This window comes from Muntiacus reevesi, chromosome 2, assembly GCF_963930625.1.
Source record: "Muntiacus reevesi chromosome 2, mMunRee1.1, whole genome shotgun sequence".
Lineage (NCBI taxonomy): Eukaryota > Metazoa > Chordata > Mammalia > Artiodactyla > Cervidae > Muntiacus > Muntiacus reevesi.
The window spans coordinates 216,578,632-216,722,394 of record NC_089250.1 but is presented as its reverse complement, the minus strand read 5'-3'; the positions used below and the strand labels follow the sequence as shown (position 1 = coordinate 216,722,394).

Below are 143,763 nucleotides of genomic sequence, written 5' to 3'. Positions count from 1 at the left end.
TATCAACAACCTCAGATGTGCAAATGACTCCTCTCTAATGGCAGAAAGTGAAGAGAAACTGAAGAGTTTCTCGATGAGAATAAATGAGGAGAGTGAAAGCTGACTTAAAACTCAACATTAAAAAATTAAGATCATGGCATCCAGTCCCATCACTTCATGGCAAGTAGAAGGGGGGAAAGTGGAAACAGTGACAGATTTTATTTTCTTGGCCGCCAAAATCACTGTGGATGGTGACTGCAGCCATGAAATTTTAAAAGATGCTTGCCCCTTGGAAGAAAAGCTATGACAAACCTAGACAGTGTATTAAAAAGCTGAAACATAAAAAAAATTAAAAAAAATAAAAATCTGAAACATCACTTTGCCAACAAAGGTCCATGTAGTCAAAGCTATGGTTTTTCCAGTGGTCACACATAGATGTGAGAGTTGGACCATGAAGAAGTCTGAGTGCCAAAGAACTGTTGCTTTCTAACTGTGGTGCTGGAGAAGACTCTTGAGAGTCCCTTGGACTGCAAGGAGATCAAATCACTCAATCTGAAAGGAAATCAACCCTGAATATTCATTGGAAGGACTGATGCTGAAGCTGAAGCTTCAATACTTTGACCACCTGATGCAAAGAGCTGACTCACTCAGGAAAAGACCCTGAAGCTGGGAAAGAATGAAAGCAAAAGGAGAAGGGGGTAGCAGAGAATGAGATGCTTAGATAGCATCACTGACTCAATGCACATGAATTTGAGCAAACTCCATAGTGAAGAGAGATAGTGAAGGACAGAGAAGCCTGGAATGCTACACTCCATGGGAATGCTACACTCCATGGGATTGCAAAGAGTCAGACATGACTTAGCCACTGAACAACAGTGCCACTGTATTACAGAATATTTCCATCATTGCAGAAAGTTCTACTGGACAGAATTAGTTTATTGATTTCTAACATAAGAAAATAATCTTCCAACTCAAATCATATTGTTTGCCAAGCAGGTTTCCATTGCACTTGATCTGTTTATCTTTATTAATAAGTTAACTTTTTTACTCCAGTGGAGAACTCAAATGCTATTCATCTTATGATTATTAAAATAGTAATTGATTAATAAACATGCTCCCTATGCTAAGTCTTCTCCACCCAATATCACCACCATTTGAAGACATCATATTAAAACTACACTTTTATGTCTATCAACAGATGAATGAATAAAGAAGTGGTATTCCATTACACAATGGAATACTACACAGCCATTAAAAATAATGAAATTTTGCCATTTGCAGCAACATAAATAGATTGTGAGAGCATAATGCTAAGAAAAAGAAGTCAGACAGAGAAAGACAAACACTGTATGGTATCACATGTGGAATTAACAAAGTAATGAATGTAACAAAAAAGAAGCCGACTCACAGATACAGAGGACACACTAGTAGTTTCCAGTGGGGAGAAGGAAGGGAGGACTGATATGCAGGGCAAGGGGTTACAAGGTAGAAACCATAAGTTACAAAATAAGTTACAGGAATATATGGTACAACATGGAGAATATAGCCAATATTTTATAATAACTATAAATGGAATATAACTCTTAAAAATTGTGAATCATGCTACTGTACACCTGTAACTTATAATATTATACATTATACTTCATTTTTAAAGCAATGCTTAAATTTTTAACATTAAATTTGAAATACCATTAAAAATTTAAAATTGGATACAATAAAAATTAAATCAACTACTTATTTTCTTTATGAAACTCCCTGTGGAAGACGCACTGAAAATATATCCCTTCCTTCTTGGAAACTTGCAAATGGCTTGCTAATGAAAAATATGAAAATTATGAATCTTGTACAGTATGCTTCTAGATTTTGTTTTCCACAGAGAGAGAGACTGGAAGAAATGGATTTGCATATACTTCTTCAATTAAAGAAACTTTCAGATTGTTTTTTGAAACTCAAACTTATATAACATCAAATACAGTGATAATTTACTTGCTACTGGACAGAGAATTATCAGGCAATGATAACTGGACTCAGAGCTCCTTCTTGGAAATTTTATTAAAATTGTTAATATTAGATAAGAGAAAATTCAACATGATAAATTCAAATATTCCACCAGACAAGTAGAGCTATATAATAGTGCATGTCATGACTTTTTTTGTGAAGAGGTTTTATCTCTAACTTTATCCACAGGAATATCTTTCTGTCAAGGACTTAAGACGATTCCCTGGAGGCTCAGTTGGTAAAGAATCTGCCCAAAATTCGGGAGACCTGGGTTCAGTTCCTGGGTTGGGAAGATCCCCTGGAGAAGGAAATAGCTACCCACTCCAGTATTCTGGCCTGAAGAATTCCAGGGACAGAGGAGCCTGGCAGACTATACAGTCCATGGGGTGGCAAAGAGTCGGACACAACTGAGCAGCTTTCACTTTCACCTTATTTCCTTGGCAGATAAAGGCAGTTTTTCTGTCCTGTGTTTGATCTAATATTTGCCTAGATATTGATCTTCTATATTTCCAAGTTCCTCAATTAAGTTTGGGGAATGTATCTATTCCTTGGGGATATTGCAAAACCTTTTCCCTAGACTGGAAGACTATCCAGGCTTCCCAAATCTTCTAACCCACAATTAGATTAAAACTTTAAATACATTATCAGTATAACTAACTCTGGGTTTCCCAGGTGGAGCTAGTGGTAAAGAACTCACCTGTCAATGCAGGGGATATGAGATGCAGGTTCGATCCCTGGGTCAGGAAGATCCCCTGGAAGAGGACACGGCAACCCACTCCAGTATACTTGCCTGGAGAATCCCAGGACAGAGGAGCCTGGTGGGCTACAATCCACAGGGTCGCTAAGAGTCGGACACGACTGAAGCGACTTAGCATGTACACATGCATAACTATCTCTAAGAGGAAAAGAACCTCACTCCTTTATGTTGGACACTTCTGAGTTAATTGTGGCTCAGCTGAACACAAAGGTCTTGGAAAGAGACATGCTTCCTGTCTGGGGATTTACTTTTTTAGGACTGCATTATTCTAATTCTCAGTAAAACTTGGTTTACTAATAATTGAAGAAGTCTGTCTACAATCTTGGGACCTTTGCTTTCCCAACATTCTCATCATACACTTTCTCATCTTCAGCTCCAAGCAGATAGACGCAGAGATCAAACATCAAACTCCTTGATCAAAATGGGTGTCATCCTCCCACTAGACGACTCTCCCCTTCTCTCTACCAAAGCGTTGGTATGATTTTCCTGTCAAATATGTCAAGGAAGTCTTTAAAGGTGTCTGTCAGTTGCCAACATGAGGTCTGCCAGACAAGCGTGCTGCCTTCAGGAAGGAACCAGAAACTTTCAGAGTTGCAACATAAAAGGCGGTATGACTCCAGGAATCCAGGGAAGAAACAGTCCTATTGGAATTTCAAATCTGGATTTTCATAATATGTGAACATATAGGAAAACGGTTCATACATAAGCCTTGATAGGAGAAGATATTCCTTTATTTCCAAAACAAGACTAATGGCTCATTAAACTCAGTGTTCTGTATAGGGTAAAGAAAATTCCCCATGAGTTTAAATGTTATTCCTTGCAGATTTTCAGGGAAATGAAGACTTCCTAGCAGGATAACCTATTGATATCCTTTTTGATAAGGATATCAAAAAAAGATAAGGATATCAAAAAAAGAGAGATTCTTATAACTTTGACTTCAGTCTTCTCTCAACTAGATAGAAGGAAAGCCTATGTTTAAGATGACTCACTGAATTTGGGAAGGGAGTTTCTGAAGGGGTCTAGACTCTAGAGACTTCTCAACAGCTACAGGTCCATATGATCATTTCTTCACCTGGAGGACCAGTAAAGAACTACCTCAAGTAGTTGGTCTATACAAGCCTCATTTCAGCTCAGCGGCTGATTCATCAGATACATTTCCTGCTCTGCACAAGGACTTTCCATCTGACAGAATGAAGTTTGGCTTAGAAACCAGAGTTCAGACTGCTGTGTTTTCTAACTTCACAATATGCTCTCTTAGTTCAGTTCAGTTCAGCCACTCAGTTGTGTCTGACGCTTTGCCACCCCATGGACTGCAGCACACCAGGCCTCCTTGTCCATCACCAACTCCCGGAGTTTATCCAAACTCAAGTTCATTGAGTCGGTGATGCCATCCAACCATCTCACCCTCTGTCATCCCCTTCTCCTCATGCCTTCAATCTTTCCCAGCATCAGGGTCTTTTCCAATGACTCAGCTCTTCACATTAGGTGGCCAAAGTATTGGAGCTTCAGCTTTAGCATCACTCCTTCCAATGAATATTCAAGACTGATTTTCTTTAGGATGGACTGGTTAGATCTCCTTGCAGTCCAAGGGACTCTCAAGAGTCTTATCCAACACCACAGTTCAAAAGCAGCAATTTTTCAGCACTCAGCTTTCGTTATAGTCCAACTCTCACATCCATATATGACCACTAGAAAAACCACAGCCTTGACTAGATGGACCTTTTTTGGCAAAGTAATGTCTCTACTTTTTAATATGCTGTCTAGTTGGGTCATAACTTTCCTTCCAAGGAGCAAGTGTCTTTTAATTTCATGGGTGCAGTCACCATTTGCAGTGATTTAGGAGCCCCAAAAAATAAAGTCTCTCACTGTTTCCATTATTTCCCCATCTATTTACCATGAAGTGATGGGACCAGATGCCATGATCTTAGTTTTCTGAATGTTGAGTTTTAAACCAACTTTTCACTCTCCACTTTCACTTTCATCAAGAGGTTCTTTAGTTCCTCTTCACTTTCTGCCATAAGGGTGGTATCATCTGCTTAACTGAGGTTATTGATATTTCTCCCAGCAATCTTGATTCCAGCTTGTGCTTCATCCAACCCAGAATTTCTCATGATGTACTCTGCATATAAGTTAAATAAGCAGGGTGACAATATACAGCTTTGATGTATTCCTTTTCCTATTTGGAACCAGTCTGTTGTTCCATGTCCAGCTCTAACTGTTGCTTCCTGACCTGCATGCAGGTATCTCAAGAGGCAGGTCAGATAGTCTGGTATTCCCATCTCCAAGAACTTTCTATTGTGCTGACCCCTATTTTGCTTTCCACAAACTACTTACATTCAAAAGGGCTTTCCTGGTGGCTCAGACAGTAAAGAATCCTCCCGCAATGCAGGAGACCCAGTTTCAATCCCTGGGTTGGGAAGATCCCCTGGAGAAGGGAATGACTACCCACTCTAGTATTCTTGCCTGGAGAATCCCATGGACAGAGAAGGCTGGTGGGCTTCAGTTCATGGGGCCACAAAAAATGGGACACAACTGAGTTAATGCTTAAAATTCTCCAAGCCAGGCTTCAGCAATGTGTGAATCAAGAACTTCCAGATGTTCAAGCTGGTTTTAGAAAAGGCAGAGGAACCAGAGATCAAATTGCCAACATCTGCTGGATCATCGAAAAAGCAAGACAGTTCCATAAAAACATCTATTTCTGCTTTATTGACTATGCCAAAGCCCTTGACTGTGTGGATCACAATAAACTGGAAAATTCTGAAAGAGATGGGAATACCAGAACACCTGACCTGCCTCTTGAGAAACCTGTACGCAGCTCAGGAAACAACAGCTAGAACTGGACATGGAACAACAAACTGGTTCCAAATAGGTAAAGGAGTACATCAAGGCTGTATATTGTCACCCTGCTTATTTAACTTATATGTAGAGTACATCATGAGAAACGCTGGGCTGGATGAAGCACAAGCTGGAATCAAGATTGCTGGGAGAAATATCAATAACCTCAGATATGCAGATGACACCACCCTTATGGCAGAAAGTGAGGAGGAACTAAAGAGCCTCTTGATGAAAGTGAAAGAGGAGAGTGAAAAAGTTGGCTTAAAGCTCAACATTCAAAAGACTAAGATCATGGCATCCGGTCCCATCACTTCATGGTAAACAGACGTAGAAACAGTGGAAACAGTGGCTAACTTTATTTTTCTGGGCTCCAAAATCACTGCAGATGGTGACTGCAGCCATGAAATTAAAAGACACTTACTTCTTGGAAGGAAAGTTATGACCAACCTAGACAAAATATTGAAAAGCAGAAACATTACTTTGTCTACAAAGGTCCATCTAGTCAAAGCTATGGTTTTCCAGTGGTCATGTATGGATGTGAGAGTTGGACTATAACGAAAGCTGAGTGCTGAAAAATTGCTGCTTTTGAACTGTGGTGTTGGAGAAGATTCTTGAGAGTCCCTTGGACTGCAAGGACATCCAGCCAGTCCATCCTAAATGAGATCAGTCCTGGGTGTTCATTGGAAGGAGTGATGTTGAAGCTGAAACTCCAATACTTTGGCCACCTGATGTCAAGAGCTGACTCATTGGAAAAGACCCTGATGCTGGGAAAGATTGAAGGCAGGAGGAGAAGGGGATGACAGAGGATGAGATGGTTGGATGTCATCACTGACTCAATGGACATGGGTTTGAGTGGACTCTGGGTGTTGGTGATGGACAGGGAGGCCCGGCATGCTGCAGTTCATGGGGTCACAAAAAGTCAGACATGACTGAGCAACTGAACTGAACTGAACTGAACTGAACTGAACTGAGCAACTACCACTTTTACTTACATCCAAATGAAGAAAGAGGAGGAGTAGAAAGAGCTACAGAAGATCAACTTTGAAACCACCATTCTGGATACCCTGTGGTTTATAAGAAGTAGTTCATAAAGTCTCTGAAATCAGAGGTCAGTGTGTTTTATTTCCATGGTACTCACTTCAATAGGCCTATTACTTAGCAATCATGACACATTATACATATCATAACAATCACTCCTGGAGACTACAAGGTTCTAGGGTAACCCAACACCTACAATATTCAGAAAGGATTCCCCAGGTTGGGATTTTTCATGAAATGTGCATGTTTATTTACATATATGCTGTTACTGTGTCCCTGAGTTCTATATTTTGGTTCCCCAGTAAGGAGGGAATATAAACATTTAACATACAAGAACACAATGAGAAATGAAGGTACAGTTAGTGTGCATGTAAGTAGCAAAATGCCACACAACTCTGTTTGAAGTCAGCACTTCTTTTTCAATAACTGAGCATCAGATTTTTTTTATCCTAGAAAAATGAAACTCTTCTTGGGTGCTTTTCAAGTCAGTCAATACCACACACACTGATTGAACAGCATCTATGTATGTGCCAAGCTACTGTTGCTGGTACGGGCGCTTATGGTAAATTATTCTATCTATGCAACATGTTATTTAGAGCAAAATTGGCACTATTTGCAAGGAACTTTGGGTTTAATTTGTATCTAAAAATTTTAAATACCCGTAATTGTATACAGCCAGGAACATTATCCATGGTTAATTTGCATATTGTTCCTATTGTCCCTAAGATGTGAGGACATTTAACAATTAGTACCTTGTGCCACATGGCCGTTGCACATCCGAGAGCAAAGATCACTCAAGGCTGAGGACTTGGCATTGAAGACTTCGGGGGTCATGATGAACCACCAAACAGTTTAACACCCTTTCATCTCATGCCCACTGAATTTCCCTTTGAAGCGTGCCTCCTGCCCAGATTTTGCAGACTCATCCAAGGACTGTCTGGCTCAATTATCTTGGTCCTAGCTGTCTGTAAGCAGAATCACACTTCAGAGGTTCAAAGGGCTCTGGGGCTATCCATCAGGCCAATTCCATTTCAAATATAAAAAAAAATCATGTGCACTCTGATCAAACTGACATTTTCTTTTTCCTTATGTGTCAGTAGCACAAAAGCTGAAGCTCCTTCCATTTTGAGATTCCGAACTTCGTTCTCCTTTTAATGTAACAGTCCTTCCACTAAATCCTTTCCCCGGCTCATTGGCTGGTTCTATTGAAAATAGTCTAACCTTGTATCCCTTTCTTGTTATGAATAAAACAGTTATTCAAACCCTAATGCTGAGAAATTTTTTCACAGTTCTCCAGCACTTTCACACTGCAACTCTGTTTCAATAGAATAAAAAAAATGAAGACCCTGGAGGGAAAAAAGTGGTGCTTCAAAGAAACAACTATGCATTGTCTATAGCATGTCTCCATATCATCTATTTATAATTCTATGGTAACTATTCCACATCTTTGTAAATTAGACAACTGATGCCAGTGAAAAATAATCCTTATGTATAGTTACACAAATCTGCCCAGTCCAAAGAGAGTTAATTGACCCCCCTCCTCCACTGTGGAGAAGCCAGGATTTGCTTTTGAACCTGTTAAGCATCTACGTAACCAGTAGCTACCTAGTCTACAACCCTAATCTACAACCAGTAACACTGAAGAAGCTGAAGTTGAATGGTTCTATGAAGACCCACAAGACCTTTTAGAACTAACACCCAAAAAAGATGTCCTTTTCATTATAGGGGACTGGAATGCAAAGGTAGGAAGTCAAGAAACACCTGGAGTAACAGGCAAATTTGGCCTTGGGGTACAGAATGAAGCAGGGCAAAGACTAATAGAGTTTGGCCAAGACAACACACTGGTCACAGCAAACACCCTCCTCCAACAACACAAGAGAAGACTCTACACATGGACATCACCAGATGGTCAACACCAAAATCAGATTGAGTATATTCTTTGCAACCAAAGATGGAGAAGCTCTATACAGTCAGCAAAAACAAAACTGGGAACTGACTGTGGCTCAAATCATGAACTTCTTACTGCCAAATTCAGATTTAAATTGAAGAAAGTGGGGGGAACCACTAGACCATTCAGGTGTGACCTAAATCAAATCCCTTATGATTATAGAGTGGAAGTGAGAAATAGATATAAGGGACTAGCTCTGCTAGACAGAGTGCCTAATGAACTATGGATGGAGGTTCACGACATTGTACAGGAGGCAGAGATCAAGACCATCCCCAAGAAAGAGGAATGCAAAAAAGCAAAATGACTGTCTGAGGAGGCGTTACAAATAGCTGTGAAAAGAAGAGAAGTGAAAAGCAAAGAAGAAAAGGAACGATATACCCATTTTAATGCAGAGTTCCAAAGAATATCGAGGAGATATAAGAAAGCCTTCCTCAGTGAGCAATGCAAAGAAATAGAGGAAAACAATAGAATGGGAAAGACTAGAGATCTCATCAAGAAAATTAAAGATACCAAGTGAACATTTCATGCAAAGATGGGCTCAATAAAGGACAGAAACGGTAGGGACCTAACAGAAGCAGGAGATATTAAGAAGAGGTGGCAAGAATATAGAGAAGAAGTGTACAAAAAAGATCTTCACGACCCAGATAATCACGATGGTGTGATCACTCACCTAGAGCCAGACATCCTGGAATATGAAGTCAACTAGGCCTTAGGAAGCATCACTATGACCAAAGCTAGTGGAGGTGATAAAATTCCAGGTGAGCTATTTCAGATCCTAAAAGATGATGCTGTGAAAGTGCTGCACTCAAAATGCCAGCAAATTTGGAAAACTCAGCAGTGGCCACAGGACTAGAAAAGGTCAGTTTTCATTCCAATCCCTAAGAAAGGCAATCCCAAAGAATGCTCAAACTACCGCACAATTGCACTCATCTCACACGCTAGTAAAGTAATGTTCAAAATTCTCCACACCAGGCTTCAGCAATACGTGAACTGTGAACTTCCAGATGTTCAAGTGGTTTTAGAAAAGGCAGAGGAACCAGAGATCAAATTGCCAACATCTACTGGATCATCAAAAAAGCAAGAGAGTCCCAGAAAAACATCTATTTCTGCTTTATTGACTATGCCAAAGCCTTTGTGTAGATCACAATAAACTGTGGAAAATTCTAAAGAGATGAGAATACCAAACCGCCTGACCTGCCTCTTGAGAAACCTGTATGCAGGTCAGGAAGCAACAGTTAGAACTGGACAGGGAACAACAGACTGGTTCCAAATAAGTAAAGGAGTACATCAAGGCTGTATATTGTCACCCTGCTTATTTAACTTACATGCAGAGTACATCATGAGAAACGCTGGGCTGGATGAAGCACAAGCTGGAATCAAGATTGCTGGGAGAAATATCAGTAACCTCAGATATGCAAATGACACCACCACCCTTATGGCAGAAAGTGAAGAGGAATTAAAGAGCCTCTTGATGAAAGTGAAAGAGGAGAGTGAAAAAGTTGGCTTAACCATCACCCTAATTCCAAAACCAGACAAAGATGCCACAAAAAAAAGAAAACTACATGCCAATATCACTGATGAACATAGATGCAAAAATCCTTAACAAAATTCTAGCAAACAAAATCCAACAACATATTTAAAAAATCATACATCATGATCAAGTGGGCTTTATCCCAGGAATGCAAGGATTCTTTAATATCTGCAAATCAATCAATGTAATACACCACATTAACAAATTGAAAGATAAAAACCATATGATTATCTCAATAGATGCAGAAAAAGCCTTTGACAAAATTCAACATCCATTTATGATCAAAATGCTCTAGAAAGCAGGAATAGAAGGAACATACCTCAACATAATAAAAGCTATATATGACAAACCCACAGCAAGCATCACCCTCAATGGTGAAAAATTGAAAGCATTTCCCCTGAAATCAGGAACAAGACAAGGGTGCCCACTCTCACCACTACTGTTCAACATAGTTTTGGAAGTTTTGGCCACAGCAATCAGAGCAGAAAAAGAAGTAAAAGGAATCCAGAAAGGAAAAGAAGAAGTGAAACTCTCTCTGTTTGCAGATGACATGATCCTCTACATAGAAAACCCTAAAGACTCTTCCAGAAAATTACTAGAGCTAATCAATGAATATAGTAAAGTTGCAGGATATAAAATTAACACACAGAAATCCCTTGCATTCCTATACACTAACAATGAGAAAACAGAAAGAGAAATCAAGGAAACAATACCATTCACCATTGCAACAAAAAGATTAAAATACTTAGGAGTATATCTACCTAAAGAAACAAAAGACCTATACATAGAAAACTATAAAACACTGATGAAAGAAATCAAAGAGGACACAAACAGATGGAGAAATATACCATGTTCATGGATTGGAAGAATCAATATTGTCAAAATGGCTATTCTACCCAAAGCAATCTATAGATTCAATGCAATCCCTATCAAGCTATCAACGGTATTTTTCACAGAACTAGAACAAATAATTTCACAATGCGTATGGAAATGCAAAAAACCTTGAATAGCCAAAGTAATCTTGAGAAAGAAGAATGGAACTGGAGAAATCAACCTGCCTGACTTCAGACTATACTACAAAGCCACAGTCATCAAGACAGTATGGTACTGGCACAAAGACAGAAATATAGATCAATGGAACAGAATAAATAGCCCAGAGATAAATCCATGAACCTATGGACATCTTATCTTTGACAAAGGAGGCAAGGATATACAATGGAAAAAAGACAACCTCTTTAACAAGTGGTGCTGGGAAAACTGGTCAACCACTTGTAAAAGAATGAAACTAGAACACTTTCTAACACCATACACAAAAATAAACTCAAAATGGATTAAAGATCTAAATGTAAGACCAGAAACTATAAAACTCCTAGAGGAGAACATAGGCAAAACACTCTCCGACATAAATCACAGCAAGATCCTCTATGATCCACCTCCCAGAATATTGGAAATAAAAGCAAAAATAAACAAATGGGACCTAATGAAACTTAAAAGCTTTTGCACAACAAAGGAAACTATAAGCAAGGTGAAAAGACAGCCCTCAGATTGGGAGAAAATAATAGCAAACGAAGCAACAGACAAAGGATTAATCTCAAAAATATACTAGCACTGGGAAGACCTAGAGGGATTGTGTAGAGAGGGAGGTGGGAGGGGGGACCGGGATGGGGAATACATGTAAATCCATGGCTGATTCATGTCAATGTATGACAAATACCACTACAATATTGTAAAGTAATTAGCCTCCAACTAATAAAAATAAATGGGAAAAAAAAAAGTTGGCTTAAAGCTCAACATTCATAAAACTAAGATCATGGAATCTAGTCCCATCACTTCATGGCAAATAGATGGGAAAACAGTGGCTGGCCTTATTTGGGGGGCTCCAAAATCACTGCAGATGGTGACTGCAGCCATGAAATTAAAAGACACTTACTCCTTGGAAGGAAAGTTATGACCAACCTAGACAGCATATTTAAAAGCAGAGACATTACTTTGTCTACAAAGGTCTATCTAGTCAAGGCTGTGGTTTTTCCAGTGGTCATGTATGAATGTGAGAGTTGGACTGTGAAGAGGACTGAGCGCCAAAGAATTGATGCTTTTGAACTGTGGTGTTGGAGAAGACTCTTGAGAGTCCCTTGGACTGCAAGGACATCCAGCCAGTCCATCCTAAAGAAAATCAGTCCTGGGTGTTCATTGGAAGGACTGATGCTGAAGCTGAAACTCCAATACTTTGGCCACCTGATTTGAAGAGCTGAGTCATTGGAAAAGACCCTGATCCTGGGAAAGATTGAAGGCAGGAGGAGAAGGGGATGACAGAGGATGAGATGGCTGAATGGCATCACTGACTCAATAGATATAAGTCTCAGTAAACTCCAGGAGTTGGTGATGGACTGGGAGGCCCAGCATGCTGTGATTCATGGGGTCAGAAAGAGTCGGACATGACTGAGCAACTGAACTGAACTGAAATGAACTGAGGCATCTACTTGATTTCCTCACTGATTCACGAGTTAAATGAAATCTTTAATCATTATTCATTTTATATCTGCATGGGAGTCACATTTTTATCTTTTTTTAAATTACCATTTAACAGCTGCAAATGAGGAAAAATAAGCATAACAAGGTATTCATCCAGAAGTTTATAAGAATGAGATGGTAAAAAGGACATGTCCAGCAAGAGGGGGTCAAGAGTCATATTCTCTCATGCTTTTCTTAGCATTAACATGCCATTATTTAGGGGGAATGAAAATAAAGAGTTATTTAATAATATTCTCTGAAAGTAATATCACGTTTATATTCATATTGGGAAATGATTACAGGGTGATAGTTAGTATCTGAAACCATTGTCAAAGCAAAAATTGCACCAGACTTAGTTAAGCAGGTAAGGAAGCCTGTATTCAAGGCTACTGACACAGGGAAGAAAGACAGTCTGAATGCAACTCCGCCAAAACGATGGGCAGGAGAGTTTAAAAGCTGGGTTGGTGGATATCATAGATCATCTGTGTTTACTAATCGGCCTTACCAAGGAAGAGGAAGGCTGAGAGAATTAAACACAGAGAGGAGAAGGCAGTGTAAAGTCAGAGAGCAGCGGGAGATATGAAGATCCTGGCTGTGAGGACTAGCGTCATTCAACCACTAACCAAGGACTATCCAGTGCCCACTAGAAGCTGGAACAGATGAGGAAATTACTCTCCCCTAGGGCCTCTAGCGTGAGGAGAGCCCTAGCAACATCTCGAGTTTGAACACCAGTGATAACTTACTTCTGACTTCTGGATAAATTTCTGTTGTTTTAAGCCACCAAGTTTGTGGTAGCTTGTTAGAGCAGCCACAGGAAAACCAAGACTGATTTTGTACCAAGGAGTGGGGCACGGCTGTAACAAATACCTAAAAATGTGGAAATGGCTTTGGAGTTAGTAATGGACAAAGGCTAGAAGAATTTTGAGGCATATGATAAATAAAACCTAGATTGCTTTAAACAAACTACTGCTAGAAATATAAACATTAAAGGGACTTCCCTGGTGGTCCAATGGCTAAGACTCAGCATACTCAATGCAGGGGCCCGGGTTTGATCCCTGATCAGGGAACTAGATCCCACATGCTGCTACTAAGACCTGGTGCAGCCAAATAAATTAACAGAAATGTTTCAAAAAGAAATATAAGCATTAAGGAAAATGCTGGTGAGAGCTCAGAAATAAGGGAGAAGCACAAAAGGGGAAGCTCATATCATCTAGGAGAAAATGTATATTGTCATAAACAGAATATTGGTAGAAATGTCAACATTAAAGGTGCTCAAAGGGCTCAGAAGGGAATGAGAGACATCCTAGTGGAAAAATGGAAAAAGGCAATCCTTGTTAACAGTGGCAGAGAGCTTCACTGCACTGTCACCTACAGTTGTGTGGGAAACAAAATCTTGCAAGGGATGAATTCAGGTATTTAGCTGAGAAGAATTCCAAGCAAAACCTTGAACATATAGCCTGGCTTCTCCTTGCTGCCTGTACTAAAATGCTAGAGAAAAGAGACATATTGAGGAAAGAAATATTAAGCCTAAAGGAACCAGGACTTGATGATTTGGGAAATTCCCAGACTATCCAGATTGCTAGAGATACTAAAATTAGGAGGTTCACCGCTATAAAAGTGTTCTCTGGAGAGCAATCCACTCCAGTATTCTTACCTGGGAAATCCCATGGCAGAAAAGCTTGGTGGGCTAGAGTCCACAGGGTCACAAAAGAGTCAGACATGAATGAGCAACTAAACAACAACAAGAAGGATAAAGTTCACATTTCCTGAGATACAGAAAAATACCAGGAGTCCAATTTTTAGCATAATAGATTACTATTTCCATTTAGAAAAGCAAGTAGAGATTCTGGGAAGGTAATTGAATTTAGGAGTCCAGAGATCAGCATTTCAGTCCAGATTACAGCTATAAATTTGGGGTCATCAATACAGAGATAAAATCTAAAGCCATGAGACTGGAGAGGTCATCAGGAAGTGTCTGTACATACAAAATAGAAGAGGTTCAAAAACTGACTCATGGGAGCCTGCAAAATTAAAAGTTCAAGAAGAGGAGGAGGGCACAGCAGAGGAGAGTGAGATGGAGTGTGGCAGGAAAAAACCAGGAGAATGTGGAGTCCTGCTACGTCAAGTGAAGAAAGTGTTTCAAAGAGGAAGGATGATCAAAAATGTCAAGTACTGCTGAGAAGGTAAGTAAGAAGAGGATGACAAGTGTCCAAGGCACTTACCAGTCCGGAAGTTATTGGCGATGTTGACTACAGACATTTTGCTGTGATATTGACATGATGATTTCAGTGGGATAAGAGAGAGAATTGAAAGACAGTACATATAGGAAATGAAATGAAATGGACTGGAAAGTCAATTAATTTCACTTTAAAATAAAAATCCACAAATTTGGCCAGAATAAGCTCATTACTGACTTTAAAAAGTTTTGCTGAGATGCACCAGATGGCTTGAGGTATGCAGGAAATGAGTAACCAACATGGATCATTCAATTAGAGAGTTTGCTAATTAAAGAAAGAGGTAGTAAGTGCATGGTAATTTCCAAGAGCTAAGGGGAAAGCAAATATGATTGTTTTCATCTGTTGAATCTCTTTAGTCTGCGAGGTAAAAATGGAGAGAAAAGAGACTGAATGGGGTTCTTGAAGAATTGAATGGGGTTCTGGAAGAATTGAAAGTGATGCGAACAACAACCCAAAAAAATCAAAGTGAAGGAAATGACTTTGATAAAGAAGTGATCTCGACTGTTCAATAAATGTTAGCTGAAAAAAAAAAAAGAAGTGATCTCTTCCTCAGAAATACTAGGGACAGATGAGAAGGTAACCGTACGCCGGGCTTTCTCAGTCTGAGCACTGCTGACATTCTGACCTGGATAACTCTTTGCTGGGATGGCCTCTCTGCTGTACTGGACACTGAGCAGCCCTGATCTCTGCCTACTAAATACCAGAACCACTTGCCCTCTGTCATGACAGCCTCACATGTCTCCAGACGTTGCTCATGTCCTCGGACATTGCCAATGTCTCCTCGGGGCAAAAGCACCTTGGTTGAAAACTACTGATGTAGAGATAAATTGAAGAACAGAGAACTGCACTGCGTGTGCTCTGAGTCCTATGAGAAATTGGAATGGTAACTGCATGTGCGCTATTAGAAAGGCCTGGGTGATTAAGAGGAGAACTTCTGGGAAGAATGATTAATAACAATAGATACCATGACAGCTTTGTTTTGTGTCGATGCTGGAACTGTCGTCTGCCAGAATGCCCTTCCCTGTGTAGTTCTAGACTCATGTGGGCCACAGGAGACATTTTACGTGAGATTTGAAGGTGGAAGGAAATAGCACCATGTTCATTTCACACTGGGAAGGCTGGAGCAGAGCGCCAGGCAGGACCGCTGTCTTGCACGCGCTGCCACTCACTGCTGGCTCACTTGCGGTAAATTTAGCGACCAGCAGACCACAGCTCCCCCAGCTCCTCGTGCTTCTGCACCAGACGCCTCTTTGAGAGCCATGCTGAAGGGCGCCAGCTGCCCCCGCAGGTCAGCCACCTTGTCCAAATGGGTCCCAGCTCACCAGGGAGGCCTGCAGCCCATCCCTGCACTTCCCAGTTTGTGCTTCCTCTCCCCTACCTCTCGTCCATCTCTCTTCCTAATCACCAATCCTGCTGATTTGGAGCTGCAGCATCCAACACAGAAGCAGGGACTGTATATACACTCTTAAGTGTGATCTCTCAATTCTCTCAGGTCAAATCCCGAATTCTATGCCATTCATTTACTACTGCCTATATGTCAAGTGTAACAACACTATAAATTACATTGCAGTGTCCTTATTTTATTGGTGAGGAAACTGGGAACCAGGAAGACTGACTCTATCGAGGTTCCACATTTAGTAAGTGGTACAAACATGGAGCTTGAACAACATCCACCTTCCTTTAAAAAACCCTCTCTCCTTCCATCTGGCCAGTCTAAGAAATAAAGGAGGGGTAGAGCATTTCTAAATGAATGACCTTGACAAATGACTCCACATTTGGTTCTAATAATGGTAGGAAATAAATAAAAGCCCTTTTTAAGATAGCACTTAATGTTTTAGAGGTAAGAGGCACAACAGTTAAAGATAAAACTTACCTGCTCTTCACAGATATGAAATAAGAAGAGTCTCAGTACTCCATTTTCTATTACTGCATAATGCCTCTGAGACACTAACGTTTGGGGGCAGCAAACGTCCTGAAAGTTTAGAAGGGGCTTTAACAAATCCACCAACACTCAGTCTACTCAGGACCAGGACACAGCGACCAGGGCACTCATGACTATTACTGTGCCTCAGCCAGCACCGAGGCTTCCCTGTTCCTGCCTCTCACCCCCAGGGCAGGGCTTCTAGGCCTTCCCCACGCCGGTTTACATCGACAGTAACAACGGCAGCCACTTTCTCCATACACATGGACTGTGGCAACAGACCAAGATAGAACAAACCTTGCTCTTTACTTGCTGGTATTGTTCAAAGCAACAGCAAAACCAGAAAGGTGCTGAAGAAAATGTACTAGGTTGTCTGGGTGAACAATCTTATGTGTCCATATCTCCGTGTCTACTACAGCATATAAAATCTTGACGTACAGGGATCAAATCTATGAACTACTTTCCAAAAAGGCAAGAATGATAGACTATCATCAATGGAAGGGAATTTTTCTTCAGGTCACTTGATCCATTCCAACTGAATTAATCCATTCTAAAACTAACCAAGTAGTCATTCATGCTCTTCTTTCACCCTTCAAATACCACACCACCATTAACCAATTCAAAACGGAGCCCTTGTTCTCTTCTGAGAGCTAAAAGCTAGAGGCACTCCTTGCTTTGAGCTAGACTATACCTGCCTGTGATTATGACCCAGTGGTGTTGGAAGAGTCATTTTGCATCATCCAGAGTATCTCCACCTATCATAGGCCATATTTATTGTTTAATGCATGTCCTATAGTTATAATAAAGGCAACAATAATAAGACTGATATGAAAGCAGCTACTTACTCCATCAGTAAAAAAATTTTACATCAGCTACTGAGAGTACAAATGATTATTGCTTTTGCCATAACTTTTTTCATTTTATACCATAGTAGCACTGTGGTGATACCAGCTAAAAAGGTAATAATTATCTTACTACATTATATTTATATATTGTATTTGTAGTCATTTTGAAAATCCTCTTTTCCTTGATTTCCACAGAAAAACTATTCACTTAAACAAAGTTTTATTTTTAAAGTTATAGTAAATGTAGGATATGTGGGAATTTATCTTATAAAAATAAGCTTCATACTGAAGCCCACTTTAAGATCACAGTTTTATTATCTGAGAAAAGGATAGAATTTTGAAATAGAATACCTTCATCAAAACTTGGGAACAGTTTCTATAGAAATTGCCAATTAACTCACATATTGTCTTCAGGTTTCTGAAAACATCAGTGCAAGATGGATTCTGATATATGTTATAGCCCCCTTTAAGAGTTAGAGAGATCAAGTCACAAATAATTCTTACTGTATTTTAGATTGCATGGTCATCTGCCAAAAATCAGAAGGAAGGGCTTGTGGTGACCATTCTTCTGCTTTGTACCTAGAGCATAATCTCTCCAGGAATGCCTTATATTTCACCTCATCAGAGTCTGTCTCCACTAAGAGAAAATAGATAGTGCAGATACTGACAATATAAACGACCTCAAGAAAAAAAATTACAGACAGGGCTGACATGTTGAAGCAAAGAGCTTATCAGGATTAAGAGCTGATTCATCAGGGAGCTCCTTGGTGGTCCAGTGGTTAGGACTCTGCACTTCTACCATAGAGGGTCCTGACCAGGACACTAAGATGCTACAAGCCATGCAGTGCAGCCAAAAACACCTAATTCATCAGCTTACTTTCTCAGTAACTGGATTAGTATCTGTCCTCTAAATAAATCTGATTCTAGGATGACTGTGTTCTGATTAGTTATAGGTAAAATATATTCAATAAGAAAATTAAGATGGGATTGTTTCTTTCAGATAAAAGAGTAGAAAAGTCCTAGAGGGAACAGGCTAGAAATGATAGGAAGCTAAGTTTGATAATTCAACTTTATATGGCAGTACTCTATGGGAAAAAATACAATTTAGTGGGATTCAATAAATAGTTTTCTTAAATTAAACTATTTGTTAGAAATAAGCTGTGCTCTGGGTTTTTAAATCAAAATGAATATGCTGTGGTAATTGGGGATATGAGAAAAAAATAAATTAACACTACTTGGAACATAGTTAATGTGTCTGAATTTATGCCAATACCTGTTTGTGAGAGGGAACAATATTCTAGTAGATGAAAGCTGCCAATTATGTTTTAATAGGTTCATGTACAATGATAGTAGAATTATAATACTGATTTTCTTCTGAATACTCCAATTTGCACTGTTTTCCTCCAATAATTTCTGCTTCAATGACTGTATATTGATCTTCACTATGTATTATTTGTTCTTAAATTAAATACTCTATTTCTAAAGTTGTGGGGGTGGGGAGAGCAGTACCCACATGAAAGAATAATCCAAATTCTGGTGAAGCCACATACTTTTCATCAGTGTGCTATTTCATTTTCAGAATAATTCCTGTGGCTTTTTTGCCTTGAATGTTCAGGAATTGGCTGTCCAATGCATTTGTATTAATTCACCTTGCTTTCCTTCATATTTGATCTTTGTTTCTTGCCTTTAGTCATTTCACGGCTAATTAAATCCCTCTACCTTCTAAGTGAGAAGAAAGACAAAATAACGTAAGCTATTGTAGTAGTGTCAAAGGAGGAAAAAAGGTAGACAGGGACTAAACTGTTTCTCCAGCGTCAGGACCAGTTGACCCCAGGTCTATCTGCTTCCTTCAGCACTGCCCCCGGGGATGAAAAACCCTCGACCTGCAGCCCAGCTCAGAGATGAAGGCATATGTGCTGAGCTGGCTATGCCTGTGGAGATGCACACGGACGCACCATGTCTTCGGGCTGCCGACAGCCCTGCCTCCCCAGTACAAGAAAGCCATGGACAGAGCACGCTCACTGGGCGCTCCCTTCATCCCCTCCCACTTCTTCTAAGGAATACAGCTCTGCCTTCTTTTCCTGATGGATAATCTGTACCTGGAGGGTCTAGAGTCTTCCGTGCCCTTGCTCCCACATGGACAGATTTCCAACAACGTGCTCAGCTGGCTCCCCATCACATTCTTGCCTGCTTCCTTCTCCCAGGGCCTAGAATTTACATGTGTAACATCGGACACTGTTTCAGAGAAGACACACCACTGGGAAATCTGCACCATCTATTTACAAGTATTTCCCACCTAGAACTCCCCACAAGCACCCTGCGGCTAGTGTACACGACTTAGTGACCAAACCACCACCACACCAAACCAGGTTCGTTTGCCCTACACAAGAGCAAGCCAACTGCTGAGACGCCAAGGTCTGCAGCAGAGAAGAGGTATACTCTCAAGGCAGCCAAGTGAGGAGAGGAGACAGGAGAACAAATCTCAAATCTGCCTCCCCCAAGGCAAGGGACTAAGGATATTTATGGGGCAAAGCTGTGCATCCTCCGTCACTTCAGCTGTGTCCAACTCTTTGCAACCTCATAGGACTGTGGCCCACCAGGCTCCACTGCCCATGGGATTTTCCTGGCCAGAATACTGGAGTGGATTGCCATGCTCTCCTCCAGGGGATCTTGCCGATCTAGGGATCGAACCTATGTCTCCTGCATGGCAGGCAGATTCTTTACCATCTGAGTCACCAGGAAAGTGCATAGGATAAAGTTGAGGTGTGGGGAATTGGGGAAAAGGGATTGGAGATAAGAAAAAGATGAGGTAATCATTATACTTGGCAGGTGCTTCTAAGCTATGTGTTTCTTCATGGACACATGTTCAGAAAATGGCAGTGTTACCACGTACTGAGGGTGGAGTTCTGGGCCCTCTGATGTCAGAAGGTCATCAGTTGGACACTCATGATTGCCCAGTTGGAGGGCCAGTGGTCCCAGCTAGTCTTAAACAACTAGAGCTCAAATTGAACACAGCTGACTCCAAGTCCCTGAAAAACAACTCAGGCAAACATCTTATTCTTTAGGTGATGTGAGGCTTGGAAGACATGAAAACTTTTTGTAGCAATGATTAAAGTGAGCTTGATCGATGAAGGCAGTTTACAGGTTTAACAGATCCAGTTGATGATTATCCTCAGTTTCACTAGAATACTGTTCTGTTCCCCCTTCCCTCAAGGACAATGTTCTGGAGATTTTGCCACTTTATTGAAGGCAACACAGCCTTGGGTTTGCCCACTAATTACCCCCTGCCCATTCCTGTGCTCTCCACACCCCTCAGCAGCCAACATTCAAAGTCCTGTAACAGCTTACATATTTTAGGTTGATTTAATGTCATCTTTTTGTTCCTGTTTTTCTATTCCAGATCATCAAGATGTGACAGCAATTATAGTAGTAGCTGAGAACTGATGTTAGGTTTCTCTACAGTAAGTTTCTTTTTAGCAAGGTTGGTAAAATATGCAATAAAACTAGGTACAAAATATTGATCCAGCCTCTCTTTGACAAATATGAAGACGGCCTGGAGAGATTCCAACTAACTGAAAGAATTAACCAAGCACAGACTTGTTTTAACTTGGTCCTGTGACAAGGAAATTGGGGATCCTTTTCCAAAAAAAATACATAAGGTCACCCTGTCTTATTCATTGCTGTGTTCCTTGTACCCATCAGAGTACATTGCCATAGTGGGTTTCTATAAACATTAGTTGAATAAAAAAACAAATGGATGAATACAGGATCTCATGCCTGAATTATCAAAAATAACTGAATAAACATCAGTTACGAGAAAATAATGAAAAAACAGTGAGGTGCTGCCTAAACAAGTAATATAAAAGTTAAAAGAGATAACAGGTACAGTGAAGAACACAGAAAAAATAAACTGATAACTTAGAACTAGTTCAGCCTTAAATCTGGGGGGAGGTTTGGCATTGGATAGAGACAAAGGCATTCCTGGCACAGGGAACAGAATGCATAAATATTCGCATGTGCATAAGAGCATGGACCAATGAGACGAAATGCTCTGTTGGGAGTGGGAAATGCGTGGGAAGCACAGGTAGGTAGGTGGACTGAAGGCAGAACCCAGAGATCATTCTAAAACTCAGTCTGAGGAGCACTTGAAAAAGCACCAGGTCTGGTCTGAGTAACATGTTTTTTGTATGTCTGGACATTAACTTTCTCTCTGTTTCACTAAGGTTACTTTTCCAAAAGACGCATATTTCTTTCTCATGCTCTAGGTTAAACATAAGACCCCACAATCGGCAGGGGCAGTAAAGCATTTAAGAGTTCATGGTAAACTGGGTAAAGAGAGCCACAGTGACATGGGCAGTGATATCAAATGTTATAAAATGATATCAATGTTATCAAATGCTGGTTCTCCAAATTATCACCAAAGCATCTGCTGATAAGACAAAGCACAGTTAATTCCTTGCCATGGTAAGCGAGGACCCTAGGTCAGCAGAGCCTTGATAATGTCCTAGGGAAGGACAAAGTCAGGATACTTATTGAAATTTTGAAGTCTGGTTTAAAGCAGATCTTACAGTGTGGAAGCTTGATTATGATTGGGCAGGAATCATGATGTAATACTTTTGGACTAGTAATAGTTGAGGACATAGCAATGCAAGACTTCTGAGGCGAAGATTCAAAGAGTCTGGTTTAAACTGTCCACAGATGCTTCCTATTAATGAGTTGATGGAACTCCTTGGAAGTCCTTGGTGTGAAAAGTCATATCATATCATCCAGGGAAAGAGCCTCATGAAATACTAAAGTTAGATCAAAGACGGTGGGATAATAAAGTCATGTTAATGTACTGGTGAGCTGCATAGATGGCTTCAGTTCTGAGTGAACATGCATGCAAAGGACACTGGAAGCAAATCCAAAGAAGAGTTCTGAGCTCTGCTCAGTAGATTCAAAAAAGTCTTCCAAGAAGGGGTGGCCTCTGCGCCATGAGCTAAAAAAATGAGCAGAGTTTGATCTGTGTACGAAAGGAAGAAACGATTCAAGGAAAGGGCATAATGTTGTGTAAGAAAAAGGGTGAAAGAATGTGTCTTTCACCATAGATTCTGCGAGCAGAACACATCACTGTTGTTCTAACATAGAAATTGATGCCCTTCTACTGTGTTTATTATAATTACTCAGAGTATTTTGTTGGGAAAGAAATTTTTGCATAAGTTAAGGATGATTATTTTAAATTATTGCTTAAACTAGTTTTATGTTTTACGATGAGCTTAAAAACAGTTTAGGGATGCAAACTTAAAATCATGTGGGATTTTTAAAAATATTCTTTTTTAATAAACAAATTGTTAAAACACATAGAAACTCATTCCCACCTAGAGAGAGTAAAAGAGAAAGGAAGCGTGGAGCCGCCAGCAGGGTTTGTAGTTTCCCTGAAGCAGTGTAACAGCATTTCAAACCCTCCAGGAAAAGGAAGAAAATATTCTGTGCTCCTGAAAGCCAGAGTGGAGGTCATTTAGCTCTCTCCTGCATGTCAGGGAACTTTTAGTAAACTAACTTAGAAATAAACCCAAAGGGATTATGACCACCGTGCATTATTTTAAAAGGGATGGTCATAAGGTTTAATCAGAAAATAAACTTCAAAATCAAAAGCATGCTTTGATGCAAGAACACTGGGAAACCAATCAGCATTTGATGCTCTTAGTAGCCTCTCCTAGAAAGCACCTTGTCCCTCTGACGCCTGTGTGTGATAAAGGTCAGGGCACCCCTCCACGGCCCGTCATGAGTTGGTCAGACCCAGGTCCCCCAGTCAGTGATGAGCACGGCTCTGATTCAGCAAGCTGCAAGCCTGCAAACCCTACACCTGAGAGCCCAGACTTTCAAAACAACCAACTAATTAAACCTGGAGCAGCAAGCTATCATCATCCGAGATTCATGGGCATCCAACAAGCAGAAGAACTAGCAACACGGCACTCAGCAACAGCTGTCACCTGCTATAATGTTCTTTAATTATCTTAAAATCTCTAAGAACTGACAAATGGGTGACAAAATGCAATTTTCTGTGTCAGGAAGCGAGAGAGAAGCCCATGTTGCTTTGATGAGGAAACACTGTAAACCATCTCTCTCGGCTCTTCTTACCGGGCAGAGGGCACCATTGTCAGTCAGTCCTGGTCTGTAAACACACTCATCATTATTGCTGTGGATGTTTAGTCACTCAGTCGTGGCCGACTCTTTTGCAACCCCATGGACTGTAGCTCAGCAGTCTCCTCAGTCCGTGGGATTTCTCAGGCAACAATGCTGGAGTGGGTTGCCATTTCCTCCTCCAGGGGATCTTTCTGACCCAGGAATCAAACCCGCATATGCTGCATTGGCAGGTGGATTCTTTACCACTGAGCCAATCAGGGAAGCCCATATAACACACTCATTACAGGACTTGTGGAGGGACATGTTTCCTTCTTTATAAAGACTGAAGAAGAGAAGCCAGGATGGGCACTGGGCTATGCCAAGCTGTCCCCCTTAGGCTCAACACATCTTTCAAATTCAGCCCCAGCTCCAGGGCTAGACCCACTGTGCAGCTCCTGTCCCATGGACATGCATTCCTGGGATGGACCACTAGCATGTCACACCCCTTTCCACAGATCCCTCCCCGTGCCTGTCCAAATTGTGACCTAATCCCTCTATGTTGCAGTGATGTCTATTATGAACTCCATAAGGATTTCCATTAGTCCCTAACCTCTGGTCATTACATTCTACTAAATGTGCATGATAGCATCCTTTATCCCCATGGGGCAAATTTGCTGTGCCAAAAATGTTCACAACAACACAAAATAAGTTGCAGAAAGAAGGTCACTCTGTAGTAAATAGCTCTTATCAACATCAGCGAGAAAGCCACATCATCTGTAGAGAGTAATAGGGTACTCATAAGCCAAGAGCATTGCATCACTCATGATTCTAGAACACAAAATTAGAGAAAAATATGGGCTAGCTCACATCGACAGAGAGTATAAGATAGCCCTCAGAGCTTGAGGAAAACATGCATTAACAGTGTGCTACAACAAACTTCTACATACAATATAGAAGTGTATACAGTCATCTCTTTTAGTATTTGATAGACAAATATTAATAACCAATATAAATATTAATAACCAATCAACATGCTGTTACCAGGCTGACAATCTAAAAGGATAATAATTCTCAAAACATACAGTATCTGTGACTTGTTCTTAAAATGTACATAAATATATTAATGCATGGAGCAATGACTGAAAGCTCTGGTTACACTTTAAGACTTTGATAATTTGTTTTTTTGGCTAAGCCCCACAGCTTGTGGGATCTTAGTCCCCTGACTAGGGATTAAACCTGGGCCCTCAACCTGGGCAGTGAGAGAGTAGAGTCCTAACCACTGAAAGTTCCTCAGTCATGTCTGACTCTTTGCCACTCTTTGCCATGTCTGACTCTTTGCCATAATACAGTATTCTCCAGGCCAGAACACTGGAGAGGGCTGCCTCTCCCTTCTCCAGGGGATCTTTCCAACCCAAGGATTGAACCCAGGTCTCCTGCATTGCAAGCGGATTCTTAACCAGCTGAGCCACAAGGGAAGGAAGCCCAAGTAGAATTATGCATTTTGCATTGGCCAGGAACTGCCAGTAATTCCCCAATTAAGATATAAATTAAAGAGGCTTCCCTGGAGGTCCAGTGGTTAAGATTCTGAGCTTCCACTGCAGGGGGCCAGGGTTTGGTCCCTGGTCTGAAAACTAGGATTACCACATGCCCAGTGGCATGGCCAAAAAAAATTTTTTAAATAATAATTTTTTAAAATGATAAAATTAGTGTCAATTCAGTGAACATTTCTGCTCACTAGTTATAGTGTAATCATTTAAATTTTCTATTTTAAATTATTTTAAGCAATTAGAATATTATTTTAAATTTCTATTACTAGTTAGTCTTTTTTATGCTCTTTGAGATACAAGTTCCCTGGGAACAAGGACAAGATCTGTTAAGTGATTTTGTTCATGATACTTTGATAATCTACATTTTGTATTTGGTCATTTTAATAATAAAGTTAACTGTTCTCTTCAAGACCATGTAGTCAAATGCATTAAATTTTTCCTCCTCTATTTTCAATTTTATTATCCACTCCATCAATGCTTCTCACTTTATCATTTCAGAGCCCACAGGTGAAGGTATCTGAGTGTACATTACAAGATTATACCTGTTAACTGACATGGTACATGCCACTAACCTAAAGAGATAAGAGGAGATCATTGCTTTCTCCAATCAACTTCCACTAAAAATGCAGGTAAGGGCATGAAGCTGATCCTGAAGAAGGTATAGCACCAGAATGCTGCCCAAGATATGACCAAAAAAAATCTATACTCTCAATTTACCTATTTTGCTTAAAGCAGAAAAAACTTCTGGTGAAAAACATAGCCATTTTATATATTTAATATAATTGGGGAATGTTAACACTAAGATCATGGCATCTGGTCCCATCGCTTCATGGCAAGTAGATGGGGAAACAGTGGAAACAGTGGCTGACTTTATTTTAGGGGGCTCCAAAATCACTGCAGATGGTGATTACAGCCATGAAATTAAAAGACACTTACTCCTTGGAAGGCAAGTTCTGACCAACCTAGACAGCATATTGAAAAGCAGAGACATTACTTTGCCAACAAATGTCCGTCTAGTCAAGGCTATGGTTTTTCCAGTGGTCATATATGGATGTCAGAGTTGGACTGTGAGGAAAGTTGAGTGCCGAAGAATTGCTGCTTTTGAACTGTGGTGTTGGAGAAGACTCTTGGGAGTCCCTTGGACTGCAAGGAGATCCAAGGAGATCTCCTAAAGGAGATCAGTCCTAGGTGTTCATTGGAAGGACTGATGCTGAAGCTGAAACTCCAGTACTTTGGCCACCTCATGTGAAGAGCTGAGTCATTGGAAAAGACCCTGATGCTGGGAAACATTGAGGGCAGGAGAAGGGGATGACAGAGGATGAGATGGTTGGATGGCATCACCGACTCAATGGACATGAGTTTGGGTGGACTCCGGGAGTTGGTGATGGACAGGGAGGCCTGGCATGCTGCAGTTCATGGGATCACAGAGAATTGAACTTGACTGAGCCACTGAACTGAACTGAACTGAACACTAGAAGGAACCACTGTTTCACCTCTGAAAAATGAAAGTGAAACTACAAGAAAAAGCAAAATTACGACCACCCTGATTCCCAAAGAAACAAACTGCAGCTTCCAAGCATGGACATTTAAATTGCACATCACAGATGCTTTGGTGCCTTTCAAAATAGAATAAATAAAGAGGAATGTGACAAGGATCATTCTCCTCTCTCCCCATCTCTGCAAGGGTGGCCTTCAGTGGAACTTGGCCAGGAACATGGACAGCCCAGGCAATCCTGATAATCAAACAAGACTGAAGAAAGATGATGTATTATATATATAAAAGATATTCTTTCACTGTGTCAAGTCAGTTTCAACAGACTGAATTTTGTTTTCCATTGTATTGCACATTTGCGAAATAATATCAAAAACTGAAAAGCACTTCACAATTTACCAAATATTTCCATAGACCTTCTTTAGCACTGACAGCATCTGGACAGAGATAATGGGCTGACCAACTTAGATCCATGCTCCTCGTTCATAATGCAAAGTTGGTGGAAAGAGGTGGCCCCAGCTGGGACCATGTGATGGAATGTGAGCCAAAGTGATGTCTGCCATTTCTGGGCTCAGATATTGAGTACTGAGTGTTCAATCCTCTATGCTCTCACCTTCCACTACACAGCCAACTAAAGGGAAAAGATCCAGCAGGAGACACTAAAGGCATCTTAAGAGATGGAGAGAGGTACATCGTAACAGGAGATTCACACAGATCTGGGATGTAAGCAGGAAATGATTGAGATTTGCAGAATTTTTTGTTTTTACTAGCTAGTGAAAACAACACACTGCCAAAAGCAATGACAATGCACATACCAGTCAGGGCCTAGTTCACATCAGGCAGTCAACAAAAATTGGATAGATAGATGGACAGATGGATGAAGGACAGGTAGATGGGCAAATGGCAGCCCTATTATATTCTAACCAATTAAATCTGGAAATCATAAAGTTTTGCCACAAATACAACACTCGGTAGTGATGTCAGTTTCTAACACATGTGACCTGAGCTGATGACTATTTTAAAGAAACATGACTTACCTGTAAAACCATAATATACTTTTCAGAGGAATATCAGAAAAACTGCACTAAATAGAGACTAAATCAGGTGATTGTCTCAAAATATCTCCAGGCCACCAACCATGATTTTCCCAAATAATTCAAAAGAAATGGGGATTAGGGTACTAATCTAACCTATAGGTACTAACCTATGTACTAATACATAGGTTTAAGAGCACTGGGCTTTGAGAATAGGAAGATGGTAATTCAGATGAAGGTTGCACCACGTACTAACTGTGTGACTCCAAGTGAATCCCCTACTCTCCCTACGCTTCACCTCTCACATCTATAAAAGGGTAATGAAACATGAAAATCAAAGTAGAAAGTTTAGCACGATGTCTGGCACATAGAAGACACTCAATACATGCTAGGCTATTATTCTTGAGAGTGACTCTACACACTGTTATTGCTAATTAAAATATATTCAAGTTATCCTGTCACAATGGCAGGTAATTTCACAGATATTAAACCATACAAATTAAAGGATTCCTCCAATTTTAAGCATAGTTAAAAGGCAGTCAATAACTAACTCATACTGCAGAACTGGAAGCTTTTCAAGGGTAGCTATCAGAGGCTGCTGTATGATCATTGCTGAGCTCTTCTTGCAAATTTAACTTGTCAGTCCAGCTGTTGCTAGCCTTTTCTGAATATCAAGGTCTGCATTCCTGACATTCTCGTTCTCAATCATTTCTTTCCAAACATGCTTCCCGGTGTTCCTATCACCATCTTTCAGACAAGCCATAATTTCTGCTTTCGAGCATTTTCTTGGACCTCCCCAGTTTTGTGAACCACCTTCCTCCTATTCTTTAATCTCCTGGGCAAATATCAGACTCAAGGTCACACTGATAAAGCCTCCTGCAAACTTTATATACTTGGCAAATGTCAAGGCTCTTAGCTCTCTCCATTTACTTATACCACAACAGATATCTCCTCTCTTCAGATTCCTAGAGCACATATAATCCACATAAAACAGAGTATTTACTCCTATACTCTTGTATATTGATATTTAATTATTTCACTTTTTTATTCCTCTTAAATAGGATTGCCAATTTCTTGGCGGCCTTAGTATCCTTATCTGTGAAATGAGGGCATTGTATTAAAGGTTTCCTGGTTTCTTCCTACTCTCAAATTTTTACCATCTCCTGAGGCATTTTGCCTATGAAGACCAAAGCACTGAGCGCAAAGGGGTACATTTTAGCTTAGTCACTATGTAAAGAGTTATGAGAAAATATGTGTGCATGCTGCTCAGTTGTATCTGACTCTGCGACCTCGTGGACTGTAGCCCACCGGGCTCCTCTGTCCATGGGGTTTCCCAGGCAAGAATACTGGAGTGGGTTGACACTTCCTTCTCCAGGGGATCTTCCCAACCCAGGGATCAAACCCGCATCTCCTGCTTGGCAAGCAGATTCTTTACCACTGGGCCACCTGGGAATCTCAAGAGAAAAGATAAGTGATAAGCCATCCTTAACAAAATTCGACCAAGGTCAGGTCTAAAATGAACCTTTTTTGTGTACATCAGCATATAGAACAACATTCACAAAGATTCTCTCTCGACAGATTTAGCTCTAAGGTTAAGAAAATTCATGGCATTTTTTTCCCCTTGTTTTTGTGGAATTGAAAGGCAACATAGGGCCAGGCAGCCTGGTAGAAACTTTCTTTTGCCTACAGGAGAGAGTGCTCTCTTTTCAAAGGCTTCCTCAAATTGTCGGGGATTTCTGCTGCCCTCACTTACAAAAACTGACTCAGGTATAATTCCAGTTTCTTCTTTCCTCATGCTCAAATTGATTCACCATGAAACAAGAATGATGTAGCTTTTAGGGTCCCTGATTTGAGAGAATTCTAGCAAATTGTCCATGTGGTCCAATGTTGCACAATTTGCAAATGTAAGATACTTTATTCATAATTAAATGACTGTGGTCTCTTTTCACTCTGGTTTTTCCCCCTTTTACTGCCCTTTGATGAAGTGGTAGTGTTATAACCATGGGCACATGTGAAGACAAGGTAAAAAGATGTAAGTTGAAAAAAAAAGATGTAAGTTTATGATACATAGTTGGGAACACAGTCAGCTCTTGTTTAGTCAGGTGTTTTCACATGATTCACCATCACTTCCATAAAGTAAAGCTGTAATAGCTTGTCCAGTAAGTGGCAAAGCTAGGATTCAAACCTAAGTGTGTCTGATTCTCATGCTACCATATCATCTTATTTACTCCTATCATATTCTTTGGGATCTGTTAACAAGTCTTGATTCCTTAATTTAAGTATGATGCTCTATGCTCAGCCACTTGCCAGCCCCTTGTACCTCCACCTCTCAATCTGGTGCCAACAGACTATTTCCTATCCCTAACACCCACCACTCTCCTACCTTATAAACAACTCTATCCACGGTGAACTCCTTCTCTTTCACAGATTGTACTTTGGTTCATCTTTCCTCAGGCTATAATAATTTTGACCAGTCACATTTACGTGAATTCTTACTAATTTTTTCCTAAATTGACATAAAGCATTGGCATCAATGAAGATAATATATAACTCATATTATACCACTACTACAAAGGCAGCAATGAAAAACTGGGTAAGGATTGTTGTCATGAAGAAGGAAAGGGCAATCCACTCCAGTATTCTTGCCTGGAGAATCCCATGGACAGAGGAACCTGATGGGTTACATTAGGCCATGGGGTCGCAAAGAGTCGGACACGACTGGGTGACTTCACTATCACTATCACTAAGGCAATTTACAGAATGTGAGAAAATATTTACAAATCATATATCTGATAATAGGCTAATATTCAAAAAATAAAAAAGGGAATCCTGCAACTCAATGGGGAGGTCCTTAGCAGACAATAAGAAATCTAATTAAAAAAAAAAAAAAGATTGCTGTCAAATTTAAGAGTCGTCCACTGAAAAAATCTAGAGACAAAGATCAACCCAGTAGTACTAAAGACCACTAGCACCCAGATTTTGCTCTCTAAATGTAGGTAAATATAATTTTTTACTTTAAAAATTAGAGCACCTTGGGAAAAATTACTAATTACAGGTTGGGGCAGGAACTATCCAAAACTAGAAGATCTTTTGTCATACCTACAAGCAAGAAAGATTCCTGACATTGCAGAGGTCCCTCCCCTGCTGCTTACCCAAGGTTTCACTGTGATTTCAGTTAACCCCATGGTCAACCGCAGTCCAAAAATATTAAATGGAAAATTACAGAAATAAACAATTCACAAGTTTTAAATTGTGTGATGTTCTGAGTAGCCTGATGCGATCTCTTACCATCCCGCTCTGTCCCACCTGGATCATGAATCACCTCCTTTGTCCAGAATATTATCCCCTACATTAGTCACTTAGTAGCCATCTGTGTTATCAGATCAACTGTTTCAGTACTGCAGTGCCTATGTTCAAGTAACCCTTATTTTACTCATTATTGTCCCCAAAGCACAATAGTCGTAGTGCTAGAAACTCAGATATGCCAAAGAGACACTGCCAAGGGCTTCTTTAAGTGAAAAAGTGTCTCAAGTTAATGAGGAAAGAAAAAAAATGCTATGCTGAGGTTGCTGAGACCTATGGTAAGAATGAATCTTATATCTGTGAAAGTGTGAAGAAGGAAAAAGAAATTTGTGCTACTTTTGCTATTGCACCTCACACTGCAAAAGTCATGGCCACAGTGTGTAATAAGTGCTTAGTTAAGACGGAAAAGGCATTAAGTTTGCACAGTAAGATAGTTTGAGAGAGACAGAAACCATTTTCACATAACTTTCATTACATTATATTGTTTTGACTGTTCTATTAACATTTTACTACTATTGTTATTAATCCCTTACTGTGCCTAATTTATCAGTTAAATTTTATCATAGGTATGTATGTATAGAAAAAAAACATAGTATATGGATATACAGCTCCATACTGCTCATGGTTTCAGGTAAACAATTGGGGCCTTAGAAAGTATTCCATGGATAAGGAGGGACTTCTATATTGAGGTTATATCACAACAACAGAGGAATCAGTTTGAAGAGGCTTCAACTGACCAAATTATTGATAAGAATAAAAACACACAAATATGTTAAAATTCATGAGTTTTAAATAATACTAAAACAAAAAGTGAAACCTTCATTAATCACTTTTTAAAAATGCTAAGGGGACTTCTCTGGTGGTCCACGGTTGAGAATACACCTGCCAACAAAGGGGACATGAGTTTGATCCCTAGTCCAGAAGGATTCCACATGCCAAGGGACATCCCCTGCACCCCAACCACTGAGCTTGCACGCCCCAGAGCCCAAGCTCTGCAACAAGAGAAGCCACACGATGAGAGGCCCACACACCGTGACTAGAAAGTAGCCCGACTGCCACAACCAGAGAAAGTGTGCATACAGCAAAGACCTAGTTCAGCCAAAAATAAAATTAATTAATTTAAAAAAAAATAAGATTTTAAAAAAACACTACAGAATCAACTCATTTTTCTGATAACTGGTCAATAAAGCAAATAAATTGAATATTCAAGCTACTTTTAAAAAATCGTCTATACTACAGGGTAATCAGATACTTTATTAGAAAATTTTTCTCTCTATGGAATTACTCCAAGAAATATAAGAGGAAATGATTGAATAGCAACATTTGCAAACTCTTAATGAAGACAGGCAGTGGTCATGAAAGACTTCAAGCAGTCCCAAAGAAAGACAACCAGACACCTTGTACCTTACGTCATAAGGTACCATTTTTGAAATACTCTTGCCAATAAAATCAAATCTAAATCAGATCAAGCCTCTGGATATAATTATCAATATTCTGGAAAGAGAGTACACAGAGGAACATAGTGTGTGACATTTTTAAAATGTGATTAGGAAAATCCAAACAATAATGACATTACATAAGTGTATGTTTTTACAGCACTTTTTTTACACTTTTATAATCAGCAAAAAATAAAAATGTTTTGGAACTATAAACAGGCAGTATAACAAATAAAGAAACTTGGCTTACTTGTGATATTATTATTACCTTAACAAAAGGATTCTGTCCTTGACAAGAGTATTCACCAAAAGACACCTTGGAGAATGAACTGAATTGGTATTTATACTTAGTCACAGCTCCTTGACTTATGGTCCTACATACAAACAAATTCAAGAACAAAGTTTTAAAGGCAACACAGTCAATGGAAAACCCAATTGTAGTAAGCAAAAAGTGTTTTTAAATTTATATCACTGAAAGTATTATATGTTGAAAGAAAAGTTATACATTTGCAAAACTTTCATTTAAATTTTATCATTTCTGTTGTTGTTTAGTAAGTAAGTTGTGTCCAACTCTTTGCAACTCTATGGACTGCAGCATGCCAGGCTCCTCTGTCCTTAACTACCTCTCAGAGTTTCCTCAGATTCATGTCCATTGAGTCAGTGATGCCATCTAACCATCTCATCCTCTGCCACCCCTTTCTCCTCTTGCCTTCAATCTTTCCCAACATCAGGGTCTCTTCCAATGAGATGACTCTTCACATCAGGTGGCCAAAGTACAGGAGTTTCAGTTTCAGCATCAGTCCTTCCAATGAAAATCCAGGGTTGATTTCCTTTAGGATTGACTGGTTTGATCTCCTTGCAGTCCAAGGGACTCTGAAGAGTCTTTTTCAGCACCACAATTTGAAAGTATCAACTCTTCAGCCTTCAGCCTTCTTTATGGTCTAACTCCCACATCCATACTTGACTATTGGAAAAGCCATAGCTTTGACTGTACAGACCTTTGTTGGCAAAGTGATGTCTCTGCTTTTAATAAGCTGTCTAGGCTTGTCATAGCTTTCCTTCCAAGGAGCAAGCATCTTTTAATTTCATGGCTGCAGTCACCATCCACAGTGATTCTGGAGCCAAAGAAAATAAAATCTGTCACTGCTTCCACTTTTTCCCCTTCTATTTGCCATGAAGTGATGATACTGGATGCCATAATCTTGGTTTTTTTTAATGTTGAGTTTCAAGCCAGCTTTTTCACTCAACTCTTTCACCTTCATCAAAAGTCTCTTTAGTTTCTCTTAACTCTCTGCCATTAGAGTGGTATCACCTGCATATCTGAGGGTGTTGATATCCACATGCTTAAAATCAGGTCCAAATGTATCTGTGCTAGTCCAGCTTCCTGCAGGTCTCTTCAGAGTGCAAGTCCCCGCTGTGCATTGTCAGGGATAACTCACCTTCAACTGCACAAGGAAGCGGCACCAAAGAGCCAGGCGACAGCTCTGAGTCCTAAGGCGGAGGCCAGAGGTTACAGGCAAGATGTGAGTGTCACGCAGCTGACTTACGTTAGGGCCTTTTGTTTTTTATTCTATTTATTCTATTTTATTATTTAACTCTGCTTTGCATAACCAAAAAAAGATACCTTTGTAAGTCTTTGGCACCCTCTTTTGGACAACATGATTATTTCAAAACTGAAATTCATTTCAGTAAAAAGGATTTCTGAGTATGTTAAAAGCAAATTGAAATCAGATACATATTTTTATGTACTTTTGTTTTTATAATGAATGGACTTTACTTTCAGAGTGGTTTTAGGTTTGTAGAAAAATCAAGTAGATAATACAAAGTTCCTATGTGATCCCTTTCCCACACAGTTTCCCTTATTATTAACAGTTTGCATTAGTGTGGTATATTTAAGTTAAAAAACAATATTAGCACACGATTACTAACTAAAACCCATAGTTTACAATAAAGTTGTACATTTCTATTGGTTTTTATAAATTTCATATATCTACCGTCATAGTGTCATACAGTTTTCAGTTCAGTTCAGTTCAGTCACTCAGTCATGTCCAGCTCTTTGCGACCCCATGAATCGCAGCATGCCAGGCCTCCCTGTCCATCACCAGTGCCCGGAGTTTACTCAAACTCATGCCCATTGAGTCGGTGATGCCATCCAACCATCTCATCCTCTGTCATCCCCTTCTCCTCCTGCCCCCAATCCCTCCCAGCATCAGGGTCTTTTCCAATGAGTCAGTTCTTCGCATGAGGTGGCCAAAGTACTGGAGTTTCAGCTTCAGCATCAGTCCTTCCAATGAACACCTAGGACCAATCTCCTTTAGGAGATCTCCTAGGATCTCCTTGCAGTCCAAGGGACTCTCAAGAGTCTTCTCCAACACCACAGTTCAAAAGCAGCAATTCTTCGGCACTCAGCTTTCCTCAGTCCAACACTCACATCCATACATGACCACTGGAAAAACCATAGCCTTGACTAGACGGACATTTGTTGGCAAAGTAATGTCTCTGCTTTATAATATGCTGTCTAGATTGGTCATAAATTTCCTTCCAAGGAGTAAGTGTCTTTTAATTTCATGGCTGTAATCACCATCTGCAGTGATTTTGGAGCCCCCTAAAATAAAGTCAGCCACTGTTTCCACTGTTTCCCCATCTATTTGCCATGAAGTGATGGGACCAGATGCCATGATCTTAGTTTTCTGAATGTTGAGCTTTAAGCCAACTTTTTTACTTTCCTCTTTCACCTTCATCAAGAGGCTATTTAGTTCCTCTTCACTTTCTGCCATAAGGGTGGTGTCATCTGCATATCCACTGGATCATCAAAAAAGCAAGAGAGTTCCAGAAAACATCTATTTCTGCTTTATTGACTACGCCAAAGCTTTTGACTGTGTGGATCACAATAAACTGTGGAAAATTCTGAAAGAGATGGGAATACCAGACCACCTGACCTGCCTCTTGAGAAACCTGTATGCAAGTCAGGGAGCAACAGTTAGAACTGGACATGGAAGAACAGACTAGTTCCAAATAGGAAAAGGAGTCCGTCAAGGCTGTATATTGTCACCCCACTTATTTAAGTTACATGCAGAGTACATCATGAGAAACGCTGGGCTGGAGGAAGCACAGGCTGGAATCAAGGTTGCCGGGAGAAATATCATATAGTTTTACTGCCTTAAAAATCCCTGTGCTTTACCCTTCCTCCTCTCCACCCGACCCCTGGAACCACTGATCTTTTTACTGTCTCTATAGTTCAGTTCTCTGTGTCTCTGTAGTTTTCCAGAATGACATATAATGGATAATAAAACATGTACCCTTTTCAGACTGCTTTCTTTCACCTAGCAATATGCACTTAAGAGTCTTCCATTTTTGGTTTTGATAGTTCATTTCTTTTTGTCACTGAATAATATTCCATTGTATGGATGTGCCAAAGTTTACTCATTTCCTACTGATGAACATCTTGATTGCTTCCAGTTTGGGCAATTATGAATAAAACTGCCATAAACATTTCTGTGTAGGTTTTTCGTGTGTGTTTGCAGAGTTTTCAACTCATTTGGGTAAATGCCAAGGAGTTTGATTGCTGGATTATATGGTAAGATAATGTTTAGCTTTGTAAGAAACTGCCAAATTGTCTTTCAAAGTGATTGTACCATTTTGCATTTGCACCAGCAAGGCAAAGAGTTTGATTGCTGGATTACATGGTAAGATAATGTTTAGCTTTGTAAGAAATTGCCAAATTATCTTCCAAAGTGATTGTAACATTTTGCATTCTCACAGCAACTAATGAGTTTCTGTTGTTCTGCATTCTCACCAGCTTTTGTATTGTGGGTTTTTTTTTTTTTTTATTTTAACCATGTATATTTAGGACAAATTCTACTTGGTCATGATGAGCAATTTTTTATTCATTATTGGATTCACTTTGCTAATATTTTGTTAAGGAATTTTACCTGTGTGTTCAGAAGAGATATTGGTCTCTGGTTTTTCTTTATAATGTCATTATCTGGTCTGGAGGGTTGGTGTAATGTGAGCTACATTGGATATGTTAGAAAGTGTTCCCTCTGCTTCTATTTCTGGGAAGAGGTTGCAGAGAATTGGTGTCATTTATTCTTTAAATGTTTGGCAAAATTCACCAGTGAAATCATTTAGAACCACTGCTTTCATTTTTGGATTTTTATTATCAGTGATTCAAAATCCTTAATAGATATAGCTCTATTCAGATTATTTCTTTTTGTTTGAGTTTTGATGCCCAACTGGTCCATTTTACCTGTTATCAAATTTGTGGGAATAGACTTATACATAATATTCCTTTATTATCATTTTATTGTCCATGAGATCAGTAGTGATCAGTTTTATCCATTTTTTATTTCATGTATTCTGATGCTCTGTTGCTAGGAATAGGCATATTAAGGATCATTAATGACCTCTTGGAGAATCAACTCTGTTTTAATTATGTAATACCTCCTTTTAATTCCTGATAATTTTCCTTGTCCTGAAATCTGGTTTGCTTAAAATTAACATAGTTACTCCAGTTTTGGTTTGTTTTTGTGTGTGTGTGTGTGTGTGTTATATTTTATTTTATTTTATTTTATTTTTTATTTTATTTTATTTTTTTTTCAGTGGGTTTTGTCATACCTTGATATGAATCAGCCATAGAGTTACACGTATTCCCCATCCCGGTCCCCCATCCCACCTCCCTCTCCACCCGATTCCTCTGGGTCTTCCCAGCCCACCAGGCCCGAGCACTTGACTCATGCATCCCACCTGGGCTGGTGGTCTGTTTCACCATAGATAATATACATGCTGTTCTTTCAAAACATCCCACCCTCACCTTCTCCCACAGAGTTCAAAAGTCTGTTCTGTACTTCTGCGTCTCTTCTTCTGCCCTGCATATAGGGCCATCGTTACCATCTTTCTAAATTCCATATATATGTGTTAGTATGCTGTAATGTTCTTTATCTTTCTGGCTTACTTCACTCTGTATAATGGGCTCCAGTTTCATCCATCTCATTAGAACTGATTCAAATGAATTCTTTTTAACGGCTGAGTAATATTCCATGGTGTATATGTACCACAGCTTCCTTATCCATTCGTCTGCTGATGGGCATCTAGGTTGCTTCCATGTCCTGGCTATTATAAACAGTGCTGCGATGAACATTGGGGTGCACGTGTCTCTTTCAGATCTGGATTCCTCAGTGTGTATGCCCAGAAGTGGTATTGCTGGGTCATATGGCAGTTCTATTTCCAGTTTTTTAAGAAATCTCCACACTGTTTTCCATAGTGGCTGTACTAGTTTGCATTCCCACCAACAGTGTAAGAGGGTTCCCTTTTCTCCACACCCTCTCCAGCATTTATTGCTTGTAGACTTTTGGATAGCAGCCATCCTGACTGGCGTGTAATGGTACCTCATTGTGGTTTTGATTTGCATTTCTCTGATAATGAGTGATGTTGAGCATCTTTTCATGTGTTTGTTAGCCATCTGTACGTCTTCTTTGGAGAAATGTCTGTTTAGTTCTTTGGCCCATTTTTTGATTGGATCATTTATTTTCTGGAATTGAGCTTCAGGAGTTGCTTGTATATTTTTGAGATTAATCCTTTGTCTGTTGCTTCGCTTGCTATTATTTTCCTTGTCCTGAAGTCTGGTTTGCTTAAAATTAACATAGTTACTCCAGTTTTGTTTTGATTGATGTTAAGATGGTATATCCCTGGAGAAGGGAATGGCAACCCACTCCAATATTCTTGCCAGGAAAATCCCATTGATGAGAGGAGCCTGGTGCACTACATTCCATGGGGTCACAAAGAGTCAGACACAACGGAGTGACTGAGTACAGCGTAGTGCAGAAGATGGCATAACTTTCTATATCCTTTTACTGTTCATTTACCTGCATCTTTATATTTTAGGGGTTTACTTACAGACAATAGATAGATCTGAGTCCTGTTTTTTAATACACTTTGATAATCCCTGTAATTTAATTGTTATATGTAAACCATTCACATTTGAAGTCACATGTGGATAGGTATATTAAAATCTACCATTTTTCTATTTGTTGCACTTTTTTTAATTCCTTTGTTTAAATTTTCCCTTTTATTCAGTTTGAAAATATTATTTTTTTGCTAGATTCAATAGAATCTTATTCAATTCAGTCAAAATGATTCATAGATTTCATATTCATAGTCCTAATCCCCAGAATCTCAGAACGTGACTCTATTTGGAAATAGGGTCTTTAAAGAGGTAATTAAATTAAAATGAGGTCATTGCAGTGGTCCCTAATCCAATATGATGGGTGTCCTTTTAATAACAGGAAGTTACAGAGGGAAAACAAGGTGAAGATGCAGGGAGAAGATAGTCATATACAAGCCAAGGAGATAAGTCTTGGAAGAAACCAATCCTGCAGACACTTTGATCTCAGAATTTCAGCCTCCAGAATTGTTAGAAAATAAATTTCTGCCACTTAAGCCATCCAGTCTATGGTACTTTGTGTGACTGACCTAGCAAACCAATATAATCACCAATCAGCATTAAGGATTTAAGGACCTTAATAAAAAGTGCTTTCAATTTGCATTCATATATCTACATTTCAGCCCAAAACTTTTATTTTGAAACCATTGCTTTCCCTTTGACTACTATACAGAAGCCATTCTTGAGGCTATTTGATGCAGTAGTGAACAGGGAAAGTTAGAAATGTAGTTATAACATAGGTTTCACATAGCTCAAACTGCTGGCTGCTTCCTGGTGACTAGATATTTTTATAATCCCCAAATAATTATGACATAAAAATCAAGTCCATGAGAAAACCTGTAGGGCTGTGCATGGGTGAGCCTTATGGCATCTCATCATTTTCAAAGTCTCCAAGGGACTGAGCCAAACACCCAAACAAATGGGAAATCATGTAGAGAAGGCTGGGTGATAAGACTCAGGATTCTACTGAGTATTTCTGTAAGAGCTCTTACCTGCAGTCTGAAGACTTCAATTCTCCTCTAGACTCAACTACCAATTTAGAAGAAGTCAGGCAATTCATTTCACTTTACAAGGGGTGCTCACGTGTTTTGTTTTCTCATGTATGAAACAAAAGGATAAATCTGCTAGCCAATCTCTAAGGCTCTCAATGGCTCCCAAAATTTCTGAATCATAAAAGTAGAAGGAGATGACACCCAAGAAGAAGCTCCATGGTGGTGGCCTTACAAGAAGTTTGAGTCAAACTTTCCATGGCATCCACATTACTGGACAAGTGTGTATGAAAAAAACAAAGGCAAAGCAGTCATCCCACTGTAATGTAAGTCATGTAATTGAGGTAAGGTCAGTAAAAATGTCAACATGATAACCTCTGAAAATGTACTAGTTCATAAAAGTAACAGAAGAAAAGCTGGCAAAATTTGTCAAAATCAACTTTTTCAGACCTAAAGTTATTAACCAAAGACTTGTAATAACCCAAGGAGCATTTATTCAAGAAAAATGGCTGCATTTAGTCATGAAAGCAGCAAGTTCTGTGGTGTTTCAACTTACCCTAGTACCATCCACACTATCCATCTCGACAGTAGCCTTGGAAACCAACAGTCTGCTTTCCTATAGACAGATGGAGCAAAGCATCATGAAATACAATCCACAGAATGGGAGAAAATATCTGCAAATCAGATATCTAATAAGGATATAGCACCCAGAATACAGAAAGAACTCTTACCATTCATAATGAAAAAACAAATGACCCAAATTTTAAAAATGGGAAAATGTTCAAATAGACATTTCTATAGATAGATACTCCAATGGCAGAAAGTGAAGAGGAACTAAAGAGCCTCTTGATGAGGCTGAAAGAGGTGAGTGAAAAAGCTGACTTGAAACCCAACGTTAAAAAAACTAAATCATGGCTTCCAGTCCCATCACTTCATGGCAAACAGAAGGGTGAAAAGTGGAAGAAGTGAAAGATTTTATTTTCTCAGGCTCCTAAATCACTGCAGACAATGACTGCGGGCATGAAATTAAGACGCTTGCTCCTTGGAAGAAAAGCTAAGACAAACATAGACAGTGTATTAAAAAGTCTCTGCTAACAAAGGCCAAAGCTATAGTTTTTCTAGTAGTCATGTACAGATGTGAGAGTTGGACCATAAAGAAGACTGAGCACCCAAGAATTAATGCTTTTGATCTGTGGTGTTGGAGACAACTCTTGAGAGTCCCTTGAACAGCAAGGATATCAAATCAGTCAATCCTAAAGGAAGTCAACCGTGAATATTCAAGGACTGATATTGAATTGGAGAAGGACTGATGCTGAAGTTGAAGCTCCAATACTTGGGCTACCTGATGTGAAGAGTCAACTCACTGGAAAAGACCCTCATGCAGGGAAAGATGGAGGGCAAGAGGAGAAGGGGGCGACAGAGGATGAGATGGCTGGATGGCTTCACTGACTCAATGGACATGAGTCTAAGCAAACTCTGAGAAATAGTGGAGGATAGAGGAGCCTGGCATGCTGCAGTCCATGGGGTCACAGAGAGTTGGACACAACTTCGCTGCTGGCTCAGCTGGTAAAGAATCTGCCTGCAATGCGGGAGACCTGGGTTTGATCCCTAGGTTGGGAAGGGCCCTTGCAAAAGGGAACAGGTACCCACTCCAGTATTCTGGCCTGGAGAATTCCATGGACAGTATAGTCCATGGGGTCACAAAGACTCAGACACGACTGAGAGGCTTTTACTTCCTTTCACTTAGCAACTGAACAATAACAACATAGATAGATAGATACATAGGTAGGATGGATAGGTAGATAGATAGGGCAAATAAGCACATGAATGCTCATCATTCAATAGAGAAATAAAAAATCAAAACTATGATGAGATACCACCTCTCACCCACTGAAATGGTTATAACTTTTTAAAATTGGAAATAACAAATATTGACAAGGATGTGGGGAAATTGGGTCTTTATGTATTGCTGATGGAAGTGAAAAATTGCACAGCTGTTGTGGGAAAGTTTGGCTATTCCTCAAAAAAGTTACATGAAATTACTGTATGATAGCAATTTCACGCCTAGGTGTATATACTCAAGAGAAATGAAAACAAATGTTCATAGCAGCATTATTTATAACAACCAAGAAATGAAAACAAATGGTCATCAACTTACGAAAGGATAAATAAGATGTGGTATAAGTAGCTATACAGTGAAATATGATTCAGTCAAAGGGAGTGAAGTACTGATACTTGCCGCTGAATCTTAAGACGTTTTTGCTAACTGAAAGTAGTCAGACACAAAAGAGCACACATTACATATCATTTTACATGAAATGTCCAGAGTAAGCAAATCCATAGAGACAGAAAGTACATTAGTAGTTTCATCTTTTCCAGATTAAGGAAATATTCTGGAATTAGTCATGATAGTTGCACAATCTTATCAATGTACTCAAAACACCTGAAATGTACACTTTAAAATGATTAATTTTATAGTATGCTAATTACATATCAACAACAACAACAATGAAGCAAGACACAACTAAACCAAATATTGCTGCTGATTTCAAAAGGCTGGCCTTAAACATGGGACAAACAAGCTACACCACCAAGAATGAACAGGACACCAGCACTGTGGCTTCTCTGGGTTTGACACATATTCTCAATCTTCTCAAAGTCCAACAATGTTGCCAATAAGGCATTTTCATTTTAAGCTTCATAATAAGCTGGTCCATTGTTACCATTATTCCTTGCCTGACATGTGATTTTATTTTATTTCCACAACACAGTAATTCTTGATGGATCACAGTAATTTCAATCCGTGAGGATCTTTCAACTGTAGCAGTGAATTAGAAAGATATTTTTATATTGCCTATTTGAGATAACAGGTCCTAGCACCATGCTTCGGGCAAAATACATCAAAAGAATGAACTGAAGGTTAAGCTTCCTTTTAGATCACAATTTTTATAACATCACAACATTCTTGCCTAAAAGCAATCCAAATTATTCAACTGCAAGATATTCTATATTCACCTCATTCAGCCTGAGGGAAAGAACAAAGTCAGTAGCTGGAGACACTTCTGAGGTGGAGGCACATTCATCTTCTCATTGTGCCCTCCTAAGTCACCAACGCGTGAATTCAACATCAACACACTAGAGAGAAAATGCAAGTAAAAGCTTCCTGAAAAGCTTTCTCTTATGTTATATTTGCAAAGGTAATCCTCACGTGGAAAGAAGTCATAAGAAATTCAAGTCATGAAATTTAAATTCCATGTTCAACAATTATTACCATTTTATCCTACCCAAATCAGTCAATTAAATATAACTATCTCTCCAAATCAGTGTTAGATAGCACTTAATCCCAATTTGATTAAAAAAAATTTACTTTATGTATATTCTTCTTTCTATGAAAAAAAAAAGTTCCTTGCTGTGATTATGAATCTTAGAGAATTGAAAGATTCAAGACTCTTTGCCTTAAATGCTGTTTATCACAGAGCAAGATTTGTACTCCGTTTCACGTGGATCCATGAGGGTCTTTCCCTACAGGGGTTTATTTACTGAGCTATCCAGAGATATTCATTATGAGATGATTTCAGATATCATTATCCATGAGCAACTTTAGCATAACAAGTTTATATTTAGTCAGATCTTTCTTGGTTTCAGTCTCTTTTGCACAAGGCCTGATCTTTGACACACACAGAGCCCACTGAGGTTGTGCAATACTGTGGTCCTGCTTAATAAATGCCTCTCTTCTTAATCTTTATTGAGAAATAAGGGATATACAAAAAATCACTCACATGTAATGTATACATCTTGATAAGTTTGGACATACAGTTATACCTGTTACACCAATGCTCTAAACATATCCAAAATTTTCTTTGTATTCTTTTGTGAGTTTCTTGTTTATTTGTTTGTTGTTGGATTGGGAGGGGTTAGAACATTTAATAGAAGATGGACCCTCTTAACATTTTCATGTATATGCACAAAAATGTATTATTAACCATAGATAGTCTTTAAATAAATGCTTTCTGATATTGATGATGACGACAATGGACATGAAATCAGGTAATATTACCCTCATTCGTTCACTCACGTAATCAATGATTTTGTATTGGTCGCTCAATTTGTGCCATGGCCTGTCTTCACATTGGTGACAGGATGATAAAGAAGGAAAACACAGCCCCTGACCTCATGCAGTTTTACACTTTAGTGAGAGGAGAGAGAAAATACACATAGCCTAAGTGAATAAGATCACTTCAAATACTAATAAGTGCTGTAGGAAAATACAGTTCCTGAGACAGAAAGCGACAGGACAGAACAATTCACAAAGGTGTGCTGAAGTGACGAGAGAGTAGTCAGCTCACCATGCCATCCTGCCCCGGCAAAGACCGGTGGAGCTCCAATACAGAGAACACTGTGGCAACGTGAAATATCCCAACAGAAGATGTTTGAAGGCCAGGTCAGGAATCAGTGCACCAATAAGAACATCCAACTCACACCAGTTTTACACTGGGATCTGCTTCAAAAAGTCTCCCATTAGACTTGGTACACATGTAGCTCTGTCCTATTTCAGCTTTCAGAAGGTGTCCACTGTAAGACTAGCCACCATTCTGATATTTTACACTGAGAAAAACCACACTTTCAATTTTATCTGGAAGACAATTCAAGAACTGTGAATCCTGAAGAATCCCACTGAATCGTTGACATACCATCCCACTGAGAAGTAAGAAGGGGGATGCAACTTTCCAATCAACAAATTAACAAGTCAAAATGCAATTTGGGCAGGGAAAAGTATCTGCAAATGATCAAGGTATAAATTATCAACCATCATTACTTTAAAAGACACCCGTTTTAATACTTCATATGATATTGAGATGAACCTCTGAATTTGTTGACACAATCGCTTATAAACAGTAGTTTATAAATTCATACAAGAAAGGTATCTGTAAAGGTGAAGCAGGAGGTGTGATTCTCCCTACTACACTTGGGAAACTCTTGGTTGAAGAAGTCACATTCATCTCAAGGACTAGCAGATGGGCAAAGACATGGAGAGATGGTGCCAACTCAAGCCTCCTCAGGCATCTTCTGCAATGCAGTGTCAGATAATATAGGTCAAATACTTCAGTTCATATTTGTTCTTTGTCCTAGTCCATCTGAACTGCTGTAACAATAATACTGCAGACTGAGTTGCTGCTAAGTCACTTCAGTCATGTCTGACCCTGTGCGACCCCATAGACGTCAGTCCACCAGGAGGTCAGCCCACCAGACGTCTCCTCCATCCCTGGGATTCTCCAGGCAAGAACACTGCAGTGGGTTGCCATTTCCTTCTCCAATGCATGAAAGTGAAAAGTGAAAGTGAAGTCAGTCGCTCAGTAGTGTCTGACTCTTCGCAACCCCGTGGACTGCAGCCCACCAGGCTCCTCCGTCCATGGGATTTTCCAGGCAAGAGTACTGGAGTAGGGTGCCATTGCCTTCTCTGGCAGGTTGAGTTACTTACGACTTAACAGAAATTTCTTTCTCACAGTTCTAGAATCCAAAAGTCTAAGATCAAGGTGCCCTGATGACTGGGTTCAGGTGAAGGCCCTCTTCTTGGTTGCAGACCGCCAACTTCTCACTATGTCCTCAGAGTTAAAGTGCCCCATCCTTTCTCAGGTGTTGGCTTGAGAATCAGCTACAAAGTTTTCTTTTCGAAATAATTCTAATCCATCTTCACTTGTAATACCGGAACTTTTTAGAACATGATTGCTCTTTTTAATGTCTGTGCTTTGTTAATTTACAAGGGCCAAAATGAAATACATATTTTTTTAACTGGACTATAACTTTTCGTCTCAGTCTTAATTGAGTCTAATTCTTTTTTTTTTTTTTAATTATTCCCAGGATTTTATTTATTTATTTTTGGCTGCACTGGGTCTTCACTGCTGCGCACAGCTTTCTCTGGCTGAGGTGAAGGGGAGCTTCTCTCCGGTCGTGGTGCACGGGCTTCTCAGTGTAGCGGCCTCTCCTGTTGCAGAGCACAGGGTCTAGGGCACAAGGGCTTCAGCAGTTACAGCGCGCAGACAGCTGCCCTGAGGCATGTGGAATCCCAGACCAGGGGTCAAAGGAGTGTCCCATTCATTGGTGGGCAGATTCTCAACCACTGGGCTACCACAGAAGTCCCGAGTCTAAATTCTTTATCAACAGACAAAATCATGTTTGGTGAGGGCTGGGGTCCTGCAGGCTGTTGTCTTTTTTCACACTGCAGTTTGAGCCACCTAACCTGGAAAGCCTATGAAAGGGCACATGACTCCCAAGTGGCACCAAATGACAGGGAACAAATAGAATAGCTATCTCCATTAGCAGTCACTTTATACTAAAAGTAAGAAAGAACGCAGACCTCTGATATTTGCTTGGGAGAGGAGTCTTGCTCAGTTCATATGTAAAATGGTCATGCTATACGTGCAGTGTGCCACGCTCAAAGAAACAGTGGAATTTCACCAAGATATTCACATTTTCTGAAGTGAACAAGAGAACGCCAAGACTAAAATGCCTTCGATTCCATTTAAATTAGCCTCATTATGACATAAAACAGTGATCTAATCAGGCCTGACATATAGTCTGCAAAAGATTCTAAGTTGTCAATTCTACTTCATCATTAGCTCAAGTGTCACAGTTCTGTCTATATTTTGTAACCTACATTGTACTACATTGTACATTGGATAGGATGTACTGTATAGGTAAAATTCCCACCAGGCTCCTCCGTCCATGGGATTTTCCAGGCAGGAGTACTGGAGTGGGGTTGCCATGTCCTTCTCCAGGGGATCTTCCCGACCCAGGGATCTAACCCGGGTCTCTCGCATAGTGGGCAGACGCTTTACCCTCTGAGCCACCAGGGAAGCCCAAATTCATAAATAACTAGATATAAATACATTGGATATTTATTAAACCAATATTTTATTACAAGGCTGTACAAAAGAGTTTGGAGACTAGTCTAAAACACCATTTTAATCATATCAATCACTTAATTGAAAACTGTCATTTAATCTCCACTAGCTAAAAGCTATAGTCCATATTCTTACTGCAGCAAATTTGGTGCTTCACAAAGTGGCCCCAACTCCCTTTTTTAAAATTCTTATTTCCTGCCACTCTGCTCATGGACTCACTCAGTACTCCCTGATCTCGTCATGATATTTTGACTACTTCTTCTCCTTCTACTTTGAGGATGGACAGTTATTTGCCCCTTTCTCAAGTGGAAATTTCCTATACATCTTTTGAATCCCAGTGGGTAGTCATCTGCTGTGATGCCCCCCAAACCCACCCTGACAGTCACAAAGCACGTTGCCTGATGCTGTCATCTGGAGTCCACACCTGTGCCCCTCACCAAAGACAGGAGCCCTCTGAGGCAGGAGGTGCATCTCATCGTTCTTCTCTGTGAGGGCCTTATATATTTCAGACGTGAATGAACACTAACCAATGCCTCATAAACACATATAAATATGTCTAAAGAAAGGTTGAAAATAACCCTACCCACTGTGTAATTCCTACTGTTGAGTCCTACTGAGGAGAATCACTAAATCTATATACAGCACGTATTATTTTAGGCAAAATGTTTTTATAAATTTTACAGAGAAGCTAAAAAATCCCATCATGACAGATACAGGAATAAAGTAAAGCAAATCAGACTGGGTTATCCAAATTAATACCAAATATATCATTTTATATATCTCCTAACCTAGAAATGCTGTCTCCGCTGTGTAACATTGCCATCTAGTGGTCAACTTTAAAACACTAACTCAAAATAAGCCTGTTTTCACTGTTTCAAAGGTAAGTTCATAAATAGGACCTTAGCTTCCAGCTATGATAGAATAATAGGGAACAAACTTCCCTTCCATCAAGAAAAAAAAAACAAAAAGAAGACAAATCACATAATTGTTTACAAATCACTGAACAACAGGCAACAGAGGACAGTGGCTCTGTGAAACAGGAAACAAGCAAAGTCAACCCTCCAGTCTCCCCAGACTGCTGCGTTGAAAGAGACTGCAGGTCACCGAGATGGCGGTAGGCTAGTGGACTCATTATGGATCACGTATGAATATTTGTTCACCAGCTGTAAGAAACATGCCACACTAATGCAAGATGTTAATTATAGTAGAAACTACATGCTATAAATAACATAAAACAAAAACTATGTGTTTTTAAGAACTCTGTGCTCTATTTTTCTGTAAACTTCAGCGTGCTCTGCAGAGGGTGAGTGGGCAAGGCTCGCAGAGCACTGGAGGATCCCCGAGTGAGACGTTTGCAGCAGCTCATGAGCGCGCCTCTTGAAGGGCTCTGTGATGCAGTGGGTACAATCCGTGTCCCTGTAACGATCTCTGAGAGCCCTCTCTGCTGCTCTCCCAGCCTCTCCCCACCCCTAGTCATGTAGTTCACAGTCAGCCTCCTTGATGAGGCGGGAGAGTACCCTTTAGCACATTTTCCTCCACGGGGGATCACAGGCCCAGAAGCTCTCTCTTGGCCCTGTGCCATGCTGTTTTGGGAAAGGAGTGAAGTGGGCAAAGTCAAGCTATTTCTCTTATCCACACTCCAATGCATTCAAACTTTTTTTCCTCCAAGGGTGTGCTGGAACTTCTCTGGAAACTCAGACTTCCATGAAGGCTCTCTTATCAATGTCTTTTTGAGGCTACCTGGTCTGAGGCAGAGAAGGGCTGGAGCTGGTTCACAGGTCACTGCAGGGTCCACAGTCAGGACCAAGATCTGTGTGCCTATTACCCAGTGTTCAGGGGGATGAGACTCCTCCTGGGCCCCTTGGCATATGGTGCTAGATCCCACAGATCTCATAGAGACAATTTCTGGATGGATGCCAAATTTTTGTTATTGAGGTGGGGGAGAGACAAAAGCAAGTGACATCTTACGCTGCTGTGATGCTGACATCTGCAGACATGTTGATCGTCAAGGTGGGGAAGGATGCTACTGACATCTAGTGGCTGGAGAAGCTGCTAAACCGTCTAGGATGACTCCCACAAATGGTCCTGTACAAAATGCCAACAGAGCCAAGCTTAAGAAATGCTGATTGAATAACACCCAGTTTTGAAAAGGAAGAACAAAGTTAGAGGACTTAAACCATCTGATTTCAAGACTTAATATAAAGCCATGATGGCCAAAACCACGCAGCTGGTATACAGATAGGTGAAGAGATCAATGGGACAGATTAGGGAGGGCAGAAATAGACTTATACATATAAATTGATTTTCCACCAAGGTCCCAAGACCATTTGATGGGAAAAGGATAATCTTTCAACAAATGGTATTGAAACAATAAAATATATGTGTAAAACTCTACCCTTAATCTCACACCATAGACAAAAATTATGTTGTGTCATAAAGCAATTTTAGGAGCTTAATCTGTAGAATTCTAGGAGAAAATATAAGCATAAATTTTAGCAATCTTGGGGTTGGCAAGGTTCTTAAGTATCACACAAAGAGCACAAAGATTTCTACCATAAAATATCGGACTTCATTTATATACATATTCACCTTGCTAGAAAAAGGTCTCCAGTAGAACTTCTATGCATTGTCTGAATGCACAGAAGTGCCCAGTGAGGGGAGAAGACAGGGGCTGGCAGGGAGGTCCCCACCAGCCCAGGACCCTAAAAGCCCCACACGCAGGCTGCACCGGGGCAACCTCACTCTGTGCAGCAGAGGGTGGAATTCGTGCTTCCACCTCCCACACCCAAGACCTGCGCTTGTTCGTCTTTGGAAAAGGTGGGGGTGTGAGCCAGGCGAGCACCCTCGGCACTCGCGCTTGTGGTGTGACACTGGCGCAGCTGTGTTCTCGGCGTGGGGTCACTCGCCCTGGCTAAGCGGCTGGGTGCACCTGAATTCGCACCTCCCAGGCCTGGCACCAGCCCAGTCCAGGCAAGCAGCCAGGTCAGGCTTCTGGCCTGAGTGACCCGCCCCAGCTCTAGACAAAGTCGTCTCCCACATGAAGACAAAGCATATTTCTGTGTGGAGATGGTGGGCACCAGGGATGGCAAGAGAACTTGAGTTTGTGACCTGTCCTGGGCCAGGCCCTGATGGTGCTCCCACCTGCCTTACTCCCACCGAGGCCTGAAGCCCCCTCTCCCAAGGAGGGGCAGGGTCTGCAAAAGTCAGAAATGAAAGGAGATGAAGAACAGTGTCAGGAAATCCTGGACATGAGGGATCTTGCTGCAGTTATTAGTGACCTGCAGACTTTTCCACAGACCACTAACAGCTCCAGGTGGGAATGGGACAGGGCTGTAATTCTTAGACAAGGCTCCGTAACCGTGGACTATTTCATGTGACTCTTAGATGTCCTTCCTTGTTATTCTGTTTGTAGATGGTGTAATGAGAGTATTTTGTGGCTACCCATAAGATATGAAAATGATCAGAAACACAAAATTTTCTTTTTTTTTTAAATGACTTAGTTTTATTTTTCTTCTTCTGTTTTCATTGCTAGTGTTTAAGTAAGGGCAAAATTTTGGTTGTTTCTGTTTAACAAGGGCCCATAATGCACTAAGAGGAAATTTACACGAGTGGACTCACAACTAGAAAAATTTGGAAGGCAAAGTTTATTTCAATGTAGTGAGTTACAACACTAACATGTTTAACAAAATTGATTTTTTATTTAAGAAAAAAATAGGTTGTGAAACATTTTACATGGCTCAGCATCACTTTCTTCAGCATTCGTCGTGTGTGGTTTTTGTACTGACAGCCCCTGGGAGTTCTGCAGCCCTTCACCCTCAGAACCGGGCTCTGGGCCTGGATGAGTGGGCACGTTCCTCCAAACGCAGCCTTCTTAGGAGGCGATGGTCTCTACCCACCCTCCATCAGTGCCATAACCCAGATTAACATCTCCCAAGGCAATCTTTCAAGAAACATGTTTCTGTTAAGTTTGGTGTAGAAGAAAAAAAAGTCACCAAAATATGTAAGAGGTTCACTGAACTCAGACTTAACCCTAAAGCTCAAGCTAAACTCCCCAGGAGGCTCCTTAAGACACAACTTTACTCTTAACACTGAAATGTGCCCCAGGTGGGACCCCACCCAGTTAACAGGTCAAACCCAGCACTCTCCAGCCAGGCCAGCCCATGGCTAGGATACAACTGAAGAAGAAGATTTTGTTCAGGGTCCTGATCCCTTTCTCTCTGAGTACTGACTGATTTATCTGAAATGTCCCTTGATATCAAATTTGCCTGGGTGATCTCATGGTGTCCAGGACAAGCCCAACTCAGGTCCAGGCAAATTACCTCCTATAGCAAACACCTGTCTGTCAGCACATTATTCTGGGCACTATGCCCACCAATCTGTTTTTCATCCTTTATCTTTTATTTGCAATTGTGCGTTTCCTTATGTGCTGCGCTGTGCAGTGCTTGGTCGCCCAGCTGTGTCCACTCTTTGCGACCCCATGGACTGTAGACTGCCAGTCTCCTCTGTCCATGGCAGTCCCCAGGCAAGAATACTGGAGTAGGTAGCCGTCCCCTTCTCCAGGGGATCTTCCCAGCCTAGGGATCAAACCCAGGTCTCCCGTGTTGCAGGCAGATTCTTTACCATCTGAGCCACCGGGGAATTATAACTTTGTTTTTATTCCTCTTGATGTAATAGGCATAAGTTTATGAATTTTGAATTATGGTTGAATCCAACTTCAGGATGTCTGAGAACTGGATCTGGCAGGGACAGGCATGTAGCAAGTGAATAAATAACTGCATTAACCATGGAACCTCAAGACAAACTCTGGAACATGAGTTTCAGCAGAAAGCCTTCTCTTCTTTTTCCCTTGGCCGCACCTTGTGTGTGGCTTTCAGCATCTTAGTTCCCCCACCAGGGAGTGAACCCCGAGTCCTGACCACTATGCTGCCAGGAAGTTCTCCAGGCAGCCTTCTCTTTAATGACACTTCTGTACTTCCTCAAGTGGAGTGGGAGATGTCGATAATTAAGAAAAGCAAAATTAGAAAAGAGAAAGTTTAGAAGACTATATGTATAGACTGTTTTATATCCCTTCCAATTGATAGAATATTTAGGAAACATCAAGTTTCAGAAAGGCTAAGTGGTATTTTTCTTAGACAAAATAACAGAAGGATAGGGACTCCCCTCGAGGTCCAGCAGTTAAGACTCTGAGCTCCCAATGGAAGGGGCATGAGTTCAGTCCCTAGTTGGGGAACCAAGATCCCACATGCTGCATGTCCAATAAATAAATAAAACAAAACATTTTAAAAAAATAACAGAAGGATACTTTCTCTCAGGATATATAAGTGTTATATAAATAAATATACATACATCTATATTTGGGCTCTCCTGGTAGCTCAGAAAGTAAAGTATCTGCCTGCAATGCGGGAGACCTGGGTTTGATCCCTGGGTTTGGAAGATCTCCTGGAGGAGGATACTGCAACCCACTCCAGTATTCTTGCCTGGAGAATCCCCATAGATAAAGGAGTCTGGCGGGCTACAGTCCATGGGGTCGCAAAGAGTCTGACATGACTGAGTGACTAAGCACAGCACAGCACATCTATATTTATTCATATTCATGTATAGTGTGTTATATTCTTAGGAATATTAAGAAAGTGCTACACTTACTTCTCAGTGTGACGTGTGTGCTATAATGGACGCAAAGTTAGAGATAAGAATATGTGATTTGACATAAAAGTTGGTAGTAAAGAAAATCTTACAGTGTGAATACCAACGATGAAGGTTTTGGGTACTGAGGTCAAGTTTTCTAGGTTTTAGCCTAGAAAGAGTAATATTTACCCAAAAATCTAAATTGTGTCCCAGGTCATTAGCATCCCAGTCATGGCAGCTTAACCAACTTATTCCTGGCAAAATGTTACTAGTGTTTCATGCATAGGAGTCATTCTGAAAAGGACCCCAGGACTGAATGAGAAGAAACAATATATTTCATATGTGCTCAGTTTCATTGTATTTAATAACACTTCTATTCTTGGGAATTTCACATTTTATTTGAACTTTTAAATTAGAATATTAGAAATAAAATATGGAGAGAGATAAATTAGGAGTTTGGGATTAACATATATACATTCCTATGTATAAAATAAATAACCAACAAGGACCTACTGTATAATACAGGAAACAGTATTTTGCAATAACCTATAAGGGAGAAGGTTTATTTTCCCTTATAGGGAAAAGAATACATATATTTTATGTATATGTATATGCATATATATGTATAGGGAACATAGATTCACATATAAAACTGAATCACTGTGCTGCATACTGAAGCATGACACTGTAAATCAACTAGATTTCAATTTTAAAAGATAATAATATGTTTAAAATATAATTAATATAGTAAAACCTACTTACATTTCTTCCTATAGCACTCAGACACCTCAGATTTTAGAGCAGCAGAATTCAGTGGCATGTTGATTTTTATCAAGTCTGGGAGTCAAGGGAAAACAGCATGAAGATCTTGGAAAATCAGAATGATGTTAAAGCATTAGAAGACTAGAAGGGTAGATTTAAATGATAATACTATAATAATTATAATTTTAATGGGTAAATAATTAATGAAAATATTAAACATGAATTATAATTTAGCATTCTAATGGCAAATATATAGCAAACTTCAATTTCATTAACATTATATCATCTGGGCTTATACTATCAAGTTATTAAATAAATATTAATAATGAAATAATTTATCAATGTAATTATGTATTACCATTAAATAGAAATAATTTTTAACTTAAAATATTTTATTAATACCAATGTTACATTAATGACTGATAAAATATTACATTTGCATGTTCATTTAGGACAATACTTTCCAAGTTTATCATTAATACTTACATAGAATGATATACAGTATCTGTTGGTCAATAAACAAAGTGATGCTCCTTATATTGATGTCATTTTCCATTTGACTGAACAAAGAAAATGAATAATTTGGAAATGAATGGATGTTTTTGAGTGATGTTTTAATGTCCTTTTATTTTCAACATAATCATATTATTCATTTCACACTTTTGAAATTTTCATGTGTTCATATCCTCACTTGAAAAACTGAAACTATTCACAAAATTAAATGCATATTTAAATTTTTTTTTCTGGTGAAAGGTACTTTACGTAAATATTCAAGTTATAGTCAACTAGTCCTCTTTTAATCTAAGCATGTGATCAGTGTTAACGAGTGTTAATACGAATGGCATTAAATTTCACTATATTAACTCCTTAACTTACACTTTCATTTTAAACAATTTTGAGATGTTTCTGGAAAGTTTCCTCTGCACTTACACTTATCCAGATGGCAGAATACTTTGTAAGCCCCTCCATTATGTTTTTATAAACTATTCTTTTATTATAAATTTTATTAAAAGTATAATTTATTTACCATGAAATGTATCCTTTTAGGGTGGTCAATCCAGTGGTTTTCAGCAGAGTCAAAGAGTTGTGCCACCCTCAACCAAAACAAGAGCTAATTTTTTAAAACTTCCATAACCTATAAAGAGAAATCCCCTATCAATTAGCAGTCAGTTCGCATTCTCTCCACTCCCTAGAAACCGCTAACCTACTTTCCGTCTCTATGGATTTGTCCATCCTGGATGTATCATGGTAATGGAATCAGACACACATTGTTGAATTTACAATCAATCAACTTACAGAATACCTTCACAGCAACACTAAGACTAGTTTTTTTAAATAACTATGGAGTATAGAATAGCCACGATAACACATAAACAATATCAATGATGGAAAAAATGTTTCTGTAACAGCTAAGAAAAATAGAATACAGAGTAGGAATATCCATATAATTTTAATATCATCAAGCCAAAATAATTAAGAAACAAAAGCATTAAAAACTATACAGAACAAAGCATATATTATACCAATGTATACATACATATATATTATAAACTAGATAGCACAGATTTTAAGTCCTATATGGAAAGACGTTATGATTGATGCAAAATTAGAATCTGGTAGACTATGTATGTCCTCTTAATCCGATTACTTCAAGTTTCTTCTGAAAAGCTTCAATATTTAATGAAGGGATTAAGTAGGAGAGTATTTAAGAGATGGGTGGGCTGTTCTGGGTGTTTATAAATCCTGGGTCTTGGGGAACTGCTCAGCTGTCCACTCCTCTCTGCAGAATCTGGATACCTCTTCCCAAGATGGATCAAAACAGCACTCCAAGTGGTCTTTTGCTCTTTTCTTTGGTAATACCACATGGCTTTATTTTCCAGAGTTTATAAAAAGTAAAATCACGTGGGGCGTGGCCTGCGTGGCCGCCTGAGCGGCAGGACGTTGCCCACTCGGCTGTGTCCCGGGTGCCTACGGCGTGACTGACTTCATGTCTGACAGACTTCGCGTCTGACTGACCTGCTGCCCCGAGTCCTTGCGGGCCCCCCTCTCCTCGCCCCCCGACCCCAGCCCTCTTCCATCCGGGCGGGTCCCCGGCTTCCATCTCCCACCCCAAGCGGGTTCCCTGTCCCGCCTGCTGTCCTCCGGGGGGCCCTGGGTGAGCCCCGGCCCCATGGCGCTGCAGGCGCTGCAGAGCTCGAGGGTGGCCTTCCGCAAGATCCTGTCTCACTTCCCCGAGGAGCTGAGACTGGCTTTCGCCTACGGCTCAGGGGTGTACCGCCAGGCGGGGCCCAGCTCAAACCAGAAGAATGCAATGCTGGACTTCGTGTTCACAGTTGATGACCCCGTCGCATGGCATTCAAAGAACCTGAAGAAAAACTGGAACCACTACTCTTTCCTAAAAGTGCTGGGGCCCAGGATTATCACTGCTGTCCAGAATAACTACGGTGCTGAGGTTTACTACAACCCGTTGATCACACGTGACGGGAGGCTTATCAAACACGGAGTTACGAGCACCAGTGTTTTGATCGAAGATCTCCTCAACTGGAATAACCTATACATTGCTGGTCGACTCCAAAAACCAGTGAAGATCGTGGCGATGAATGAGGATATGGCTCTGCGTTCAGCCCTGGATCAAAACCTGAAGAACGCTGTGACCGCGGCTTTCCTTATGCTCCCGGAAAGCTTTTCTGAAGAAGACCTGTTTACAGAGATCGCCGGCCTCTCCTACTCAGGTAACTTTCAGATGGTGGTTGGAGAGGATAAGGCAAAAGTGTTGAATATCGTGAAGCCCAACATGGCCCACTTCCGGGAGCTGTACGGCAGCATTCTGCAGGAGAGCCCCCAGGTGGTGTATAAGGCCCAGCAGGGCAGCCTGGAGATCGATAAAAGCCCAGAAGGACAATTCACTCAGCTAATGACATTGCCCAAAACCTTACAGCAGCAAATAAATCATATTATGGACCCCCCTGGAAAAAACAGAGTTGTGGAAGAGACTTTATTCCAAGTTGCTCATGACCCCGACTGTGGCGACGTGGTGCTTCTAGGGCTTGCAGCCATCGTGAAAACTTCCAGCATCAGACAGAGCACCAAAGGCGTTCTCACTGCCGGTCTGAAGAAATCAGTGGTTTATAGCTCACTCAAACTGCATAAAATGTGGAAAGGATGGCTGAGAAAAACGTCCTGACTTTGCTGGCTTTTATCTGTTTTATGTTTAGCTGAATAAAATGGTCCTTTTTGACAGAAAAAAAAAAAAGTAAAATCACCATTATGATTAGAGGAACAGATTGTTGAAGTAGGTGCTGTTTGCAGTGATAAGTTGTGTCAGGGGATTGATGAGTACTCTGAAGTTAACAGAATGGAATCCCATATTTAAGAGGCAGCACTGAGTCCCATAAGTGGGTTTTCAAAAGTCTTAAAGTTAACATTTTTAATGGAGAAAAATTTATATGGCATACATAGTATTTTACATTTAGCTTGTATCTAACAATTTAATATATTAATGACTATACCTAATGATTTAATATATTAATGATACCTAATGATTTAAAATATTAAATTTTACGTGTAACTATATGGCTGATTCATGTCAATGTATGACAAAACCCACTGAAATGTTGTAAAGTGATTGGCCTCCAACTAATAAAATAAAAAAAAAATAAAATAAAATAAATAAAATAAAATAAAATATTAAATTTTATCACAAAATAAGTTTTGTATATTTATCCCTTTTTTTTCATATTTTATTTGTTTCACTTATTTCCATTTATTTTCCTAACTCCTATTTTCTTTGCACATAATTTTGTGGATTTCTAGTAATTTCTTGCTTTGGTAACTCAGATAACAGACTGTGTTTTTTTACGTATTGTATACATATATATATATATATATGTGTGTGTATATATATATATATATACATATATATATATATTTGACCTATATGTCTCCAATTTTTTTTTTTTTTTTTGGCTATGCTGGGCTGTTTGTAGGATCTTAGTTCCCCAACCAGGGATTGAAGCTGAGCCCTTGGCAGTGAGGGGACATAGTCCTTACACTGGAACAGTAAGGAATTCCCATGTCTCCAGTGTAGCCTTAAAGTAAAAATATAAAATAACCATTGAATCTACAGACTTTCAATCTGAACTAAACATAAGTTACATGCTCACACAGTTTTTAATCTATAAACATACCCTTCATACTTCTCCCCATTTTCTCTTCATCAGACATTCGACAAAAAGAACCCTGGCAAGGCAAGATTATTTATAACCAGAGTCACAAGCGTCCAAGTATGGTTTGAATGCTTTTTACCCTGAACAACCAACCAGGAAACAGCTGTCCAAGGAAATTGGCATTCCAGAATCTAAAATTCGGGTAAGTATCAGATATTTCATTATTCTGCTTCAAGGTAAAAAAAAAAAAGTAGGCTTAGCACTGGCAGGCAATGTACTCTTGTATCAGGTATGTTTCCCAGAAGGTTTTTCCTGTTATATATTTAAAACAAAATAAAAACAAGAGTTCCCTCTTTTACCAATGGAAGAAACCTCTATTACTTCTTTTACCAACTGGTTGGGCGTATTTAGTATTGGAGGAAAGAGTATACTGGAATCTCTCTCCCAGTAGAAGATAACTGAATCAGCTTTTTAAATTAATTACTTTGGCTGTCTTGGGTCTTAGCTGCGCACTCAGGCTCGCCCTTGCTACACACAGCTTTCTCCAGCTGCAGCGCACAGGCTTAGCTGCCCCATGGCATGTGGGATCTGAGCTCCCCGACCAGAGACTGAACCTATGTCCCCTGCATTGAAAGGTGGATTCTTAACCACTGGACTACCAGGTTAGTCCCTAAGTCAACTTTTGAGATTTAGAGAATATAGGAAATCAGATCACTATGTTAATGATATGGTATCACTGGAATATAAACTACAGAATAAAGATTAATATGTAATTGTGAGGAAAACTGTGGGATAAACACACATGTAAATTCCCAATTCTCAGGCTAGTTTTTTCCCCCACTAATACCTGAAATGTAACTCACATACAGGAGTGCATGAAATAAAATCCCATACTGTATCACTGTGAATAAACTACTGTTGTAAAAATAAAGCTGGATTTCTTCAGTCAGCGAAGAGCTGTAAATAAGACAAGTACACCAACTGAAACAGTGCTGAAACCAATAAAGGTCAATAAAAAAGATGCTTTTAGAGAAGAAAGAGTTCAGATTTTTGTATCAAAAACAGTTTCCAATAAATTACTATATGTAAGGGCTATAAGGGCATCAGTCTGAGGGGACATTAGGAAGAAAATTTCCTCTTTTCTTAATGTATTTGTTTTAGGAACAGGAAACAGTTTCCCCAAATCCCAGTAATAAAGTGCCCTTTGGGGGAATATCTGAAGCTTCCTTGGTGGCTCAGACAGTAGAGAATCTGCCATCAATGCAGGAGACCCACGTTTGTTTCCTGGATCGGGAAGGTCCCCTGGAGCAGGACATAGCTACCCACTCTAGTATTCTTGCCTAGAGAATTACACGGAGAGGAGCCTGGTAGGCTACGGTCCATGGAATCGCAGATTGGACACAACTGAGAGACTTTCACTTTCAAGAGTATCTAGTGACTGGCTGCCTGAGAGGTACTAGGCCCATTTGAACTGAGGTGGAGAATGGGAAGTCCAGGAAGCAATGTAGGATGAGCTTGTTTCAGCCATTCTGTTCAGTAACTTGCTCATTCGTTTCCAATTTCCACTTGGGCTTAAGACTTACTAGAAAATACTTTGATTAATTAAAGAATAGATATAACCTTTTAGAAAAATGCCTGGGATATGAGTGGTTCATCAAATATTGGTTATCATTTATACCCTACTCTTACCATGAATTATCAAATTATCAAAATAAAACACTCAGAAATTATTGGAACATACATTGCAATGCTGACTCCAGTAACAAGGAAACAAAATACAACTGGTTATATTAGTGATAATTTTGAAGCAAGATACTATTGCCCACAACAGGATGAAGGAAGAGGAAGTGTGGATGAGTTGGCCCTGCTCATGACTGTCACTAATTCTACTGTCTTACATAAAGAAATGCTTTTCTAAGATATATTCCATAAATATGTATTATCAAATGGCATTTCTAATGAAGAGTTGATGCAACACGAGGGAGAGAGATTGATTTCCTTTGAGAGAACTAACAGTGCTTCTTAAACCAGGGAAATTTACTTTGGATACCCTAAGGATGACCATACAAGAAATGCTGATTTGAGTTGAGAGCAGATTGTGTACTGTCCTGAATTTTATGCTAATAATAGCATCATTCCCAGGATAATGCACTTTCTCTTAGGGATGTTATCCCAAGAGCAGCTGATCAACTAGTTTTGTTTAACTGCAATGATATTTGGAATAACATAGACTGCATTACATGACTTTCATGTCTTCCTTTCCCACTCAGATTTGGTTCAAAAACCACACAGCAACACAGAGACTATTAGGGTTCAGCTCCTCCTTAGGAGAAGACCATACTCATGAATAGAACCAGCCGTGGCCTTATACTCAAGGTAAGAACCCACCAGTCCAAATGCAGTTCATCAGTGAGTCCCACTGAGAAGAGGAATCAATCCTGCATGTTATACCCAAATTCACTACAGAGAATCTTTAGTTTTGGAGCCAATTACAGCTTGTTCTTTGTAACCTAGGGTCAACAATAGGTGGCTGGGACATACAGGTTCTGAGCAAGCAAGGCTTTGGACTTTTTGGTCCTTCTGCTCTAAGCAGGGTGACATCCTCCTCTTCTGTCATCTCAGGGGGATTCAGAGGGAGTAAGAGGTTAGCACTATCTTCTCAAGTTTGAGTTTCCAGCTTGAATGCCAAAAATGTCCTAAAACCCTCCCTTTTGTCCCTGCGTTCTCTTTTAGAATACTTATCAAAAGAAGTCACACAAGACCAGCCAGCCATCCCAAGATCTTAATCAAACATTCCAGTTCAAGCTTTCTAGAGGAACCAATTCCTTGACATTGCCACCAGGAAAACTCTAGTCAAACAAGCATTCGGAATTGAGAATTCAAGTAAGTCTGATGTCTATGGCAGCAAATATCCCTTCTATTAAATGATACTACCCCCTGAGTGGTTGCTGGAAAACCGTGACTAACCTAGATTATCACAGTAATCAAGGACAAAGGCATGGGATAGTAAACATCTGGCACTGCAAGTCACACTCCTGAAAAAGGAAGAATTTTCTAATCAAATTGTCAGCGCTGCATCTGTTCAGAACTACCGGCAACAGAACTGTAGGGAAATGTGAAAGTCAAGGCCAATTTTGAGAACACTCTGTTAGGTTCTCTAGAGCTGGGCACTGTTGTCATCTTGGGCCAGATATTTCTTTCTTGGGAGGGGCAGTCAGTCCTGGCGTAACGTTTTTCAGCATTCCTGGCCTCTACCAACTAGCATCCTGCACACTTCTTCCCCATTCTTAACACTCTCCCAAAAATCTACAGGCACAGGCAAATTGGGGAACAAAATCACCTGCATGAGTACCTTCTTCTACCTAAATTACGGGGAAAGCGGTTCATATATGTTCAATGTTCATGACAAGGAAGCATGTTCTTAGGTCTATCAGCAGAATGACTCTCAAAAACACTTATGTTTATTCACCCTTACCCAGATTTATACACGTTTACAAGATCTGTATTCCTGTGCACACACTGATAAAGAGGAAAAAAATGTCAGCCTGATCAAGAGACCTTGCTCCCTGGTCCACTGCTGAAATCGGAGGGTGGCTCCTAAAGCATATGCCTTTTCAGCCGAGTTTCAATTCATCTAAGGTTGACTGTTGAAAGTGCTATGACCTAAATCTATGTGTTTGCATGTATGTATATGTACACACACACATACATACATATACATATATACACATGCACACATACTAAACACATGAACCAGGGTAATTAGTTTCATACATATACCTCCTGAGATCTGCACCTACATAACAGGCCCTTATTTCTTGCCTTATGATGTCCATGTCTCTGTTTTTCTCACGGAGATGTGGTTTCAAGACCCAAGATCTCTGTACCCTGGGCAGAGAAGTGAGCCTGCGAATTCCTTGCTAGATGGGCCAAATGGGAGACCCGGTCCAACAGTTCAGCAGCATGAAATTGACCTGTGAACTCTCCCAGGCCGATCTCATCATCTTCCTTCCTCCAGTTCTTTCAGCGAGAACCAATCATTTCTATCTGTTCTTCTCCCTTCCTACATATCCTCTAGTATGTCCCTAGTGTGATCCAAGGACAAAGCGTCATGATGCAGCCTGTGAAGCTGTGCAGGGAGAACTCTCTCTCCACGGTAATATCTGGGAATGATGTGCCTGTACCGCTGACTGTGGGAGAAGACCCAGATACTCAGGATCCTTTCCGGTCCCAATAACAAGAACACCTGGACCGCCAAGAACAGAGAGACATGGGCATACTACAGTTGGGAGACTATTCTCAGCCTCAACCTGAGCACAAAAAAAAACTGCCACAGGATCTGGGCCAGGACATCTCTTTTGTTCTGCAGTGGTGGGATGAGTGCTGCCAGGCTGACTGCAGAGTGGAATCCTCAAAAGGGAGCCATGGAAACAGACTGCTGGCCACAGCACACGCGAGCTAGAGAACCATCTCATATCCTCTTGCGGTCTCACCAGCAACACAGAGAAACCTCAAGAAGGTTTTAGGTCAACTCCTGCCACCCACAGATTGTCAGTAAAAGGTACAGATTTTTTGAATCCTCATTCACAGGAAGAGAACCCTCCAGGACTCCAGCTGTGCCTCAGGGAGTAAGATTTTCAGGCTCTTCTGAGGACACTGCAAAGCTCACCAGGGCCTGAGCTTCTGGAGAAAGAAGATGGCAATCTCAATCTGATCCAGGCCTCCCTTCTTATGACGCAGATCAGAAGAATTTAAGGAACAACAATTGCGGAAGCCATCCTGCCAGGGGCGAGATTAGAGCCAGGGACAGGAGGGGCCAACTAGAAACCCAAATGGAGGTTGTCCGTGGGCAGTGGTTCTCTTCGGTACTCTACTAAGGATTCCTTCCAAGCTCCACTCTGCCTCTGGAAGCACCTCAGGACACATCTGCTGAATTCTTGTGGCAAAAAAAGCATTTTACTGACAAGTGTGACCTCTGTGATGACCACGTCCTCCACCACCTGGAAAATCCACAAAGGGGAGCCTAACTCAGGCGAGAACAGGTCTCTGTTCTCGAGAACATCAGAACTGCTTTCCTTCCTGGCAATATGGGAGGGCAAACTTGAAATCTGTTATGTAAAAAATGGATGGATGCTGTACTTCCTGATGGAGTTCAAAAAACTGATCTTTTTCCCAAAGCTCCAAGGGTTTAAATTAGGAACCAGACACTACCTCAGTATCCATCATCAAGGGAACGATTAAATGGATTAGGACAAATCCTTCAATACCGAGTAACCTTCACTTAGAAGTGTATTTTTAATTAAACTATTTAAAACATACAAGAAATTGTAATAGCAACACCATATCGTCACCAAACATAGTCTAATGATCTAATGATGCTAATATTTCCATTTTTTAGGGTTTTTAATGTATTTGCATATATGATTATATATGTCCATAAAATTTTTCCTCAGATAAACATTGTATGTTTATCAAAACCTGGGATAACCATTTTCACTCTCCATCTTCTCCCTTCTTTTGAAAAGGTAATTTCTAAAAATAGATTTTTGGCTACCTTGGTAATAAAATGGCTTTAAAAAGCATTACTTTCTAAAAAAAAAAAAATTACTTCTTTGTTCATCAATTTGTTTTCTGTTTTGTCATATTTGCTTTACTTTCCATATGAAGGTGTTGAAAGATCAATACACATACGTCTAGTTTTACAGATACTAGTTTTGCACAAATGTGAGGTGGACATCCTTCTAGTATCTAGGTGTGTTACATGCAAGAGTTCTCTAGGTGTTCATACTGAAGCACAAGTGCCAGAATATTCCAGCACCAAGATTTACGGCCAAATTACACTCAAATAATTTTTCCTAATATGAGCGGTATCTTCATTAACCACTTACATAATTAAAACTCACATGCATATATACAGGTATTTGTGGCACAAATCTACCCAAAAAATTATATATTTGACAGTATGATACCATGCCAGTTTGATTTTTAGATTGTTCCCCCAGATGACTCTCATGCAACCAGAGCTGAGAGCTTCTAGTATCTTTCCTGTACTTCAACCATATGTAGGCAGTTCTTCAACTTATGAAAACAAGTCTGATGACTTGAGAAGGGAAAACTAGAGTTTTGTATAGATACAAAACATTTGTATCTATAATCCTCTTCATTTATATGCACGTCTGTATCTCCACGTTTATATGTATTGCTCTATGTAAATATACATGTTTGCTGTTCACCTACACAGCCTCTAGAGCTCCCCTCTATACTCTTCTCTGTTCATATCTCTGTATCTACACATCTATCTATAGCCTCTGGAAGGACAAAGGATGACTTTCTCTAGAGAGAGAAAAAAGTAAATTTTCACCTCTGAAGCAAGCAGTAAGGTTAAGTCTCTAGAGAAAAATGCAGGGAACAGTGTCTGACCAAAGGAGTCAGGTTGACTAGTTCAAAATCTCTTGAGTCTGATGTGCTTTTCATGAACTGGGTGACCAGACATCCTATCTGATTGAGGTGATCCATGGGTGTGGATGGGGCTCAACCAGTGGAGGGCTTAAAAGTTGTCATGGTCGAGGCCGCCACAGCCTGAAAACAAGGTTAAGAACATGGAGGCTGCAGGGTTTTGGACCTTGCAGGTGGCAAGTCCAGTGGACCTTGCTTGGTGCCCAGGACCAGAGCTTCGGATTGTCCCATCCCAGCAGTGCCTTCAATAAAAGGCGTCTGCCCTCTCCTAGAGGTCCCTGGGGTCCCAAGGAGTTGGGCCCTTAGTTCTCAGACCCCTCTAGGCTGAAAACCTTTGGACTGAGGGGCTTCTGAGAAAGGTTGCCCCCAATAAGAGAGACCCCTAGGGGGAACCCTCCCTCTTCGGCTGTTGGCAGCTGTAGCAGCCACCTTTCTACCACAAGGGGAGTGACTAAGAGGACAAGCTAAGGATGACAGGGCAGAAAACTAGAACCTTAAAGCCCCCTAACTCAAAACTTGTTACATATACAAAATATAAATTCTCTTACTTGTTGAAGTTCTTTAGAGTTAGGTTTTCTGTTACATGTAATAAACACCTGGCTTTTGATAAGCCAGATGGGGTTATGATTCAGCAAACAGCATTAGTCCAAAAGCAAGCGAGGATGAGAACAATGCAAACAGCAGCATAAACTTTCAAAGCTGCAACCACTTAAATGGAATAGGGAACAGACAAACACAATACCAGGAATGTTCACTGATGCAGAGAAAGAGAAGGCAGAATGTTTCTGCCACTAAGGAAGTTGTGGAGGTTATTTAAGGCTGGAATAAGTAATCTCAAAAGCTGGAATAAGAGAAAACCAGGGGGGAATAATGAGAAAGGCCCAGAACTCAAGAGCTTAAAGGATTTAAGAAATAATGTCTCCCAGAACACAAGCAGAAAGCAAACTCATGAAGTTGAGAAAAGAAAATCCAAAGAAAAAGATTATCTAGAAGCTTAAGGCAGAAGTATCTCAGTATTAAGACTTAAACAGCTGGTCTTTGGAACAGATTCAGCTATAGTTCAATGCCATTAACTATTAAAATCCAACTCATTTTCCTTGCTTAGTTTTGGGCTCCCAAAAATACTTCTGATAATTTGTTTCCCCACATATATACCAGCCCAAGAGATGAAATGATCTGAGAAATTACAAAACCAGATATTTGAAAATTACTGGTTTACAATGAACACTAGAAGTTGGCATATGTTTTGGTTTAAACATGTCTTCTGGTAGTATGGGTATAATAAATCAGACCCTTTGGCACATGACAGACAAAACTAGAATCTCTAGCTCTATAAAGCCAATAGGCTGTGGTAACTTTACTGAGGTACAGACATGGTAGATGACATGTCCATTTCATATCTAAAGCAATGATTTTCAACCACCCTAGTGTCACATCACAAAAGAAAAACACATTTCAAACAAATATGCACCACCAACCCCTCCTAACCCCATTTAAGAATCACTACCGTAGCGTCTTCCTGGTGACCCAATGGTTAAGACCCCATGTTTCCACTGGAGGAGGCTCGGGTCTGATCCCTAGTAGGGAAACTAAGACTAAGATCCTGCATGCCACAAAATGTGGCCAAAAAAAAAAAATCACTGAGCAAAAATATAGTGAGCAAATGAGTGGTTTTCAATATTTATTTATGCACTTATTTGGGCTTCCCTTGTGGCTCAGCTGGTAAAGAATCCGCCTACAATGTGAGCGACCTGGGTTCAATCCCTGGGTTGGAAAGATCCCCTGAAGAAAAGAAAGGCTACCCACTCCAGTATCCTGGCCAAACAATTCCACGGATAGTCCCGTGGGGTCGCAAAGAATCGGACACAACTGAGCAACTTTCACTTCACACGCACTTGCTTATTTGGCCATACCCACGTCTCAGTTGCAGCATGTGGGATCTTTGATCTTCGTTGTAATGTGAAACCTTTTAACTTTTTCGGGGGTTTTGTCAATTAGATCTTTTAGCTATGGCATGCACACTCTTAGTTGCAGCATGCGGGATCTCTGACCTTTGCTGTAACATGTGAAATCTTTTAGCTTTTTCAGGGGTTTTGTCATTTAGTTTAGCTATGGCATGCACACTCTTAGTTGCAGCATGCATTGACAGTGCAGAGCCCTGGCCACTGGACCACCAGGGAAATCCCTGCACTTATGTTGTACCATTCCAACAAGCTGAGGAGGAGGAAAAGGTTAAATGCTTTGATTTAGGCTGGGTTCTCCCAGAAGCAGACTCTTTTTCTAGAAGAAAAGAGTGTGAGTGCAACTGAGGATTCCGGATGCACTAATAGACAAATGGGGATGTAAAGAAAGAGCAGAAGGCCTATGAAGGTGCAATTATCCCACTGTAAGCAACTATGCTTTCTTCTACTTGCAGCCTCCAAAAGATGGCATGGAAACCATCATCCCATTCAAGGAGTAACTCAAAATATTCAGTTATCTCTCTGGTCAGCAAGGAAGCTGAGTATGCATTCTCTGATTCCCATTCACCATTGGGGGAAAGCTGCTCTCAGGGGCATTAACTCCATAGCACGTCAAGCAAAGAGAGCCTCCCACAGGTGTGGCAGTTAGACTCCTGCTGTTGGCATGTGCTGGACTGGTGAGTGCTCAGGCATCTGGACAGGTTCTGACATCTTCCGTTATACACTGGATAGGTTCCTTGTTGACTTCGCTCCCCTTTGGCTCTCTGCAGTTCACCTGGTTATGCCATCTTTCACAGTCCTTGACACAGATCTTCTCTTTGCTCCATTCAGAAGAAATAGCATCTTTCTAACGGCCTATCAGTTCTAAATGGAACCTCTTATTGGTTCTAATTACTAACAGCAAAAAAAGTTAGTTCCTTTATAACTTTTATACCTAAGAGGTTTTATGAATACAACCAAAGAAAACACTTTTGGAGACTCAAATACAAAGTTCCATTTATTTTCAACAATGAAATCAACACAACAAAGAGGAATTAATCCTCTAATTTTTAAATCTAACACAATTCTTAGCACAAAACTATCCTCAATAAATAAAAACACATTACTAGTAAACAAGTTAAGACTTTTCTTGAGACTATCTTGTAGTGTGTGTCTGAAACAAAACTAGATGATAGGTAAAGAAACACATGCTAGAGACTTCACTGACACACACTCAAAGGAAAGAATAGCCAAGAAACAGGGTTCCCAAATATTAAGCTGGCAAAAGAAACATGGGGTTTTCAAAGCAGCCCAGAAATCAGGGCTCACTGAGGGTTACAAGAGTTTGGGACAGTCCATGTTCAAGGTCTTGTAATTAAATTTTTCCATATTTCTAGATTCTTGATTTGGAATCTCTCACAATCTAGAGGAGCCTCTGCCAAAAGATAGGAGGCTCTTTATTCATGCTTTCACAAGACCCATCTAACTTGCCTTCTTTGACTTCATGACTAGCTCCTATCACCAATATAGCAGGGATTCCACTCCAGAAAATGATCACTACAATGTAAACCAATCTCTCTGTTCTCAATTTTCCTTTCATAAACACACTGATACTGCCCGGAACAGCTCAAAACATGTCCCATTTCTTTTATTTCATCCTCCTACGCAACTCTGCATGGCGTGCTGCAGTACATGGGGTTGCAAAGAGTCAGACATGACTGAGTGACTGAACTGAACACAACTCTGCTTGGGTACAAAATCTAGGACTCACAGGGCAACAAAATTGGTCAAAAGATTAGTGTCGGTCCCAACTGAAAAATTTCTGAAGTCCAATGGTCACACAAAAAAATGTTAACGTCTTATCTGCCCAACTTTTCTCCCAACATCTTGCCAATTATTTCTTTCGGAATTCAATCCTCCGAGCTACATTCTGAGCACCAAATTTTTTGACCAATGCATCTCGAGTAGCCTCATCATCTTTTTGCAAATCTAAATCATCCTGTCGGGACCAAATGGGATACCCATCAGCCCTCTGACCAGACTCTAAAAAGGAGGAAGTAGCCTCCAGCTCACCACTATTTTTTAGGAAGGCCTGTGTAACTGTTGACAGATCCAAGTTAAACTTTTCCATCAACTGCCGAATGATCTTAATGGCAGCTCCCACCTCTGGTGCAGAAACTTTTTCTTCTTCTTCTTCTTCTTCCTCATCAGGCTGTGTTTCTGAGTCTTCCTCAGGCGTGGGTGGATCATCATCACACATTGTTATGTGTATTTCAAAATCAGGACTCTCGTCCACCTAGACAAAGTGAAGAATGGAACCAGTTCGTAATAACGAAGTCACAGACACTTACTCTTAAAATATCTGGTCTCTCCCAACTACCACCTCCGTTCCCTTTCATTCCACTGGACTTCCTTCAGTTCCTCTAATGTGCTATGTTCCTTCTTGCATTTAGTCATGCTAGATGTGTGTATATATGCATGTGTATATATATATACACACACACACATATATAGGCCATAGAGTAAGCAGGAGTGTGAGTATAGGGTATATAAGTGTCTATATGTGCATGTGTATACATACAAATATGTGTATGTATAATTATGGTATTCCAAAGAACATTAGAAGCTACACCGAATGTGAAAAATGTATGCATATATAGGCATATATATATGAGTATATATGTATGCATTAGATTATTTGTTAAAAATTTGACTTCCCTCTCAGGTTGTAAGCTCCATAAGGGCAGGAATTGTATTTTGCTTATCACTACATCCTCGGTGCTTACCAACGCCTTCTTATAATAACCACTCAAAAAACACTGCTGCATTAATATATTAGGGCCTCCACATGCCACTACATTTAGGCACATTACAAAGAATGCTATCAGAGAAAAGATCTATGTAGGCCATGTTTGAGAGTTGTCAAAGTACCTGAAAGCTTGTGAAAAATGAACCAACTTTAAACTAAAGTAATTTTAAACTATTTCGTGATTTAGACTAAGACCTAACCATTTTTCTTGGTGTTAGTAAGAAAAGTTAAGATTCTTTTTCTTAGAGAAATATGCACATATAATTTGGATTTTTTAAAAACTATTTTATGGTTGCCTTCCTCTATTACTATGATTAAACATGGGATTCCAACAAAGTATAAGAAATTAACTGAGTATGGAGAGCTAAAAAAGCTCTATGTATACAAAGAGCTAAAATTGTTTAATAAAAAAATTAACCTCCTTAAAAAATTACTTTTATCTGAGAAGCACAAAGTATTTTAAAAAGATAAATCCACAGTCTTAACTTAGAAAACCTTATAGATCAAAGTACTCAAAGTGAGATGCTTTGTACTGCTGAAAAATCTTTCTCCCTCTACCCCTCCTTCAAGTGTCCTACCAAACTCTGACAGCTACATACCTGGAACTTGGGTCAGTCCCACTTTCCATTTTCCTCCTCCATCTTGAACTCTCTTACCTCTCTGGGCCTCAGGTGTACAAAAAGGACAGATGGGATGACCACTTTTAAAGGAGAACGGACGTAGGGAAAAAATGATTTATATCTAGTTAACATATCACATGGAAAAGGCAATGGCACCCCACTCCAGTACTCTTGCCTGGAAAATCCCATGGACGGAGGAGCCTGGTAGGCTGCAGTCCATGGGGTTGCTAAGAGTCGGACACAACTGAGCGACTTCACTTTCACTTTTCACTTTCATGCATTGGAGAAGGAAATGGCAACCCACTGCAGTGTTCTTGCCTGGAGAATCCCAGGGATGGGGGAGCCTGTTGAGCTGCTGTCTATGGGGCTGCACAGAGTCGGACACAACTGAAGTGACTTAGCAGCAGCAGCAACATACCACAATCTCCTCAAACTCTCGGGTGGCTTCTACAAGCATCTTTTTGACTGCTGCTTCATTCTCCTTGATCTCTTCTTTTTCAAATTCTTCTTCAGGCAAGTCTGGAGTTCTCTTATTCTGTGGTTCTGTCAAAGAAAATAGCACTAGATTAGAATTAGCTCTGGGCCACAAGTTAGGCTGCACTTTTTTCCGAACGGTTTTTGATCAGAAGGTAAGAAAAACATAAGACACGCATGTTCAATAATTTCTAATTTTTCAGCTTGCTACTGAAAAGCTGTATAATAAAAATAATGATAATTTCCCTAAGTTCTCATGTATAAAATAAAAATACTCTTCAAGCTTAATTGATTTTTTTGTTTTGTATTTATATAGATTTTGCAAAAAAAAAAAAAACTGTGCCATAAACTGTGTTTTCTGGGAATCAGATTCTGAGATGGAGATTAACGTGTAATGTGTTGATCAGCGAGTGCTTAGCGGGCAGAGAAAGAAGTTGAGTTGTGAAAGAGCTCCAACAAGGCCTCAACCAAAACCATGGAGAAGTATGGAGCTAGGAAGGCCCTTCAGAGTTGACCATACTGGGGAAAGGGAGCCAAAATCACCACATAGATTAGTCACTGGATACTAACATAAAATAACAGAACCTTGCCCAGCTGAAGATGGATCTGAGGGGTCTACCACAATCCACTATATACCATCTACAGAAAGGAGAGCCTCATAAAGCTAAACACCTTCCTATTCTCCTTTTACTCTGTTCTCTGAGGATTTAACTCTGCTGTTTTCCACTTAACAAAAACTGACTGTGAAGGGGCAACACGAGGGAGTTTTGCAATGAAGCTGTTCTGTATAATGATTATGGTGATGGTTATACAAATCTATATATGTATTAAAACACCTAACTGGAAAACTTGTATAGCAATTCCTCAAAATATTAAACCATATGATCCAGCTATTCCACTTTTGAAAATATAAAATTAATTAATTAATTAAATGAAAGCATGGTCTTAAACAAGTATTAGTACACCCATACCATAGCAGCATTATTCACAACAGCCAAGATGTGGAAGCAACTTAAGTGTCTATCAATGGATGAATGGATATACAAAAAGTGGTCGTAAAGTGGAATATTACCCAACCCTAAAAAGAACAAAATTCTCACACATGCTACAACATGGATAAGCTTTGAAAATAAGCCTTTCACTTATATTAAATGAAATAAGCCAGACACAAAAGGACAAATATATTATGACTGCACTTACATGAGGTAGCTAGAGAGATCAAATTTATGAAGACAGAAAGCAGAATGGTGACTGCCAGGGGGAGGCAGGAATAGGGGGGCTGGTGTTTAATGGGTACGAATTTCAGTTTTGGAAGATGAAAACATTTTGAGATGGATGGTGGTGACGACCGCATCAAAACATACTTAGTGCTACTGAACGGAGCACTTAAAAACTGCTAAAACAGTAAGTTTTATCTAACGTATATTTTACCACCATAAAAAAAATTAAATACTTAACTGTACATCAAAATAAGTCAATTTTATTTTACATACATTTTTTAAAAGAAGCCTTATATTTTAGAGATACACGCTGAAATAATTAACAGATAAATATAATATTGCCTTGCTCTGATTTACTTTTCTAAAAAACACAACCACACACACTATTTCAGTTTCCATGGGTCAGAAGCCCAGGTATGGCTTGTACCGGTCCACTGATCAGGGTCTAATTTACTTCTATTTAATAACAACATTTCTGCACGTATTAGCCATTTATTTATTCCCTCCTCTGAAAACTCCATTTCATTTCCTTTGCTTTTTTTTTTTTTTTTTTTTGGCTGATCATTGGACTTTATTAAGATGAAATCACTGATAATTACACAGAAATTACTTGCCTAAGCCAAAATCCTTGAGATTCACGTGAACTTAGTTACACAAATAAACATCATGTTCAAAACCATGAGGAAATATCCTAATGCCCAGGTGATGAAGGCTGGGTTGAATAAATCTGCACACTTATTTCAAGCTGTTAAACAGTTTGTGGGCCACACAGTGGTCCCTTGCATGCAAGAAGTCAAAGAGCTCCTCTGTGCAGTCCTCCTCTGTCTGTGACCTGGAGGATACACGCTCATCACAGAGCTTTAGCCGCTCCCGAGCCTTCACACATTTCTCCAGCTGCTCGCACTGCTCTCTCACTGTTGTTAGAGGATCCACTAATTCCTCTTCCTCTTCTTCCTCCTCCTTGGGATCTCCGGACCCGGTCAGCATCCTTTGCTCGTCCTCTAGCCCCATGTCCGGCTGCGGTTCTCCCTTTGCTCATTTTTCTACTAGTTTCTGTTTTACTTACTAACTTTAGCGAGCCCTTTGAACACTAAGGAAACTTGCTCTGTTGCAATGTGTTGGGTATACTTTTCCAATCTGCCCTCTGACTTTATCATGAAAAGCTTTAAATTTTAAGTAATAAAATATACAAGTTTTTTCCTTAGTCTTCCTGGCTTCAGAAATAACAACACACAGCTATTAAAAAGGCTATTCATCCACATCCTCTCCTGGTCCTTTTCGGATCTTAATTTTTATATTTAAATATCTGAACATGAAAACACTGCAAAGGGTGAATACAGCTTACTTTCATCCCAAGTTCCAACTGGTCTACCAGTCATCTCCACATCACTGATTTATATATAAAAATTATATTTATAATATATATATGATCTCCTTTACCCATACACATAGCCCTTTCTTCTCTCCAAGAATTCTCCCTCTTCCTTACTCCATCCCAGTCACACTGATTTCTGTTACTCCAAGAACACAATAGCCATACTCCACCTCAGGACTTGAACTTAATACCCCCAAAACCTGGAACATTCTTCCTCAAATAACCACCAGTTTAGTTCTTTCACTTCTTTTGATCTCTGCTCAAGTATGACCTTATGACAGTGAACTTCCCCTCTTACCCTGTAGAAAACAACCTCTTCTCCAGCCCTTACCCTTTTTATTTTTTTCTATAGCAGCTGGAGTTGGTGACAGACAGGGAAGCCTGGCGTGTTGCAGTCCATGCACTGAGCGACTCAACTGAACTGACAGCACTCACCACTGCCCAGCTAGCATTTTAAGCTCCATAACTGCAAGGAGTTTTATATACTGCTACCACCCAGCAGGTAAGAGTCTGGCACTCAAATATCTGCTGAATGAATCTCAAGTGCCTCTTTCAGTTCAGTTCAGTTCAGTCGCTCAGTCGTGTCCGATGAATCGCATGATTCGCATGAATTGCGACCCCATGGACCGCAGCATGCCAGGCCTCCCTGTCCATCACCAATGCCCGGAGTTTACTCAAACTCATGCCCATTGAGTCGGTGATGCCATCCAGTCATCTCATCCTCTGTCGTCCCCTTCTCCTCCTGCCCCCAATCTTTCCCAGCATCAGGGTCTTTTCCAATGAGTCAACTCTTCACATGAGGTGGCCAAAGTATAGGAGTTTCAGCTTCAGCATCAGTCCTTCCAATGAACACCCAGGACTGATCTCATTTAGGATGGACTGGTTGGATCTCCTTGCAGTCCAAGGGACTCTCAAGAGTCTTCTCCAACATCACAGTTCAAAAGCACCAATTTTTCGGTGCTCAGCTTTCTTCACAGTCTAACTCTCACATCTATACATGACCACTGGAAAAACCATAGCCTTGACCAGACGGACCTTTGTTGGCAAAGAAGTCTCTGTTTTTTAATATGCTGTCTGGGTTGGTCATAACTTTGGTCCTTCCAAGCAGTACGTGTCTTTTAATTTCATGACTGCAGTCACCATCTGCAATGATTTTGGAGCCCAGAAAAATAAGTCTGACACTGTTTCCACTGTTTCCCCATCTATTTCCCATGAAGTGACGGAACCAGATGCCATGATCTTAGTTTTCTGAATGTTGAGCTTTAAGTCAACTTTTTTACTTTCCTCTTTCACTTTCATCAAGAGGCTTTTTAGTTCCTCTTCACTTTCTGTCATAAGGGTGGTGTCATCTGCATATCCGAGGTTAATGATATTTCTGCCGGCAGTCTTGATTCCAGCTTGTGCTTCATCCAGCCCAGCGTTTCTCATGATGAACTCTGCATATAAATTAAATAAGCAGGGTGACAATATACAGCCTTGACATACTCCTTTTCCTATTTGGAACCAGTCTGTTGTTCCACGTCCAGTTCTAACTGTTGCTTCCTGACCTGCATACAGGTTTCTCAAGAGGCAGATCAGGTGGTCTGGTATGCCCATCTCTTTCAGAATTTTCCACAGTTTATTGTGATCTACACAGTCAAAGGCTTTGCCATAGTCAATAAAGCAGAAATAGATGTTTTTCTGGAACTCTCTTGCTTTTTCGATGACCCAGCAAATGTTGGCAATTTGATCTCTAGTTCCTCTGCCTTTTCTAAAACCAGCTTGAACATCTGGAAGTTCACGGTTCACCTATTGCTGAAGCCTGGCTTGGAGAATTTTGAATATTACTTTACTAGCGTGTGAGATGAGTGCAATTGTGCAGTAGTTTGAGCATTCTTTGGGATTGCCTTTCTTTGGGATTGGAATGAAAACTGACCTTTTCCAGTCCTGTGGCTGAGAATGAATCTCAAGTGTCTCTTTTCCAAAAACAAAACTCCTACTAAGCTTACTGAACAGAAGAAAATAGATTTTACCTCCCCAGACTTCAACTGTTATGCAGAATAGTCACACAAGAAAAGAGACGTTAAGGGGAGGAAGCATGACTCTAAACGAAAGTGTCCGACAGCTTAAGCTCAATACCGATTAAGTCACAAGAGAAGCATTTCAACAGCTAAGCCCTGTGTCGTAACCATGTCGGAAAACCAATATTCAGTTCAACTGCGTTAGAAACTCACCTTACCCAAGCGAAACTAGGAAGCAGCTTCCAATAGACGAGAAATTTCTTCTGTGAATGTGCATTCATTTAAGCCAAGATATGAAAATAAACTGCACTAGCACAGCTTTAAAACTGGCTTATACTGAATCTACCTAAAGCCATGAGAAACACTGTTTAAAACAAGTCTGTGAAATATTTCTGAAAAGATACCCAAGATACAGGTTGTCTCGGGGCGGGCGGTGGGGGGGGCGGACTGGATAGCTGGTGGGAAAAGAAAGGAGATGAGGGAGAATCTTCCACAGACTCTTTCTGCCTCTTTTGAATCTCGGGCCATGTCAATACCCCAGTTATGTAAAAAGGATGTTAAAGAGATTACAAAATGATGCCAACTTTACCCGGACATTCAAAGACAGATTACAGAATGATGCAAACTTTACCCGGACGGCAAAGGGGGTTAGGGAGAGGGGCTTGGCGATGCCCCTAAGACGCCCACAAGGACTCTCCGCGGAGGGGGAGCCGCCCCCGCCCCCAGCGCACACCAATGACAGCTGAGCACCCGCGCGTCGGCGACCGCAGACCTCACCTCCGCTATCAGCAGCCTCCGGGTCTTGCTCAGCCTTCCTCTTGAGTTTCTGCGAGGAGGGGCTCACGGGGGCCTCCCCTAGCAGGTACTTATGCTCCTGGCCCCGCAGGCGCTTCAGGTAGCGGTCCTTCATGGACTGCCAGGAGTGCTGAGTGAGAGAGCTCTTCTCCATCGCTTTCCACAAGGCGTTACCGGTGACGGAGCTGGCCGAGCGGGCATGTTCCTTCACGTAGGTCAAGATGGCCACGTCGTCTGCGTCCGTGAAGACCATCCGCCCCGCCTGCGACGGCGGCTCAGGCTCCGCCGCGGCGGCGGCGGCGGCGCCCCCGGCCTGGACCCCGGGCTTCGTCTCTGGGGCCTGGTCGGCCGCCGGAGCCGGGCCCAGACGGTAGGCCTCCAGCTCGAGCTTCTCGTTGCGCTCCACGCAGTCCAGAATGTACTGCGTGGAGATGAAGTCGCCCGAGGCCTCGGCCGCCGCCTCCCCGGGCTGGGCCAACAGCACGGCCCCGGGTTCCTGAACTCGACACAGAGTGCCGCCGCCGTGGAGGATGAGCGTCGAGAGCCGGCGCTTTGCCGGGCTGGGACGCACGTAGAAGGACATGGAGCTGCCATCCTCTCTCATGAACAAAGTCGAGGAATGAGTGGGTCCATTGGGGTCTTTGCCCAAATCCATCGCCTCCGCCATAGCTCTCCCCGGGCACCGGAAAAAGCTGCCCCCTCGCGAACGCCAAACAAACAGGGAGCTGCAAGGATTCAGGTAAAGCTCCAGGAAATGCCGGCCCGAGGCCCGTGTTGCGCCTGCGCATTAGCTGCGCGGGGACAGTGCTCCGCCCCCTTTCCCCGGAAGAGGCGGGGCTTATGACCTTGACCTGGAAGTCGCCGCGCGACACCCCCGTCCTCTTTAGGTCCGGCCCTCGGGGAAGATGGCTGACGTGCAAGGCGCTGAAGTTAAAGTGGACTGCGGCGAGCCGAAACTGAGCAAAAAGTAAGTGTCGTTGTGGTCGTTATGCGATCGGAGAGTCTGGACTAGGAAGCGCCTCGAGGCTCCGGCCGGGACGGCTGTGCCTGGGGCCTTGGTGCCGGTTCTCGTGGTTATGAACACGTTGGGACGCAGGTGCTACGCCGCGAAACTACATCCCCCAAGCTGCCCGAGGGCCGCGCTGGTTGGGTCCTTTCTCCCTGTTGTGCTCCTAGAGTTAAGAGAATGCGGAGAACTGGGCGGCGACGGAGAAAAGCGAAATTTACTCTTTTCGAGGAGAAATGAGTTACTGTGCCACGCCCCGGTAAATAAGTTGGAGAAATGATAAATACCCAGCTCTTCAGAAGGACCTTCAGATTTTCCTTGGCCTCACCAAGGCCATTCTGAACCTTTTGTATTAAAGGGATCACTCTAAAACTGTCGTGCAACTATCTTTATGGGTTGGTCAGAGGATCTCCAGCAGTGTGGACTGTCTTATTTAGCCGAGTACAGCAAGCTGCACTTAGCACTGCTGGAAGTATCTTTGTTAGTCACCCCAAATCCTTGGAGTATAAAGGTAAATATAAATGAATTAAGATTGGCCGCTCTTTCACCGATCGTCCCTTGCACTCTCTTAACACTGCATTCCTCAACCGGAGTCCTTCATAGAACCTCGACAGTGATAAGAGTGACTAATTGCTCATACTCCCAAAGATAGTACATAAATATAGTACCTTTTTCTGTGTCTTAATTATTCTTGGAACTTACTTTGTCAGAATCTTTAGTGAGCACCACTGTATGCCAGTTATTGTCTCCAAGTTTAAAAGCAGGCTGCCTGCCAGGTGACTCAGTTAAGGCCTCATTCATTTTAAGGCAATGAAGAACACGATCTCTGTCATTGTGTTGCCTTCCAGTGTTACAAACTTAATGTAGTCCAAGACTCTTCCTGAAATTCTGCTTTCCTTCTCATTCCTAGACCTCCAGACAACTCTTGTCTTTGACTCAGGTGCTTTTGCGTCTTCTTTTTAGCTTCGTCTAGAGTTCGCAGTTGATGATGACGTTTTGTATGCTTCACATTGCCATCTTTGTGGCTAGGAGAGAAACTGCATGTCAGGAACTTGAGAAACACTGCCTCACGTCCTGTCTCCTGTTTTCTATAATGTTGTGATCATTTCTACCTGTAAATCATTGATTGACTTATTGACTTGTGAACCCAGATAAGCACCATCTCACCATAGCCAGGACTGAGAACATTGTCAGTTACTTGTGTAGGACAGTGAGTATTAGAGGGCTGCTGTCAGTGGAGAGGGTCTTGCATAAAATGGGACACTAACAGGTTGTGTAACCTCCCCTTCTCCCCCAACCCAACCCATAACAGTAGGAGTGCTGACTGGGGGTATATTGTACTGCATGTCCCATCTGACACCACATCTCTGTTTCCTGTTAGGTGGTGGTAATCATTCTTAGGTGGTTCCAGGGTATTCTGCCATGTTGATGCAAGCCGCTGTAAGGCTTGTTAGGGGGTCCCTGCGCCAAACCTCCTGGGCACAGTGGGGGCAGAGGGAGCTGCGCCTGTGTCAACTTGCTCCTTTCACAACGATTCACAAGGACAAGCCACTTTCTGATAAAAGAAGGTTGGTGCTCTTTACCTTCTTTATTGCTCTGGGAGCAAAAGTCCTTCTTAGTTAGTTTCTTATCAGTAAAGCCTCTGGCTGAGTTTTGGACTTGTTGCCAAGTAAACAACCCTGCTACCTACTACCCAAACCAATAGTCCTTTCTCAGTTTCTCTTTAATAAATTCAAATTCTCACTCCATAAATTCTTGAGATGACGTTTAGGTCTTATGCTAGAACAGTGCTGAGAACGAAACCCTTGTATGAATAAAGAATTTGTAATACAGATTATTTTCCCTTCCCTATCTTTCTGGAATTTCTTTGCTTCTGAGATTAATTTGGTTTCTAGTCTTAGTTCTTATTCCTAGAACCTTTTTGGATAATCCTTTTTACTGATGTGATTTAAATGGCAAAAACTAGTTGAATGGTAAACAGGCTTATGTTAATGCTAGGAAGAACCAAATAGGCTTAGATGCTCCTGACTGAATGACAGAGCAATAAATCTAGCACATTGTTCTGGAGGGGCAACTTCACAACTGATACAAAACAGATTATACCCAGAGACACTTAACTTTGGGCCCTTCAGAGTCAGTTTTCTTGCTTAAAAGATGGTCATTTCAAGTCTCCATTTTTTAAATTGATTTATTCTAAACTCATATATAATTAAGAATGTGCCCTGAAACCAAACAGTAGCAAGCATGACTAGGGATCATTTGCCATGATTCATTACTATAGGATATTCATTTAACATTCATGGTTTGGAAGAACAATGAGGGTATCCCTCTCTGCCCAAATCTGTTTGGTTTCTCAGTCTCAGGTAACAAGTATTAAAACAGTTTGGATAGTGAGAGATTTGACCAGAAATTTAATCCACATCTATAAAATTTCTGTCCTTGAGTCAGGGTGTGAAGAGTTAAGATAGTGGGGGAATACCTAGAATAGTTCACATTTGCATGCTTAATTAAAGAATGCAGTTAGATGCTAAGGATGGGAGTCCTCTCTTGGTGTGTATTTCAATCCTCGCAACATTTAGGGAAGAAGGTGTCTATTATTTGAAAGGAGTAACTTGAGTAATTGAGTAACTTGCTCAAGCACACCAAGTCAGGTTTTAGTCCTAGACAGTCTGGCTCCAAAGGTGGTTTATTATCCCCTACAGCATGCTGTTTTGTACACTATCTACCCAATTTGTTGTCGAAAGTCCAGCTCCTCTGGGGAAAGTGAGGCCAATGCTGAGGGTCACTGTCAATGCATTGGTCAATGCTGGGGGAGCAATTGTCAGAGGAGTGTCTCCCTGGACTTCCTCACCCCACCCCAAACTAATCCACTCCTTGTGGGAGGGGAGAGAGATGACAAAGCTAGGGCTTTTGCCTTATCACACATCAAATCTGATGCTCTCAGAACTTCATGTTCTCCAAAGGATGCTAAACAACTCAGTCCCTGGCCTCAAGGAGATCCCAAGCCTAATTAGCCTGAGAAAATCTTGCTGATTTTCTGTAAAACATTTTTTCCTATCCTAACTATAAACTAATATGTAGGGTTTTCTTTGTCCTTGTGTATCTTGATTTTAGACGGGACCTAATGCCAAAGACCTCCGACTGGGAAATAAAGACTGAGAAAGATCTTTCACATCTTTATTCTAAGTTTATTTTTTCCTCTGTCTACCTCATGTATAGAGTTTAGTAACTAAGAGAGAACCGTGGGGGTGTGGAACTGGACAAGTGTGTTTCCCCAGGCAGTTGATATTTTTGGTAATTGGTGACGGGGCAGAACGTAGGGGACTCTTCAGACACCTGTTACATTGAACACTTTCATCTTCCTGACAGTGAGCTAAAGAGACGCCTGAAAGCTGAGAAGAAAATAGCGGAGAAGGAGGCCAAGCAGAAGGAGCTCAGTGAGAAACAGCTGAGTCAGGCCGCCACCAATCACAGTGCTGACGATGGCGTGGCTGCGGAGGAGGAGAGCTTGGACCCAAATGTGAGTTCTTGGGACCACTGCCCTCCCTGAGCTCAGGGCAGCTTCTGATGAGACTTAGGGCAGATTCCCCAGGAAGAAACAGTAGGAGGGACCAGTAGGGGGGATAAACAGGGGCTGGGACAGGCACTGGGACTGATGAGGGGTACCCACCACTCCATCTAGTTAAAAGCACAGGCCCTGCTCATCTTTCTTGTCTTTTCTTGCTTAACATTCGAGAGAACCCAGTACTTCCAAGTGGCTGATACTCCTTGGAGTTAGCTGGACCTTATAGCAACCCTGGAAAAAATCTCTCCTTACAGGTGGCCTGGGGGATTTATTGTAGCTGAGAGATTGGCAAACTGTGGCTCACAGGCCAAAGCCACCACCACCCCTCTCCTCCCTAGTTCTATAAGTAAAATTGTGGTGAAACACAGCCATGCCCACTTGTTTACATGTCTTAAGCCTGCTTTCACACTACAACCTTGAGTAGTTGAATCAGAAAATATTTTTTCTGATATGAAAAAATTGTTTTTTCATACCTCCAGGCCCATGGGCATGCCTTGGGGAAAAATCTGGTGTGTGACCAGGGATAGGAAAGGAGGAGGAGAAGTGACTCACAGGCAGATGTGCCTCCAGAAGTGGTAACCAGCTCCACCTACACCAGTTAAACTTACTGTTTTAGTGAATCCCTGGCGATCCAGTGGTTAGGTCTCTGAGCTTCCACTTCTGGGGACCGCCCCGCCGCCCCCCCACCCCCCGAAAAAAAGAAACTTATTTAGACAGAAATGTGATTTTTCTTTTTGTCACATCTTGCATTTTGGGATTCTAGTCTTTATTCCCAGCTATATATCTGGCCACCCTGCATATTCAAGTGCAAATCTCACTCCATAGCCAATGCTTGATTCCAAGGCTGGGGAGAGCTTGGTTAAAGAAACCTCACTGTATTGGGGCCCCTCTGAGGTAGGATACTGAACTCCGCTAGACTGGCCCCTGGTCTGACTGGGCTCAACTTCTCAGAAGCTCTTTTGTTTTTTTAACAGCAATACTTCAAAATCCGAAGCCAAGCAGTCCACCAGCTGAAGGTCAATGGGGAAGATCCATACCCACACAAGTTCCACGTGGACATCTCGCTCACTCACTTCATCCAAGAGTACAGTCACTTGCAGCCTGGGGACCACCTGACTGACATCACCTTAAAGGTGGCAGGTAGGAAGGCTCCCGGGCAGTTTGCTGGGCTCCCACAGCAGGCAGGCCTCTGCACTTGCGCAGAGGAAGGCCTGGGGCGGTCTTGCTCTCGAGGAGCTTGTGTCTGAGACTGCATTCCTCGAGATGGTGCCAATATGTCTATTCATAGAAAGTAGAGCAGCTCTAAGTCATGAGGCCACATTCCAGTGGCGAGGCTGCAGAGGAAGGGGCATTCTTTGTGGGGGACCCCTGACCTGGTGCCACTACTTGTTCATTGTCCCTTATGAGACTTTATTCCATCAGTGGGAACCATGGCCCTAATAAGCTCCTAACAACTCAGATTTGTGTCCCTAGACTGCTATACACTAGGCTATATTTCTAGAGCACTCTTATTTTGTGTAGGATCTTCTTCTTAATTCAAAAAATAATTAAATCTTGTCTTACATTTATACCAAAAAAAAATATTTCTATATAAAACTACTAGTTGTAGAAAATTTGGAATGTTGAAACATTCAGAGAGGCAAAAAGAGAAAAGCTTAATTACCCGTAATCCCACCACCTAAAGAGAACCCCTGCCAATACTTAAATGCCCCCCAAATTTCGTTTTCTTCACGCCCAGTGATTTTACTAAAATACGTCTTGATGTTAGTCTGGGTCAGTATACTCAGGTACACAGTGTGCACTGTAATATATTGTCACCTCTTTATAGGAAATTTTTCTTGAATATAGTTTTTTTTGTATTCTATTTCTTGCTTAGGTTTACTTTTGGGACTCCTTTTATCTATATGTTTTATCTTTGCTTTTTTTTTTCATTATTCGTTTTTGTCACTTTTTCTCAAATTTCTTTTTATCTCTTTTTTTAGACTTTGATTTTTAAATTTTGTCCTCCTTTCCAGATTGTCTTAAGGCATTACGTGTTGTACTTATTCACTCTTATTTCCTTCTAATTTAAGCTTCATTTCTGAGATGGTTTTTTTACTTTATTTTCTAATTTTTTCATGCCATCTCGTTTGTTTTTCTAACTCTGATTTGTATTTCATATTTTGTATCATATTCAAATGTCTTTCAGGTTGTGAAATAGACTTTTTTGCTTTTTCCTGAGCATGTCTTTCTCAAGTGCTTTCATTGTCTGTGGAGATGTTATTCTTGTTACTTCTGCTTCTAAATTTAATATTGGTGTTTGACCTTGCCTCTTTTTTTATTGATAGGCAAGAAATAGATTTATTAATATAAGATGCTTATAAGAGATACACACGAGCAGGCAAGAGAGCTCTGCTGTGATGTTTTGTTTTTTTCTTTTAAATGTGAGGGGTTTTTTTTTTCCTGAATATTAAAAGGAAGCTCAGGGGACTTCCCTGGTGATCTAGTGACTAAGACTCTGCTCCCAACACAGGAGACCCAGTTTCAATCCCTGGTTGGATCCCACATGTTGCAACTAAAGACCCTGCATGCAGCAGCTAAAACCTGACAGAGCCAAATAAATACATATTTTTTAAAAAGTGGGAAGGGAGCTTGGTTCAGATAGCTTTTCTAGTTTCTCTGAGGTCTCTCTTCAGTTTTTTTGTGTGCGTGAAGTGTTCAGAAAAACAGCAACTTGCTTTCTGGGATTTGCAGTCTCTTCTTCCCTGCTTTTGCTGGACTCTCTGTTTTCTTGGTCTTGTTCAGTTTTGTGGGGCCTTGTCCTAGGAGAGATCCCTGGCCATTGAGCTTAGAGAGTTCTTGGGGGCCCCACTAAAGGGTTACGCCCCCTAGGCCTTCTTGGTGCAGTCCTCCATACTCACTCAAAAGGCAGTGAGCTGCAGTCCTTTACTTAGCCCTGCCACATTGTGCAGTGATACCTGTGGTTTTTAGGAAGACTTCCAGTTCTCAGACCTGTCAGGGACCCCATTGATTCCCATAGCTTTTTCCTGTATCGAAGTCTTGGGGTCCTTGGTGGTTTTTCCCTCTGCTTGTATTTGGGGATTCTTGGAATATCTTCCCACGTAATTTTGCTGTAAATTTTATCCATGGCTTTTTGCCCTTCCCTGTCTAGTGCTTTCTGTTTTTATGTGGAGATTTAGGAAGATCCAAAAATGACACTGCTGCATTTTAGGAAGATCAAAAATGACATTTGGGGAATCCATTGAGCACCTTTAAAAATCAGATCTTCTAAACATCTTTCACTGGTTTGAATGGGAAGCCAACCTTGTCCTGAAGAAAAGGGCAGGGCTTAGGCCTCAGGCTACAATCAAATTGCTCTAGTTTATGTTCTGCCTGGATGTAAAAAATGCAGGGGGAGTTTTTTTGGCACTGATATCATGAAATAGTTTCTGTCAGTATTTTTGCTGTTCTTTCTCTAGGTAGGATCCATGCCAAAAGAGCTTCTGGAGGAAAGCTCATCTTCTATGACCTTCGAGGAGAGGGGGTCAAGTTGCAAGTCATGGCCAATTCCAGGTATACAGAAATATTCATTTACAGGCCTTTCTAGCTTGGCCCAGAGCAACATGACAGAGAACAAAGGTCCATGTGATCTTCTTTACTTGTTGGAAATAAAAGTTAAAGGGAATGGTGTAGGGTTGGGAAAATAAAATGGCCCTCTGGTCACCTAGAGATTGACACCTGTTCTTGGGTTGTTTGACAAACATTTGACCTTGAATCTAGGAGTCTTCTTAGCTTCACAGTAGCAGTTTAGCAAGGGTTCTAAGGTAAACCAGAGGTCAGTTTTAATTTGGGATATTGTGTACTGAGTTAAATTTTCCATTCATTCAGGAATTACAAATCTGAGGAAGAATTTATTCGTATTAACAACAAACTGCGCCGGGGAGACATAATTGGAGTCCAGGGCAATCCTGGGAAAACCAAGAAGGGTGAGCTAAGCATCATCCCTTATGAAATCACACTGCTGTCTCCTTGCCTGCACATGTTGCCTCATCTTCACTTCGGCCTCAAAGACAAGGTGAATTCTTATGGCCTCCTGGCTCTGGTTTACCATACCATTGAATGGAGCACATCAGTGTTTCTTCTCTGTTCCTCCTCATTTAGGAAACACGGTATCGGCAGAGATATTTGGACTTGATCCTGAATGACTTTGTGAGGCAGAAATTCATCATCCGCTCCAAGATCATCACGTATATAAGAAGTTTCTTGGATGAATTGGGATTCCTAGAGGTGATGGAGAGTTCTTACCCGACATGAGCTGCTTTGCGGTGCCTGCCTCTTGCTCTTCCTTCCCTTCCCTTCCCCACAGGCACATCCTGTGTCAGGATGCTTCATGCTCAATGAAAAGTCCTCTTTCTTGCCACTGTCTTGGTTCCACCTTACTTATTTAGTGCCCTGATTTGGAAGGTAGGACAGGACTGCTAAGATAATAAGTAGAGGACCAGTCTCGTGCTAATGATGCCATGTTCAATATGTTGCCAACTCGTTTTGCTTTCTGTAGAATTAAAAGTATTTTTCTTAATTTTTATTCAACTTCTTTAAACTGAAAGATGTTGTTTAGGAAGAATTTTAGAACAAAAAAATTTCAATATTTTCTAATTGTATGAGAAACATGAGTACATGTTACCATAAAACAAATTCAGACAATAAAGAAGTAAGTAAAAAAAAAAAAAAAAAGAAGTAAGTAGAAGCAAAACTGAAAGTCCCCTTTCATTTTTTCCGAACTAATTTCCCTCTCCAAACGTGCATTTGAATATGTATCCTTCCTTGCCATTTACTGTGTATATTTTTATGCATACCAATGCACGTTGCAGATGGGGTACCTGTGTAAATGCTTTAGAAGGGTTTTACTCTTTGTTTTAAAACATAAATGAAGTCTTATTGTATATATTACAATGGACCTCTTCCACCCCCAACATATCCTAGGACCCTTTGCATGTCCATATGTGTGTGTGGGTTCCTTTTTGATACTTTGTATTATTTCCTCTGTTGATAGCTTAATGTTTCTGATTGTCTCTGATAATACATTAGTGAACATCTTTGTGCACATGTATGCGTGTTTCTGTATGGTGGATTTATGTCAAAGGATATCAGCTGTTACACTTTTAATAAATACTGCAAATTGAACTCAAGACAGGGCATACCCATTTAGAGTCCCACTGACAGCTTGTGAAAGTTTATGATACTGTGTTAATGGTTTTTGGTATTAATAGAAAGAGACACTATTCTAGAGAATCAAGCTAGCTCTACTTTTTTGTCAAACACCTGCACATTACTATTGAACTTATCTTTTACTTGGGATATAATAGACTATCACAGTCAAAGCATGAGCGATCCCCTCAACTAGAGGAGCTCTGTGTGTGAACTAAATGTTTTTCCCTCTCTTAGATTGAAACTCCCATGATGAACATCATCCCAGGGGGAGCTGTGGCCAAGCCTTTTATCACCTACCACAATGAACTGGACATGAATTTATATATGAGAATTGCTCCGGAACTCTACCATAAGGTAATCAATAAAAGATGCCCTGTGTCCTTAGAGAAGCAGAAGGCTGAAAGACATTGACTAGACAGGTGCAGTCAGAAATAAGAGGAACCTTGAGGGTAGAACAAAAGTGTTCTAAGTGTCAGGTTTGTGAGTGTTACATTTCTGGAATTTATCTATAGGGTCAGTAGAGCCTTCTCTAGGGCAAAGGGAGTGTCTTTCCTAGATGGACACATCTTCCTAACCTACTTGGTTTCCCATAATGCTTTTTAATATAATTCTTATATTAAAGCTGATTTTATTCCATTGTTGAAGAATGAGTTGAATTTCTGCTTGAAAGTTGGAAATACCCTCCAATCACCAGAATAAACATCAAAGACTGTGTCATTAGTTGCAAACAACAAAAACTGTTATAGTGTTTAAGTAAAAGAACAATGTATCCAAATACACAAGGACGCTCACAGTTTCCAGGAGGATCAGAGAATCTGGCTTGGAGACCACACAATTAGGAATGGTTCTGAATCATATCAAAGGGCTGTCCTCATGAAGAACCCAGTATCTTCCATTTGGGAACTCACCACAGCTCATAAGCATGGCGTGCACACATTGTTGCCATTAGGACCTCTACAGTTACTACCTTTATAAGCCAGATACCTCTGGCCCTCTTCACCAGAGGAGATTCTGTACTGTATCTGCATCCTCTTTGCACGTGAAAGTCTCACAGATGGGTCTGACTGGGGAGCTTGGGTCATGTGCCTGCACCCTGACCCCCAAGAGGCTTCTTGTAGAAGCTCACACAAGATGGGGGACACCCCAGACAATGGAAGAGTGAGTATTCAGTGTTCCTGGGCAGCCAGAGTGAATTATAATTATCCACAAAGATCTGAAGAGAGTAGGGCACTCAGCATTTGGGTAGAGACCTGAAAGCATGGCTTGAGCTGTGAAAACCAAGTTACAGCTCTTGTAGACAGAAACTTTGCCCGGCCAGACAAAATTAGCTGCTGTGACCACGACCATGGCCATGTGTTATTAGATGCTGGTGGTTGGTGGCTTCGACCGGGTGTATGAAATTGGACGCCAGTTCCGGAATGAAGGAATTGATTTGACTCACAATCCTGAGTTCACCACCTGTGAATTCTACATGGCCTATGCCGACTATCATGATCTCATGGAAATCACAGAGAAGATGATTGCAGGTGACCCCCTCCTGCTCCCTTTGTCTTTCCCACGTGTCTGGAGGACTGGTGTGCTGCCTTCAATGGGACTTCCTGTTACTCCTCTTTAAATGACACATTTTTTTCCCAGGGATGGTGAAACACATTACAGGCAGTTACAAGGTCACCTACCATCCAGATGGCCCAGAAGGCCAAGCCTATGAGATTGACTTCACCCCGCCCTTCCGGAAAATCAGCATGGTAGAAGAGCTTGAGAAAGCCCTGGGCGTGAAACTGCCAGAAACGAACCTTTTCGAAACTGAAGGTAAAGTGAGGCAGTCCTCCAGTTGTAGGGCCTTCCTTCCTGTTCAGCTCTGAATTAGATTATGTCAGGAGTATAGTTCCCCATGCGATTCTTCTTATATTGGGGTGGTATTGTGATGGTGTGATGTCTTCTGTCCCAACTTGTATGTTTGTATTACAGAAACTCGCAGAATCCTTGATGATATCTGTGTGGCAAGAGATGTCGAGTGTCCTCCACCCCGGACCACCGCCAGGCTCCTTGATAAGGTGAGAGGCCGGGCACTGGTCGTAGATGCCCGCACCCACTGGTAATGCCCCCTGCTCCCTGTGAAGGGGAGCTCCGCCGTAGAGCATTAACTTCCCCAGCTTCACAGGAAAGCTCTAAAGAGAGAAATGAGAGAACAAGTTTTAAATTCCTGCTTACTAAGCTCTCTGCCAAATAGTAACATTTGTTACCTTAGTTAATCCTTAGCAACCTTTCAGCAGTTTAAGATAAACTTCTGTAGCATCAGGTGTGGATAGGAGTGGAGTCCTCTGCCACCAGGACTGAGCCAATCAAAATGGCATTTAGAAGGGCTCTAGCTGTGCTCTGCTTTCTCCTTCAGCTTGTTGGGGAGTTCCTGGAGGTGGCGTGCATCAATCCTACCTTCATCTGTGATCACCCACAGATAATGAGCCCTCTGGCCAAATGGTAAGACAGAGTGTGGTGTCTCAGTTACCTGTTGCTGCATGATAACCTCAGAACTTAGCGACATAAAGCAGTTTATTCTCAAGGCTGTGTGGGCTCACAGGTTTGTCTTTCTGCCCTATGTGGTGTTGGTGAGGGTAACTCAAGTGACTTTTTTCACCTGGGAACTCGGTCAGCGTGCCTTGCATCCCCCCGCGGGGGTTCTCCTACTCCAGAGCCTCTTCTCTGGCAGTGGAGCCAGGGCTCCAAGTGGAATCATTCTGAAAGAATAAATCCTGGTGTGCACACACAGACCAAGCCTCCGCCGATGTCCCACCAGCCAGAGCAAGTCAGCCAGGCAGCCCGGAGTCAGTGTGGCAGGGCATGAATACGGCGGGTTTGGTTCGGGGTCCCAGTCTCCTGCATAGGTCTGTTGTAAGATGATTCAGGCTTCCTTGTCTCTGACCGTCCTCGGTATTGTAGCAAATGATTCAGTGCTGAGGATGCATACAGGCTTCGGGTCACAGTCAGTCAGTCAGTCAGTCAGTTTTGAGTCAACCAGGTTTCAGGAGTTCTTGTGCTTGTACCACATGTTCTGTTTATTCACCCTCCCCGGTGGTCTCCTCCCCAGGCACCGCTCTAAAAAGGGTCTGACTGAGCGCTTTGAGCTGTTTGTCATGAAGAAGGAAATATGCAATGCCTACACTGAGCTGAATGACCCTGTGCGACAGCGGGAGCTCTTTGAAGAACAGGCCAAGGTAAGGAAGGAGCGTGAGCCTGCTCACTAGAAGACATCTGCCTTCACCCTGGTCTGTGTCTGGCCTGCAACTCCTGCTGACCGGAACAGAAATGAAGGCTGAGAGCCACAGGCCTCACAGGAGGAAGTCACATTTCAAGATGGAGAACTTGACCAGTTTTGGCCCTAGAATTTCTATATAAATGGAGCTCAGGTGTGCTATCTGTGAGGGGCGTGTGACACTTGTGTTGATGAGGACGTTACCTTTTCTTAGATGGTATGTTTATTGAGGTGGCCTGGGGATGGGAAGAGAAAGCAGCCACGGGCCGCCCGCACGAGCGCTGCCAGTGATGGGTGGTTCAGGAAGTGGGAGGGACACTGTGGGAATCATCAGTCTCTGAAAATCAACTGCACTGGACTCGCAGAGCCCCAGACAGTGGAGGGATTTCCACTTGACAGAGAAGCTCGCATATGTTCTGGAGTAGGGTTCATAAGTCCTGACCTTCAGGTCTTCAAAAGAAATGGCTCCATGCTGGAGTTCCTGGGAAGCCAGTTTCCAGCAAGTGCTAGGTGTCCAGAGCAGTGCTGGGATGGAAATGCCTCTGACGGTTTTCACATGCTCACTCAAGACGCCAGAGCGCGCAGCCTGGAAGAGTGTCACTGTGTGTGTGGTTCTGTCCTCTAGGCCAAGGCCGCTGGTGACGACGAGGCCATGTTCATAGATGAAACCTTCTGCACCGCCCTGGAGTATGGGCTGCCCCCCACGGGCGGCTGGGGCATGGGCATCGACCGCGTCGCGATGTTTCTCACAGACTCCAATAACATCAAGGTACGCGGCAGCCCTGAAGGAGCACCAGGAAAGGGCGCTGGGCTGGGAGGAGGGGCAGGTGGAGAGGTTACCTGTGACTTCACAAGAGCACAGTCAGGGCATCTGATTGCACAGAATTTGGGGGTTTCTACCCAAGGCAGAAAAAATACCAATTGTTTGCATTTCTTAAGGATCCAAGGAACATACTGAGCCATCTACATGCATTACCTCATTTAACTTAAGTCAACCTGTGACCTGTAGAAACTATTGTTATCCCCATATTTACAGATGAAATCATTTGGAGAGAACCTCTCTGTTTATTCTTTCTTTTGATATCGTGATCTAGGCAGTGCTATGCATTTTAATATTTATTTACTTGGCTCTGGGTCTTAGTTGCAGCATGCGAGGTCCTTTAGTTGTGCATTTCTTCTTTTCCATTGTTTGTAACTAAGACGGACTAAATTGAAATGAAACAACACAGATCTCCGGGTTTTGGTGATAACAGTAACCAGGAGGGGGAAAGGAGTGGGTGGATGGGCAGTGAAAAGTGCTTCTTAGCTTCAGAATCTGTTCTGTAGGAAGTGCTTCTGTTTCCTGCCATGAAACCTGAAGACAAGAAGGAGAATGTAGCCACCACGGATGGCCCGGAAAGCACAGCACCCGGCACTTCTGTCTAGAAAACAGTAATGATGAGTCACGTGACAGCTGATTGCATTTCTGTAACCAGGGACTGTGAGGGAATTCCTGTGTGTATTGCTGTCTGTTTGACTATCACATTTCACTTCAGCCACCAAAAGCAAGAAGAGGAATCAAGAATTCCTTTTTACTCCTTGTTACCAAATAAACCATTTGTCTCTACTCTTGTCTCATCGCTCTTTTTACTTTTGAAATGTCATCTTATTTCCCAGACTACTGACCTAATGAATGTTTGGGATTATACCACTTTACTCATTCAACAAATTTCTCTAGGTGACATCGAAGTAGAGATCTAGAAACAGAGATCTGAGTGGAAAAGCATAGTCCAGATCAGAGGGCTGCATTTTTTAGGAACTCCAGAGGGGTCTGGTATGACCAGTAAGGAGCAAGTAAAGCTCAGTGAGGGGCCAAACCATGCAGGCACCTGTAAGCCATGCAGAGAAGTATGTGTTTTATCATGGCAAGATGAGAAGCCATTGGACAGTTATGAGCAGTGTTTTTTAAAGACTGTTCTAGTTAGTATGTGGATGGCAAGAGTGACAGAGTGTTAACTTTGCATTTGCAGGCTGAGGAGACATGATGGCTTAGTTTTGGATGGTGTAAAAAGACGGTGATGGTTATGAGTCACTGGAGTTTGCTTGTGTTCCTGAGGTCAGAATCTGTTGGCAAAGTGAGCTGTGAGAATAGGAATCAGATAATTTCAAGGTTTTAGGCCTAACTACCTGGAAAGCAGAGTTGTCATTGACTTGAGATGGAAAAAATTTGAAGGGCAGGTTTGAGAAGGAAGGCTGAGTGTGGTTTTGGACATATTAAACATGTTTGTTAGATGTTGGGTGAAAAGAGTGAGTAGGATGTTGAATAGTGAATCTGGTGTGTTCATATTTTCAATTCAGTGAAAAATAACAAGCTGGGCAGAAAAATGTAAAAAAAGTCCAAGATTAGCACAGGAATCCAAGAGGGAGACAACAGCAGTTTGTCCAAAGGACTAGGGTTTTGCCATAAAAGTAGAACTGGGTGAATTCAAGAGAGAGATCAACAGGACTTGGTAACAGATAATATATTGGATTATAATATGGGGGTGAAGGGAACGAAAATGACAAGGTGATTCACTTCTCAATTTATGCAACTAGATGAACGGCAGTACTAATCCTTGAGATATACCTGGAAGATGATTACCCCATGAGAAATCTTTAAAAAAACAGAAGAAAGAGTCACAGATAAAACATGTTAGAGGAACAGGATACTTACCTTTGGAGGAGTAAGGAATTTACCCTTCCTCTGATCTAGAAAGAAAGATGGGGGTCAATTAAGCTGCACTTCTCTAGCTTTGGAGGGATAATATGAAAAGTAAGTTCTCTCTCATCTTTAGGAATTGAGGTATACAACTGCCAAATGGTACAGATTCCTGAACTACAATCTGAAGGTTTTAGACCTGAACTGTTAATAAATAAGCCAAGAGCCACATGTGGCTATTGCACATTTGAAATGTGGCTGGTGAGAACTGAGACGTACTCTGAGTGTAATATACAAACCAGACTTCTGAAACTTAGTATAGAAAAAATATAAAATACCTCAATATCTTTTTTTTTCATTTGTTACACGTTGAAATATGTTGTATATGTTAGGTTAAATAAAACATGGTTTAAGTTCATCTTTTGAGTTTTTATGAGACTGACGCGCTACCTACTGCGCTAACGAGGCCCTTTCTTTTGAGTTTTTAAAATGTAGACATTTTTAAGTTACATATCTGGCTCGAATTATATTTCTACTGGATAGCAATGTTTTAGACAAAAATTTACCCTAGTGTTCCAAGATACAACATCATTCTACTCTTGGAATCTATTCTCTCGCACACCACCAGCTTCCCGAGCCCCTTTGACTGATACGCACAGCGCCGGAAGTCGGATCTGACCCTCCCACCTGGCTCCGCCCCCTAAGCGACTACAAAGGCCCGCGTGCAGTGTATGTCGCCTCTTAGTGACGTTACGTCCGCTGCGCCGCACACGCTTCGTCAACTCCTTTCGACGGCGTGCGTCGTAGAGGTGGGAGGGGAGGGTCTCTGAGAGGGTGGGGTCGCGGAGCCGAGGGCGCGCGAGTGAGCGGGGTCTTAGCGGCTTCTGTGTCAGGTTCCGATGTCTGACTTTTCCAAGCTCCGTTTGTGTGGCGAGAGGACGTGAGAACAGTACCTCTCTCACCACGCGTGGGGCGGTAAAAGACGGCTCCTTTAATGGAAATACCGCCCTCCCGGCGCGGAGAGCCCCCACTGCGGGCGAGCGCGGGACTCGTGGCCGTGCAGCAGCGTCCTACAAAACCCAAGAGGGCAGGCACCGACCTAGTCCCAGCTGCAGGGGCCCGGAGTCTCCTGTTGACTGGACACATTGGCCCTACCCGGACCTCTTGAGGGTGTTGAGCCGGGGGCTGAGGGAAGTAGGCTTCCCTTCCAACCCTTCGAAAAGAGCTTTTCGCCCCTGGCCCTAACTTTCTTTGAAAAGGAAGTGGGCTCTTCAGCTTTTTACAACTGTTAAAACATGCGATCTTGTGGGCAAAGAACTGTCTAACAACTGATCTTTTGTTTCATATAAAAAGTTATTCACGTTCTAGGAGAGTGGATTTGAAGTTTAGTGGACTCAATGTAGCAAAACTTTTATTCAACTACTGGGCACGCTCATCCCGACAGCTCCGAGAATGTGACGATACAGTTCTGGGCTGCTGCTTCATAGCGCTTCTTCTGGCAAGTTCTGTCTTCCTGGGCTATCATGGCTTGTGTACCTATGATTTAATTTCAGGTGGGTACCAGAGTATCTGCCTTCATAAAGTGTACTGCCTTCTGATGCTCCCCGCCCCCTCGTAGTGAGAGGGAAATCTCTTCCAAATGGAGGATTCAAGGCTTACCCATGCTTTTCGTTTGCTCCAAGAGATAGAGGATTTATACTGTGAGCTCCCTGGCGGTCTAGAGGTTAGGATCCGCTTTTTTTCCTGCAATGGTCCGGTTTCAATCCCTACTTAGGGAACTTGTGGTTGTAGTTTAGTAACTTAAGTCGTGTCCGAATCCTGCGACCCCATGAACTGTAGATCTCCAGGCTCCTCTGTCCGTAGGATTTTCCAAGCAAGAATACTGGAGTCGGTTTGAGCTAAGACCCCGCAAACCAGCCTGTGGGGCAAAGAAAAAAGAAACTTATGCTTGTTCTCTGACTTATAAATCACAATTTATGTCAGTTCCAGCCAGATTCTTAATTTAAACCACTATGATATGATGTACTATGACCATTTATTGAAATAACAACCCACACATCAGGACAGTTAAATGATAAACTGAAGCATATTAGAATTTTTAAAAGTTTGATCAAAACCCAATTCCAATCGGGCAACACCAAAGCAGAAGTAGTTAGGAGCCCTCTGCAGCAGGAGGCAGGGTAGACTGTTGTAGAAAAAGTGCACACCAGCCCAGGTGGGATGCATGAGACAAGTGCTCGAGCCTGGTGCACTGGGAGGACCCAGAGGAGTCGGGTGGAGAGGGAGGTGGGAGGGGGGATCGGGATGGGGAATACATGTAACTCTATGGCTGATTCATGTCAATGTATGACAAAACCCACTGAAATGTTGTGAAGTAATTAGCCTCCAACTAATAAAAAAAAAATTTTTTTTAAGAGAAAGTGCAGAAACAAAAGAAGAAATCATTTGATTGGCTACAGCTGGAAGCCTAGCTGAGGACTATTGGTTATTTGTCCTTAGCAGTTTTGATATTATAACCTTAAGGCATTTACACACTTAGATCTTGGTTTGCTTAAATAGGCCAACGCAGCATTAGAGGTTCATCAATCTAATCGTCTCCTTGTTTTATTAATTTAACAGTGCAAACAGCTTATTGTGGAAAAATCAGTTGTCTGCTATATACCTTGAGGCTAAGTGGAGCCTTTTTTTTGTTTGTTTGGTGACACATTTGGCTTTGCCCATCACCTTACGATCTTATTTTTTCCTAAGAAGCTTTTCATACATTTCAGTGACCAAATGAGGTCACTGAGTGAACATTAATAGATCAACAATGAGAAGAGTGTCAAGGGAGGTATTCTAAGCCTCTTTTAGGTCTGTTTCATGGTCCCTTATTCATGGCTTTACGTATCCATCACAGATCCACTATCTGCCAAGGAGCTCAAGGCAAATGAATAAGGAAATTCAAATGTTCTTATTTGTAGTATCAATCTCAATTGATGTAATTATGCTCAGCACTGTGCCAACTTTTTGTAAGTATTATTTAAGCCTCACAGCAATTCCAGTGGATTAAATACTATTGTCTCTTTTTATCAGATGACACAGAAAGGTTAAGTAATCTACCCTGTATCTCATGGTTAATTTGTAGCAAAGCCAGGATTAGAATCCAGAAAGGGTAACTCCAAAGCCCTCATTCTGAGAAGCAGAACTGCTGTCTCACTTGAGTGGTGAGAAACACTGGGCTCTCACTGCCCTCTGCATCATAAAAGATTGAGGAAGAGATTAAAATGTTACTTTCCTGATGGGGGCAGAGGTTTACTAGAGAGGATAAAGAACCTCTCTGCTGTGAGGAAAAGAAAAATAAAATGTCTGGGAAAAAAAGAAAAGAAAACCTTTATCTCCAGAAAGATGAAATTTGTCTGGTGTGGGTCTGTCTGAAGCAAGCTGAGGTCTGCAGCCCTTTATGTGCTATTTCCAAATGAAAAGTGGAATACCGACGATCTTTCCTCATATGCTTTCATTTTGAGTATTGGGCTCAGATTCATTAGAAACATGTCATATATCCAACATTAGGAGAAAAACAGCTTGAAGAAGTAATGTATCTCCGGGGGTTGTGAGATTTGAGGCTGTTGACCTTTCATTAATGATGAAAGCAGAGGGGTAGTCAGAGAAGATGATACACAGAGTTACAAATGGGGGAGCCTCACTAGGAACATGAAGGGGCTACATGTGAACACCTGCTGCAGCGGGGTATGGGTTGTAGCATCTTGCCTTGGCTCCTTTCTGTCCTGACAGGTGTGGATTTTGATCAGGGCCTGAACACCATGTGGACTGCAGATGAGATTGCCCGGCTGTGTTACGAGCACTATGGGAGCAGGCTGCCCAAGCAAGGGAAGCCTGAGCCCAACCGCGAGTGGACATTGCTTGCAGCCGTGGTGAAGATACAACCCACAGCTGACCAGGCCTGCGACCGCTCTGATGGACCAGTGCAAGGTGAGACCTTTTCTCCCTGAAACACTCTCTCCCAGTAAGAGACACAGGGCTAGCCAGGGATGGTGGTGGTTGGGTATGATCCAAGATGCTGGGTACGTTCTGCTGCTGCTGGCCAGGTGCTGCGGGACCTCTGGTGGCGGGAGATGGCTGTGCAGAAACCACAGTCCTCAGCTGAGGCAGCCTGTGAGGGAGCCCTCTGGACGAATGTGCAGGGAGGATATTAAACTTGCCGACCATTCAGATTCTGAGAATTCATTTTATGATTTGCTTTTTTTTTCCCCCCTCAGTGACAAAGGAAGTTGTCTCAATGGGAACAGGAACCAAATGCATAGGCCAGTCCAAAATGAGGAAGAGCGGTAAGCCTGGGTGGGGTCTCAACAGGGGCTGTTAGGGAGTTTTAGAAAACAGGTATCACCTGTTTCTCTTCCCGGCAGAGCAAAGGGGCCTTATTTGCAGAGCACAGGGGCGTATCACTAGGTGGCTGACCTTTCACTTCCTGCTGACTGTGCTCCAGTTGGAAGGACAGAACTCATGTAAAGAATGGAAATGAGTTTCAGAAGCAAAGGCTGCCAGGAACATCTTTCTGAGTGGATTGAAAGTTGGCCAGTTACTTTCATGCTCAAACCAAAAGGTCCCTGAGTTTAGCTTTCCATAGTACATCTGAAGCCCCAGAAAGCAATCGTGAATCAAATGGAGGTTTTGGCACAAGAAAGAGTAAGAAAATCCCTTAGAGGTCTGGCATCTTCACTTTCTGGATGCCAGTTAACAGATTCCTCCTCCAGTTTCCTTCCCTCATCTCCTACTTTTCCCTGGGATATGAGGTTGCTGTTCCAGGACCACTATTGATTGAATTCAACAGAATTGCATCACCATGGGCACAAGTATGGCACCAGGGTACAAAAGATCTGGACCTGTGTCCTCCTGATAAAGATCTCCCTATAAATCAGGAGTTCTCAGCTAGGGGAGATTTGCCCTCCAGGAGACATTTGCAATGTCTGGAGACATTTTTGACTGTCAAAACTGGGAGAAGGGGAATATGCTAGTGGTCTCTAGTGAGTAGAGTCCAGGAATGCTGCCAAACATCCTGCAGTGTACAGGACAGACCCCCCCCCCCCCACACACACACACACACACAGAGCATTTTCCAACCCGAAATGTCAGTAGTTGAGGAAACCCTGCTGTAAATGCTGTGCCAATAATGATTGTGCTGCTTTCTGGCAAAGCCCTCCAGGAGTTATGTGACCAGTCTGGGTGCTGGGGAAAACTGCCGTGTTCTGCTTTCAGGAACCAGGTTCCATATGTTTTCACTAGTGTCTTGTCTTTGCCACAGGTGACATCCTCAATGATAGCCATGCTGAGGTCATAGCCAGAAGGAGCTTCCAAAGGTAAAGCCACATTGCCAGAGAGCTTGATCTAGCATGGGTGGGGGGTCCCAGAATTTGCATGTCTAATAAACCCCCACTTCAGTTCAGTCGCTCAGTCGTGTCCCACTCTTTGCGACCCCATGAAGCGTGGCACGCCAGGCCTCCCTGTCCATCACCAATGCCCGGAGTTTACTCAAATTCATGCCCATCGAGTCGGTGATGCCATCCAGCCATGTCATCCTCTGTCGTCCCCTTCTCCTCCTGCCCCCAATCCCTCCCAGCATCAGGGTGTTTTCCAGTGAGTCAACTCTTCGAATGAGGTGACCAAAGTACTGGAGTTTCAGCTTCAGCATCAGTCCTTCCAGTGAACACCCAGAACTGATCTACTTTAGGATGGAGTGGGTAGATCTCCTTGCAGTCCAAGGGACTCTAAAGAGTCTTCTCCAACACCACAGTTCAAAAGCATCAATTTTTCGGCACTCAGCTTTCTTCACAGTCCAACTCTCACATCCATACATGACCACTGGAAAACCATAGCCTTGACCAGATGGACCTTTTTTGGCAAAGTAATGTCTGCTTCTTAATATGCTATCTATGTTAGTAATAACTTTCCTTCCAAGGAGTGAGCATCTTTTAATTTCATGGCTACAGTCACCATCTGCAGTGATTTTGGAGCCCAAAAAAATAAAGTCTGACACTGTTTCCACTGTCTCCCCATCTATTTCCCATGAGGTGATGGGACCAGATGCCATGATCTTAGTTTTCTGAATGTTAAGTTTTAAGCCAGCCTTTTCATTCTCCTCTTTCACTTTCATCGAAAAAGCTTTTTAGTTCCTCTTCACTTTCTGCCATAAGGGCCCCAGGTAATACTAATTATGTCAGCCTCTGAACTGTACTTAAAATACAGTTTGTCTAGTCTAGACAGGGGTTCTTATGCTTGATTGTGCTTCCGAATCACCTGGAGGGTTTGTTAAACCTCAGATAGCTGGGCCCATCCCTAGGGGTTCTGATTCAGCAGATCCAGGTGGAGCTTGAAAAGTTGCGTTTCCATTTTTTTTAATGTTTATTTATTTGCCATCTCGGGTCTTAGCTGCGGCCCGGGGCATCTGTGTTGTGTCCTGCAGGATCTTTCCCACGTGGCGCATGAACTCCAGCTGCAGCACATGGGCTCCAGTAGTTGCGCCCTGGGGGCTTAGTTGCTCCACAGCACATGGGATCTTAGTTCCCCGACTAGGGATCGAACCCTAGTCCCTTGCATTGCAAGGCGGACTCTTAACCACTGGATCACCAGGGAAGTCCCAGAAGGTGCATTTCTAATAAATTCCAGCTGGTGCTGCTGGTTCCTGGACCCCATTTTGAGAATCACTAGATCCTTCTCATAATTTCAGGTGGCTACCAGTTTCACTGGTCTCCAGTATCTCTTTCCTTCTTAGTAATCACCCAACCAGAGTCTCTCCCTTGACCACAGAGATGGGTTGTTCGCTCTGGTAACCCCCCTCCCTCCACGTCCCATTAGGTACCTGCTCCATCAGCTCCACTTGGCAGCTGCCCTGAAGGAGGATAGCATCTTTCTCCCGGGATCTCAGAGAGGACTGTGGAAACTCAGACCAGACCTCCTGTTTGTGTTTTTCTCCAGCCATACACCCTGTAAGTATATTCAAGCCTCTGGATTCATGTTACATTCATCTTTACTTCCTTATTGTTGTCTTATCCGTGTGTATGTTTCTCAAAAAAAAAAAAAAAAAAAAAAAAACTCTTTAGCTAACATATGGTTACAGCCAGTGACAGTGCCTTTTTGTGAACAGCCCAGTGTGCCTGATCACTTCTCCACCAAGGAAAGTGGAGGGAGTGTCACCCTACTATTATTCAGTTCTCAGTTCCCAATCATGGTCAGGAAGCTTAAAGGTCCAAAACCAGCAATAGGGCTTTGAAGTCCAAAGCCTGAGTTCTGTGGTGATTTATCCTGACACTCATTTCATTCATTTATGAAACACATCAGTTCAGTCGCTTAGTCATGTCCAACCCTTTGCGACCCCATGGACTGCAGCACACCAGGCCTCCCTGTCCATCACCAACTCCCAGAGTGTACTCAAACTCATGTCCATCGAGTCAGTTACGCCATCCAACCATCTCATCCTCTATCGTCCCCTTCTCCTCCCGCCTTCAGTCTTTCCCAAAATCAGGGTCTTTGCCAGTGAGTCAGTTCTTCTCATCAGGTGTCCAAAGTATTAGAGTTTCAGCTTCAGCACCAGTCCTTCCAATGAATATTCAGGATTGACTTCCTTTACAATTGACTGGTCGGGTCTACCTGCAGTCCAAGGGATTCTGAAGAGCCTTCTCCAACAAACACCACAGTTGAAAAGCATCAATTCTGTGGTGATCAGCTTTCTTTATAGTCCAACTCTCACATCCATACATGACTACTGGAAAAACCATAGCTTTGACTGGCCAGACCTTTGTTAGCAAAGTAATGTCTCTGCTTTTTAGTATGCTGTCTAGGTTGGCCATATCTTTTCTTCCAGGGAGCAAGCATCTTTTAATTTCATGGCTGCAGTCACCATCTGCAGTGATTTTGGAGCCCAGAAAAGTAAAGTCTCTGTTTCCATTGTTTACCCATCTATTTGCCATCAGGTGATGGGACCAGATGCCACGATCTTAGTTTTCTGAATGTTGAGTTTTAAGCCAACTTTTTCACTCTCCTCTTTCACTTTCATCAAGAGGCTCTTTAGTTCTTCTTCACTTTCTGCCATAAGGGTGGTGTCATCTGTGTATCTGAGGTTATTGATATTTCTCCCAACAATCTTGATTCCAGCTTGTGCTTCCTCCAGCCCAGCATTTCTCATGATGTATTCCGCATATAAGTTAAATAAGCAGAGTGACAATATACAGCCTTGACGTACTCCTTTTCCTATTTGGAACCAGTCTGTTGTTCCATATCCAGTTCTAACTGTTGCTTCTTGACCTGCATACAGATTTCTTAGGAGGCAGGTCAGGTGGTCTGGTATTCCCATCTTTTGAAGAATTTTCCACAGTTTGTTGTGATCCACACACTCAAAGGCTTTCACATAGTCAATAAAGCAGATGTTTTTCTGGAACTGTCTTGCTTTTTCGATGATCCAACGGGTGTTGGCAATTTGATCTCTGGTTCCTCTGCCTTTTCTAAATCCAGCTTGAACATCTGGAAATTCACAGTTCATATACTGTTGAAGCCTGGCATGAAGAATTTTGAACATTACTTTGCTAGCGAGTGAGATGAGTGCAATTGTGTGGTAGTTTGAGCATTCTTTGGCATTGCCTTTCTCTGGGATTAGAATGAAAACTGACCTTTTCCAGTCCTGTGGCCACTGCTGCATTTTCCAAATTTGCTGGCATATTGAGTGCAGCACTTTAACAGCATCATCTTCTAGGATTTGAAATAGCTCAACTGAAATTCCATCACCTCCACTAGCCTTGTTCGTAGTGATGCTTCCTAAGGCCCACTTGACCTCACACTCCAGGATGTCTGACTCTATGTGAGTGATCACACCATCGTGGTTATCTGCATCATGAAGATCTTTTTTGTGCAGTTCTTCTATGTATTCTTGCCACCTTTTCATTAAACACGTATTTTCTACTATTTGTCAGGCAAGTGTGACATCAGTTATGTAGCAGTGAATAAGACTAGTCCCTCACTTAACCTTTCATTTTTCATGAGATATAGGCAGTCATGGTGAGTTAAGGTAGATTTTGATGAATTTAAGGAGATGTTCGGGTGCTGTAGTTGCATTAGGCAGGAAGACCAGACCTGGCCAGTGGGGTCATTTCTATCCTTTGTTTTTCTGTCTTGAAAATTGAGAATAATTTCTACCCTTGTAGACAACTCAGGGATGATAGTAAAATTTCCTCACCATCAAAATTTTGAAATAAGGATATAAGATTGTCCCATGAGTATTAAACTTTAAAACTAACACATGCTATTAGAGCAGATAGGTAATCACTTTAGAGACAGTAACTAAAGATCATAATTCAAATAAAAAATATAGCTTTATGAGAGAACATAAAATGACATACAGAGGGAGGCAGGGCTCATCCATACTCTATTCTTAGCAATGCCTTTGGACCAAGGCACCCAAGGACCAAAGGATGTTTCTTAACTCAGTGTTTCTCAAACTGTAATATATATAACATGCACCCCAAGATCTTGTTAAACTGAACATTCAAATAGAGCAGCTCTGGAGTGGATCTGGAGGCCTGCATTTCTAACCAGCTCCCTGGTGATGCCAGTAGTACTGACCTGTGGATCACACTTTGAGCAGCCAGGGCCTGGTTGGTCCCAGTAGCAGGTGTAGCATTCTCATGGAGAGAGATATCTGGGGATCACAGCTAGCCTGACCACCTAATCAAACGATGAAAATCAGTGGTCCACAGGCTGGTACTGCTCTGTGAGAGCACCGCTCCGTGGTCACATGAGGAAACTCAGGACTGTTCAGGGAGTTTTTCAAAAAGCTAATTTCTTTCCATTTTAAGCTTATGAGATTTTTATGTATTTTTAAAATAATGATAAATAAGCTTTTTAAAGATCTTACTTGAGGGAATAAAAAGTTGACAACACTCTATTGATCTTAAAATCTTCTGGAGATTTTACTGGTCTGTGAAATCAAAATCTGGAACCGCTGATCTAACTCCCTGGGTGATGGGCAATCTTTTACAGTGGGATGTCCCCACTCGGGGAAGAGAGAACACTAGAGAATGTGACTGACTGACTGACTTGGCATTTATTCCTCATCACTGACTGTGAAGTTGGTGCCTGGGTTGGCTACTTCAGACTTTTACATTTGAGTTATGTTAGCATGACTCAGACTCCTGAGTTCAGACATCGGTCAGGATCAAATCTCTGAGCCTTCGGAGTGGGAGGTGGGCCCTGGGGAATTCTTCAAAGTTCCTGTCACCTTGTGAGGTTTCTGGAAGCCTGCCAGCCAGCCTCTCTGGCAACACTCCCATTTCTGCATCTCTTGTCTCTCCCACTGCCTAGATTATATAGACCACAGATGTATTATTTACACACTTTAGAAAAGTGGTACACATTAGGTTAGTGTTTGAAGAATCTCCCTTCTCTTGGGAAAGCTATGCTTTTTACTGACCTTTGGTTTTCTTTGGTTCCATGTAAACACAGAGTAAGTCGGAAATCTCTAAACCAGCACAGGGAAATACCAGTTATGCAAGTCTTTACTGAGAGCATATGCGAGGTGGTGAAATTGTGAGCTTTATTTGCCAAACTTATTTAACCATGAAATCAACCCTTCACTTCTACCTTCCAAGTCATCTTGGGGATAACACTCCACAAAATGCACGTGGGAAACCGTGCTCATTCTAAACCAGGGGTCCCCAACTCAGGACAATTTTGATCCCCAAGGGACACTTGGCAGCATTTGCAGACATTATTGATGATCAGACTCAGGGGTACTATCAGTATTTAGTAGGTAGAAACCAGAGAGACTGCTAAACATCCTGTAATATATAGAACAAGCCCCTATGGCAAAGAATTATCTGGCCCCAAATGTCCATGTGGAGGTTGAGAAACCTTGGTCTAATCTAGTGTTTCCAAAACATCCTGGGATCTTTGTTAAATGGTTCAATTTTTGAGACTTCTTCCACTGAGAGATTCTAGCTCACTGGGTCATCAGTGAGAACACCAGAGAATTGTTATTCGGGAAATTTGGCCAAGTGTTCTTAATTCATCTCAGGTCAGCTGGGAGAAGAGTATTATCATTTAAGGCAGTCATTCTCAAACTCAAGGTTGTATCAGAATCACATAGAGAGCTTGTTAAAACAGACTGCTAGGTACCACCTCCAGAGTTTCTGATTCAACAGGTCTACAGGATTGGTCCCAGGATTTGGCATTTCTAACAAGTTCCCAAGGGATGTTCATGCAGCTGGTCCGGGGGCCTCGCTTTGGGAACCACTGGTTTAAGGGATTTCTTCTCCTGCAGGTGGGGATGCCTCCATCATTCCAATGCTTGAGTTTGAAGATCAGCCTTGCTGTCCTGTCAGTAGAGATTGGGCCTGTAACCCCTCAGTAGAAACTAATGATAACCTAGAAGCTCCTGAAGATAAAAGGAAATGTGAAGACCCAGAGAGTCCTGTGACTAAAAAAATGAGGCTGGAGCCCAGGACTCCTGATGGTACAGCTCACTGTCAGAGTTTTGGCAGTCAGGAAAAGGGCCCAAATCCACCAAACATCAACAACTCTCATCTCACGGCAGAGGAACTGGCCAGTGTCACTGGAATGACCCCTAGTGGTGCCAGAGTGGTGGACGTTTATAGAACTGGAGCCAAGTGTGTGCCTGGAGGAGCTGGAGACTCGAGGAAGCCTGGCACTGCGTATCACCGGGTGGGGCTGCTCCGAGTGAAGCCAGGCCGGGGGGACAGGACTTGCTCCATGTCCTGCAGTGACAAGCTGGCACGGTGGAACGTCCTCGGATGCCAGGGGGCACTACTGATGCACTTCCTAGAAGAACCCATCTACCTTTCAGCTGTGGTCATTGGAAAGTGCCCGTGCAGCCAGGAGGCCATGCAGAGAGCGCTGATCGGGAGGTGAGAGGTGGGGAGGGAGCCGTCCCGCCAGAAACAGTCCAGGAGTGTGTCCACGGGGCCTTGAACACAGATACAGACGTAGAAGTTAGGCATTTGTCCTAAGGAAGTGATTAAGAAGGTGCTCAAACATTAGTTTTGTGTACACTAATTAAGAAAAAAAAGGAAACCACATAAATGGCCAGCTATAGAAGATTGTGATTGTTTTTTACAACTAATACTGATGAGAATTAAACATGGAAAAATGGTCATAATGTTTAAACAGCAATTTAGAAGGTAAGATGAGTTCCTTTCAGTCTTAAAGTATATTATGTCCATATAAAAAAACATTATAGAAAGATATATACCAAGGTATTAATATGATTACCTTTGAGTTATGGTATTATGGGTGATTTTTTTCTTCTTTGTGATTACTTTCTTTTTTTTTTGCAGTGTGCATAGTTTGCTATTGTTATGTTTAAGAACACTCAAACATTAGTGTTAATTTTTTAAAAGAAAAAAGATGAAGGATGACCACCCAAGTGTGATCTCCCTAAAGAAGGGTGGCCACGCCTGATTACTGCCATAGTAACCAAGAGCAGAATACAGCCAGGGCTGGGAAAGCCTGGATGCTCTTGTCAAATGCACTCTCCTAAAGCCAGCTCTTGGGAGCAGTGCCAGGATATGTCCCACTGATTCCACTCCAGGTACATACCCAAGAGGAATGAAGACATACATCTACATAAATGCTGTGCACGAGTGTTCAGAGCAACGTTAGTCATAATACCATAAAACTGAAACAACACAAATGTTCATCAGCTGCTAAACAGATAAGTAAAAGATGGTAGCTCCCTTTAGTGGAATGTTAGTCAGCCACAAAAAGGGATGGAGTCTGATACATGTCACAACAGAGATGAAGCTTGAAAACCTTATGCCAAGTGGAAGAAGCCACACGTTGTATGATCTCATGGACTGAAATGTCCAAAGCAGGCACATCCAGAGAAGGTAGATTGATGGGAGCCGGGGGCTGGAGAAGGAGACGGGGAGCTGCTGCTGTTACGGAGTGACTTCGGATTTCTCTCGAGGTGACGGATGTGTTAGGTTTTGGTGCTTGCTGCACAAGTCTGTGACTGAAAACACTGAATTGTAACTTAAAGTGGGTGAATTTTATGGTGTATAAACATACCAGTAAAGATGCTCAGGGGGGAAAAAGGCAGTCCTAGGCACGGTGCCCAAGGCATTTTCTCTGTTTTCCATGTTTCTTGATTCTGAGACTTTAAGTCGCTGTCTGCTCAGTTCTAGATCCACTTCATGTTGGCATCTACTTTGTATGAAATAGTCAAGACAAGAAAAAACTGAAGTTTTATATTACAGAATAATTATGGTTTCTGGTATATTTGAATGACTCCTTAGGAAGCTGATGCCAACAGGTTAATATTTCTGCTTAAGGTCTTCAAATCTTTCAAACCCAATACGAGGAACACAGTTTGGTGCTACTGAAGTCCCTGAGGAATGGTGATAAGTTCATGGCTTCCCTTCAGAGTGACGGGAGTGAATTTCCCTCATTTGTAAGGTTCAGAGGATCTCAGTTCTGTTCTGTCCCTACCTCCTGTACCATCCCCATAAATAAATAAACACATGCACACACCTTCTAAAGCTTTTGCCTCCTGCTGAGACGTGGGTGGTGATGTGGTGCACAGCCCTAGATATTCTCTTTGTCGAGGAGTAAGCTAAATTTCATGCATTTTCCCTCATATTTAGGTGTCAGAACGTCTCAGCTCTACCAGAAGGCTTTGGAGTTCAAGAAGTGAAAATACAGCAGTCAGATTTACTGTTTGAACAGAGCCGCTGTGCCGTGCAGACGAAAAAGGCTGACAGCCCAGGCCGACTTGTTCCTTGTGGGGCAGGTGAGGGGTCCAGGTTCCACTTGCTCTGGAGTCACTTGTCCCCAGACTGTAGAGTGGCCTGGGGTAGCGGTTTCCCACACAAGTTGTCAATAACGTGGGCTCAGGAGACACCCACACTTGGTCAGGATCATGCTGTGTGACCCTGGGCAACTTGTTCTCTCTTAGCCTCAATTTGTTCATCTTCAGATAAGAATTTGTCATTTATTTATCAGCGTTGTTATGAGGAATAAATGAGAAATTCTGTTTCATGCATTTGCTGAGTGTCCAGCATATAATAAATGTTCCAACGATTGTTAGCCCTGATGGTGGTGACGATGAAGAATCATGAGCTACTTTATACTCTTGTACTCCGGAGGGCAGGCGTCAGAGTGACAGCCAGTGTCTCTGACATCATATCCAACTCTCATGGGTCTGCAGTGGTAGGGAAATATTCTTACTAAAATACCTCTGACATTTACGGAAAACTGAATAGCTTTAACCCCAGAATGTTACCTTTTCACAGCCATCAGCTGGAGTGCAGTGCCTGAGCAGCCCCTGGATGTCACCGCCAATGGCTTTCCCCAGGGGACAACAAAGAAAGGAGTCGGACGCCCACAGGCCAGGTACAGAGTGCTGGGGCAGGAGGCAGAGGTGTTCACACCTCACCCCCTCTGGTGCCAGAATGTTTCCATACCCTCAGAAAGAGCCCCCACGCCCACGAGCAGTCCCTGCCCTCCAGTTCTCTCACCCTTGGCGCCCACAGGTCTGCTTTCTGTTTTTGTGGATTTACCTGTTCTAGACTTTTCTCTACATGGAATCATACAATATGTGGCTTCTTTCACTTAAGCATGAGGTTTTCAGGCTTCATCCATGTTGTATCATGTGTCACTCCTTCATTCCATCATATGGATATGCCAATTTGGAGGGGGGCGCTGGTGTTTTTAATTTTTATTTTTTGGCTACACAACTTGTAAGATCTCAGTTCCCTGACTAGGGATCAAACCCTTGCCCCTGCAATGGAAATGCAGAGTCCCAAAAAAAAAAGGAAATGCAGAGTCCCAACCACCAGACCGCCAGGGAATTCCCTGGGTATACCAGGTTTTTAATCTGGTCCATTGATGGTTATTTTACTTTGAGGGTATTCTGAATAATAATTCTTCTCTGAACATTCAGAATGCAAGCTCTTGGGTGGATATTTGTTTTCAACTCTCTTGCCTATACTTGGAGTAGGATTGCTGGGTCATGGGATAACTTTATATTTAACTTTGGAGGAACTGCCAGACTGTTTTACATAATAGCTGCAACATTTTAGACTTCCATCAGCAGTATATGAGAATTTCATTATCCCACATCCTTTCCAACACTTGTTTTTATCTGTCTTTGATTGTAACCATTGAATGTGAAGTTCTATTTCATTGTGGATTTGATTTGCATTTCTCTAATCACTAATGATGTTGAGCATCTTTTCCTGTATAGCCAATTGTATATCTTCCTTAAAGAAATATCTATTCAGATCTTTTGCCCACTTTTAAAATCAGTTCGTCTTTTTATGGTTGATTTGCAAGATTTCTTTGTATATTCTGGGTATGAACCCTTTATCAGATACATATTTCAAATGTTTTCTCTAATTCTGTGGATTGTCTTTCATTTTTTTAAAGTGTTCTTTAAAGCAGGAAAGTTTTCTGTTTTGAAGAAGTTCGTCTTATCTGTTTTTATATTTCATGGTGTGTGCTTTTAGTGTCATGTAAAAATCTGTAGTCGAATCCAAGGGCACAAATATTTACCTAGTATTTTCTTCTTGTAGTTTTAACTTTTGTATTTAGGACTTTGATATATTTGATTTAGTTTTTATAAGGTATGAGGTAGGGATCCAACTTTATTCTTTTGCATGTGGATGTCTTTATCCCAGCATCATTTCTTGGAAAGGCTATTCTTTCCCCTTGTTGTTGTTCAGTTGCTCAGCCATGTCTGACCCTTTGTGACCCCATGGACTGCAGTAAACCTAGCTTCCCTGTCCTTCACCATCTCCCGGAGCTTGCTCAGAGTCGTGTCCATCGAGTCGGTGATCCCATCCAACCATCTCATCCTTGTGGCCCCCTTCTCCTCCTGCCTTCTATCTTTCCCAGCATCAGGGTCGTTTCCAGTGAATCAGCTTTTCCCATCAGGTGGCCAAAGTATTGGAGCTTCAACTTCAGTAGCAGTCCTTCCAATGAATATTCAGGGTTGTTTTTTTTTAGGATTGACTGGTTGGATCTCCTTGAAGTCCAGGGGACTCTCGGGAGTCGTCTGTAACACCACAGTTCGAAAGCATCAATTCTTCAATGTTCAGCCTTCTTCTTTGCCCTGGAAGATTTGGAAAGAACACTTTCTTGGGTCTTAACCACGAGAGATTCTGGTTTTATAGAACAAGGCTGGAACCCAAGAATCATTTATGAAGCTTCACAGTGATTAGACTGGCAAGAAGAGTACCCTAAATACAAGACTTTGCATCTTCAAATTGACTTTTATTGAAATGTGGAGCATGTGATCTGCTGGACATAAGACTTGGATATCATGCGTATGTGTTTGGAGGTTCTGCCTTATTGGTTCTTCTTTTGTTAAATGTTCATCTTGGCCACTCTGCTTTTCACTCCCAGTGAACCACAGAGGGTCTGCAGTAACCCAAGGGAGGGTGGGGCTGTGGGCTAGTAGCCTCTCCATCAAGGTCTTTCCATCTGTCTTGACTGAGCTGCTGCTGAGTGACTGTTGTCAGACTCCCACAGTTTAAAAGTAGTTCTTTTCACTTTAAGTGGCTCTTCCGTGTCTTTTTTATGCCCCCTTATAAAGAGTTGTGGGAGAAGGCAATGGCAACCCACTCCAGTACTCTTGCCTGGGAAATCCTGTGGATGGAGGAACCTGGTGGGCTGCAGTACCTGGGGTCACTAACAGACGGACACGACTGAGCAACTTCACTTTCACTTTTCACTTTCATGCACTGGAGAAGAAAATGGCAACCCACTCCAATATTCTTGCCTGGAGAATCCCAGGGACGGGAGCCTGGTGGGCTGCCATCTATGGGGTCGCACAGAGTCGACAAGACTGACGTGACTTAGCAGCATAGAGTTGTATTGTAATGAGAGTTCACAGGTGGATTTGTTTCTTTTCTTTTTGACATGCTTATTTGTCTCTCTCAACAGAAACAATAATAACTTACATTGTTTCAGACTTTTTAAAAAAAGTTTCTTTTTTTTCACAAACACTAACAAGGGTTCAGACTCCTATTCAAGAGATCTGGCCTGTCTCTTGGTGGCCTAAGCTATTGAATTGAGTAGTATTTACAAAATTGCTGCTGTTGTTGTTGTTTTGTTTTTAGGGATAGAGTTTTTTTGCAAGTTTTCTCAAGGACCTCCCAGCTTCAGGCCAAAATCTGCATCTCTCAGGGGATCAGCCCTTAACCACAGACCAGGATGTGTGTGCAGAGCAGGTCAGGAGGGACAGGAACCACACTTCCTGCTGAGTTCTGCCTTTGCAGTCAGTGACACCTAGCATCAGCCCATACTGGCCCCACCCACCTGCCTGTGGCTTTAGTTTGTTGTTTTGCTGAGGTCTAAATGCTCTTCATTGTGAACCCACACCATCTTTTACCTTAAAAACTTGCCTTACCACTGCTTTCTGGCTCAGAATTACCATCTTTTCTCCAGATTCCCAAAGTGCTGTTTTCCAGCTTGTCCCAATATGTCAGTGTTTTCTGTGTGATTGGGAGTGCCTGTGTTCCCACCCTGGCTCTGTCTCCAGTTACCCAGGTGTCTTTGGACAAGTCCATTAGCTCTCTGGGCCTCAGTTCAGTTCAGTTCAGTTGCTCAGTCTTGTCTGACCCTTTGTGACCCCATGGACTGCAGCACGCCAGGCTTCTCTGTCCTTCACCAATTCCTGGAGCTTTCTCAGACTCGTATCCATTGAGTCGGTGATGCCATCCAACCATCTCATCCCCTGTCATCCCCTTCTGCGTTCAGCGTCAGGGTCTTTTCCAGTGAGTCAGTTCTTCTCATCAGGTGGCCAAAGTATTGGAGCTTCAGCTTCAGTATCAGTCCTTCCAATGAATATTCAGGACTAATTTCCTTTATGATGTACTGGTTGGATCTCCTTGCAGTCCAAGGGGCTCTCAAGAGCCTTCTCCAACACCATAGTTCAGAAGCATCAATTCTTCAGCACTCAGCTTTCTTTATGGTCCAACTCTGACATCCATACATGACTACCAGAAAAACCATAGGTTTCACTAGACAGACCTTTGTCGGCAAAGTAATGTCTCAGTGTGTTTATATCTGTAAGACATGTGAGGGCCTCAGTATGTTCGTATCTGTAAGATGAGGATACTGGAGAAGGCAATCTGACTGAGGCTTCTGTCGTATTATGGATGTCTCTCCATTTAGAAGGCAGACTTCATACAGAAGGAAGTTCATGGTGGAAAGAGCAGAAGCTCTGCAGTTCAAGAGACTGATGTTTAATTCCAGGCTCCTTTTTCCCCCAGTAATTGAGGAAATTACTTTACCTCTCTGAGCCCCAATTTCCCCAACAATAAAACAAGGGTAACTCTGAGTATCTATCACCCAGGAATGTGAAAATTAAGTGAGGAAGAGTGCCTCTAACATGGTGCAGGGCTTTCAGTAGACATCTTTTAAGATAGATTTCCCCTTCAGTTATCAAATGAAGCTGCATGTTACATTCGAAAGAATCAGTTGCTTTAATTCTAGAGACTGACCACTGCAGGGGAGAGTGGGTTTTCTCACTTTTCATCCCCAAGTGCTCTCCTGGGACCATTCCCAAGTGCTCTCCACGATCTGGAATACGAACTCAAGACTGGGGTGTTAGAAACACTTAAAATTCTAGTGCAACACTCAAGGTAATATTTTTTATACCTTTTTAAAATTAATTTTTATTGGAGTACAGTTTTCAATTTTGTGTTCATTTCTGCTGTACAGCAAAGTGAATCAGCTATAGGTAAGCGAGCATTCCCTCTTTTTCAGCCTCCTTCCCGTTGAGGTGGCCACAGAGCACTGAGGAGAGTCCTGCGCTGGACAGTAGGATCGCATCACTTCATATGTTTGTTGTTTAGCTGCTCAGTCACGGCCATCTCTTCTGTGTCCCCATGGACTGTAGCCCACCAGGCTCCTCTGTCCTTGGGATTTCCCAGACAAGAATACTGGAGTGGGCTGCCATTTCCTTCTCCATCTTTATACATAGTAGTGTATATATGTCAATCTCAATCTCCCAATTCATTTGACACCTCCCTTCCCTCCCTCGGGATACATAAGTTTGTTTTCTCTATATCTGTGTCTTTATTTCTGGTTTGCAGATAAACTCATCTGTACCATTCTTCTAGATTCCATATATAAGCAGTATCATACAATATTTGTTTTTCTCTTTCTGACTTACTTCACTCTGTATGACAGTTTCTTAGTCTATCTATGTCTCTGCAGATAGCACCATTTCATTCCTTTTTATGGCTGAGTAATGCTCCATTATATATATGTACACATCTTTATCCATTCCTCTGTCGATGAACATTTAGATTGCTTCCATGTCCTGGCTGTTGTAAATAGTGCTGCAGTGAACATTGGGGTGTGTGTGTCTTTTTGAATTATGGTTTTCTCTGGCTATATGCCCAGGAGTAGGATTGCTAGATCATATGGTTGTCCTGCTTTCAGTTTTTTGAGAAACCTCTAAACTATTCTCCTTAGTGACTATATCAACTTACATTCGCACCAATAGTATAGGAGGGTTCCCTTTTTTCCACATCCTCTCCAGCATTTATTGCTTGTAGATTTTTTGTTGATGGCCATTCTGATTGGTGTGAGGTGTCACCTCATTGTAATTTTGATTTGCATCTCTCTAGTAATTAATGATGTTGAGCAATTTTTTCATGTGTTTGTTGGCTATCTCTATGATGGCCAGCAAACACTTGAAAAGGTAGTATTTAAGTCTTTGTGTTTATTGCAAATAAGGAGATAATAACAGGAATCAGGTAAAGGACCCTCATTTTCCAGAAGCTTAATTTTACTGTTTGCCCCAAAGTGGCAAATCCTTTTAAATTATCTTTGCTGTGAAGAGGCATATCCTCTTCCCATCCCACATGAGCTACCACAGCATCCTGGAGAGATCATTACATGGCTCATTGGATTATAAGAGAGAAGGATAAGAGAGTAAACAAACAAAGTGTGTCTAAGTGTGTAAGAATAAAGATAGACCTGGATTGAATGTGAATGTGTGATCTTTAAAAAAAATTATGTATGCATGTATAGCTTTCCTAGCTCTTTGATGCACCAATCAGCAATGTTGACCAACTCACCAGGGAGACATTAATATCTAAGAAAGTAATCTTCACTGCTAAAAGGAACTAGGGTTTATTGGAACATAACATCTAATACTCACCAAGATGGCTCTGCTCCACAGATGACATTAATGGTTATTGTTGGATGAGTCTCTTTGACAGAGAAGTTATTAGTGTAGTCACTCTGTTCCGTTGTTGAACAAGTCTTGAGAAAGGTCTTATTTCTCTGGAGGGAGATCTTTTCCAGCAAAGGAGAGATTCCCAATTTATCTTTATAGATACAACACCTAAACATTACTCATGAGGTGACTTAGACCAAAAGCATTCCTAAGAGAAAGTACCATTTGGTACCCCAGAGAGAAGAATATTGAAAACATTTATAGATCTGTTCTCAAAAAGCTGCTAAGCTCTCTATCACTGATGGCTTCTCATGGTGACGCTAGAACCCTTGACATTTAACCACAGTGTTGGTGAATCCAGCTGGCTCCTTCCTGTGAGGTTTAAGTGATGTGTTTCTTTAATGAACCTTGAGTGGATCCCTTCTCCAGACTACAGAGCATGGCATGGTTGATTGCTGAGGCTTCTTGTTCTTGCAAATGAAATTCCTTGACATATTTCATTAATGTTCTGTAATTATATAGCCAGATGTTCTTTCACAGTTGTACATCAGAAGCCACTGGTTTTTAGCAAAGCTCTCATGGACTCTCCCATCAGTGTTTCAAAGGAAACATGAGCATCTGGGGCAAGATATTAGCTTATTTTTTGTATTCCTCTTTTGCTGATTCTGGGTGATGTGGGCAGTGGAAATGTTGGCTCTGTAAGACTCTCTAGACTTCCTGAAAATGTGTGGTCATGTCACCAAAAATGGTTGCAGACTCTTAAATCTAGAAATGAAATCTTTGATCCTAGGTAACGGTGAGCATATCAACTTATCTACCTGAAAGCATACATGCAATAAAGCATAAATAATGTTTGTTTTTAACTGGGTAAAACCAACTGTGATATAGTACTAATTATCTGAAAAAAATTTCTAAATCTTCCCTTTTTTGAGGGTCATGAACTTCTGGCTTTACTCTTAGTATGTTTCTGTTAGCTATATAAACTTCATTCTCTCTCTTTAGGCCTAGAAAGCACAGGGAGCTGCCAGACAGCCTCATTTCCTTGTCCTGGATGAGATTTTTCCCTGCTTCCCTGCTCCAGTATGTAGAATCATTTCTCTCTAAAGTGCCCTGGTTCTGTTACAGGAGAATAACATCAGCACCTGAAATCCATATTCAAAGCATCCACATTTAATTGTTTCTTACAAGTCTTTAAGTGTTAGGTTGATCTAGCTAGTTGGTATACCAGTGAATGAACTAGGCAAAATATTATGTGAAGCTGTGAGGCTTGGCTAAAATTAATTTCTTAATTGTCTATAATCAGGATGAATTAGTCAGCATTATTCACACTTAAACTAGTGGATGAAAAAAATGAAAAAAAAAATGAAGTTGCCTTTGGTGACCACCCTTTGGATATATTTTCACTAATACTGAACAGGTTAATTTGTTCTTGAGTAATAATTTTCAGTTCTAATGCAATCATATAAACACTTGCCCTGTATTTTAGTTCTGTAATTTAAGTTCAGTTTCAGGGGATTGGTATTTCGATCTGACAGTTCTTACTTAGTGGCAGCTTTAGCTACAGCTCCTTATTAGCTCTACCAGCCCACTTTATTAATTGAGTGGAAAAAATATGAGCACTTTGAGCTACAGGAATTTCACTTATCTGACATCTTTCTGGTCCACCTGCAGTGAACCAATACATGGTTATATATAAAAGGCTCTCATACAGTACAAGCTCCCTGTCAGAGAAACTCATTTTCTTTATAGAAAAAGAAACTATAGTAATTTTATTGAAATCTGTGTTTTAAGTGAACACATATCAAACTTGGAATATTTTATGGGTATGTATATGTATGTCTCTTTCTGGGCATTCTATTCTATTCCATTAATCTATTTCTCCCTGCACCAAAACCATACTCTTAATTACCATAGCTTTCTAAAAAGATGATATCTGTTAGGGGTAAAGTCCCCTTGCTTTGTCTTTCAAGAGTGTCTCAGTTTTTCTTAGACTTTAAATCTAAAGATCAATTTGGGGAGATTTGACATCTTGTCAAGTCTTCAAACCAGGAATATGGTGTTTATCTCTCTATATAATGCTGGTGCCAAATTGGCAGTTATGCCCCACATTTAAAATAGTTTTGAATGTTCACTTATTTAGGTCTTCTTATATGTATTTCAGTAAAGTTTTATAATTTTCACATCTTTTACTAGATTTATTTCTTGATGTTGTATTAGTTTTCTGTTGCTGTATGACAGATTACACCCTCACCCCATGGCGGGGTGGGGGAGAATACCTTAGTGGCCGAAAACAACAATGAACGTTATTTCACAGTCTCTGTGGCTCAGGAATTCGGGAGGAGCTTAGCTGGATACTTCTGACTCAGGGGCTCGTGAGGTTGCACTCTCTCATGTCAGCCAGGATTGCAGTCATCGGAAGCTTGACTGGGGCTGGGGGATCCCGTTCCCAGTGGCTCACTCATGTGACTGCCAGGTCAGAGCTGGCTGCTGTTGGCAGGAGATCTCAGTTCCTCTCAACTTGGGTCTCTCCATAATGCTCCAAGTATTCATCTTTGCAGTGTGATGGCTGGATACCCCTCCTTCCCGCCCGCCAAGAGCATGCATCCCAAGAGAGCAGGGCAGAAGCCACAGTCTTTTATGGGTAGCTTCAGAAGTCATACTCCAACCCAGTCTTCTAATAGTTACTGGTGGCAGCCCTATTCAACGTGGGATGGCATTGCATAAGGGCATGAATTCCAGGAGGCAAGAATCACATTCAGAGATTGCTTTAAGTCATTTCCTTTATTTCATTTTCTGGCCATTGCTACTGCAATCAATTTCTATTTTGTTTATTTCTCTCTTACAATAAATGTACCCAGCAACATTGCTAACTCTTATTATTCTACTAATATATGTATGAATTCTTTTAAAATTTTTTAATGTAGACTATCTTTTGCAAATAGTATTTCTTTTTCAAGTTGCCACTCCTTTTATTTTTTTTTTTCCTCACTTACTGTGCTAACCAGAACTGACAATATCACAATCATCTCTGAATAATGTCTTCAGTTTTTGCTTTTCAATCTTTATTCATTTTATTTCTTGTCTTACTGGCCAGACCTTCTGTATAGCGTTGGATAAAAGCAATGATAGCAAGTATCCCTGTATCATTCTTGATTTTAAGAACATATATCAACTGTAGGATTATTATAGATACCCTTTATGAATTTAAATACTATCTTTCCTAGTCCTAGTTTGCTAAAAGGTTTTAAATCAGTCAGTGGATGTTGAATTCTAACAAATGCGTTTTCTGTACATATTTTCCTCACATTACATTTCTCCTTTGGTCTATTAATGAGATCCATTCGTTTTTTGGTTGTTTTTTTTTTTTTCATGTTAAAGCAGCCTACTTCCCTGGAGGTCCAGTGATTAGGACTCTGGCTTCCCTTGTAGCTCAGCTGGTGAAGAATCTACCTGCAATGCAGGAGACCTGGGTTCGATCCCTGGCTTGGGAAGATCTCCTGGAGAAGGGGAAGGCTACCCGCTCCAGTATTCTGACCTGGAGAATTCCACGGACTGAATAGTCCATGGGATCACAGAGTCGGACACAACTGAGCACCTTTCCCTTCACTTCACTGCTGCGGGCCTGGGTTCGATCCCTGGTCGGAGAACTGAGATCTGACAAGCTGTGCAGCACAGCACAGCCACAAACAAAACGCAGCTTCGTGTTCCTACTGCCGGCAGCCACCCCAGCACAGATGAGGCCCAGAGTGGCATGTGCCGACTCAGGTTCCCCTTTAAGCACTGGTGTCTCCAGTGGGCCAGGTCCCAGCCAGGCAAGGGAGCTTTTCAGCAGACTGTACGGCTCCCTGTCCCATATATGCCAACAATGGCCTCTGTCTCAGCTGATGGTACGATTCTCAAGGATGGAGAGGGATATGGTATGTGCAATAAGACTGTACGTTGTTGGCACACGCCATGCTTCCCAACTTCTAAATCAGCCCATGAATTGTGTATATGAGGGAAAGGAAGGAGGCACATACAATCTAGGCCCCAGCTGTTATGAATGGGCAAAACCAAAAAGACCCAAGGAACTGTTAAGGAATTCACAGTGACTTCCTTCACCACTTCAAACTATGACCATTATGAAGCTTGATTCAGAAGCAAAGAATTCACCTCCCAAGGACTATAATGCCCATAGGAGGAATCTAGAGATTCTTCCTCAGGTGCCTGCGTGAATGGACTTTATAACCACAGTTCATACAGGGAGCAATACTCAGGTCTCTGAAACAAACTTTCAATGTCTTGTAAGCAGTGTTACCCAAGGGGCCAGCTCCCTCGAAAGGAGGTAGCCAAATAACAGCTGATGGGCATCCTTGGGGGCAGAGTTTAGTAATTCTCTCTGCCTTTAGCCCATGTCAGTCTGTCACCTTGATGATTTCACTGCTGATAACGTTTATGAAATGAGAATCATTTTTGGGTCTCAACCTAATCAGACTCTCAGGTCTGGATTTTTCTTGCCAAGCATTGGTGAAAACAGGGACTCAGGACATTCAGACCTAGAAAAATACCATGTGAAGCCCAGTATCTTTGATGGCAGCCTGATGCATATTAAACACTTAATAAATCCTCTTGATCTTCTTTTTTCAAACAGATCCCGAATCAGCAAAGTAGAGCTCTTTAGATCATTCCAGAAGCTGCTAAGCAGTATTTCAGAGGACAAGTGGCCAGACTCACTCAGGTGATGTCATTGACCTACATTTTTCATATTTAGGAGGACTTCTCTTTCACTTCTGCTTTTGAATGGCAGGAAGTTTTGGCAGGAATGGTGTTTCAGTAGGCCAGTGACTACTTAGTACTGACCGCATGCTCTTCAGCCCCCATAGCCCCAGCTGCAGACAGACGTGTGTGTGATCTGAGATGTGACGGGTGCAGAGTTGGTGGGACAGAGTCACAGAGCCTGTGCGCAGAATTGGGGCCTGACCCAACCCAGGTCCTGCTTTATTCCACCTCCAGATGGAGAGCGCTGTGAAAATGTGAATGCTGAGGTGTCAGTGTATTCTGTTGGGAATATTATTCTCTTTTTCTTTTGTTCAATCAGTGGCTGTGAACTAAAGCTCGTTAACTTAAATTACTTTCCAAACACATGAGCAGGTGGGTGGGTGGAATTCAGATGCTAACAGAGTTAGGCCAAATCTCACTGGGTAAGGGCACAGTCCCCAAAAACTGACCTCACTTGGTAGCACCAGCTGCATTCTAGGGGGCCCCAAAGCCACTTACACTTCTGACCAACTGACTACAAACTCAGGTTCCAACTACCCCCTCAGGTTCAGTAATCACTAGAAAAACTCACAGAACTCAGGAAAGCACCATACTTTCAATTGCCTTTTATTGTAAAAGATACAAATAAGGACCAGATAAAAGAAAGGACACATAGGGCAAGGTTTGCAGAGGTATCCAACCTGCTACTGCTGTGTCCCCAGGATGCACCACCCACCCAGCATGTCACTGTCTGTCACCAACGAGGAGCCTGACGCATGTTTTAGTGCCCAGAGTGTTTATTGGGGTTTCGTCATCAAGCATGAGTTATGGAATCACTGGCCACACGATGTGACTGAACTCAATCTCTACCTTCTCTCCCCACCCCAGGATGTCAGATATCAGATGACTCAGGCCCCCAGCTTTCTGATCTCATGGTTGATCTTTCAGCCACAGCCAGCCCATCCTGAAACTATCTAGGGCCCACCATGAGTCACCTCGTCAAGCAAAAAGTTGAGATCCGAGGGGTGCACCATGAATTACAAAGACACCTGTATCATCAAGGAAGTTCTGAAAGTTTAGAGGTTCCCTCCCAAGAACTGGCAACAAAGACCAGCCAAATTCTTTTTTATAGAACAGTGGGGAAGTCAAGGAGTAGCTAGACACTTCCATATGAAGAGGCTGCTACCTGTTTTCATCATGTATCCTGCAGTCAGTGTCGATGCCCTCCAGTCATCCATGGTCAGTTTGCTTGTTTCTTGTCTGGAAGAGTCAATCAGATTGGAGCTGGGTAGGTTGCTAAATGTTCTATGCGTTAAAAACAAATCTGGACTTAGGAGAGACTTCATTTGAAGGCTTTGTTACAAGAAGAGACAGGGCCTGTTAGAGTAGGCGGAGAAGGACTAATGCAGTAGCAAGAGCATCACAATCTTAAGGTCTGTAAGCCTCTCGAAGAGCAGGTGCAAAGGAGAAGTTCTGTCTAAGCAAAGTTAGAGCTGAAAATGGGGGAGTGGGGTGAGCAGGTAGTGTGACGGGACCATTGAATAGGAAGTGTTGGTCCTCGGGAGGGGCTGTTAAAAGAAAGGGTTGTTAAACCTGCCTACGCTGGCTCAGGCAGAGTGGCTCAAAGTTCAGGGGTCTGCAGGAGGGAGAGAAGCATGACTGGTAATTAATATTTGGTCAAATTAGCAGGCATGTTGACTAGATTTTGTCAGTGGGTACAAACAGTTCAGCCAATCAGTAAGAGACAAAGAACGGGTGTTTGAAGGGTCTATGTCTGGCCTTGTCACAGGTAAACCAGGGGGACATCCATGAGTCTAAGTAATGAAGAAAGGTGGTTCTTTCCAGTCTGCCATTTCCCACAACACATAAATATAGAAGGGAGGTTTCTTAACCATCTCTTGTTTTAGGAACTGAGGGCTCAGGTCAAGTTTAACATTGTCATGCATGTAGCTCCCATCCATTAACCACCGAAAAGCTGTGGGAAATTGATCAAAGGATTAGAATCAGTGTCTGCTACAATTAGCAGTTCGGCTCTGTGCTGTAGTGAGTGAAGAAACAACTTGGGTCTCCTAAGATCTTGGCAAAGAACGAAAGAGTAGAAGCAGGGTAAAACCTGAATCAATGAGATATGAGCCTCAGTTTCTTCAACTATGAGATGACAAGGACATAGTTCAAGGTCAGGGTTGGGTCAAGAAGAGGACTTTGAGAAGCCTGACTCAAGTCTGAGCAAAGGAAAAAATCTTGGTCTCAAGAAAATCTTTTTATCTGGGTGTAAGTAAGACATTACTCAGCACATTAGCCTTTCTTCAGCAGTCAGAGACACTGAAGGATTTAGGAAGGGTGTTGGCTTTCATTACTCAGGAGAATATGACTAAGGTGAAAAGTACTTTGGGAAAACGCAGTTGAGAAGTTTCTAACGGCTCGATCCTAGCAGGGAAGATTATAGCCACGTAGAAAACTTTAAACCAAGTAGTAGATAGTTATTCTTTTTTATCTGATTCCACCAGGACCGAAAAAAGGGAAGAAAAAAAAACAGACTAGCATTCTGTTTATTTTTACCTGTTTTAATCCCATGTTGTTTTGTAGTGACTTTCCTACAAAGGAGCTAAGAGTCACTCTAGGACAGCATAACAGAATCCTTCCGTTCCTAAGTGTCTTGTAATAAATGTGTCTGGCCAGTCACTGAGGTGTCTTGCTGGCCACAGTGGTGAGCTGTCCAGTGAGAATGTGTGTGCTCGGTGGCGTGTGTGCATTAGGGCGCGGAAGCTGGCGACGTACCAAGACTACAAGGAGGCTGCATCCACTTACCAGCAGGCCTGGAGCGCACTCCGGAAGCAGGCGTTTGGATCCTGGATCAGAAATCCCCCAGATTATCACCAGTTTACGTGAGCAACGAGTTGTTTTCCATTCGTTCATCCTGGACTACCGTCTTCCTACATGCTAAACAGGCCTTAGATTTTCTTGTGGCTGATCAGGAAAAAAGACTTACATCTACCAGAGCGATAGATCTCTTCTGTGTCGGATGGAATTTTGGACATGAAACAATCTATACCTGATTGAACTATGCTTTCAAACTGTGATGCTGGAGAAGACTCTTGAGAGTCCCTTGGACAGCAAAGAGATCAAACCAGTCAATCCTAAAGGAGATCAGTCCTGAATATTCATTGGAAGGACTGATGCTGAGGCCAAAGCTCCAGTACTTTGGCCACCTGATGTGAAGCACTGACTCATTGGAAAAGACCTTGATGCTGGGAAAGACTGAAGGCAGAAGGGAAAGAGGGCAACAGGATGAGGTGGTCGGATGGCATCACCAGTTCAATAGACATGAACTTGGACAAATTCTGAGAGATGGTGAGGGATAGGGAGGCCTGGTGTGCTGCATTCCATGGGATTGCAGAGTTGGACACAACTTGGCAACTGAACAATATCAGTTCTTGACTGAAGTAGCTCTCTTAAAATAGCATCTTGCTAATGACCTTGGTGTGTGTCCTGTATTTCATTTCTTCTCTTAAGAATTTGGAATGTGATGCTATAAAAGTACTCTGCACCAGCTCCACTTCATGTGTTCCTCATTGATTCAGCAGGTATTTATTGGTCTGAGATGACGTTTGAATCTCTGCAAATTTTAGAGCTTTACCTGTCATAATGGACATGTATTTTGTATACCCAGCCTTGCTTCCTTTGAAGAATCATCCTTTCCTGCTTTATCCCTGAGACTGAGGTGAAGCAAACTCTCCTCTTTGACTCCAGAAGTGTGAGCCAACACTGAACAGTCCTGGAACGAACACCAGGGCATCAGGAAAGATGCCCTTTCTTCTCATATTGGGAGCTGTAAGCACCAGGTAACCTAGGACTGCCTGGGGCTGCCTTTGCCCACTGGACAGCCAACCAGCTGGAGAAGGAAGGTGATGAGTGAAACAGCCCAGAGGATGAAGGCTCTCATGACCTTGTCTGGATGCCTGAAACTAGTGCCCACTCTGGACTTCAATGATGTGACATAAATTGCTCTTGTTATTTTGAGTCAGCTCGTTTGACTCCGTTTTCTGTGACTTTCATTGGAAAGAGTTCTGTCTAAAAGGCCAAACAAAAGTCCCTATAGCAACTCAGCAGCACACCTAGAAACCAGGCCTGTTTTTACTAACATCTAGTATTTAACTCTCAACCTCTTCACACTCTAATATACTGACTGGAAGTGGAAGCTGTCCATGTTGGGATTACTCAAGGACCTTGTTGGCTCTTTAGTATTTCTTTAGAGCTTTAAATATTTTTAATAATGGCTTTATTGAGATGTCATTCACATACCAAAAAATTCACCCGTTTAAAATGTACAGTTTAGTGATTTTTAGTATATCCACAAAGATGTGCAAAATCACCACAATCGATCTTAGAACATTTTTGTTCTAAACTGGGGGTGGGGGGTGCTATCTGACCCAGTACAGTACCCATCAGCAGCCGCTCCTCACATCCCCTTAAGACCCCCACTAACCCCAGGGAAGCAGCAGTCAATATTGTGTCTGTATGGATTTGCCTATTCTGAACATTTTATATAAATGAAATCATACAATATGTGGTCTTTTGTGACTGGCTTCTTTCATTTAACATGATGTTCTAAGACTCATAATGTTGTAATGTGAATTGGTAACATCATTCACTACTTTATTCCTGTTTATGGGGTAAAAATCACATTCAGTTCTATGGATATACCACATTTTGTTATCTAATCATCAACTGATGGACTTTTAGGTTATTTCTACTTTTTGGCTATTGCCAGTATTGCTGCCGTAAACATTCGTACAGGTTTGCTTGTGAACATATGTTCTTAATGTTTTTTAATTGCAGAAGTAATACATAAGGTCTCTTTTTTTGCCTTGTTATCATTGTTGCTTCAGGTGGGGGCGGGGCGGGGAGCTGCGTGGCTTCTGGACGCTTACTTCCCCAGTCAGGAACTGAACCCAGGCCACGCAGTGAGACCGTCGCGTCCTAGCAACTTGACCACCAGGAATTCCCCCACAAGGTTTTCATGTTGAGCTATCCTTGAACCTTATTCTATGAGGAATCCTTTTAGCTGGGTGCAAATACAAAAACCTCACTACCAAAGGCCAGACTTCCCACATGCTGCTTTAATCAGTCCTTTGCCTGACCTGGCCCCAAATCCTACGAAATGAGAGTAGTTAAGACACTCCGACTGGCAGAAGCTTTTATCCACAGAAGACTATGCATCACTCTCATGAGATTCTGTTTTCAAAGATAAAGGTTTATTTGAGAATGTAAGGAATTAGTGTCTATTCTTTCCTAAAATTTATGGTGTTTGTCACATGTGTACAAAATGTACCCTCAATTTAGACTTTAGACCAGAGACTAGGAAACCCTGAAAGCTAGACACCAGAGGCGTCTTCACTTTGGACTCTGCCTATTTTGTCAAGAGTCAGAAGGAGAGCTTAGACAGCCCCCTTCCCTAGGTTTTGCTTTAATCTCTTAAAAACCCAAGTTTCAAATCTCACCTGTGCCTTCAAATCATATCTCTGCAATATTGGCAGGTTCTCAAACTTCATACATTTAGATCATGTGTTTTTACTGATAACTACTTCTAATTTTTAAGTACCTGTAAAAAAAAAAGAAAAACTTCTTATAGAAATTTTTAAATAGACTCAAAACTAGAAAAGCACAGTGGACCCATCACCCAGACCAAACATCCATCAGCTGTATGCTGTTGTTACCTGATCTTTTCCACACTCTGCTCCAATTTCGTTTTTCTTAAAACATTTTAAACTGAATTGTAGCTATCCTATTCTACCCAGTAAAATTAACAATCATTCTTTAATATCTATTATGCAGGCTGTGTTTAGTTTCCCCTATTGTCTCAAAAATCTCTTTTGACTACTGATTTGTTCAAATTAGAATCCAAACATCCACACAGTGCATTGGATTGATGTATCTTTTGTGTCACTAGTCTCTAGCAGTTCACTCTCCTTTTTATGTCCATAACAAATGGGTCATTTGTCCGGTAGACTCTCTCCCATCCAGGATTTGGCTGCTTATTTCCTCCAGTGTTGATAACCAGTTTCTCTCCCCCTCATATTTCCTATAAATCTGTGGTTACATGGAGAGGCTTGATTACGGCCAAGTTCAGTTCTTCCCAGGAGATTCTGCACCCTTCTGTTACATTATATTAACCTGGGGGAACATGACATCAGGCTGTCCCGCTTTCAGTGACTGATCAGAGTTCAGTGGTACCAGCATGATCTACCTCTCACCCTTTCACAGAATGGTTTTAGCAGCTGTGGCTTGAGGTCCCCAAGACCACCCTTAGATTGAGGCAGTAGACAGACTCACAGAACTCAGAAAAGCTATTGTCCTCAGAGTTACCATTTGTTACAGTGCAAGTTGGCAAAGAGAAAGGCACATGGGGAAGAGGGTCTGTACAAGCTTCTGGTTGTCCTCACTTGCCGACGCTCCTGGTGTCTCTGACATCTGACATCTTTGCTTTGCTGACCCTGGAGAGACTGCCCCTCCTGGAGCTAGCCAGTCCCAAGCCCGCTTTCCCCGCCCGGACCCTGCCGGTCCCTTCACACTGATGGCTCTTGCCCACATTTCCTCCTCGACCCCAGAGCATCCTGACCTACCCTGGGGCTTCCACGTGTGGCTCCTCCTGGCATGGCCTGCCCCTTCCTCCTGTATTCCAGAACACTCTCCGGGGGGCTCACCCAGCACAGTGCTGGGGGGCCGTGACATCTGACCGGCAGTGTGAAGTATCACTGCCAATCAGGGAGGCTCACCCGAGCCTTGGGTGCTGATACCCTATGATACATAGGACAACCCCCCACAACAAAGAACTATATCCTGCCCAAAATGTCAGTGTTGCTGAGGTTGAGGAACCTGAACTAGGGATTATGAGGTGTTCTGTTTTTGTTTTTGGAGGCGCCCAAAGGCTTGTGAGATCTCAGTTCCGCAACCAGGGATTGAACTTGGGCCACAGTAGTGAAAGCCCCAAATCCTAACCACTGGACCACCAGGGAACTCCCAGATTGTGAGTATGTCAAAGTCACTGGAAACAGTTCCTCTCTAGTTCCTCTCTGCTCCACATCTATACACAGTTAATTTTGTTTCATTTCCCTTTCAATTTTTAGGGGGACTTTTTACCAAAAAAAAATTATGTAAAATTTAAAACATTTTTTTTTAAATGGTACATTCAGAAAGGTCTTCCATCTTTGTTCCGTGACTTCTGTTCCTGCCCCCAACAGTAACCACTTTTTTTAGTTGGTAATCAGTTCAGTTCAGTCACTAAGTCATGTCTGACTCTTTGCAACCCCATGGACATCAAGCCTCCCTGTCCATCACCAACTCCCAGAGTTTACTCAAACTCATGTCCATTGAGTTGGTGATGCCATCCAACCATCTCATTCTCTGTCGTCCCCTTCTCCTGCCTTCAATCTTTTCCAGCATCAGGGTCTTTTCAGATGAGTCAGTTCTTTGCATCAGGTGGCCAAAGTATTGGAGTTTCAGCTTCAGCATCAGTCCTTCCAATGAATAACCAGGACTGATTTCCTTTAAGATAGACTGATTGGATCTCCTTGCAGTCCAAGGGACTCTCAAGAGTCTTCAGCAACACCACGGTTCAAAAGCATCAATTCTTCAGTGCTCAGCTTTCTTTATAGTCCAACTCCTACATCCATACATGACTGCTGGAAAAACCATAGCTTTGAGTAGATGGACTTTTGTTGGCAAAGTAATGTCTCTGCTTTTTAATATGCTGTCTAGGTTGGTCATAACTTTCTTAGTTGGTGATAGACATTTCATATTCTTCCCTTTTGACATACTCTGTGAATAGAATATTTTGTATTTTTGCCAGTGTATCTTTTGGGTAGATTTTTTTAGAGGTGGGATTCACTGTGTCAAAGTATAAATGAACATAAAAGTTTTCTTTACGGAAATGCGTCTTCAAAATTCAGCTTCTAAATACAAGTGCAAATGAAAAAGCAAAATGTAACATTCCATTTCTATAAAAAAGGAGAAAAGGTATGTATCTATGTCTTGCTAAACTAGCTCTGAATAGATACATGAGAACAGGCCTACAGGTAAGGAAAGAGAATGGCTGGGGCCTGAGAGCAGGAGGGAGACTTTTCTCTGAATACATTTTACGTTTGATTATTTTTAAAATTTTAAACCATGTTAGTATAGTACTTATTTTTTAAAGTAAATTTTATTATTATTATTTTTTAAATTGTTGACTGTGCTGTGTGCCATATGGGATCTCAGTTCCCCGACCAGAGGTCAGACCTGCACTTGCTGTACTGGCAGCACGGAATCTTAACCACTGGACCACCAGGGAAGTCCCTGAAGTAAAATCTCAAAAAGAGAAAAAGAACAGCATTTTAAACTGCAGAAACACCACAACATACTCAGAAGTGACATGTAGGGAAGAGGGACTCAGCATGCTTCAGGCAGCTAATTACACAGAATTCTGTCTTTGCTCACAAAATGTCTTCTGAAATCTGGCTCTTTAAGGGTAGTTTACATTTTCAGCATTGCTTCCTCTTTGTTCTGTGTTCACGAGTGGGTGCTAATGTTACAGCTATGTGTGCATAACTTTTATTCTCTTTAGAGTTTTTAAAAGTTGGCTTGATTTAAATAATTTTGCTATATATTCCATGTAGTCATTTCTGCCTCAACGTGTGCGGTTAAATGCCTTGTTTTCTGGAGCTTTTCCGTGCCAAGCATTAGCTCACTGTCTAGGGAGCCGACCAATGTGGAGAAAATGACCCGTGCTGGCTGCGGTGCCCCGCAGGGAAAGGCGGGGCCCGCTGTGGCTGGTGGAAGGCTCCGTCCACCTGGACCCTGGCAACACTTTTTGGCTTTCAGGCAACGTTCTGAGCAAGCTTTACCCGAAGTTTTCCAGTTTCCAAGACCCAGGTCCCTTGCTGGCGAGTCAGATAGCTTAGGAAATGTTAGGTTTTTAACGGCCACGCCATCCTGCGATGGTATCTGGGGCAGGCAAGGGAGCTGTCAAGAGGAGTCCCCTGCAGGAGCAGGTTCTGGAAACTGGGAAACAGCTTCTAAGCAAGAGAGCTAATGCGCATGTGCTCGCTTTCAAGGGCTCAGGCAATTCTTTCCACTGGAACAAAGGCAGCTACTCTGAAGGAATGGTAGGATACGCAGAGCCAAGGAGGCACGTATTTTGGAAGAAGAAACTTGATTTTCCAGCAGGAAGAGCTCTTTTTATGCCACATCTTGAAGAATCATATTTAATAGTTAGCCTCCACTTCTTCTAAACGTGAATCCATTTAAACCTAAATATACCTGTACTGGGGCTACGACTGACTTTCTGGAAGAACGTCCAGATGGATCCAAAACAAATCTTAAGCAGGACTTGTGGTCCAAGATGGGGAGGAAAATTCTGTAGAGACTCTTCAGGGCTGCAGGCAAATTCACATGCATTCGTTTTTTATTTCTTGAAACCAGGGCCCCAAAACTAATCAAAGGGGATGGAATTCAGAGTAGGGGTCATTGCTGGGTGCAGGAAGATGGGAGAAGGGAGTTGAGTAGAAAAAGACCCAAGGCAACTTCTAGCATGATGGAGACATTCCATGTTTCGACCAGAGAGTTGATTACATGGATGTAAACATTTGTCAAAATGTTTTAAGCTGTATACTTAAGATCTGTGCATTTTATTATATGGAATCATACCTCAATGTAAAAATGTTAAAAAAAAAAAAAAAAAAAAACCTGGTCATTATCCATGACTTGGCATAGTAGAATAAACTTTGGTTTAGATATTGAAGTATTAATAATTATGTCCTAGTTCCAATTGTCACTTCTTCCTATGTGGATGCAGAGAAAGCATTTACTCTCTGAATTTTAACCTGTCACTTGATCTAGAAAATGAGGCCCCAGGGTTAAGATATTCAGTTTTTTCAACATTGAGATGAGATTTCTCATAAAAATTCTTAATTGGGTAGATGATGCAAAGACAAATTTTTTCCAAGAAACTTAACTCATTGACACTGTGAGATATGTATGGACTAAGTCATGTTGGTTACAAGAGAGGAATGGAAATTTTTTTTTTTAACTTGAATGGTTGTTGTGTTTTTTGTGTGTTTTTTTTTTTAGTTGGAGGCTAATTACTTCACAACATTTCAGTGGGTTTTGTCATACATTGACATGAATCAGCCATAGAGTTACATGTATTCCCCATCCCGATCCCCCCTCCCACCAGGAAATAATTTTTGTCTCAGTTACCCAGGCACTGTAATACAATGTAATAACGATGTATTAAAAAGCAAAGACATCCCTTTTCTGACAAAGATCCATATAGTCAGGGCTATGGTTTTTCCAGTAGTCATGTACAGATGTGAATATTGGACCATAAAGAAGGTGGAGCACCAAAGAATTGATGCTTTCAAACTGTGGTGTTGGAGAAGACTCTTGAGAGTCCCTTGGACTGCGAAGAGATCAAACCAATCAATCCTAAAGGAAATCAACCCTGAATACTCATTGAAATGACTGATGCTGAACCTGAAACCCCAATACTTTGGCCACCTGATGCAAAAAAGACCCTGATGCTGGGAAAGATTGAAGGCAGAAGGAGAAGAGTGTGACAGAGGATGAGGTGATTAGATGGCATCTCTGATTCAATAAACTTGGGCAAACTCCAGGAGATGGTGAGGGACAGGGAGGCCTGGGGTGCTGCAGTCCATGGGATCACAAAGAATTGGACATGACTTGGTGCAACAAACCCAGGCTCTGGATTTTCGTGTAGATTTTTTGTCCCTTGTCCCCATGAGCTAGCAGGATGAGGAATTAGCTTCTAGAACTGTGTTCAGCACTGCTCTTCAGTCTCCAAGTTCAGGACCTGTCTCAATAGGAAAAAGGCAAAGGCAGAAAGTCGCTCCAAGTGAGGACCCAGGCTGCCAAATGTTGGTCTCAAACACATTTTCTCTGAACTTGGGCTTGGCTCCATGAGAAGAGCTCACAATGGAAACAGTGATGGCTGTTTGCTCAGGCAGCCAAGAGAATGAAAAGCGCATTGAAACGCGGCAGTGTCTCCATGGGGAGAGGCACTGCGGGCCCCTGGGTGGTGAAACCGACCTGACAGCAGAGCAGGACCACAGAGCCCGTTCCCAGCACCCTTCTGCAGTTCAACAACAGGCCTTTATGTGCACCCTCTCGGGGAGTCACCGAGAAGTTAAACTGTGGGCAACCCAAGCTTTGCCCAGTTTGCCCTGTTTTCATTGAATTTGATTCTGTTAATTGAGAGAAAGCAGAGAGTTCTTCTCAATGTGTGTTCCCTGTCCCTCCCCTGTAAGATTTCACCAACTTCCTTTTTTATCACTGCCCCTGGTGGACTGTTTTGACCTCCAGTAAGTGCCATTTCAGTTGGTATTTTCATGCCATACTTTCTGTCCTTTCCCCAGTGGTATTGTGACTGCCAGACTGAGGAAAACAGCTGGCAGCCAAAGAACCAGGCTTTGGGGTGAGGGAGCAGGAGTCTCCACCGACTCCAGGGTTCGGTCACCTGTGCCGACACAGGCAGATCGTGCCTCCCAGTTCTCTGCTTCTCTCATCAAAGATGAGGGCCAATGTGAGTTACTATTTTGGTTACATGTACTTTGGGGAAGTCTGTTCTAAAATAAAGGAGGGCACATAAATTATGGTGCAAAGGTTGTAAGCCCAAATATATCCAGGAATAGGAAACCTTTAAAAAGTAGATGGAGTGAACTGGAAGGCGCCTTGTCCAAAGAGGAGCCATTTTGTTGTTGTTTGTTATTCTGGCCAATTGTTGCCAGATCTTCAGAGATTTTTGAGAAGCAAGAAAGCTGTATTTTTAGATACACGTTTAGGGGCCACATACAGACACAGGCATTCTGTTTGTAACCTCTGGTCTAGCAGAACAGAGATGGATTTTAGCTACAGATCTGAGCTTGAGTTGTGGCTCCAGGAGGCTCTGAGTGTCTGCTCGTGGGTGGGTAAGTGCGTTTTCGGAGTGTCAGTATCCTCACCTTTGACTGAGGGTGGGGTGACACCCCCGGCACTGGGGTTGTGGCCATGAGCTGAGACACTGTCCAGCACAGGCTTGAGGAGGGCTGCTTGCCACATGTGCTGGGCCAGACTTGGTCTCCCGCTGCTGCTCATAAGGGACTCTCTTTTGCAGTATACTGATCCAGATTTGCAGAGCTGCTTCTAACAAACCTGAGAGATCATCCATAGAAGCAGCCTGTTGGGCAAATGATTTGGAGCCCCTTGCTGCGCACCAGGCGTTTGCTCACATGCACCACCCCTTACCACATCTGGAAGCAGCAGTCCGTCTCTAAGGAGGTGAGGAAGCAGGGCTGTTGATCACAGAGATATATATATAGATCCTCCTACCTAACTCTTGGGGCCTTGCCTTCTCGATGTCAACCACCAGGATTTTTTTTTCTCCCTGAGGAAATAAAGATGAAAAGGGGAACTTTAAATCCCCAATTGTGATTTTTAAAGCCTTCTACCATTCAGTCTAATGAAGAGTGAGGCTTTTGAGAATAAAAACATTTACACTGCCTCCTAAATTCTCCTTGAAGGAGATGCTTGGGCTGCCTCTGGGATGGGTGCCCTGGCTGCGCTGTGCTGGGTCTTTGTGGCTGCACGGTCTCTTCTCCTGTTGCAGTGAACAGGGGCTCCCCTCCAGTTGCAGTGCTCCGGCTCCTTCTTGCAGTGGCTTCTCTCGTTGCGGAGCACAGGCTCCGGGGCCCGCGGGCTTCGGCAGCGGCAGCGCAAGGACTTGGTGGCTGTGGTTCTGGGGCTCCAGAGTGCGGGCTGAGCTGCTCCTCGGCATGTCCGCAGGATCTGCCCCAACCAGGGATCAAACCCTGGCGAAGTCTTTACCAGAGCCGCCAGGGATGTCTCTCTTTCCCAACACTTAAGATAGTAGCTGTTCCAAATTGTTTTTCCTAGATTTTTTTTAAGTTTTGCTTTTCCACATTTAGATGTTTGATTCATCTTGCATTTATTTGCATTATTTAATCTATATTCATATATATATAAAACCATTATAAAATAATAGATTAACAGGTTCATCCCCCTTTGATTTTTCATGCCATCACTGCTCTATTTTAAACATGGGTCTAATCTGGGTTTCTGTTGTGTCCCCTGGTTTGTGTGTCTGTTTCTTTGCCACATGGCACAGTCTTAATTACTTAATTACTGCTAACACAGATCTCCCTGGCTTGTTTTTCTTAATATTTCCTTGTTATTCTTGGCTTTTGCTCTCCAATTAATGAACTTTTGCCAGCAATTGTCAGATTACACAGACACACACCTGATTGGGAGTTTTATTCAAATTGTATTAAACTCAGAGATTAATCTGGGGGCAATATGCATCTTTATAGTCCTAGATGTTCTTATCCTTGAATATGGTATATTAGGGTTATCTCTTCTTTATGTCCTTCAGTAATAATCATTTTTCCCATAAAGGTCTTACATATCGTATTAAGTTTATTCCTATGCACATATACATTTTACTTCTATTGAAAATGAATTTTTTTCCTATAATATTCCCTAATTGGTCATAACTGGTGTGTAAAAACATCAATATTTGTGACTGATCTGGTATCCACCCGCCATGGAGAACTTTCTTACTCTAATTTGTATAGATTATCTTAGATTTTTCTGTGCAGATTATCATGGTCTGTATATTATAGTCTTCCTTTCTGATCTTTTGCCTCTCCTTTACTTTTTCTCTCATTAGTTTTATGCCAGAACAAAGTTCAGAAAAGCACTGAGAGCAGACTTCTTAATAGCTTCACTGAGATATAATTCATATACCATAGAGTTCACCCCTCGGATTTCCTTTTTTAGTTAGTTTTTAATAGGAATGACTCTGAAATTTTACCATATTAGGTAACCAACTGTTGCAGTCCCATTTGTTAACTGGTTCATTATTTCCCTGATAACTTGTTATGCCACATGTTTTATACATAGATCAATTTCTGGGTTTTGTTCCACTAAAGTATTTGTCTATCCCAATGTCAGTACCACACTGCCTCATTCGCCATAGCTTTATTTACTAAAATGTACATATTTGCTACAGGTCTTTTATGAATCCCCTTTATCAAATTAAAGAACTCTTAATTTACTGAAAAGTTAAATAGGTTTTGAGTTGTGTCAGGTGCTGTTCCTTCATCTGTGAGAGGACCATATAGGTTAGGGTGTCTGCAGGGCCTGCACCCCTTTAGTCTGGCCTCGGGGGTCTTGTCTGGAATGAAGGATGCTAACACCTTCCATTTGTTGAGGCTTCCCTTGTGGCTCAGCTGGTAAAGAATTCACCTGCAATGCAGGAGACTGGGTTCAATCCCTGGGTTAGGAAGATCCCCTGGTGAAGGGAACGGCTACCCACTCCAGTATTCTGGCCTGGAGAATTCCATGGACTGTATAGTCCATGGGGTCGCAAAGAGTCAGACACAACTGAGCGACTTTCACTTTCACTTTTCCATTTGCTGGGAGTCTTGAGTTCTGTAAAGAGCTCAAAGGTATTCTGTGTATCCCTTGACCTGGAACCAGAGCCTTGCCCACGGGCTTCACTACTGTTTCTAGGCTGCTCTTCCCAGGCTCTGCATCCGCTCCCTCCCGATTTGTTGTTGTGCAGTCCCTAAGTCTGTGCAGTCCCTAAGTCATGTCCAACTCTCTGCGACCCCGTGGACTGCAGCACGCCAGGCTCCTCTGTCCTCCACTCTCTCCCAGAACTTGCTCAACTTCATGTCCATTGAGTTGGTGACTGTATCACCCTTCCTCAATTAACAAGTGTTTGAATCTGCCTTTTGGAACTCAGGGAAGGTCATGGAGGCTAGAGTCTATTTCCCTACAAGAACAGGGCACGTGGAAAGGTTTCCATGCCCAGGAGCCACACAGGGTCCCACTCGGTTGCAGTAATGATAAACTCACACAATGCAATACTAAAATAAATGAAAAGGCTTTCTATGAACCAGTATAGAAAGATCACCATGATATACTGTTCATTGAAAAAAAGTATATCTAATATGTTCTAAGTATATATAATGTGTTCTCTTTTGTATAAGAAAAAAACATTTTGAACATATATTCACATATAACTGGACTTCCAAAAACAAATTTTGAAAAGAATGTGCCAGTAAAAGAAGTTTCCCAAAAGGTGGAGGGTTAGGGTAGTCAGAAAACAGCAGTGGGAGAAGGACTTCTTGCTATACACCTTTTTAGAGATTATATTGACCACTTAAAAAAAGTCCCTCCTGACAGAGGCTTCCTGTGCCCAGCTGTTCTGCCATGGGCCCCACAAACCCTCCTCCTGGCCTGGCGGACGTAGGAGTGCCTTCTCTCACCCATCTAAAATAAGGTGAATAAAGGACAAGGTCACACTGCAGTGCCTTTATAAGAGGAAGTTTTATTGTTAATTATTTACCTTAATAGTTTCAGAAAGAGGAACAGATTAGGTCAGTCCAACATGACTGGCAGTTGGCAAAATCTAGTAAAGCAAGTGTTCTGATTGCTATGGATTTAATTTGGATGCTTTTAACACTTCACCATCTAACACTTCAAACATAATCCAGAATAAATGCATCATCTCCCCTTTCACTTTAATTCCCACCTCCCTCACTTCAATATGGAAATATCTTCATTAAATAAGATTCCCAGAGGAAAGAGTTCTCTGGAGGGTATAGTCATGAGGACAGTGCACAAAAAGAAAAAACGCAAAATAAAACTCTGTGTGATAATTTACTAGTCTAAGGAAACAAAACCTTCCAATATATTAAGAAATAAATCCAGTTACAAATCCACTGATAGGTCTATGTCAAGAGGTTCTGGTAGAGTAACTGAAAATGGCCGGCTATTTACAAGATCCACAGCAGGAACGCCGCACCAGCCCAGCGCCGGCCTCAGAAGCCGAAAGTGTTCTCACCACTGTAGGCCACGTACAAGAATCCATCTTCATCTTTTTCCTTCTCGTAAAGCTGTCCCATAGTTAGGCTTGAAAGAGAGAAACATAACACTGAGAGTTGGGGTTAATGACTGAGTCCAGCTGTTGGGAGAAAAATGGCTTGAGGATAAGGAGGACACTACCTAAACTAGCTACTCTCTGTAACACCTCTGGTGAGAGGCTGATAAAAGGAATCAGGCCTCAGGGAATCGGGGATTAGACTAGAATCAGCCTCCTATCTCAAGGCTAGTCCATCGGACGCACCCTCACACCAAGGAAATCCTTCAGAAGCCAGCCCCAGCTCCCAGGGAGTGCTTTCAGAGAGCTTCCTGAACGCCAGGGGCAGGGGAGAAAGCTGAAACAAGTACGGGACCAAGAGCCCGTCTGTGGGAGCGGAGGACAAAGGTGGGAGCAGTGCCTCCTTCCAGCTGGCCTCTGAAGATTCATAACTAGTGCCTGACAGGACGTGAACAAGTGGGTTCATGCCTGTGCAACCTCCCCCACCAGAGACCTGTGCCTGAGACCGGCGTTGGCGCCATCAAAGGGAAGCTGCTTTCCTCGCAGGTAGAGCAAGAAGCTCTCAGGCTGTATCAGCAGCCAAAGAAGTCCTGCCTAAGAAGCCTCCATGAACAGATACTGCTCCAGCTAAGCACGCGGGGGAGGAGAGCTGGCTTTCCCTCAGCAGTACAACAGACTGCAGCAGGGGAGACCTGGGCGCGCTCCACCATGAAGCTGAGCTGCACTGGCTCCAGAGGATAGCCTAGCAACACCTGAGCTCTGGCCACCTGAATTCACTATTCGAGATGAGCAGGAGGTCCAGACACATGCTAAACATGGGCATGACTACGTGTGGGGGGAGATGGGGTGTCAACCAGAGCCCCATCTGACGGAGCAGTCTGGGAGCCAGCTCGAGACGTCAGAGGTCACTAGGCCCAGAAAGGTCATAACAGATGCTTCAGTGCAGGACTCAGTAAAACCAGGGCAGTGGGCACACGGAGAGGGGTCAGGGCCTCCAGCTGGTGAAAACAAGGCTGCACCATGGCCCTGCCTTGCTCCTGGCGGCTGTGAGAGCCCTCCACGTCAACAGAGAGAGACCACACTTCCATACAAAGGGGAAGTTTCCTCCTTCCCTACTCTTCCTGCCTCTCTTTAAGCTTAGAGGGCTGGCTGTGTGGGTAGAGGAGAATTAGTAACAATGTAGGAGGGGATGAGTATGAATACAAAATAGCCTGTCACTGGCATCTTGTACAATAAGAACTGTGCTCTGCGAGGCTCTGAGGTGGAATTCGTAAAATAAGGAAGCAGCACTGTCCACGAGAAATTTCTGCTATGATAGAAATGTACTATGTTTCTGCTGTCCAATGCAGTAGCCACTCTGTATCTGTGTTCAGCGCTTGAAAAGTGGTTCATCTGAATTGTGCTGTGCTGTAAGTGTAAAACATACACAAAATTTCAAAGTGTCAAAGTACAAAAAAAAGATGAAATATACTGTTCTTTTTCTTGTTGAATGTGGCTGCTAGAATATGTAGAATCACACAGGTAGCTTGCATGCCACTTTATGGACCGTACTGCCCTGGGACACGTGAGGACCTGGGGGCAGCCAGCAGAAGGATGCCTGTTGAGAGTGGCGGGCCTCCACCTCAGCTACAGAAACAATGGGGAGCTTGAAAAACATGCCCAAGCCCTCCCTCAGACCAACTAAATCAGAATCTCTGGAGGTAGGGCCCAGGAATCAGTAAGTTTTAAGATATCCAAGATGATTCCTTGTGCAGCCAAGCTGAGTTTTGCCAGAGGGGAAGATGCCTATCTTTAAGAGCATGTTACTAGGAAGAAGAGTGACAACCCAGGAAGTGGAGTGAGGAGCCAGCAACTAGCAAAAGGTTGGAATGAGTAGCCACGTCTCTCGAGAAGACTTTTCGCCCCGGTGGCTTGCACCCTAAGGAACCCAACTTTTCCCTGAGAATCCTCAAAATGAGGCCAAGGGGAAAACAGCTACTGCTATCGCCACCACTCTGCACCACTTGGTACATGTGTCCAGGGTGCTCTTGATAAGACCTGAACTACAATTTCCCCAGTACCATTACCAAAGGGCCTGGAAGCAACAGACACTGTGTGCAATTCAAAGGCAGCAACCCCTGGATGTCTACATCAGGTGTGGTTCCATCTGCCAGACTAAGTTCTGCTCTTCTAGCAAGTTACAAACTCAAGGACAGTGACTCGAAATCCTGCTGCTGAGTTAGAAACACCCGAGGAGCTTTATAAACCCCCGACTCTGAATGCTGTCTGCAGTGAACAATGACAGTGGACCGACTGCTAAGGCAAGCTCTGAGACTCTGAGGGGGTTGGGGGAGGGAGGTCTATAATCATGTGGCTTTCTGTCTTTAGATTCCATTGTCTTTTGGTAAAACTTGGGTTTCTAAATCTGTTTAATAGTGCTCTAGCAGCTACAGAGGCCAATCATAAAAATTCTAATAGCAAACACTTATGTGCCAAGCACTTGTTCTAAGTGTATTTCATACATAACTCTGTACCCTCAGAACAGTCTTAGGAGGCAGGTACAGTCATAACCCATAGTTCACAGATAATAAAAGTGAGGCACAGAGGTTAAATAATTCACCCCAGACCACAAAGCTAGGAGACATTCTTGCCACCAAGTTGTGCTGCCGTCATGTGAATACACAACTGGATCTAACAACCGAGTGTCAGCATTCTTGTACCTTCTGCAAAGATGGCCCTTAGAACAGCGCTCCTCACATACATACATGCACACGGAATCACCTGGATGTCTTGCAAAAAAGCCATTTAGATTCTGAAGGTCAAGGTCAAGCCTGAGGTTCTACATTTCACACAAGTTCCCAGGGAAGCCACGACTGCAGCCTCTGTATCACACGCTGAGCAGGTCTTAGGGCCCCTCCTTTATCCTGTGTTTTGATAACTAGATGGCTTTCCCTAATGACTTTAGAGCCCTCTCGCTATTCTGTTTCTCTGCCACGCAGCATCACGCGGAGTCTACTTAGCTGGCAATAGCACTATGTCCTTTTATACTCAGGGTGTCCCTTGGGCAGGAATTGAAAACTGACTGCTCACAACTGGGATCTAGACACTCCAGTCCGCAGCCCATGACTGGACACCTGATTCCAAGGCTTCCCTAGGTGCTGAGAAAGCATCTGTACAGTATGATCTGAAAACAGCACTTGTGGGATCAGGCCACACACACAGAATCAGAATAACTCAGTCTAGAGTCCAAAAAGAGCTGGGCTACAAATATAGTTTAAAAATAATTTTTAAAAGAAGTCCCATTAAAAGGATAGCCAAGTGGAAGGGCAGGGATGTAAAACATGCTCTCTTCAACACTACAGCAGAAGGCTGGTGTGTTCCTTTAGGACAAGTTCCACACACCTCTGAGAAGTTGGGCTCCCCTCTCAGAATTCAGAGGCCCAGGCCACTCAGCACTAGGCGGGCCGCCGCTGGAGCGCCAGAGCATCCGCAGGCAGACAGGCTGCTCTGACGCGTCTGTCAGGCTGACAACTCATGGGCAGCACCGCAACGCCAAGGGTTCCCACCCAAGTTAGCGGCTACAGGAGACGCCCAGGGACGACCCCCAGCCCGGCACTGAGGCTCCCTGTTGCGGCATCACTGCTGCGGCATCGCGTGTTACAGCCATCCAAGGACGCCACCATCAAGCTCTCAGTCTGACAGGGAAAAACGGGAAAATCCAACAGCAGATTTAAGGCAATCTAAGGTGTGGTGGGACCCTGAGTGACATGAACCTAAACTGCTCCCTAAAACCTTGTCCCCCACCCCTCCATTCAAGATCAAACAGGTCTAGACAAACTAACCAGTAATTAAGGCACTTTTCAGAAGGACCCACATCTAGGAAGAGCCATGCTGCTGAGGACAAACTAGTTTTAAGCTACTGACAGCTTATGAATTGGGGGCAGCTGACCTAGAACTGTGGATGCCCCATCCCTGCACCAGTTTTCCTTGGCCCCAACCAAGGTCAGCTTATGGAGGCTGTGGGATCCAGCCTGACTCATGAATTGGCTGGACCGATGGGCCACCTGGTCATCCATCTGCTTTGAAGCCCACGTGCTTCCACTGGACCTGGATTTGTCTCTTTTCCAGCAGGGGAAGCGGGGTGGGGGGTGAGGGGAGAGGACAGTGGCTACTGCTGTGGACCCTGGAAAGACATGGGCCTCAAAGTTAAAGTTAATATGGCCCTAGAGGCTCCCTGAAATTCTAAAATACAAAAATTAACCACTGCTTATTCTTTTTATCATGTTTTTCTCTGACATACTCTATTCCACTGCTAAAATAAACCCTGCTTTGAAGAAGTATTTACCCAAAAATGCTCAAAAGTGTTGAATTGAAGCATATTTCTAAATTAAATGAACTGTAAGACATCATAACTTCTTTTACACAGTACCGTTTTAAGAGCCAGGAACAAAGAAACTAACAAAAAAAGAGCCAGGAACAATTAAATACCATAATCCTAAACAGCACAGATTTCCCGACATAACATTCCCAAATTACAACATTTTAGATATATTTAATTTAATAATATACTCCAGTTTCTATTTTACACAAGGGATTAATAAGACTCTTTATCTGTGCTCTAAACAAAGACCAAAAGGTGGGCACCAATGCCAGGTCTGGGTTCCCCACTACAGCCTTGACTGGAAAACTTATACAATAATGATATTCTTTCTCAAGTCCTGTCTGCACCAAGATACGGTTTTCGTTTCCTGCCTGATTGTAGATGCAAGCACCTAGGCAGAGAATTCAACTTTCCAATGCTAAATGGGAAAAGGTAGTTGAGATCTCCCCTTTCAAAAAAACTCAGAAAGGATTTAAAATGTACAACTCTTAGGGACTTGCTTCTGTCTCTATTTCTAGAGTCAATATTAACACTGACTACTCAAACCATAATCACATTATTTTACATGATGGTCGCCTGTATCCCAGAACACTCCCAAAGTCCGCTCTAAGGCAGGAATAATGAAGTTACTTTTGCTCAGCCTCAGACATAAGCAATCCTTGTGTAGATCTGCTCGTTATGGGATGGGGGAGGGCTCATCCTTTCTCAACTCTGATTTCCCCAGCCACTCTCCAAAGGCTGCAAACCCTGGCTAACAGTTAAAGGAGGCTCCATGCTTCCCTAAGGAGGCTGGAAAGTGCTAAGGAAGAGGCTGCTGCTGCCTTGGGGAGGAAGTGGTGAAGCTGAGTCAAACTGTAGCTTTAGGAAGGAGACTGACAATTTTGTTTGGGCAGGCATCAGGTGATCAGCAGTTGCATAAAGCCCGAGGATGTCACATGCCTCTTTTGTTTATAAGCAAACTAGTTTTGAAGACTAAAACCCCCAAACAAAGAACTGCTGCCTTAAATGTGGGCCAGGAAGTCATTAAGTGGAGCCAAAGGCGCTGAAGGATCTGGGTGGAGGGGCTGGTTGGTGTGCCTTGGGTCACCACTGTAACCTCTTTTAGGGAGGATTCTTACCAGGTTGGAAAGGCAAATAAAACAGGAGAGAAAGCAGCTTCTGCTGCCCTGAGAATCACTTTTCATTTCCAGTTCTACTTGGGGAGAGGGCATTAGTTAAAACCTGCAGCCATTGTAATTGCTATATTAACATAATCTTAATGTCTCCAGAAGCCTGCTTCATTTCTTCAAGAAGTATCAGAAGATCAGAATCAAGCAAAACAAAACTCAAGGCTACAGGTCCTACTCACAAACTTCTTCCCACCAAGAAGCCAACTCTGGGAAGGAGAACACACAGGGTCGTCAAGGAGCTGCACAAGCTGCAGGTGGCATGAAGATTTATTTACCTCTACCTCCCCACCACCTTAAGGGAAGCAGAAAGTGACCAGGAATGCCCAGGGCTTCCCTAGCCTCCCCTGGAGAAGAATGCACCCAGCATCACAGTGCCCATAGGCTTGGAAGGAAGGCTGAGAGCCCAGCGGGGTGACAAGATGACCCCTGGCAACACCACAGCTTCCTAAGCTCAAGCTGTAAGCAGACCAATGGCGCCCATTAGGCAGGGCCTGGCCTTTCTCCTCAGGCAGAGCCTTGGTCTCATGGAAGGCAGACCTTCCATTCTCCCCTATCCTCTGCCAAATATCAGGAAGCAGAAGTGACAGAGACTGGGAAAGAGAAAACCAGACCTTGAAAATAGCCAAAGTTATTCTATTCATAGGAAATGGGACTAGAATGTGGCTTAGGCCTCTCCTGGAGCTTTCAAGGATTTTCAAAAGAAGCATATTTTGGCTACACGGGGCTAGTTCCCAGGGCTTCTTAAAGCCTTAGCTTCAGAAGTAGTACTTTTGGGGGGATAACAAAATGAAACTCAGGATGAAGAGGGCCAGCATTTGGCTCTGTTACTCAAATCAGTAACAGAAAAGAACTGACCAGGGATACAGATTGAGCCAGAAAATTCTCCTCTCTCCACAGGAGACTAAAGCTAGGCTGTTGCCTACCTCGAAGCGAATTGTAATCCCCTGCCTCAATTCAGGCCCCAAATATCCCAACGACTGCTTCCAGGCAGCACAACAGCAAGAACAAGAGGGCAGCTACTCTGACAGAGCAAAGGGAGGTGGAAGTCTATAAAGAGCCATCTCCGGGTACCTGAGGCTCAGGCAGCATACTCTCAGAGTCGAGGACTGAGCCTGGAGAGCGAGCGAGCAGGCAGGGTGCTTAACTGAAGCTAAGCCTCAGCAGGGCCCACAGGCTCCTGGGGAAGAACGACAGGACTTATTTCACGGATCATTTGGAGAAAAACCTCATTTCAGGATTCAGTTCTACTGATGGCTTAAGCCTAATTAAGTCCTGAACTATTTAAAGTGATTCTTGGGTATCTGAGGCTGAATTTCATCTTTTTTTTTAAAGTCCAGGCCTTGCTCTGTTTTCTTACCCAAAGTGCACACACATCCATTGTAGCCCTTTCTTCTTTTCCTTGAGCTCCTGATGTCAGGGAGCACAAAATTCAGATTTCTAATCAGGATCTCTAAGAGTTTTCAGACTCCCAAAGTTTTGAGTTCTGTAAGCAACCAAGCAGATGTCCAATACCAGTAAAAACCCCTCACCTGGACTGTGGGACTGTCTTATCCACAAACAGGAAGATCGCCTTTTCAGAAGGAAGCTGGATCCTTTTCCTGATGATCCACATGAACTGAGCCACAGTGATGTCGGATGGAACCAGATACTTCCGTTTGTCAATGTCAACAATCTGAGAGCCTGAGACCTTTTCCACAATCACCTGTGAAAGCAAAGGTCATGACTGGATTGCTAACGTGAGGCTCTGGCCTTGCATTGCTGGAGTGCTGATTAACAGTCTGTGGGCAAGGAGGTGGGTGGGAAAAGGTATAACATGAGCAAATATGCCCCTGGCTTAGTAAACCACACACTCTGGAGGTTAAGAATTGATATAAATGTGTTACAGGGAAACAGTAAGTGCTTTTCTGTGGTCAATTATTAATACAGCTCCCATCCCTGATCTCAGCATGCATAAGAGAAACACAGCCCTCACTACAAAGCTTTTCAATATTTTGTCTGGGCAGATGTGAGAGTATCTGGTGAGGGGTTCCTCTACAGCCTCTTACTCCAGGGCCCCAGAATGGATCTGCCTTCACAATACAGGAGAATTAGGATCTCAAAGAACACAGGAAATGAGAAGGGACAGATCAATGGGGATGACTGGCAACCCCAGGCAGCCAAGGACCAAGCTCTTCACTTGGCCTGTTGCTTCTCTGAACTAAGTTTCAAATCTATCCCTCCTGCCTCTCCCCAAAGAACTGTTCATAAGCAATAAGCTACAATAACAGGCCTGGATGTCCTCAAAAATCAATAAGGGTTACAGAAACTATCTCCCCCATCATGGGATAAATACAGGATAAGTATTATTGATCAGTGGCGGCTCAGATTTTTCTTTTTTTTTTTTTTTGGCCAGGAAAGGATGACAGGGTCAGGGTGAGAAAAGGGAACCAGAAGTCAGGTAAAGAGGAACGTACAAAGTTAAACATGAATGTCCTGAGACTGAAGTACCACTTCCAAGACTAAAGTGAACGTCTCCCTCCACCACCATTCCCTAAAGTGACTGTGACCTGTCGCCCTGTCCTAGAACATCGTTTCTTACATAATTGGCTAGGGAGCCCAGAGGCTGCAGACAGCTCGCTGGCCTAGATCGCGAGGTTCAGCACCAAAGCATCCTGAACAGCATCCAGTACAGCCCCTCAAGCCGCGGCCCTCGACGGCCCCTTACCCAGTGTGGCCCATCTGCCCCCACAACCGTGACTGGAATCTAAACTTGTCAACTGTTGAGCAGTCTGGGGCCCCACCACCGGTCCTAGACGGCAGGGGTGGCAGCGAGGCGAGGGGGCGGGGAACGCACTCACCGGAACCCGGTCGGGGTATTTCGCTCGGATCTTTGCAGATTCCACGCATCTGTGTTCTGAGGGAGAAACACACGGGACTGACTGCCGCGCCTGCCCGCCGGCCGCCTCCCAGAGTCCCGGCCCTCCTCCCTCCGGGACCTGCGCACACCCCCGGTCCTCTAGGGCGTCCGGGCGGGCCCGGTCCTCGGGGCCCCGGCTCCGGGAGGGCCGGCAGAGAGCGGCCTGGGGCGGGTGGGCAACCGCCCGGGGGGCCAGGACCTCAGCCGCCCGAGTCCTGAGGGAAGCACCCGCCCCGCCCGGCCCAGCCTGGGGAGGCCCGAGTGGGGGAGGGGGCCCCCGCCGCCCCCGCCCCCACGGCCGGGCCAGCGGCCGAGCGCTCACCCAGCGAGTGGTCCTCCTTGAACATCCACTTCATGGCGGCGGCGAAGAAGGGACGCAGCCGGCTCTCGGAGCCGCGGAGCTCAGCTCACCAACCACAACAACAACGACGGCGGCGGCGGCGGCGACTACACGGCAGGCGGGACTTCCGGCTGCCTGAGCCTAGCAACCGGGAGGGGCGGGGCTTCCGGCGCCGCTCGCGGGACACCACCTCAAGGGGCGGGCCCGCGTGTCAAGGGGCGGGGCAGGAGAGGGGCTTAGAGGGGTTCTGGGCGGAGGGGAGGATAGAGCGGGCGATCAGGAGGTCTGTGAGGGATACTGATGACTGCGGAGCGGTATTTGAGAGCTGGTAGCAGGCGTGGGGTCTCGGTGGACGTTAGTAAAGGGAAGAGGTGAGCAGGGGTCCGGCTGACAGGATAGAGCCCTTACAGGAGACTTGAAAAAGCAAGTCTGACTGGGGCGTTGATGACAAGAGGGCAATTTTGTAGGTTTGCATGACAGAAGAGGGTGCTCTGATGGCCAGTGATAGCAAGGGGTCTACTTAGGGCTTTGACACTTTGGGGAGAAGTCTTTGGAATGACTGCAGGTTCAGGGCTCAATCTGAGGGATGTGACTGGTTTGAGGGGGCTGTGTGGGGAGGGATACCAGAGGAGTTAGAGGTGACTGAGTGTCAGACGCAGAGAATTCTCCTTCTTTGGCATTCAGCATGACGTTCAGCCTTCACAGCCTAAGTGGGGTGTGTGTATGTGTCCTGCCTGACCATATGCCTTCAGGTTCTCCAGTGATGTCATTGCTTTCTTCCTCCAAGACTCACCAGGGCAGTGTGCTTTAGTTCATCCATCTTTTTATGAGCTGGTGAATATGTAAGAAGATATTCACTTAATTGGGCACGTGATCCTTGCCACATGCTTGTGATTCTGATGCATCTGAAAGGCTTGTATGTTTGGACATTGTCATTTATCATTTCCTAAGTTGAAATTCCTGATGGATGCTGTGGAATATAGCTTCATTCTAGAAGTATTTCTTGTTATTTTAAGATTGCTTCCTTGTTTTTTATGAAAAATCCTTTGAATTTCATGCCTAGAAACTTTTGTTGTTGCCTGTAAGAGCACTGTTCTAAGTGTTGGTGAAAAGCAGTAAACAGAACAGACAGCACTTCCACTCTTACAGAGCTTGCATTCTAGTGGGACAAAATGAAAAAAATATATGTTGGGTAATGATAGGTACTGTTTAGAAAAATAAAGCATATTTGGTGACTAGTGGGTCACATGATGGTGGGATCGGATGTTAATTAGATAAAGTGGTTGGCATATTTCTGGGAACGGGAAGGAGTACTGTGTGACTGGAGCTGAATACATAAGAAAGTGTGCACTAGGAAGTGAGACCAAAGAGATCTAGAAAAGTGTGTTGAACTTTGAATTCCATTTGAAGAACTTTGGATTTTATTTAGAATGAGATGAGAAGGCAATGGAGGGTTATAAGCAGAAGTGTGACATGATATGACTTTCCTAGCTTCTGTGTAGCCAGTAGATTATAGGGGGTTGAGGATGGAACTAAGGGAACAGTTAAGAGGCTATTGTGATAATCCAGGTATAAGATTATGTTGGTTTAAACCAAGATAGTATCGATGGGGGTAATGGGAAGTAGCTGTGTTCTAGATACATTTTGAAGGTAGATCCAACAAAATTTGCTGAGCAATTGAATATGATTCATGAGGAACAAGTATAAGTCAGGGTTTTGGAAGAATTGAGTTGTCATTTACTGGAACAGTGTGGAACCTGAGGGGTGGGGTGTGCAAATCAAGAGTTTGGTTTTGAAGATATTAAGTGTTAGATGCCCAAAAGACACATCCAAGTAAAGATGTAGAGTAGGTAGATGGATCTATGAATCTCAGATTCAGGATAGAAGTATTTAAAGCTATCAAATAAGATGAGATCTACTAGAAAGTGAGACAGCATATTAAAAAGCAGAGACATTACTTTTCCAACAAAGATCTGTCTAGTCAAGGCTCTGGTTTTTCTAGTAGTCATGTATGGATGTGAGAGTTGGACTATAAAGAAAGCTGAGCACTGAAGATTTGATGCTTTTGAACTGTGGTGTTGGAGAAGACTTTTGAGAGTCTCTTGGACAGCAAGGAGATTCAACCAGTCATCCTAAAGGAAATCAGTCCTGAATGTTCATTGGAAGGACTGATGTTGTAACTGAAACGCCAATAATTTGGCCACCTGATGCGAAGAGCTGACTCATTTGAAAAGACCCTGATGCTGGGAAAGATAGAAGGCAGGAGCAGAAGGGGATGACAGAAGATGAGATGGTTGGATGGCATCACCGACTCAATGGACATGAGTTTGGGTAGACTTCGGGAGTTGGTGATGGACAGGGAGGCCTGGCGTGCTGCAGTCCATGGAGTCACAAAGAGTCAGACATGACTGAGCAACTGAACTGAACTGACTGAAATGAAGAGAGTGAACATAAAAATGAAAATAACCTGTTTTGCAAATAGAATTAAGCACTGAGGAATGAGGATGGTTGTTAACCCTCTGATAGTGAATCAGTGAAGGAGTTAGAAATTGGACCAAAGACCCCTGCTTCCTGTTACAGAGCTGGTCATTGTGTCCTAGTTCGAAGTATGTGTACACCATCTTACACCTGGAAGAACTTAGTATGCTTCTTAGTGGAGAGATTCGAAGCTCATCAACTTACAAGCATGTTTGTCACTTGATGGTCTTGATGTGCAATGTCTGTCTTCTATCTTTACCTACCTTTTTTTTTTTTGCCACATCGCGCAGCACGCAGGTATCATAGTTCTTAGTCCCCCACCCCACCCCCAGGGATCCAACACATGCCCAGTGCACTAGAAGCACAGAGTCCTAACCACCAGGGACTTCCTTTTACCTACCTTCCTGATGTCTTTTTCCAGTTCACCATTCTAATTGGTTTCTCTGGCTGATGACATTGTCACCTTAGACTGTGGTAAGGGCACTGTATAGTTTTCTCATATGGCATGTCTTGACCTCTCTTCTTTGCTAGGATTTCAGCTGTTCTCTTCAGCTAAAACCCAATTCTAGGTTATAGTAACTAAATTTATCATGGTAATCATTTTTAAATGTATGGAAATACTGAATCACTATATTGTATAACAGGAACTAACCTAATGTTGTGGTCAATTATACTTCAAAAATGAACTTATTAAAAAGAGATCAGGTTTGTGATTACCCAAGGCAAGGTGGAGGGAGAGGAAAGATGGATGAAGTCAGTCAGAAGATACAAACTTCCAGTTATAAGATAAATGAGTACTAGGGAGGTAATGTACAACATGATAAATATAATTAACACTGCTTTATGTTGTATATGAAAGAGTAAATGCTAAGAGTTCTCATCACAGGGGAAAATTTTTTTTCTATTTCCTTAATTTTTAATCTATATGAGATGAGAGATGTTCAATAAATTTATTGTGGTAATCATTTCATGATGCATGTAACTTAAATCATTATGTTGTACACCTTAAACTAATACAGTACCATATGTCAATTACACCTCAATAAAACTAGGAGAAAAACCCACTTCTAGGTTGCCTTGTATCTACCAGTGGACTTCATTCTGAGCACAAACTTCAAAAACTCGGCACTGCAATGTGATCCTTTAGGGCCTTTTGATGGAGAACTTGGCTGTTGATTACTTAAAAAATAAAAAATTCCTTCTGCCATGTTTGAAATACTAGAAAGCAGATGGGATGGGAGGGAAAGCATTCAATTAAGTAATCAGTTCAATTCAGTCGCTCAGTCGTGTCCGACTCTTTGCGACCCCATAGACTGCAGCATGCCAGGCTTCCCTGTGTAATTTTATCTTTGAGGAGGACTACGGCTTCT

The 143,763-nt window shown here is 42.3% G+C and overlaps 5 protein-coding genes, 1 long non-coding RNA gene and 2 pseudogenes across 16 annotated transcripts; 4 read left to right on the top strand and 4 right to left on the bottom strand.

Moving 5' to 3' along the window:
* Positions 1 to 50,027: 50,027 nt before the first annotated feature.
* LOC136158618 (uncharacterized) lies at positions 50,028 to 54,139 on the bottom strand. The gene is made up of 4 exons (XR_010661361.1): positions 53,764 to 54,139; positions 53,223 to 53,296; positions 52,737 to 52,841; positions 50,028 to 51,085 (listed from the first exon to the last, which is right to left on the bottom strand). It is a non-coding gene; the product is annotated as an uncharacterized lncRNA (long non-coding RNA).
* Positions 54,140 to 54,264: 125 nt separating this feature from the next.
* On the top strand, positions 54,265 to 56,250 carry LOC136158616 (phosphatidate cytidylyltransferase, mitochondrial pseudogene; annotated as a pseudogene).
* A 3,048-nt stretch (positions 56,251 to 59,298) lies between these two features.
* DUXB (double homeobox B) lies at positions 59,299 to 61,428 on the top strand. The gene is given in 4 exon segments (XM_065919324.1): positions 59,299 to 59,311; positions 59,702 to 59,785; positions 61,144 to 61,291; positions 61,293 to 61,428. Coding segments are annotated over 4 exon segments (381 nt in total).
* Positions 61,429 to 66,303: 4,875 nt separating this feature from the next.
* Positions 66,304 to 75,374, bottom strand: TERF2IP (TERF2 interacting protein). The gene is made up of 3 exons (XM_065925057.1): positions 74,574 to 75,374; positions 69,146 to 69,270; positions 66,304 to 67,594 (listed from the first exon to the last, which is right to left on the bottom strand). Exons 1-3 carry the CDS (start codon positions 75,256 to 75,258, stop codon positions 67,193 to 67,195), a joined length of 1,212 nt encoding a protein of 403 aa, XP_065781129.1. The 5' UTR covers positions 75,259 to 75,374; the 3' UTR covers positions 66,304 to 67,192.
* Positions 70,963 to 71,467, bottom strand: LOC136158615 (cytochrome b-c1 complex subunit 6, mitochondrial pseudogene; annotated as a pseudogene).
* A 35-nt stretch (positions 75,375 to 75,409) lies between the features above and the next one.
* Positions 75,410 to 89,208, top strand: KARS1 (lysyl-tRNA synthetase 1). 2 transcript variants are annotated; one of them, XM_065925053.1, is made up of 15 exons: positions 75,447 to 75,558; positions 76,979 to 77,165; positions 78,967 to 79,117; positions 80,137 to 80,302; positions 82,621 to 82,714; positions 83,030 to 83,216; positions 83,303 to 83,428; positions 84,587 to 84,706; positions 85,716 to 85,878; positions 85,988 to 86,161; positions 86,321 to 86,406; positions 86,745 to 86,830; positions 87,438 to 87,564; positions 88,228 to 88,371; positions 88,929 to 89,208. In XM_065925053.1, the coding sequence occupies exons 2-15, from the start codon at positions 77,020 to 77,022 to the stop codon at positions 89,025 to 89,027; spliced, it is 1,869 nt and encodes a 622-aa protein (XP_065781125.1). In that variant the 5' UTR covers positions 75,447 to 75,558; positions 76,979 to 77,019; the 3' UTR covers positions 89,028 to 89,208. The 2 variants fall into 2 exon arrangements, with proteins under 2 accessions (XP_065781128.1, XP_065781125.1); XM_065925056.1 differs by lacking the exon at positions 76,979 to 77,165 and having other exon boundaries at positions 75,410 to 75,558.
* A 1,888-nt stretch (positions 89,209 to 91,096) lies between these two features.
* On the top strand, positions 91,097 to 138,225 carry ADAT1 (adenosine deaminase tRNA specific 1). 10 transcript variants are annotated; one of them, XM_065925042.1, is made up of 11 exons: positions 91,097 to 91,832; positions 94,068 to 94,248; positions 94,536 to 94,604; positions 95,579 to 95,633; positions 97,129 to 97,259; positions 101,582 to 102,185; positions 103,923 to 104,068; positions 104,571 to 104,670; positions 115,104 to 115,190; positions 127,359 to 127,522; positions 127,851 to 127,872. In XM_065925042.1, exons 2-10 carry the CDS (start codon positions 94,080 to 94,082, stop codon positions 127,516 to 127,518), a joined length of 1,521 nt encoding a protein of 506 aa, XP_065781114.1. In that variant the 5' UTR covers positions 91,097 to 91,832; positions 94,068 to 94,079; the 3' UTR covers positions 127,519 to 127,522; positions 127,851 to 127,872. The 10 variants fall into 10 exon arrangements, with proteins under 10 accessions (XP_065781114.1, XP_065781117.1, XP_065781113.1 ...); XM_065925045.1 differs by lacking the exon at positions 127,851 to 127,872 and adding an exon at positions 93,176 to 93,287 and having other exon boundaries at positions 127,359 to 127,683; XM_065925041.1 differs by lacking the exon at positions 127,851 to 127,872 and having other exon boundaries at positions 127,359 to 127,682.
* On the bottom strand, positions 130,579 to 140,056 carry GABARAPL2 (GABA type A receptor associated protein like 2). Its single transcript, XM_065925052.1, has 4 exons — positions 139,898 to 140,056; positions 139,517 to 139,572; positions 138,209 to 138,381; positions 130,579 to 131,182 (listed from the first exon to the last, which is right to left on the bottom strand). The coding sequence occupies exons 1-4, from the start codon at positions 139,929 to 139,931 to the stop codon at positions 131,092 to 131,094; spliced, it is 354 nt and encodes a 117-aa protein (XP_065781124.1). The 5' UTR covers positions 139,932 to 140,056; the 3' UTR covers positions 130,579 to 131,091.
* Between the last annotated feature and the right edge of the window lie 3,707 nt (positions 140,057 to 143,763).

Bases quoted from the DNA above. Each gene is read 5' to 3' on its own strand.
- TERF2IP (XM_065925057.1), bottom strand. From the start codon at position 75,258: ATGGCGGAGGCGATGGATTTGGGCAAAGACCCCAATGGACCCACTCAT. The intron at 69,271-74,573 runs GTGAGGTCTGCG...TTTCTTTGACAG, and splicing joins GGAGGCTGCTGATAGCGGAG to AACCACAGAATAAGAGAACT. The intron at 67,595-69,145 runs GTATGTTGCTGC...CACTTTGTCTAG, and splicing joins GAGAGTTTGAGGAGATTGTG to GTGGACGAGAGTCCTGATTT.
- KARS1 (XM_065925053.1), top strand. From the start codon at position 77,020: ATGTTGATGCAAGCCGCTGTAAGGCTTGTTAGGGGGTCCCTGCGCCAA. The intron at 80,303-82,620 runs GTAGGAAGGCTC...TTCTTTCTCTAG, and splicing joins CATCACCTTAAAGGTGGCAG to GTAGGATCCATGCCAAAAGA. The intron at 86,162-86,320 runs GTAAAGTGAGGC...TTTGTATTACAG, and splicing joins GAACCTTTTCGAAACTGAAG to AAACTCGCAGAATCCTTGAT.
- ADAT1 (XM_065925042.1), top strand. From the start codon at position 94,080: ATGTGGACTGCAGATGAGATTGCCCGGCTGTGTTACGAGCACTATGGG. The intron at 95,634-97,128 runs GTAAAGCCACAT...ACGTCCCATTAG, and splicing joins GCCAGAAGGAGCTTCCAAAG to GTACCTGCTCCATCAGCTCC. The intron at 104,069-104,570 runs GTGAGGGGTCCA...ACCTTTTCACAG, and splicing joins ACTTGTTCCTTGTGGGGCAG to CCATCAGCTGGAGTGCAGTG.
- GABARAPL2 (XM_065925052.1), bottom strand. From the start codon at position 139,931: ATGAAGTGGATGTTCAAGGAGGACCACTCGCTGG. The intron at 138,382-139,516 runs GTGAGTGCGTTC...TTGCTTTCACAG, and splicing joins AATACCCCGACCGGGTTCCG to GTGATTGTGGAAAAGGTCTC. The intron at 131,183-138,208 runs GTGAGGGGTTTT...CTCTCTTTCAAG, and splicing joins AAGACAGTCCCACAGTCCAG to CCTAACTATGGGACAGCTTT.